The 144,179-nt window shown below is 39.7% G+C and overlaps 3 protein-coding genes and 1 long non-coding RNA gene across 5 annotated transcripts; 2 read left to right on the forward strand and 2 right to left on the reverse strand.

Moving 5' to 3' along the window:
• Positions 1 to 5,425: 5,425 nt before the first annotated feature.
• slc17a6b (solute carrier family 17 member 6b) lies at positions 5,426 to 20,444 on the reverse strand. The gene is made up of 12 exons (XM_051380300.1): positions 19,759 to 20,444; positions 17,944 to 18,199; positions 16,850 to 16,968; positions 14,962 to 15,076; positions 13,344 to 13,431; positions 13,149 to 13,235; positions 12,571 to 12,713; positions 12,238 to 12,387; positions 11,341 to 11,473; positions 10,881 to 10,991; positions 9,220 to 9,347; positions 5,426 to 8,692 (listed from the first exon to the last, which is right to left on the reverse strand). The coding sequence occupies exons 1-12, from the start codon at positions 19,830 to 19,832 to the stop codon at positions 8,351 to 8,353; spliced, it is 1,746 nt and encodes a 581-aa protein (XP_051236260.1). The 5' UTR covers positions 19,833 to 20,444; the 3' UTR covers positions 5,426 to 8,350.
• A 2,012-nt stretch (positions 20,445 to 22,456) lies between these two features.
• On the reverse strand, positions 22,457 to 48,875 carry ano5b (anoctamin 5b). Of its 2 annotated transcripts, XM_051380297.1 has the most exons (21): positions 48,535 to 48,875; positions 42,426 to 42,470; positions 37,476 to 37,537; positions 35,860 to 35,967; positions 32,726 to 32,794; positions 32,308 to 32,592; positions 31,923 to 32,042; positions 30,910 to 31,025; positions 30,688 to 30,822; positions 30,189 to 30,294; positions 29,367 to 29,427; positions 28,792 to 28,943; positions 28,582 to 28,656; positions 28,256 to 28,481; positions 27,913 to 28,091; positions 27,248 to 27,345; positions 26,259 to 26,389; positions 25,876 to 26,081; positions 25,481 to 25,668; positions 24,899 to 25,004; positions 22,457 to 24,801 (listed from the first exon to the last, which is right to left on the reverse strand). In XM_051380297.1, exons 1-21 carry the CDS (start codon positions 48,608 to 48,610, stop codon positions 24,577 to 24,579), a joined length of 2,769 nt encoding a protein of 922 aa, XP_051236257.1. In that variant the 5' UTR covers positions 48,611 to 48,875; the 3' UTR covers positions 22,457 to 24,576. The 2 variants fall into 2 exon arrangements, with proteins under 2 accessions (XP_051236257.1, XP_051236258.1); XM_051380298.1 differs by lacking the exon at positions 42,426 to 42,470 and having other exon boundaries at positions 48,535 to 48,874.
• LOC127352133 (uncharacterized) lies at positions 45,978 to 47,903 on the forward strand. Its single transcript, XR_007881041.1, has 2 exons — positions 45,978 to 47,513; positions 47,618 to 47,903. It is a non-coding gene; the product is annotated as an uncharacterized LOC127352133 (long non-coding RNA).
• Positions 48,876 to 53,938: 5,063 nt separating the features above from the next.
• On the forward strand, positions 53,939 to 115,684 carry igdcc3 (immunoglobulin superfamily, DCC subclass, member 3). Its single transcript, XM_051380299.1, has 14 exons — positions 53,939 to 54,291; positions 60,075 to 60,380; positions 86,218 to 86,362; positions 86,475 to 86,605; positions 86,906 to 87,043; positions 89,779 to 89,937; positions 94,535 to 94,700; positions 103,116 to 103,363; positions 104,565 to 104,729; positions 104,983 to 105,171; positions 105,548 to 105,652; positions 105,832 to 105,967; positions 106,116 to 106,326; positions 107,365 to 115,684. The coding sequence occupies exons 1-14, from the start codon at positions 54,225 to 54,227 to the stop codon at positions 107,488 to 107,490; spliced, it is 2,292 nt and encodes a 763-aa protein (XP_051236259.1). The 5' UTR covers positions 53,939 to 54,224; the 3' UTR covers positions 107,491 to 115,684.
• Positions 115,685 to 144,179: the final 28,495 nt, after the last annotated feature.

A 144,179-nucleotide genomic window follows, 5' to 3' on the forward strand; every position in this document is an offset into this window, starting at 1 on the left:
ATCACTGTAACAAATGAAATCAGATGGACAAGTATCGGTGACAGCATGAAATCAATAAAGCATCAAAGCTGTTTGTGAGTGTGTGTAATGTTCCTCATGAGTCTATGAAGACATTTTTCCTTATTTTATTAATATTAATACCATGTTGTAACTGTAACAATCTCACAAGTACAAAAGGTGAATGTAGTCATAATGATTATTGTGTGTTTTAAATGATCATATAACACAACGTTGCTTTTACCAAGTTAAACTATTATATTTTATGTTTCTTTCAGTCCCATTAGACATGAAAGCCCTCCCCCCATCTCTCACTTTTTAATGAGATTTGGAGTGTGTGTGTCACCCCACTGTGAAGCCATCGGTGACAGGCAAGAGGACAAAAGGAGGCTTGATGCTGGGGTTTTGGGAAATACCCCCCTCCTAAAACAGACACACACACATTCATACACACACACTTACACGTACACATCTACTGCTAGCTCCCATCTGGTGATAGGGCATTAAGAGGCGAGGCTGAATAAGGAACTATTGGCACACATGCATGCATGTCCATGCACAGACACACATACACGCGCTTCAATCCAGGTGCTTTAGCTGAATTAATTGAAAAAGAAAAAATCCTCCTCCCCCATGTTCAGATCTTCTATTCAGCATCGATTTGCACTGCAAAACTGCGCTCTTTTGTTTCTTGTCTGTGTCCAAATATCCAACAATTGGACACTACAGGGAGAATTTTTAGCTGTTGACAAGAAAATAAAGCAACAAGTCTTTTTTGTTTGTCTATAAACCAAACAAGAAACCTTGCGCTGCCCTTAAAGGTCCAGTGTGTAAAATTCAGGAGGATCTATCGGCAGAAATGTTATATAATATTCATAGGTATGTTTTCATTTGTGTGTAATCACCTGAATAGGAATCTTTGTGTTTTTGTTACATTAGAATGAGTCGTTTTCTATCTACAGGCTCTGCGGGTGACCTTCCATGGAGGCCACCATGTTGAACCACCATGTTTCTATTGTAGCCCAAGGTTTTTTTGCAAGTTTCGCAGCCACTGTAGTTTCACATTCCCAGGTTGTCAAATACTGATGCAAGCTGCGTTCACTTAGTTGCAATCTGCAACCTAACCTCTACACGCCACTAAATTCTACACACTGGTCCTTTAAATAACCATTTATAACAGGTAATTTTTTTCTTTGAGCTTCTGTGAATGTGAGTGTACTATTAATGTCAAGAATTCACATGTATGTTTTACTGGAGGAATTTGTGATCAAACCAGCAGCAAAGTATTTTAGGATGTATGCTTGTGAGTCATCCTCTTGAAAAATTATTTATTTCTTTATGTTTTTGTTTATCTTGTTCTGCCTATTTTGCCCTGGAATTACTTGCCTTTTGAAAGAAAGGCAAAGAACAAAGAAATATTATTATGTCTGTCTGCAATGAATATGTTTGCAGATGTCTGAGCTCCATGCAGATAATCTTGCATCCCACTGTCATGTTTTAAGTGTTTTTCTGTATGTGTGTGTGTGTATGTGTGTGATCTTGAAGGAGGCCTTATGAAGGAGAGTTTCTGACTTTGTAATATTAAAGTGCCTCGCCCCAGAGGCTCCCCCTTGACAAGCCTATGACGCACTTCCTGACAAGGTGGTAGGAGGCTCTGTCTGAGGAGAAGATAAGGAGGCGGGGAGGAGAAAGGGGTGAGGACCAGCTAAATATACACCAGCTGTGGTGATAGTGCTGAAGGCTGGCATGTGCAACCAATCATGCTTCCTGACTTGTGCAAGAGGAGGATCCTGCTGCTGTTTTCTGAGCCAATGGCAGCCGGTCCAAAGCCTGTTGTGGGGGGGTTTGTAACCCAGCATTCAGGTAGAAGAACAACATATAGAAGATAATTTAAGGTCTTGAATACCATGGTGCTGTGCTGTACTGTATCTGCATTCTGCACATCTATGTATAGCTCAGTGAACACGCCCATGGTCGTGTTACGCAGTGATCTTTCATTGAGCACCATGGACAGCTCACGTGTGGATATATGTGACTGCAGAAAGCAGAAGAGGCTCCATAAAGTTACAACTTTTTTTTCAACCCAAAACAAAGATATATCTCTGTTTCCAGTTATTTTTAATGACGCAACTTTTGAAAATGCTCATGAGTGATTTGGGAAATCTTTAAATATTCATGAGGTTTGAAAAAAGAAGAGTAATGCTTGTGCTAATGTGATACGTTGAGGATAATAATTCCTATCAGTCATACCTAAAGTGATCATATTGTGTCCTGCTTGATCTTAAGTTGATATTCTATCCAAAGACACATACTTTCTCATTATCCTGTGATTCTCTCAGAGCTGCTTGAGGCACATTGTGCAAATCAGGAGCTTATTTATGAGCGACATAGGATCTCAGGGGCCCGAGCACAACATGAGCACAGCCCCCGAGTCATTAAAGAGTGATTTTGGCATGCACTTCCACTCCTCTCACAACCCCCTCTCACCTCCCTTGAGGCTTGAGCAGCACCTGCCCCCCACCCACATTTGAACAGTCATTTAAGATGCCAAACATATGTGCACGCATTCTCTCAATTTAGCATCCATGCTGTCAGACACACACGCCCACATGCTATATTTGTATATGTGATGCAAATGAAAACATTTAAACTCAAGAGAACATTTCAAGAGCAGCTGGATGACGTGTTTCTGCACAAAGACTTTTGCATCAATACGCAGACACCAAGGCTGATGTTACCTTGATTTTTTATTTTTTTTTTACCAGTGGGGAAAGGCAGTGTCGAGTTTTGTGTTAATAGGCAGATTGATGTTCTCAAAGGGTTATGGGTCACCTCCCTCACTTGCACCGGGACAGGGTGACGGTTCTGGCTGGTTGACTGTGAGAAAATACCATTTAGGAATGGCTGGTGACACGTTTATTGAGCCTGTCAAATTAACAAAAGCAATGAGCTGAGCCGGGAGAAGGGTCACAGTAACACACACACATACATGGACAGAGGTAGAGGAAAAAAGAGCTTTTAATATCGCCTGATCCAGAAGTTGTGCATCAATCAAACACTGATCTCTGTGTCACCTTGGGCTTTTCAGAGCCCCTGCAGAGTTGTTTGACGTCAGTGGTGTTAGGAAAGCGAATGTGGTGTGAATTTTATTTCACTAGTTCTGCTCTACAAAGTGCAGGGATCCATACAAAATTACTTTAAGTACGTTAAAGTACGTAGGATAGAGATGATGAGATACACAGATATGTTCTCAGACAGAGCTCGTACACAGAATTAAAAAATATTTGCTGCGATTTGGTGACCCCAGTTTCAAAGTGCAATACTGTCTTTAATATGGACAGCTGTACACGTCCATCTGTTATGATTTCATTATTTACGATTATCAAACACTAGTGAACACACAGGCAACCGCAACAATACAAGACATAGCAAACCAGCTCACATTACTTACAAGTCCAACAGCAAGAAGGCCAGCGTCTATCTGCAGCCTTTTATTTCACAAAGCTCTGACCAACGACTAAAAGCCAGTCCGAGTTTTACTCTTGCTGGGTCACTCTACTATTTCTCTTCTTAGCATCCTCCATCGTCCTCTATCTATCTTTTCCTCTTCCATTAGCTATTCCTGCAGAAGCTGCTGAGCCTGGTTGCATAGGCCACTTGCCAGGCACCGGTTCTAGCACGATGCCAGCACTTCTTTTTAGGTTAAAGTCATTCTCAATCAGGCATTAAAGGACCAGTGTGTAGGATTCAGCGCCATCTATTGGTGAAGTTGGAGATTACAGCGATTTGAATACAGCTTAGCCTCCCATGTAGGAGAAACTGCAGTGGCCTTGAAATTCAGATTCCAGGCAAGGCCCTATCTAGAGCCAGCGTTTGCTTTGTCCATTCTGGGTTATTGTAGAAACGGCAGTTCAACATGGAAGAGAACATCCGTAGATAAAAACATCTCATTCTAAGGTAACATAACATAAACACAACAGTTTTCAGGTGATTACACACTAATGAACACATATATACCTATACCTTTTAAATGTAATATTATATTCCATTTCTGCCAATTGATCCTCCTAAATGTTACACACTGGACCTTTAAAAGAAGACTTGAATCAATGAGACATTTACCAGAAAGAAACAAAGGGCATGTATCTCTACTGAGGCGCAGATGTACTGTTTTGTTTTGTTGTATAGTATCTCCATCTGTGAGAACTGTGTGCCGAAGCTTTGTCAGTGGAGGAAGAGGTTGGCTCCTAAATCGAAATAACACCTCCAAATGGCTCAATAAGTGCTCCTCCTCCCTCTCATCTCCATTAAGAGGTTAGAACAGTCAATAGGTCCAGCCGAACACTGGGGACTGACCTTATTGATTTCACCAACAGGGGAAGGAGGGCAGCCATTAACTGTGCACTTCCTGTGGCCTTGGTGGAACAGCTAAAACTCACTGAAAACCCGACTGTATTACCGACTGATCCCATGCTTCTTTTTTCTTTAAGTAAACTGGATTTTGTTTAATTGATCATTCATTCAACATCAGTAAACCTACTATGTATGTTCATATTATTGTGTCTTGATTAGCAAGCAGTGAGACAGATGATGCAGAAAAATCTACATGGTATGTTGTGAGTTCGTCTGACATACACAGTCTATAACAGTAAATTAACCAATCACATACTGCAACAAAGATCTAACAAAATATGTCCTTAGGCCATGAGGTACCTTATTAAATCATGTTTACCCCAAAACACAGTTTATTTATCTGAACCTCAATCATGTAATATAGACACCTATAATGGGAAACAAGGCATTTATGTGAACATGAAGGTTATAGTGGTTAAATTAAACCTCCTAAAAGTAACACACAAATCAGTTGTTACTTTTATTCATTTTCATTGTGAACGTTTTGGCTATTCCTTCTTCAGCATGCAATAGTTTCATGGTGCTTCCAACATTTCCCTATAGTGTCAATTAACTCCATTCCAACAGGTACACCAAGTGACTAAAGCTAGTCAGACGCTTCTGCCGTCTATCAACATAAAATAAAACATTTACAAAAACTTAATACAGATTATCTCCACTAGTTCTCTGGGTTTGACTGGTGTGAATCCCACCCATTGTCATGGATGCTGTGCATTTGTGTTAACTTGTGTTAAAAAAGTGGCAGAAGGCACTGGTCATCTAACAGTGTTATTAATCTCCATTGTAAAAATACTCTAATTTTCTTTATATGAGTGTGAGCTGTTCTTTTGTGCTGGAGTGGTCTTTTCTTGCCCCCCTTAAAGATGCAAAACATAATAAAGTCAAATGCCCCTATAGGATTAAGTAGAAAGTGTAGTAACGGTCAAGTAGAAGTTGTTTTTTATGTTATTCCCTCCACGCCGTCTGATTTGTTTCACTATTTGTTCTCCTTTACAAATACTCGGACAAACACAGATTTGTTTGCTTTTTTTTTTTATCAAAAAAGGATATAGAGTATTTCATTTTGACATCAACAAACCTCTAAATTTACACAGCAACAGAAGCCATAGAATCACACTGTAACTTCAGAGGCACAAAACAGGAAACTTTTAACTACTTCAGGTTGCACATTTGTCATTTTTGAAAATGTAGAATCGCCTGTTTAGGTTTTATCCATAATGTCAATGAATATTGTAACAATGAAATCATGTTTGTAAGGGGAAAGAAGGAGGTACATGTGGTTACGGGGGTCCAGCCACTGAATGAAGAACATTTATCAAACAAAAAACTGAGGAAAGAGAGACAGAGAGAGGGAGAGGGAAGAAACAACAGCACACAGTCCATGTGGACCACATCAAAACAAAAACAGAAACATGAAGAAGATGAGCGTCTGCTTCTCAGACAGAGCTCGTTTTATCATTCTCATCTGGTGAGCAGCCCCGTCACAAACTCCTTGCACTTTCTTGTGTTCAAAGACGTTTGTGCTGGACTCTATTACTATATTTTCATACATATATTTCTATATTTTTTTCTTTACAAGTGTTTATTTTCTACATTTGTTATCACAAAAAACACGACTTTTAAACAAATGCATAAAAACAGTTACATAATGACTGTTCATGACTTTTGACCAGAACTGTTACTATGGATTTATTGCTTTGTACACTGAGTAATGTTTGGTGCCACCTGCACACTTGGGGGTCCATATGCTGGAACCTTGCTGCTAATGGTCTGTTCTCCTTTAAAAATGTTTGAGTTCCAGCTAAATCCCAGCTCTGCTCTTCACTTTTGGTTAATTGTGCAAAGAAATTGAAGCATCAGTAACAGTTTCTGAGACAAAGACAAATAAGTTCTGAAAAAAAAGGAAACAAAAAACAAAAAAGACATACTACAAATTTCACGTTGTTCCATGCATAAATACACATCCACACACATCTATATTGTGAAGTGCTGACTTAAGGTCTCCACAGACAAGTGACAAATTAAACAAAATTGCCTCCCTTCAGACCTTGTCAGTGTAAGTGCACATGAGGACATGAGGACAAAACAGATGCTGGAGGCTTGTTTGTGTTTGCTCATTCTTTCTATTCAGGAGCCTAAAACACTTTTCATTACCAGGCTTCTGTAGGAAAAGACAGGTCATTACATTATGCATTAATTCATAAAACGTCTAATCGCACCTCCATTCTGTAATGGAAATGGACTATTGGCAGTTTATCCAAATTGCCACCTTTGTGATTGCCCTGCTGCTATATTGTCTCTATAACTGTAAAGAGAAATCTCCTGTTTTGGTGAGCTTTATGCAAAGTATAGATATACGTAAACATCCAAATACTTGTTCAGGAATGTTCACTACAACCTCTATAATGTCTTTTGACATTTAAACTCTCTGAAAACATATTTTCTCAATAAGATTCTGATGGGATGACACATGAATACTCAAATTTCAGCGAAAGTTAGAACCGTTTTGATTATTTGACACAACAGATTCTTGTATTTTTATTTTTCTTGTCGCTGTTTTTAAGTGAGTGGGGCTCAGCTACAAAAAGGGGATATTACTTATTTCTATGCACCAATCAGAGCTTAGCAACACTGGAATCAGAATCTGATGACAGTTGTTTGGTAACTGTTGGTCAAACCACTGTTGGCTGATCAAATCACGCTCACACAGTCAGGATGAAGCAGATGAATGTTTTGAGTGTTAAAACTCTTAATAAATAATACATAAAAATTTTGATTGTTGTTTACTTTATGTCATAAATATCTTATGTTTTAGAGAATTTACTCTCTCATCTCTTTGATATCCCCCCCCTCATTAATTATTAGGTTTGCTGCTCTAATAGAGTAAGACTCTCATACTGATTTAGGCTATTCTGTAATTTCAGTCAAGTCTTTACATTGCACAAATCCTATAAGGTTGTGAACAACCATTAATCTCTTGATCTAACAATGTCTAAATTGAATCTATAAACTCTGCTACATATTTACTCTCTAGTTATCTCTGTCATAGATATATGTTTTATTTAAGACAGATCTTTCAGCAAAGCATTGGTACAACTAGACTTTCAGTAATGGTGATTATAATAATGAAAATGACTTGAGTCCTGCACTACACTGCTAAGATGTGACGGCTTGCAAAGGCTAAAATTAAACGAGGTACTGAGTTACAAAATGGATCACGTGTAGCAAACATTTGACTGACATTTTTACCTTTTATGCAAGTGTAACCAAACAGTCACCACAAGTCAATATATCACTCGTCAAATCTCAACACCAGGTCACTTAACATGTGAAGAACTTTTACACACACAGAAGCCGGTGACAAGAGAACAAAAGTCATCATATTGTGCATTAAAAGGACACACTACTCTGAGTGCATTCAGGAGAGATACAGTACAATCTATATCAACAGAGTGTCTAGTTTCTGTTTACAATGCTGTGCATTGACATCTATACACTGTAATGGCTGGCTTGTAGGACATTGTACTGTAACTTTGATAAATAGGGGGTCGATTCTGATGGGCAGCTTCTATGTAACCCTACAGGCTTCAGTGTAGTCAGGAAGCCTCAGCTGATGGGATGAAAATGTTCACATTTATACACAATTGCACTCCAAATAAATATATCTATTATCAATATGCATAATAAGACATTTACAGACTGCCAATTTGATATGAGTTACACCTCTATTAATCGAATATCTTTAAATTTTTTATACATTTTCGTAATAGTTACATTAAGTTGACACTTTTTTAGATTTATTTTTAGGATTTGTGCAAACAATACAACAATGGATTGTACTTTTTCTTGTTTCTCATTTGTTGTTTGATATTTTTTATGACTTAACTGATGCACACTCAGGAAAATAAGTCTACTCATGTTTCTGTGATGTGTGTTTGGTCTAGGAGTATCCCTCATCCTGCCTGTATCCATAGCCTGCTCCCTGTGCTTCTTCCTGGACATACTCCTCCGTCTTCTCCCAGCCTGAAGCCCAGCCTCCGTTCACCTGTGTGGTTGCACCATAAGACTTAGCCGGACCTCCTAAGGCACCATAATTTTGAGTGATGTCGCCCGTCTCCTCTGCCAACTCATCCTCGTCAATGAAGCCACACTTCTCCTCGCTGGTCAGTTCTGGGTCAGCCCATGGCTGTTTTTCTCCCGATGCAAAGAGCCCATAGAAGATCACACCTCCATAATGCACCATGGAGGCGATCAGGAACACAGACTGCCACTCCTCTCGAGTCTGAAGAGGAAGAAAGAGGGAAGGAAAACAAAAAGTTGTTTTTAACCCCTTAAAGGAAATGCCAGGACATTTTTCTTACTGTCAACAAATCCCACAGAAACACCTAAAACTAATGAAGAATATGAAGGAATGAACAATAATTAGATCCTAACTAACAAGACATTGTTACACAAAAACAGAAAATGAGTTACATGTTTCTTCAATACCATCAACATAGAAGTATTCACTAGTGGGTGAAATTCGGCGCTGGAAGTACCGGTATTGCATGATTTACAATACATACTATGTTATGTATGTAAGTAGCCAGTTGTTTTAAGAAATTGTTCAGTTTAAAAAAAAAATAACATTATCTTTGTAATTGTGACCCTGTGCAGCCTTAATTCTGAATTGTGCATTTATTAAATGTTTACTGCTTATAAATATCAATTAGGGGGACTTAAAATGTTGCCATGCTCTCCTTTAAGACTCATGAAATGAGAGGATCTTTGTTACTGTAATGTTTGGTGCCCAGAGAACAAAGCTCTTACCTTGTTCTTTGTCATAGTACCAACAATCAGTGGGCACACCATCCCAGACAGGGTACCCACACCATTAGAGATGCCCATTAGGATACTGGCATAGCGTGGAGCAATATCCAGGTGATTGACATTAAAGCCTGATGGAGAGAAAAACATACAATTAAAATATTTTTTAAACATTTTAAGGCAAAGTAGTCAGACTTAAATGCCACATGGAGGGAAACACTGTGACAGTATGAAGTAATAAAAGCCACAGAAGCAGGACACAGCTGTAGATAAAAGCTGCACAAATGGTGACCATCTTGTTGCAGACATAGGAAGCAACTCGCCACACATCCTCCTCCTCCCCCACTCTGACTGGCTGAATGAGTAAGTGTCCTTGTGAGCTGCCTGCCTGGCAAATCCCCCGGGATAGCTAGCACTGAATTATTAAACACTCCAGGAAAGCTCAAGAACAACTGGCAAGAAGCTGATTTTGTACACAGTAAGCGACCTCTGCATCCTCTGTAACTAAACATAAACAAAAAATTGAATTGAATGGCTTCATGTTACAAATAATATCTGAAATCTGAGTCTTTCGCTATGCGATATTGATATTGCATCATGCTCAGTGTTGGTATTTACATCATGCATCTGCAACAACAAATAACAACAAACATAACACTGCTGGGAGGTTTGTAACTGTGTGTACTGCATGTCATTTTAAACACAACAATGTTTTTCTTATAATATTTTATAATCTAAGCACTCACAACTGCATGTCAAAGTGTTAGAAAATTACAGTAAAGAATTAGGGAAGTACAGAAAATACAAACCTAGACTATTCAATCTTACCATCAGAGGAAATCTAGTTTATATATAATGTTTTCCACTTCCACAAAGCGTAGAAAACTTCATTACTATTACCCTTTTAGCTAAATTATATTAAAAGGGATAAAAAGAAATCTCTCAATTTCAGTTAAACTTGCTTAAATTTACTGCAGGAAGTACGAGCTGCTAACAACCACTAAATTAAACGAATAGTTTGACATTTTGGAAATGCACTTGTTCTCTTTCTTGCCAAGAGTTAGATGAGAAGATCAATACCACTCTCATATCTGTACGGTGAGTATGAACCTACTGCCAGGAGACGATTAGCTTAGCTTAGCATTAAGACTGGGAGCAGAGGGAAACGGCTAGCATGGCTCTGTCATCTTGGAAGTCCATAAATAACCCCCCATAAAACCACAGCTGGTTGTTTTTACACTTTGTTTTTGTGTCAATTAAACAATCAGGACATAACATGTTAGTTAGTGATATTCAGAGTAGGGACATTTAGTCTCTCACAAAACACTCTCCTGGCTGTAGCTTCATATTTAGCCACGTATGAAAGGGTAACTGATCCTCTAATCTAACACTCAGCAAGAAAGCAAATAAATGTATTTTACAAACATGACCAATTCTTCCTTTCACTAGACTTTTGAATGTCATTGTTCATTTTCTTTGAAGTACTGGTTAAGAAAACTGTTTTTGTGGTTCTTTCTGCATATTCACACATTTATCCCGTTCAAATATGGTTAATTATCCTTCTCTGCATTCCCCAAATCCCTTGGAATTCCACTGAAAACTACAAAGCCACACTACAATAAATCCGGTAATATTATATCTTAAATTGTTTAATTTGTACTAACCTGATATAGCAAATCCACTGAAGCCCACTGCCAGCACCAGGAAGGAGATGGCCATCCCTTTGCTGTGGGAATATCCTACCACCAGCAGCAATGTGGCCTCCATGCCAAATCCTAACAGAGACAGACAGCAGGTCACACACACACAGAAACACACAAAGCCCACGGGCTGTTGGTCATCGCAGTGCCAATTGAATTAAGCATGATACACGGCCTGCACCCAATTACATAAGTGACAGATATGAAATCAATGCACAGTCACAATCAGTGAGTCAACTTGTGTAAGTATTGAACAAATAGATTTTTATAAAAACATAAACACAACCAGCTCTTAAATCCATCTGGCAGCGAAGAGCAACCGAAAAGTGAGCACTATGGATCTACCACAGTGAAAGTAACACCTTGTAGCTGTGCAGAGAAAGGTGTGGAAAATGATATTTCATCCGCGGTTCAGACTTCTCACCTCCACAGTTCATGATTTTCCTGACAGTGGTAGTTGTCATAATGTTGTTGCTGCGTAGGTAGTCGGCCAGCTGGCCGCCAATGGGCACAATGATGGTCATCACCAAATGGGGCAGGGCAGACAGTATGCCAACCTACAACCACAGACAGAAAATCAAGCAATCAGCTGCAGTATGAGATGGCAAAATAGCACACTCGTTACTAATTTCTTATGAAATACAACATCATACTGTGAGTATAATCACTGACAACTACAGTGTCCCCTCAACTACTCATTTTTGCATCTATAAAATGTGGCACATGCCATGTGTATAGTGCATTATGATTGAGTTTTCTAAGTGTTAATCTCTTAATTAATAATAACTAAAGTTGTTTTTCTTGAACTTCAACTTGGATCGTTGCTTATTTAGTCATGAATATTTAATATCATACATACTGAAGGTATAAAAGCGAGTTTCTATGGGCTTTAAGATATTGCCTACAATATTAAAATTGCAATTTGATGAATTGTTGGAATAAAGTTACACCCAATGTTACAGTTAGAATTATAATTGCATTTCCCCATATGAATCACTTATTCTATGATTATTTGTTCTACATGCAACCAACACCACTTGACTGAAAAACAAAACAAAACATCAGTGTCATATAATTTGTGACAGCAGTCACTTTGAAAATATGTTGTATCTTTTGTGAACTGATGCTGCCTAGTTATGTAATATATCAGTTCATGAGAACGAACCCACCAGTTGCAGTGACATCGATTCTGATAATGATTCATTCCAAGAGCAAAGCCTCACATGCTCCGCTCTAAAACACTGGCGTTGCATCATTTATTGATCCCACAATTCATGCTCCATGTTTGTCACTTGTCCACTGACTAGTATTGTAAGCTCACCTTGCTTATCTCAAATCCAAACACTTCCTCAAAGTATGCAGGCTGGCTAATCAGCAGCAGGTAGAAGGTCCAGCTCCTGCAGAAGTTGGCCACGATGATTGCATAGACAGGCATAGAGGTGAAGAACTTTTTCCAGGGAGTCTTGTATTTCTGGAATAAATGACCTCAAAGATTAAATTTTATACACAAATATACACGATGTGTTTGATAGTGTCTCTGACAAAAGATAAATGGTTGATGCAACTGTAGCCTTTATAACACAAATGACTGAAAACAAAGATATCGAGTGGAGTAAATTATATTTATTGTCTTATCTGGAGGGTATCCCCTCACCTCGGAAGGACCCATTAGCTTGGCACTCTCTCCAATGCTTTCCTCAATGTAGCAGCGTTCCTCATGAGTGATGGTAGGATGTTCAGCAGGGCTCTCATAAGACACAAGGATCCAGAACATATACCAGAAGATGCCGACGCATCCTGCATATCACAGACAGATTACATGTCAGAACGTTAGATGAGTACAGATGAAATACTGCAGCTTATTTTGACCCCAGCAGTGAGTGCACAAAGAGTGTTTGGCAGTCTGATCTTTCCAAAATGCCTGAGAGAATAAAACCCAGACAGGAAAGCTAACTGTATTCAGTCCAGAGAGAGAGAGATGGGGGGTTATTTATTGACACACCCAAACATCGGAGGGAGGAAATCAATACACAGTCTGCCTGGATAAATCCATTTGACTTTCACTGGACTCTGAGTGTCAAACTCTTAAGGTTTCTACCAAGCTTAAAAACACTTTAGCCAACCATTTTTCAACATGTAATTTTTCACCACAGAATTTTACCTCGTCTCCCATTCCTACTGTACAAACACACACACATATACAACATGTAAGCCCTCATCAATCAATCTTACCATAGACGTAGAAGACTGAGGACCAGCCTGAGTACTGAACCAAGATCCCAGCCAGAGGCATCGCTATCACAGCACCAGCGTAAGAGCCTGACAGGCAGCGAGACAGGGGAGTTAAAGCTCAGACTTCTTAAACATTATATGCAACACATCAATTCTCAATTTATAAATGCTAATAGGAGAAAATAAGAAATTTACCACAGAATGAGATTGTAGCCAGACGACTCCTTTCCAGCGGAGGAGCCCACTTACTCCAGATACCATGACAGGCTGGGTAGGTCACTCCCTACACACACCACACAGCATGGTGAAGAAACAGTTAGCAGGAACTCCATGTTCTTTAGTCGCCTATTGCACTCAGTGGATATATAGTATATATGTGGAAATGTATAATGAGGTTGTTGATGCCCCAATGTCGGCCAATTTTTGGCATTCCAGGAGCCAGTGGGAGATTAGTCCCCTCCAACACAATGATTTAAATCCGATATCAATAAATATCGATGTGTTAAAATTAATATATAGGTTTCTACAGTGACCAGATTATAGGCTGTGTGCAGTGTGTGTTTGCGTCCATTTTAGCTGGATCCAGCACAGTGTCGTTCCAGTAAATAATCAGCATGTAAATAAAAACAAAACCCATTTTACACATCCATTTCAAACATTATAAAGCCATTATAATGCTTCACATTCACATGGTTATTTCTGGGGGTTTAGGATGTACCAACAATCTATGAGGGAATACCCTTTTGGATATGAACATGAACCAACAGATATCTGATATAATATTAACAAGAATTAACATTTTCACCCCTGTAATTAACATGAACAAATTGCACAGAGCCATGAGCAAAGAGGACTTGATGAGCTGTTCATGGAGCAAAGCAGCCCTGCAGCTATTAAATGTTCATCAGCAGCTAATTTGAACAAACTGTGTTGATGTAAAATACCATCTGCAATGGACTTTCTTAGGAGAGCAGTGCAGTGCCTCCAGTTTTTAAGGGATGAAATATTAGATTGATTCCATTCATTCTCCACAAAATGATTATTTAGTCTTCAATAAAGATGCGTGGCAACATGTAATATGATGCTGGGCTACTGACAAAAGAAATATCTACCATCATGACGAGTGTTTGATACCATTTGTCCAAAAGAACTGAAATAACACGGAGAACCCTCATCCAGACATTCCCAATGATCTCCTACATGTTCAAACAATGCCTACAAACAACTGTATCCTTTTAAAAATGTACATAGTAAGAACTGTAGTATCAGCTTTCTGTATTTCTCACTCAACAATCAACAGACCAATTTCCTCAACATGCCAAGATTTACTAGAATGGGAACCAGACAAATATGCAAGCTCATACAATGCCAGGCCTAAAAAAAAACTACTATGCAGCAAGCAGATATCTGTGTGTCGTGTTTCACTATGAAGCTTTCGCCTATCAGCATTTTCCTTTTCATCCATCTGTTTGCCAACACTTTGCTGTTGTGTTTCCAGGATACAAAGTGTGACAGCAACAAAACAAAAAAAGGAGCTGGACTATCCCACAAACACTCAGCTGTAGTGGACTGGATCAATACAACTCATCTCACATTTCTTCTCCAGTCTTTCCTTTGCTTTCTTGTGGAGGAGAATTTGCAGGAAGCCCCACTGTATAGTGTATTTTTGCAAATCCCCAGTTATTGATAGCCATAATCACATAAACAGACATTTGTAACCTTTATGTTATATTAATAGTGAGACTACATTCAGTGCATCAGACACACTACAAGAAAGATTTATTTATTTTTAAATTTCATATCGTTTTCTTACCTCCACCAGCCCTTGTAATATCCTCACAAAAATGACACACCCATAATGGACTCGGGCTGCCGAGGGAATGAACATGTTGAGAGTCGAGGTCAGGACAATGGCTGCACCAAATACCCTGAAAATGATGAGATGTATTTTTAAATAATAGCATTTTATATATAGCAGCTCCCTCATAATTATTTCATCTGAACTGAATATGTGGTGTCATTAACATAATATAGCTTTGTGACATCGCGCATTGAAATATAAGTAAAATATTGCTGGTCTTTTTTTTTTCTTAATTACACTCTGCACTAAAAATATCCATAAAACATAATGGATTTATATTTTTTACAATGAAAGGCCATTTGTAAGTCTCCTCGTCCTCATCTCCCTTTGAGAAATCAGTCTCATTTACAACCTCTGTGTATATTCAGAGCACCGGGTAAGGGCACGCGTCGACGCTGTTCGAACGCCGTGTCCTCGGTTCTGATTGGCCCGGCCCCACACGCGCTGCCCTTACGTCAGTGGACTAAATATTTCAAGCAGCAACGCCCAATCAACCGGATGCGTACGTGTCGCTTAGCAACCATTTTTCACGTCGGTACCGTTCAAGAAATATGTTTTTTTATTATTATTATTATTTGACGTTGAAATAGACGCAAATAGAGGGTTTATTGATCTTTAGTTGCTCACATCTTAGGTTATCTATTTATTGTCCTTAAAGGTAAAAAAAAAAAAAAAAAAACAGAAAGGGGGGAAGGAAGAACATTATGAGTTGTTTTTATTTTTTTCCATCCTATTTTTACCGTGAGGGAGCAGCTGAAATGAGGCGCAGGGGGAGGACCAGCAGGCCATCCATAAACACCGAGCTATTTCTCATTTCTGTCACGTTCTCCCGCCCCTCTCATGTGCACGCGGGGGGGCAAGCCCTAATCCGGTTGAGACCACTGTTGGGCACGAGACCAATTGATTCAAATACATCCGCGTGTCAATCAACAGGACGAGGAACAGACAGCCAGGGACATAAACACAGGCCTCCTATAGGCTATATTAAAAAAACATGGGCCTACATTAAAATCAGACTATAACAGGTAGACTAGAGAGGCTCACTGGCTGTTATATGTCATAATCAATATTATTGGGGAATTGTTGTGCTTTTAAATTCGTAAAAGTTTATTATCATAGCGAGCTCAGGATTTAGGCCTCTAGAGTTGAGCTATAAACGGAAGCATTTTCCCTTTATGGTGGTGTTAGCACTAAATTAAATGAGCATTTAACAGCCTACCAACAGCCAATCAATAAAACGTGCATATTAATATCATAACCCAGTGTCTGTATATTATAACCTATAAGCTTATTATAATGGGTGACGCATTGGCAGTGCTCATGTGAATTAAAGCCTTTGGCGACAAGACAGGGTCTGGTCTCCATGCCCTGAGAGAGCGACAGATTAGACCCGACTCCCCAGGGAGCTCATTAACAGGTGGCAGAAAGCCCTGACACCGGGAGCTGCAGGCCCGCCAGCCCGGTGGCCTCCCTGCAGCTCTGCATCACTTCAGAGCAGAAGACTGTCTGCTGCCTTTATACTGATACTCAGCCTAGAACTGTGAATTCATCCGGTTCATAATTCAGACAAGAATTTTATGTCTGGTTGGCCTTGGCTGTGTTTAAAGTAAGCTATTTATTTATTTATTTTTTTTGCTTTTGGCTTTATTTATTTCCAGTCCCCATTTGTTCGTTTTCGTTTCCTGCGTATTTAAAAAAAACAATAAAGAAAGGAAGTGAGAGGAAAGGATGCCAACTGTGCAGTCATTTTGTTTTCATAGGCCAAATAGAATAAAAAATCATAATGCTTCGTCTGCCAGAATAACGTGGCTGGGTTGTATTTATGGTGAGTGCCGCCTACCTGTTTGCTGCCAGCCTAGAGGATATGTATCCTCCCGGGATTTGTGTCACGATGTAGCCCCAGAAAAAAGATCCGTGAATTAGTCCCACCGTCTCTGGATCCCAGTTGAATTTGGCTTTCTGGTGTATAACATGGAAAACAAAACCAGTCAAAAAAAAAAAAAAAAAAGAGGAAACACTGACTTTGATTATTCGCCTCTGCTGGAGAATACAGCATTTTTAGGCAATAATTCAAGAAATGACATGTATTCATTAATTCCCTGAATGGAGTGATCCAAAGCCAGGCCTCTTTATTAAAGGCCTGGGGGGGTAATAGCCTTTATTTCGATTAGATGACATTGATATGATCACCAGAATCATTCATCTGTCCTGAACTGTCAGAGAAAAGCTACTAAGAACCTGATGTTTAAACTCAAATAGCTGAGCTGTTGGATGCAGTTTATCCCATTATTTGGTTAATATTTGGCCTAAACGCAGAAACAGAGATATATACATACATTTTACCTAAATATATATAGGCTATAGTATATGCTATGTTATTGTGAACTCACATATTGAGACATATTTTTAAAGATGTTTGACTTTGCACATATTTGTCCTTTATGCAAGTACACCCTGTCTAGGAAATGGGAGTTTTAAAATAGGCGAACATTAGCGGTAATTGTTGTAATAAAGGTTATACACAGGCTTTATATAAATGCATTTAGTCTTTTTCTTTAATTGCACCATATCATCCAAACAGTAGTCTATAGTATAAAAGATATCTGACATAAAACAGCATCATGTCTATGGCGCATTAATGATTTATGCATGTTTTATGCAAATATTAAAGGATTTCTCACCCTAAAAATATCCACTTAAATATGAATAAGCTCATCAGACCGGATTTTGGCGACCATTTAGGGTTTGGGAATTTATTTCATGGCCTAATACAACAGTAGGCCTTACACAGTGTGTATCTCGTGTGGAATAATTAATGTCCCTCCTTCTTCCTGTCTCTTTCTTGCTATAATAATAACCAGGTGTCTCGAGGCATGCGTGCAAGCCTTTACGTGTTTTTTTTTACGTCAGGGGAGCTTGGCGCCGTTGCCACACCTCTTTGATGATGATCTTGCCGTTCTGGTGAATGGTGCTGTTGTTGACCATGCCCACGATGGCCACGCCCAGGTTACACCGGATACCGAAGGAGATGCAGAAGCCCAGGCCGCTCAGGATGGCGATGACGTACCGGCGGGGCAGACCGCAGCACTTGCAGTCGCACAGCGGGGGTTTCTTCTCCGCGGCCTCCCGGGGCCGCCCATCCTCCGTTAACTCGATCACCTCCCCGGTTTTCTGTCTCCTCTCCATCACCCTGCAACAGCCAGGTGAGGACAGTGTCTAGCAAATATCCCCCATATAACATATCACATGAGATGATGCTCCTAAAAAACAAAAATCCCTCCTATAATGGAAAAAAAATTCTAAGAAGGCCCCTTTTTATTTGTATTTTTCTTAGAATTGTTCATTACGGACTGGACACTTGAGAGCTTGGGGAGGTTTTGTGTGCCTATATCTGAGATTTCTTGTCATTTCAGTCAAGAAAATGCAGGAGGCAAGTCTTGCAGAATCACCACAATGAACCAGCTGTAGGGAAGCTGAGGCCTCCATACTGTAGGCTAGTCTCTGTCTGCCACATCTATGAGGCACAAGTCAGACGACTTAAAATTAAATACGTGTATATGTTATATACAATATGATAAGAAAAAAAATAAAAAACAAAAACAAACTTCGCCTGTGGAGCTGGAAACAGGCGATCATGTCCCTGACTGTACCGCATTGCAGCAGCCCGCTCACTTTCACACTCATTAGCATTCACGGGACTGAGCAGCAGCTCCAGCCTCCAGACACACGTCTGTGGGTATTCCTCGAACTCTTTATTTATTTTATTTTTTCCATCCAGGGAAGTCACATTTACTCGCGACACGCTGTTTGTCCAAATTCAGGATGCAAAAAAATCATAAAGATCGAAACAATTAAATCCCAGTGTCTGCGGATGGATTAACAGCAACTGGGCTAATTAAGTGTGATAGGAAATAAACGAATTAAATGGCAATGAATGTGTGGCTTGCAGTGAAATCGAAGGCCTGCTATTTATAGGGTACGCCTCAGAAAATACAGAACAACCGCGTTTTTTTCCTGAAAACCTCACTGAAACCAAACTTCAGCTCATCGTCAGTAAATTTGCATTCGTTTTTACCGGATTTATCCTTTAGATTTGAAGGATTTTTAAGCCAAAAACATGAGAAAGATGGATTCACAAGGGAATAATCTGAATATAGCTGGAAGTCTGTATTGCATCTATTCAATCACAGATGCAGAAACTAATCAGATGTCTTAAAGAAATCCTTAATATTGATCGGTTGAAAAAGTGATGGTTTTAAATGTACGTTCATCATTACGCGCGTTTTTTTTTTTTTTTTTTTTTTTTAAAGATAACATGAAAAATGCATTTAGAAATTATGAATGAATCCACTGACTGTCGCGCGTGGCCTGCACGTCGTGCATAACCTGTCTACTAATGAGATTCACGTGCAGGCCCTACATCAGGATGGACTGACTGTGTGTGTGTGTGTGTGTGTTGTCTTTCATCCACACACACACACACACACACACACACACACACACACACACACACACACACACACATACGTACGTACACATTTGATTGCATAATTTTCTTCTCACTTCTAGAGGCGTGACTAGAGATCCTTGTAAGTTGTAAAACAAAATTCCGGGTGACCTGCAGACATACACACCACCGTGACTCGTGTCCGGTTAAAAGCATGCCAAAAATCACACTTTACCACGAGGAAATTGGCACGCGCCACTCAAGATGTGTGTGGGTGTGGGGGGGGGGATGCTTGTCCTTACCTGTGCATATGACCCAGGGCCTTCCCCGTAAATTCCTTCACCCCCGCCGTGGCTCTCGTCTTCACTGACTCCATATCCAGTTTCTATATGTAAGGCCTATTTCTCGGTATTATTTTACTGCTTAATCGTCATGTTACGGCGCAGGATGGCCGACTGCAGCGGCTACAAGGAAAACAACAAACGAAGTTATAATAAATCGGGAGTCCAGGGAGGCGACGATCCAAAAAGAACGAGCCTAATTTTCACAATGAAAGCGCTGAGGCGAAAACACCTTCGCGTAAAGAAGGGGAATCAAACGAGCTGCGCGCCTTCATCCACCACCAACTCATCTCCTGCCTGCCGTACAGTAGCCGCGCCAAGTGCCATCACGACGAAAACAAAAAGGAGTGAAATTGAAACGCCAGCGTCGTAGAGCGGTGGTGGACCCGTGTCCCGCAACAATAACAGAAAAAAAGGAGAGCGAGAGAGAGAGAGAGAGAGCGAGAGAGAGAGAGAGAAAGAGAGAGAGGGATAAATCGAAAAAATAAAACATAAAAGCTCAAAGTTAAGCAGAAGTGGGTGTTTGGAGTGGCTTCAATAAATCAAAGAGGGAGTGAGGCTGTATCGTGTCTCCTGTGGTGAGCGCAGGTTCATCTGACGTCGTGTTCAGCACCGAGGTCAGCGACAGCAGCAGCTCCGCGTCCAACATCTGGCCAGCTGCAGAGCTCAAATGAAGGCCAGAGTCAAAATATTACATGCTAATGAATATATATGTTTATTATTATTCATTTAGTAAAAACACATTGGGCTTTGGAGAGGAGGAAATGTTTTATAGTTTAATCCCTCGCCTTACGTCGCAGTCTAAATGATGTGAGATATAATACAGCAGTATTTCGATTACATATATGTTTCTATTTGGTGTTTTTATTCATAAAAAGTATTTATTTTAAAACAAGGACAGTCAACCCTATATATGAAAGCTGCAGCTCTCTGGAGGGCGGTGCTATGGAAACCAAATGAGCAGGAGTGGATTCCCCCCCCCCCCCAACAAGCTCCTCTTCTCAACGTAGGAATCCATCAATTATTTAAGTGTCTCCCATATTTTCAGCCCCCCCGACAACCACATCTTCCCACAGAGGCATGAGTAAAATTTAGGAAGCATTTTTCTTTTATATTTTATTTAGTTTCAGATATCTGGTATTAGATTTGAAGGAGATATCATCTGATAACAACTGTCCTTCTGCAGCATTTGCAGACCAGATTTAGCGAAATGGCTAAAAGGCTTCAACTAGTAATGGTTATAAAACAAACATGAATAAATAACAATAATAATCGAAGTTTAAGATATAGATCTTAGATGTGTGGTTAGAGGACAAAAGGGACAGGAGAAGTGTCTTTTTTGTCATTTGTTGGTATTGGCCACCATCTGGTGCTCGTACATGGTACTGCACCTTGCTCTTATCGTTTTCTCCTTTGAATGATAACTCTGAGCCGATTAGTGATGAATTCTGCTCTTCACTCTTTCTCTCTTTATATGTATATATGTAAATATAGCCTATATATATATATATTTAGTTTTTTGTCTTAAAGTTACCCTCCATTCAAAAATGTGTTGCTTATCGTTACTTCACTGGTAACCTTGACTGTGCAGAATTATGTATATGCATTGTTCACACTAGAAGGCTGTTTTCATATTCATCTGTAGATTTCTCTGTGTTCACATAAAGTTTAAGACGCTTATGTGCAAGCAAGATTGGTGTCTACTAGTTTGGAAGCCAATCCCTGTCCAGTATGCTACTTACACATATGGTTTTGGAAACACTGAAAACTGACTTTTCAGTGAAGTAGGAGACATATATGTCTATCTAGTGTCCAGTAGTTAAACATTTGATGATGAGCAATATTTACATATTCACAGATTATTCAACAAAGAGAAGGAATAGACAGCAGCAACATTTTTGTGGAAAACAACACTAGACACTAATCATTATCCAAAGTAGAGTCTTTTTATATGTACTAAAACATGTCCAGATGGGATCTTTAAGTCTGTTAATAGATAGGGACTGCTGGAGATAGACAGGACAGGGGGAGGGAGGTCATGCAGTAAAGGGCCACAAGGTGAAATCAAATCCAGGCTGCTGCAGTAGGGACTTAGTAAATGGGGCGTGAGCTGTACCAGGTGAGCTACTGGGGGGACTGAAGTCCATGCCCTTTTTTACCTTCTCTGTCACAGCACACCTGCTTTACTTTGTCAGTCAGGTGAATACAAGACAGCAGCCAAAGGACCCAAATGCAGACAATCCCAACAAAGAAGAACAGTTCAGTGATTTATTAAAAATGCAGATACATAAGCTTATTACTAACTGATGCAACTGAGGATCCATGGGTGAACTGGAATCGAAGGTGCAGGCAGGCAGGTAGATTAAAGGGTTCAGGTACAGGTTTCAGAGGCAGGGGGATGATTGGGAAACGTGACACAGGTGAGTAGGAGGATGTGGGAGTAAGGTGACCAGGACTGATGGGCAAAGTCTGAGGGCATCTAGTGGACAGGTGGAGAATAGCAATACATCTTAATAGAGAAACAGAGGCATGGGGAAGTGGCTGAGACGGACAGAGAGGGAGAATGGGCAAGTATAAACACAACTGAGGTAGACATTTTGACATTGTTACCTGTTTTTATGGTGTTGTATAAGATATGTGCAAAGACTCACACTGAAAGTAGTTATTTCTTCATTTATTGCAAATAACAACAGCTTTACTTTATTTCTGTACAATAGGCTACACTGAACTTAGAATGTAACTGACTAAATAGTAACATAACAGAAATTCATGCCATCAAACCAGACAAAACTACTACTACTTTGCAACGACGAGCAGCAGCAACAGATGATATGAAACAGGTTATGAATTCAGATAGGAAATATTCTCTTTACAAAATCATCCAAAAACAAGTAAACACAGACGTTTAAGGCATTTGTTTGTTGAGAAGTAACATCATGCACCTTGCAGGGTCATGCTCTAACCCTCTGCATGTCTGACATCTGCATAGTGTATCAACAAGTGATGCTCAACAAACATTAGAAGATGTTTTCATCCTGAGATTTGAGTGAGCCAGGCCTAGTTTTTCACTGTCAAATATAATTTACTGATAGCTGAAATCACAAATGCATAATTTACAGTGTAAATTACAAATCGGTTTCATTATAAACACAAATATCTAAATGCGTGTTAGGCTTAAGAACATTTAAAAAACGGTACTGTATCTGATAAATGCCTGATGGCGTTTGTCTCCCACAGAATGTGTAGAAGGAGCATTTTCCTTCTCTGGTCCTTTGACAAATTAGTAATTAATAGTAACTATTAAGTGTATTTGAAGAGAACTCTGAACTAACACTGCTTGATAGTCATTTATGATGATGTGATACAAAATAAGAAATTAGGTGCTGCAGTAAATTTATTAAAAGATCTTAAAAAAGAGGATTATGAAGTAACTGAAATAACAGACAGAGCAGAAGCAGATCAATAAATTAATTGCACTACAACCCATTTAAATAGATAACATATTCTCTATATCTACAGCAAATCCTCACTCTCGTGTATCCCCACCAAGGTACAAGCAGTTCTTCTTTCTGTATATCTCTGCAATGAAGCATACGATTGTTTATGTCAATACTATATGGAGACACCAATAATGTGAAACAGATATATAGGCCATTAATTATCTACGTGTAACACAAGGAGGGGTGAAGCCGACACATGAGCGACTCCGGTGCACAAATCTGTCCTAAAACAGAATATCTGTCAAGAGATCTTCCAACATTTTTAACATGTAGTTGTTTTATTTTATGATAGAAATCTTATAATTGGTCCCGCAGCAAGTTGGAAAAACATGAGTCTGCAGCTGCTATTACTGGTGCAGTCCCTAACTCAGGGTGGAACAGTGTAATTGCAGTACGAGGGAGGTACTTGGTTCTCAAATGCACAGCTTATAAGAGCTTTACTCCAAACGAAAAACACTCACAATAACTAAGCTGCCAATCTTATAGCCCAGCTACAGATCAGAACATTAGGTAGCTACCAATAAAAAAAAAACATTAAAAGAAATATAGTGAAGCTGTCTGAAGAATAAGCACCGCCTATTAATTTTTAAATATATAGATGTGTTTTGTATTAGATATATTTAAGATTCATGAGAATTTGAGTGTTTTCTACATACTTAAATGGCAGAAAAACATAAATGACGTATAACATATATTCCTAAAATGATATTTTTTTTTTAACCAACAACAATTACCATTCAAACATTTTTACAGTTGACGCATTCAGTATCTTCCTGTCTAAACAGTCGAGTCCTTCATCTTGTATTCTCATTAGAAGAATCACATGCAGAAAATTAAATAGGTGATATCAAAACCAATTCTTTAAAGGGAAATTACACATAATGTCACATGTTCAACACCACAGACGTTGACTCTGTTAGCACACACAGAGATTATTCTCATGATAAATGGAGAGTTAGAAGGCATTACATGGGGAATGGTACAAGCAGTAGATACAATCGTTTTACTCTTTGCTATTATTTTCCATTACCAACACCTTCAAGCTGTTTGTTTTTTGGCACAGAAATTTTTCTTCCACTCAAGGAGCTGATTGTAAGCAAAGATGTTGCACTGCATTCTTTCCTGATGCCTCGCTATAGATGCTAACACAGGAGTCCATTCAGAAAAGGAAAAGATAATAGCGTTTTTATCCAAAAGACAAGAGCCCTTGTATGTGGATGTTCTCAGTTCCCAGGCATGTCCATTCTTGGCTTGGTTAGTTGGAAGTGTGGAGCAGAAGCTACAGGCACTCAGACAACACTTCATGCTTGTCTGCCACTAAGGACGTTTCTGACGGTGGCTCTGTCATGAAACTGGCACTCAGCTGGAGTTTGAGCCTCTCCACCTCGTAGTTGTGCAGGTACTCTTGAATCAGGTAGCGTTCTCGTTTAATCCGCGCCTTAACATCTGACGGGACGTCTGGGATCATCCACGCCACGAAGAACTTCACCACAAAGACCACATGCTGCAGATTTGGTAAAAGATATAATCAGTTTCCTACATTAATTCTGAAAATTAATTTTTTTATGTAAGGAGAGGGAGGAAAAGCTGAGTTGTCTTACTTCCATGATTATAATGAAGGCCATTTTGGCTGCCAGGATGTGCCAGAACTGCATGGTGTGATTGTACTCCCTCTCATGGCCTGGAGGGTAACGGTAGTCACGGTATCTACAACAAGAAGAGGGGCATCATAAAATCAGTAATGTTTGATTCAATTAATGTTGTTGTGTTTTGGGTGCAATTTTAATTTTTAGCCCAATATTCATTCTTCTTTAGCTCTGTTTTTGGTTCACCAGCTAGTTGCTAACTTTGTTTGTTTGTTTTACAGTAGGTTTATCAGAGCTTTTTTTGCTGAAAACAAAATGCCTGCTGCAGCCTGGAAACAACGCTATGAGACCTGTCAGACTGAATCAAAACAGTGTTGTTGCAGGCTATGAAACCAAAACAATAACTTGAAAGATGATAAAACGCTCTATACACCTGAGGAGAACAACAGAGTCTGGTGAGAATTTTCTGTGAGTTTGTCACTATAAGTGACCCCCCTTTCACATGACACATAGTGATTTGACCAGTTGTTCATCTAAAAATATTGATTAATGCTTTAAATCAACCAGATGCATAACAAGCTCTTTAAGCTCTAATACCTGCAGGTGGTAGTAGAGTTATCAAACCAGTAGTCTTGTGTGTCCGGCATGTTTTCCTCAGATATCCGTGAGATGTTGTATATTGACAGGCTGTTGTTAACATAGCCCCTCATGCTGGCTCCTTTACCATAGGCATACAGGTAGACCATGCGGGGGATCATGTCTGAGGTGAACGCCATTATGAAAGCCTAGGACAAAAGTAAGAACAAAAGGCTTTCAGTGAAACTGCTGTAAAAAATGGTTATTTTCATTTGATCAGGTCATTTTTAGGTTATTCACAGCACTACAATTTATAATCCAGGAAAATATACAATTTAGCACAAATTAGGCAAAAAAAATCTCACTGACTGTTACTGATAAACATACTCATACACTACTACACATATGATACCCACATTGGTAACAACAGATAAAATGGCCACTGCGTTGAGGATTTCTTGCCACGCTCCGATGTTTCGGGCCTTGGATGCCACTGGTCGTCTAAACTGGGTGGTGAACTTCCAGGCGTCCACCCTGATCTCTAGGATGTTGTTGAACAGAGCCAGGAGGGGAGCCAAGGGGAAAGATGCCACAAACAAAGTGATGAAACCAAACTGGACCACTGAAATGACAAAGCAGAGCAGACAGGGAGAGTTAATGATAAAAAAAATAGTGGAACATGTAATTTATGGATAGTAAAGAAGACAGCTGTTGTCTCAGAAAAGTGATTAGTGATATATATATATATATATATTGTACAGTTATTAATCTTATAAACAAGGTCAGCCAAGTATCTCACCCATCTCCAGGTACTCATAGAACAATCCCAGCTGAGTGAAGTTCTGTAGGACGTGATCCTGCTCCCAGCGGCTGTAATGGTTCTCAGGATTGTGCCGTCCCTTTCTGCTACTCCACCAGTTACGCATCAACCTATCAAGAAGCCCATGAAAAGGGAAACAGACATCAAACTGCTGAGACCTGAAGTCTGGATTTGCATAAAGGCAACAAGACATTTCCAGAGAGAGGTGACACCAGCAGCACAGTAACAACAATGTTAATAGTTTCAGTCTGTTGGCTCATTGGCTGAGTAGCTGCTGCATTTCTAATTCTATATCTTCTATAAACATCTCCAACTTTTGGGTCACTGCTTGTTTTATTGACATTCGTTCAAATTATTTTACACCATAAGTTACATTACAAACACCAGAATGTTCTAACTTGTCATATACAGTATGAGCCTGATATGCTGTCATTTGATGCTGTCTTCTCTAAAGTTGTTGCCATCTGTGTGTTGAACGCTCAGGATTCAGCTTGGCTAGTAAGGTCTTTTTCTTGGAAATACACAAGCATTAATCTAACTTGTAAATCTTCTCCATGAACATGTAACATGGGTAAAGTCAGACATGGTCTAATTCTGTGTATCCCTTCTTTTTTCAAAACGTATTGTTTAATAAACTGTGTTATTGAGGTAGAGCAGCAAACATTTTATTGAATGTAAATCCCGAGGTGAATCTGAGGTGTATGAATCTGAAGTGGGAAAGCTGTGTAGTAGGAAATTATATAAATTGATACTAATTCTACATGCACCCACTTGATGATAACTTGTGCACACAACATGTTGATCTTGTAAAAATAATGAAAACAATTAATGCAATAGAGATCGGCAACATGCAAACTGTTCAATAAAAGCCTTAACTGAAAATTATTCTCTTGTTGTGGCTTATTGTTAATTACTCACTGAGGTGAATAACTAAGACTGGGTGGAGGACAAAGAATTGATGGACTCACGGCAGCAGAGCTTCCTGAATGTTCCCCCATAGTTGTTTTCCTGCCATAACAATCACCAGCTGTGTGGTCAGCTCAATCAGACAGCCTCCAGGGTCACACTAGGACAGCAAGAGGTTTTTAGTTTATATAACACACTGTTATTTAAAGCATTTCCTATTGGTACACCAGATTATACAGCTGTCCTAAAAAAATGTAAGGGGAAAGGTATGAACCTGTATGAATGAATCTAAATGTAATACATGAAGTAACCAACATTGTATTTTAAAGGTCCAGTGTGTTGGATTTAGTGGCATCTGGCGTTGTACTGTAGATGCAGATTACAACTCCAACACTTCACCGTCCCCTTCCAAGCACGAAGAAAAACTACAGTGGCTGCGAAAAACATAAAAAACCTCCCCAATCTGGAGCCAGTGTTTGGTTTGTCCCTTCTGGGCAACTGTAGAAACATGGCGGATCAACATGGCAGACCTCCGACGTCTGTAGATGAAAATGGCTCATTCTAAGGTCATGAAAACATAGTCATTCCTATATTCAGGTGATTATAAACTTATGAAAACATACCTGTGAATATTATATTTCATTTCTGCCAAAAGAGCCTCCTAAATGTTACACACTGGACCTTTAAGTGTTTCAGTTAAGTGCAATAAAGGGGAAGAAAAACTCACCTCCTCGTTCCTCAGTTTGCTCCGTTTTCCAAACATATATGAGTATTTACCAGGATGACCCACAAATTTGCCTTTGAAGAAGGCCACATAGAAGCACGAGGAGTAGTAGTTGACAAACTGGAACAGGAACATCTTCATGGTCAACCTGTTCTCATACTCGAGGTGGGTCTTTGGTATTTCTGAAGAAAGCGAACAGAGAAGATTATGGTCAAACAGCAGATAGTAGATCAGTGCAATCTGTTAACGGTGTATGTTCCGTGTTTTTTGAATATGAAAAGACAAAATGATGAAACAAATTCTTGTGTATTTGATACAGTTAATGTCAGATTAAATCTCTTTATACCCATATCAGTGATCCAAATGGCCACCCTCTCATAAAAGAAGTTGAGGATCATGATGATGACAAAGTTGATGCAGGAGGCAGTGACTGAAGTCGCTAGCTGTGGAGTGATGAATCTGCCCACCACTTGGATCTTCCTCATAGGGTCTTTAATGATACTTGCAAAGGCAGCATACACAGCCAGCCTGTATGCTATGACCCCAATAATACAGGCCAATATCAGAGAAATCTGTAGAGGAGCGCACACACATGAAAAGCTGTTGACTCTGGGAAACTATGCATTATTGTATATACCTCACACACACACGTATACACAAACATTGAGTTACCCAGAATATAACAGTGGCTGCTGAGAGGCAGAAGCGGGCACATTTGCTGGTGACGGGGAGATACGGCTCCATTTCCTGAAAAATTAGTAGTTAATATTATTGGAACTGATTGTTTTTAAAGTAGCCATGTTGTTGTTGTTATTTGTGACCCACAGCGTACATAATATGTGTCATGTTTATTTCCATGTTTGAATTAAGGCTTCGAAGCACCTGAGTGATCTTGTTGAGTCTCCTGTTAGTGCAGCGGATCTCGAACTCTGGCCTGATTTGAAGCTGTTGCTGTTCCTCTTCAAAGTCCACCAAATCCCACTCGTACTCCAGTCGAGCTTGACGCCGTTTCCAGAACTCCAAAAACAGAGTTACTGCCAAATACATGGAGAAAGAAAACATTGTAAAATCTTAGTTTGGGAGTCACATCTAACAAATAGAATCTGAGAACATTTGAGTCTTTGTACAGGTGTGTTTACTGGACTGATCTTTTACGACATTATTGGCCTTTGCACTGACTAAAAACAGAGTGCCTGTGTTGGGTTTTAGGAGTTTAATGAGTTTCAGCTGTGCCATGATTCTCCTTGGCCTACAGTGTGCTGGGCAAGCTATGACTGCTTAGAACATAACAAGATAATTGTGCTGGCAAGTTGCTCTGGGCTGAAACAGTATGGACAAATGTTGGTGCTTCAGTGTGAAAAGGCTTTAACTGTGAAAATCTGTCTCACAAGAGAGGGACCAAATTGGATCTCGTACACAGGTTAAACACACAAAGACAGGCATCGACTGACACTTACCCCAAATCCCCATAAATATGGCAAAGAATATCGTTCCCTCATTATCAAACAGATGGGATTGCTGGAAGACAGAATATGGAAAAGAATAAGTTCCTCAGAGAAGCAGAAGACACGCTGAGCATAAACAGGATGACATACTGCTGACTCAGCAGGATACAATTTACTGCCTATATTTGAGTAAATTACTTATTTCACACACTTATGTTATGAAATTCAAGCTTTTATATAGTTTTAAGTAATTGTTGTATTTGAATGGTGCTGAATTAACTTATTAAAGGCTTACTATGCAGACAAACAAACATTATCTCTTTCAATCGTCACTTATGACCCACTAGAAGTGAGTGGTGGTGTCTGTATCTGCCCTCTGCCTGTACTTTACTATTTAGTTGTGTGTGAGACGTTTCTTGTCATCAGCCTTCTGTCAGCGTGCAGGGTTTGTGGTCAGGACTGTATAACAATGACCAGGCAGTGACCATGTTACATCGCTGTCTCAATTCATCTCTTTCCTCTGCTCCCTGTCTGTGTCATTGATGCATTACGAGTTGCAGTTGCTTTAGCGATGCTTCAGCTGCATTCACACAAACTCCCAAAATGATTTGTGCTTTCGTACGTAACCACTTGCAAAACAATTAGAAACTAACATTTTACTTCTCTGATTTGCTGTTATCACTAACATCACTCCCTCTCCTCGTTCATTCTCTTTGGATCTCGAGCAAAGGTGAGCTCTGTGGCTCAGTTAAGCTGGTGAGAACTTTAATTGGTGCTTTTACAAACAGCAACAGACAAATACTGCATATTATGGCTTTAAGTGTAATGTTTTACCCAGGATGAGAGACAGGTTGAGTTGAGCCTCCAGAAAGGACACTTTTTATCACAAAGTGGACACATCACAATACTGCCTCCAATATCAGCGTCACATATTTCTTTGCTGGAAGGAGAAAAAATTATAATAATTATTATTATTTTTTTATTAAATACAGTATTTCTTGAAACTTGTCAGTTAAAAAAAACATTATATCTATCTAGCATCCAGTTCTCAACACAAAAATTGAAATCAGTCTGTCAAGCATATGGCCAAAAGTATGTGGATACCTCTGTCTTTTGCAACAGCATACAATATTATTTATAACAATATAAGACACAGATTGTGTGCAGACTGTGAGCCATGGGAGGAAATCCCTGCACCCAGGTTCCAACATCCTGGATCTTTATGCCCATGGTTTTGGGGGTCATATATAGATCACATATGGGTGGAATAGTCAGATGCCCATATACTTATCATATGATTATCAGCTCCCTGATGCCCTCTGGTGGTACTAACCTTGATATGTTGTCATCATAACTGAGCACACCATAGGTGAAACATATAACTCCCATGACGGCTGCAAAGAACAGCATCTCTGTGTAGAAGCCCAGCCAGGCAAAGTAGATCCCAATTTTTTCCCCATAGTACTTTCTATCACACAATCAAACACAACATTTTAAAATAAATATTGAGTGACTTCAAACAAAAGATTACAGTCTTCAGGTGTTGCTTGTTTACCTGATGAGGTTAAGAGGTTGCTCTTTGTAAAAGCAGAGAAACCTGGCCCAGTGGTTGTACAAGTTGTAGCGCTCACTCTCACATTCCGCATTTCTTGCCCTTTTCCAATATCGGCACTGAAAGTAAAGGAAACAATGCATCATGGGCTGCTGAGTGAAAGATCTTTAGAAATTAGGGCGGGGTCAGTCATTCTAGAGAAGGATAGATGAGAGTCAAATACTGCAGCTTTGGATTATGGGAAATGAGAAACAAACAAAGTGGCCCAGAGGGAGCTACACAACACAACAGGTGGCGTTCATGCTCCCAGGTCATCAAATATGACGACCTGGGAGCATGAACGACAGAATGAAACAAGAAAGTGAATAAACCTGTCTCTTTTTATTATATATTTAGTTTTTCACATTTTCCTTGAAGAGAAAAGAAGAAAAGATGTAACTTTGTGCTACATATTTTTCATTATTTAGGAACAAATAAACTACCAATATGATGGAAAATGAGTCCTGAGGTTGACGCTATGCTGATTAAAATATCAGTGCTCTGTAACAGGGAAATACACAAACAAGTTATACAAATGTACTTGAAATAAAAGTAATCAGGTCCTGCATTCAATGTCCAATTGACTACTACACTACACTAATTACTACGGAACCACTTTTTTATATAAGTGACAGTGGTAGTAGTACAAAATGCATTAACAGTCAAATATGCTAATTTTACTGACAGTGTGTTTTGTGTTAAAATACAAGCAGCATTTTAATGTTGTGTGTTGCCAAGTATTTAATATGGATTTGGGTTACGTATATTCCCAGCATCATATCATAAATCTTGTACGTTGCAGTCTCAACCCGCAAGAAGTACAGATAGATATAGTAGTGAGATACAGTTTTCTCCCCCTGTAATGATGTATCTGTAAAAAGTCCTAAAGTAAATTGCCAGTATCTAAAAGTTGTATTTTACTTGAGTAAATGTACTTAACATTTGCATATTTATGTTCTTTCTTGTGTGTGTCTTACATCATGTAGTGGGAAAGCTGCCGTGTACGTCCCGTTGCTGAGTAGTCGCTTGATTCCCGTCTTGTCTTTATCTTTCCGACCCTCTTTGTAGTACGGACAACGAGCCAGGATGTAGAACACCTAATAGCAAGGAAGGGATTTAACAAGAGATTAAGGGATTTGGATTTGTAGGAACTTTTGAGCTAAATTCATTTCATATTTTGCTTCATTGTTGTGCAAGCAGTTACGAACAGTGCCGAGTAAAACACCTGAAAACAGGCAAACATCTCTACAAAGTCTTCTACAGTCAGCCTGAGACTGATCATTAATAAATACTAAAGTATTAGAAAGAACACATATTTACGATTTAAGAAGTGAATTCTGATTTTAAAAAATAAATATTCACAATTCTGTTTCTTGTGGAAGGCGGGAAGAAAGTATCCTTGTCAGTGATGAGGAAGAAGTCTGTCTTGGTCTTGTCGAAGGGGTAGGTAAAGTAATCAGGCTGTGGCCGCATGATGTGCTCTGGCAGACGGAAAGGATGTGAGAGCCACTCCAGGGGGACATCCTGACCATGGGGGATATCGCTCTCCTTGAAGGGAACTTTGATCTTTAAGACATCAGCATAGGTAGCCAGTACTTCCCATGGAGCATGAATCTTTAGGAAATATGTCTTTTGGTCCTTGGAGTCCTGATAGTACAGACAGAAGACAGGACAAAAAAAATTAGCTATATTATATATCTATATTTTTTCTGTAGAATATGGCGTGCCATAGCAAGCTGTCCACTAGGTGGTGCAGCTACTCTGTGGTTGAATTTCTCACCGATTTGTCGTCTGTCTCCAGCTCCAGTCCTGCTTTCTCAAGGTTGGCCTCAAACTCCCTCCTCCTTTCCTGTGGATAATTACACAAACCGCAAGCATAAGAGCCACACAAACTCATACAGTCTTAACATGTTTTCTCCTTTAACCATCCATGCTTAGAAACATTTAACAAAGCCCCTGTCTGAGGTTAAACAACAACAACTTGTCTCTTTAAGATGAGGCCTTTTTGAAGTTCATTCCCATTGACTGTTTGTTTTTCAGGTTATATCTTAAACTCAAACAAATGGAGACTGGTCAAACAGGAGGCATGAAGTGGGTGTGATAATGGCCATGAAGTTTCACAACTACTACTACTAATAACTTCCAAATGGATTTAGGGGACAGTTAATGTCCCTATCAATAGACACTGACCTAGTTAGATATTTGGGTGGCACAGGGGAGCACATTTATGTTTTAGATGTAACGCTGCCAAATTTGAAGTGGAAGAAGGATGACCCTGGAAAGAAAATGTAGTGCGAACTGGCCGTATGATAATATACCGATAACACCTATACCAACCTTTAGTACATTAAGTGCTTTTAAAATTACATGAAACCTTTTAAATACACATTCAATTAAGATTGAATAGATAAACAAAATAAACAGATATTAACGCTGATGTTAGAAAAGTTGAGTCTTAAACATACACACACAAACACACACTACTATTTCAAGCAATTTTCAAAGGTTGCATGTCACATGTTCATAGGCAAGCTATCTATAGTAACAAAGGGCTGCCTTTTCAGAAACACTAACATAACGTTTAAACTTATGAGCACAGTGTAATCTGTTGTGGTACTGTTGTGGTAATGTGCAGTTCCCAGCTGTGTATCTGTGAAAGTTAGCACAATCTCCCTGGATACATAAGAATAAAAATGTGGCACTTCAATTGAAGTCCAGGACAGATATTCTTATGATGATGTAGCTATAACATACTTAAAAATAGGAAGACTTTTAACAGCCCTTTACAATGCATGTTGGTGCACAGCTATGCAGAGAGCCAACACTTCAAACAAAGGTTAAAGATAAGGAGTTGGCCATTGAAGTCTTCAATGGAAGCAACTGTGAAACTGTGGACATCGTAATGGACGACAAATTCAATTATAGTGATCAATTCAGGAAACAATGAAGTTCCATGAACAAAAGTTAGACCAAAAGTTTATAAAAAAATTAGTAAAGTAACAGGGAATAACAAGGAAACTGCATTCACAGAAGTATAGACTGGCTGTCAAATTGGATACATTGTGATTCATGCTAGGAAGAAACAAAATATCACCCATGGAAGAAGTCCACAAGAGTAGTAAAATAGTAAAGAGCCAGACAGTAATTATACAAAGAAGTTAATAAGAATTAAGGATGAAAAATCTAGTTTTTTCTTTTGGCACTAGTCCTTCAATATTGGATATCTGTCATTAACGAGTGTGATCTGATGCTTGTTACCAAAAAGTGAATTTTTACATCAGTTTTTGGCCTCTATCAACTCCTCAGGAAAATATCTTTAGCGGCTGAATGTTCCTTCGCGTTCACCAGCTAGTCGTTAACTGTGTCTATCTGCCAGTTGCTGCTGAGCAGGTAGCGTTCAGTGGATTTTTAAAGTATTTTCAGTGACAACAGCTGAATGCTGAGCTGAAAAAAATATTAATTAATTAATTAATTATTAACAGCGGCGAGACTTGAAACGAAGCAGTAAAGTTGTCGACTGCACTGCTACACTACGAGCGACCCCCTTCATGTTGTCACACTGTGATAAATAGTTCTCAAATATTATTATTATAGTCGCTTTAAAATTGTAAAAATGTGACATAATTGGTATGTTTCTACTAAGTTCTTACTCTGTTACACACAGGGAAAATATTTAAAATCTGTTCATTTCAATAATTGCTTCAGGTCACAAATGTCATGTATCTATGGAAAATACATAATCTGAATCTCACTTCCTTTTTTTGGACCATGTATTCCTGTTGTGGATATAAATTGTGTAACAACAGTACCACAGTTAGTCACTGGGTACACTGTAAAATGCTGAGTAGTCAACTAACGGCAACTTCTCTGTTGCACTTAAGCCGAGTTCAAACTACATGCTTTTAGCCCTAATTTTGTCACTTGCCAACTGTTTTGGGAGCCAAATGTCCCCAGATCAGAGACAAATCGCTACCATGAGGAATTTCATGTGTAAACTGATCAAAGATTTGACGTGCGACGCCCCAAGAAAATGTAGCAGGCTATACATCTGGTCGTGTTGTATGCAACGAGCTACAGCCGGTCACACAAATACAGTTAATCTTTATGGATTTTATTGATGCCAAATTGACAAGAAGGCTGTCGACATATGACGCCCCTTAGTGTTGTTTATGTTGTTATGAACATGTGAGGAATTGTTATTATGTAATATTTCTTAAAAGGAGTTTGGTGCAGGAAACTTTTAGTTTAATTAAAATTGCTAATTCGATTTTAACAATTTGCCACAGTAACAGAAACACTGGGCAACTCAATTCAATTCAATTCAATTTTATTTGTATAGCGCCAATTCATAACAGAAGTTACCTCAGGACACTTTTCAAATAGAGCAGGTCTAGACCGAACTCTTTAAAACATTAATTACAGAGACCCAACAGTACCACCATGAGCAAGCACTTGGCAACAAGGGCAAGGAAAAACTGCCTGTTAAAAGGCAGAAACCTAGGACAGACCCTGCTATAACTGCTATAGTATGATAAGGTTCTCTGACGTTGATAGCTGTTAGCTATTAGTTTGATTAATGGTTTAATAATGTGTGTATTGATTACTGATGTTGGCTGATCAGGCTAATTATCAGCTTATTGCACTCAGTTTCTAATGGCAACATGCTGTAAATGGTTGCCCTTTGTGTGTGTTTTAAAATACTTTCCTAAATAATCATGATGAAACGTAGTTAGGAAACCAGACAGCCTGCTTGGGCAAGATGTTGTGACTGTTGGACCCCCTGTTGCTGATAAGTCACATAGTGTGAATACTATGACATCAGGACTCCTGATATAAGACCGATAGTTGTGTAGTGTGAACAGTACAGCGATCTGATGACTCTGAAAGTCATGTAGTCATTGTCCAAGGCTTTACCTGTTTCTTTTCTCCATCTTTGTCATCTACATAAGACAACACAAAGTCTATTCTTCGAACTCCATCCCTGAAGAACACGGTGTCTTTGTTTGGTTGTAGCTTGTCTGTCTGAAGGAGAAACAACAGGCACAAGATAACACTTAAAGCTTTCTGATGGGAAGTGAAAGTAAACGGACATGAAATACTGGGAACACGCAATACTTGAACAACAGATACTGCCAGTGCACTAGAAAAGTGCCACGATGACTGTAGAAAAACCACATTAAAACAGGACATTTTGGACACTGTACAATCACAGCCTATCATTATATAAAAATAGTTGATGGTGGAGGAGAAATGTGCTCTACATGTTCTATATCAACTTCTTTATTTCAGTCAGTCTTAAAGGAGCCACGTGTAAGATATGGCTAGAGTTATAGATTGTGAATGTTAAAAAAACATTCAAAAAATGAACAACTATGACGTAAACAAAGGTCCAGTTGGATTTTATGATGTTGGTGTTTGCAGGCCAGAAAAACACATATCCGAAGGCAGAGAACAACTAGTTGGTAATATTATATAAAGCTCTATATAAGTGTTAAAAAAGAAAGTGTGACAAAGAGCTATACTATAAATTGTTGTCAGGCGTGGAGCACCCAGTATGTTCAGTAGTTTATTGAACCCCACCCCGCTTGTTTATCAGACCCTCACATCCACTAACAGACCTCGCTGTAACAAGGGTGTGGACCCTGCTCGTTATTGTTCATGTTCTGACCTAATGAGGGCATTAAAAAGTGCTTAATAGACACTATATCACTGGTGGGAAAGTGTTCCATTCCCTAGTCATACATCACAGAAACATAATATAATCAGTGTTATCTATTAAGAAGGATAAAGCATCTGCTTGTTGGCCTCACTGTATCACTGAAAACCCAACAGACTGACAACTGTTCCTGTTTGAGCAGCGACAGTTTATTTCTGTCTTGCTGTTAGAGAGATGAAAAGAGCTTTGTGAGACACAGGTCTTGTGACTCAGTGATGAGAACGGTGATTCAGCAAAAGGTCAGTCATCTGCCTACAAATTACACATAACATAAACAGTGACATAAATATTTTTGTGGTAAAAAAAACAGGATCTGGAAATATTTAAAGCCACCTCCGTTATCGATTGCTGAAAATATTATATAAGACAGCTGACTTTGGATTGTAACAGATCAAATCAAAATAAATACAGTAATTGTAAAGCTACTATTAGCACAAAGACTGAAATCAAGTTGAGCTCTTACCATTGACATAAAGCCATCAGAGAAACTTTTTTAAAGAAAACTTTTTTTATGGATTAAACAAATGGATATCATGTGTTAATTATGAGCTTTAGAGGTATTTCTATGCAGATTTTCTTTTACCAGATAGAGCCAGGCTAACTTTTCCCTGTTTCCAGTCTTTACGCTGAGCTAAGCTATTCTAACCGGCTTGCTAGCTGTATGTATTGTACTGTAGAGACATACAAGAGTTAGATTAGATAGAAGAAAGTGTATTTTTGTCACAGTTCTTCCTTGACAATTTGTGAGTGTGTCGAAATACCCACAGATACATGGGAACCAAGTGTGAACCAGTTCCTAATGATGGGAACTTACTTCTGCATGTCCAGGCAGTGTCACCCTCTCAGATAATGGAATACCATTTCCACCGTTTTCATCTGCAAAACAAATACAAAAAATAAATGAAAAATAAAATTATGTCTTGTAGACCTACACTTAAATAGGGAAAACAATAATTCCAAAAACAATGTCATCATTAGAATTTTATATTATATCTTATTTAATATTGTAGAAAAATGTTACATAACAAGCAGGCAGTACATTATTAAACCTTTTGAGCAATGGAGCAGATACTCTTCTGTACTCATCGCACCGACATCCAGTAATTTAGCTAAGCTAAGTTAAGATATGTTTATATCCATGCAGGATGTGTGGTATGCAGGATAATAATAAGGTTCACTCAAAACCAAACTATCCCTTTAAGAGTAATGAGCCAGCCAATAACTGTAATGGCCACGGGTGCATCTCAGACAAATTCAGTCTAACAAGGGCCCAGTAAAAATCCTACAGTGTCTTGGCAACAGCAGCAGACACAAACTCTCGCCATATTGATGAGCATTTATAGGGGGCTGAGGGACATATGAGGAACACAAAGGCAGCGGCAAAAGCACACACTCTCCTCTTCATCTCAAATACAATGGCACACCACATTCCAGCAGTGCCTCCCTCTCCCTGCGTGGCAGACTCTGGCAGAGGGAATGTGCTCATGTAGCATTGCTCTGCTCGCTCCCCTCTTATTCTTGACTGGTGGGAAAGTGGCACTTCCTGTGGGGGAGGCTGCAGGAATACATCAGCCACGGGGGAGGGGCCCACGGGGCTGGGGTCGCTGCTGTATCAGAAGCCTTAACTCCCCCTAAATGAATCACGGTCAGTACACAAAGGACTCAAAGAGCTCCAGCCTCCTTCAGCTTCAACGCAGCCACCAAGACCTCTGATAAGACACAATGACCTGACAGGCAGCAGTGTGAGCCAATGAGAGAGGGGCTGTGTGTGTCTCCATCTGGGTGCTCAATGACAGGTCTGGAGACTCACTAGGAAGGAATGAAAATATGCCGTATCACTCAGACCAAATTAATTCCAGAGTACAAGGGTCATATGACACTGTGATTTTTCCACTGGGCTCGTGGGAAGCATCGTTGACCGTGCAGCTGAATTTCTCTTCATTCTCTACAGTTTTTTTTCTTCCACTTTTTTCTTTTTTGCTTCACTTTTTTTGGTCTTACTCCAACTGTGAGCAGCCAGTTATCAGAGTCTGGCTTGAGTAAACAGAAGCAAAGGGCCAGCAGTGGGTTATAACTGTTTCCACAGAGAGACAAATAAATGGAGGAAGGAGTCGTGCATGCAGAGCAGCCCTTTATACAGCTCAACAGCAACGGTAGACTACAGCAGAGATACAGTAGCTGGCACAAATGCTGTTATTCATTCATGAAAAAATCTACAGTCAACCATGGCTTCTGAGTGTAGAAATGAACTAAATAACTACTTTTCTAACCTGTTTTCTAACACACTTTCCACCCAAGGAACCCAATTTCACTTCGGCTGCTGTCTATTTACAGTAGCTGAGATACATGCCGGCCACCAGAAGGCCAACTACATAAAAAAATATGCCAGTAACCTCTAGTGGGCTCGCAGAGCTTGGCTCTGAATCAGAGTGAAACTTTTAACCACCGCCTAAAAGGGAACTAGTGTCCCAAACGGTCAGCTGCTGCTAAGCATGGCTCCCTGATATGGCAGCAACAGAAATCCATGAGCTAATGTCAAACACCGATTCTACCAGCAGCATGAGTGAGATGTGCCTCTTTCTTTTTGCTTTTGATCTTGATGTCTTACTATGGGATATAGAGATGTTTTACATCGTTTCATAGTGATTCCAACATTTTCCACATGCAAAACACATGTATATCCAACCATTGTTGGTCTGTAGAACAGAGTTTAGCACTGGCTACAAGATTCACATAGAAACTTGAGATAATCACCTTAAAAGAGCTTTTTTTTTTTACACTTCTGTAAAATTTGGGGACTGACAAGAGACAGATTTAAAAAACAGTGGTTAAAATAGAAGCAGCAGAGGCAGAGATATGCTGACCTTCAATCCCTGGTACAGTCTCTGGACCCTACACTCTCCATAATGCATCTTGTTTGTTTCTTGTCTTTATTAAAACCTCCCTGCTTTTAATAACACCCGGGTCTTTTAACCTCCAAGGCCAAAGACTGTAACTCAAGGTCTTGTTAAAAAATTCTGTCCTTCAAGATAAAGCCAAAATTACTCTGGTGATTTTACTAAGGTTCAGTGCTTCAGATTTTGCAAAGCTCCCTCCAAAACCACAGAAAATATTATGTAATGGTTTTCACATACTGACCACCACGCTCCTTGACAAGTCATATGATCTTGGTGTGTAAGATCAATATGTTCCCTTTTGAGGACAAAATCAATTATAGGCTGCAAGGCCACCTTAGGTATATTTGAGGCAGCCTGAACATGCACCGACAGTAAATATTACATTCTGCACTGTGGTCAGTGCCGGTAACAAGGCTCTACTAAAATATACCAGCTTTATGTGTATTTGTTCACTTTTGGGAAGCTTCCAAACAACTACCATATCTAATGACTTAGAAATAGGCTTGGAAACAGCTAATAATATCCATGCCCCTTTCATAAAATACGCATAATCTTCTCAAAATGAGAAAAGACACAATCTTCCTTTTAAAATCAACCTGGCAGGCAGAGGTAGAAGTCAAATACATCTTCTGTAAAAGATCCGTAAAAGGTTCTCTAGAAGGAAAATGCAAAAATCCCACTCCCCAAGCACGGACAAAGCTTTTCTTGTCTTACCCCACTTCTCCTCAAATCTTCTCTTAAAGTTGGGAACCTGCAGGATACCCAGTGATATTCCCATGGTCAACAGGTCCAGAATTTCTGCTTCTCTTCCGAGAGCCAGAGCATTAACGGCCAGGGAGGAGTGATCAGATTTAGGGTCAGACAATTCTCCCTCACAGTGACTAATTAAATTAATCAGTGGTGGTAATATACAGTCGGTCTACAGTATATCAGAGTAGGAGGCCACTTGCGCCATTACATCAGTTCACCGAGGAATGTGCTGATCATGCACAAACAAAACAAAAAAAAGAGCCTGTGCATTATCTTTCTGTCCATGCAAACAAATCCACTATTCCCCAGCCGAATCATTTGAAAACCTAATGCACTACAACCTGATGAAATTTCCATTCCCAACAGAAAATCCTCCTCTAATTCCTGCGCCCCTAGAACATGCAAGATGTACATTTAGTACTACACACTTTTGATTGTACATGCCAGCGTGTGTAGCTGGCAGGAGAGCGACCCCTGTGTATCCCATAGTGAGTCATCAAAACAAATGTTATGAAAGGGAACCTGCATCTCTCAATCTGAAGTGACATCCAGGTTCTAGTATTTGTCCAACAAGAGGATGTAAGAGGATATCTCAGCCACCCACACGCCCATTTACCCTCACACACAAGCATAAGACATAATACATATTTTTCAAAATCAAGAAGCTATCATAAGCTGGAATGTCACTAAGTAATTTATCCTACTTCTACTCTACTACATTTCATAGGGAAACATTGTGCTTTTTATTTACTTTGAAGACCAAACTTCTGTGTATAAAAATATGACCAGCTTACAAAATATAACGTACTTCTAATACTGTAAGCACATTTTTCTGCTAACACTTTTCGCATTTCTACTCAAAAGGTCCAGTGTATAATATTCATAGACACGTTTTTAGTGTATAATCACCTGAAAATAAGAATCATTGTGTTTTCGTTAACTTTACAATGAGCTGTTTTTATCTAAAGAGGGAGCTGGTCCTCTTCTACAGAGGCCGCCATGTTGAACCAGCATGCTTTTACAGTAGTCCAGAAAGGACAATCCAAACACTGGCTTTAGATAGGGGTTTTTTCAAGTTTCAGGACAACCTTAGTTTCTCCTACATCAAAGTCAACTTCAAAGTGGGCCACTCCTCCCTGGTTAAACATCACCAGGGGTGCACGCGCTGTGTCCGCCATTTTTGTGGCTTCTTCTTGGATGCGTTTCTATAGAATCCCTCCCCCTCACACCTTGCATGCTGTTATTGGCTTGGGGCTAAACACCCAATCCCCAAAAGATGACGGCCAGACTTTCTGAACACAGAAAAATAACAAGATACAGACAGAGGACAGGGTAGATACAGAAACCACTTCTATAAAGGATGAGTGAGAGGGATTATTTTCTTTAAGGGATTATTATTTCAGTCTATACATTGTTTTTATCCCACTCATTCTGCCTTAGTAAAAGACATCAATACGTTTCCACCACTGTACCCCAGTTGAGAACATGACACTAGTGAACGATAATGATCAGAATTCTCTGTAATGGTATATGTGACCGTATCTTGTGATATAGACATATAACAGTAATATAATACTTTATCTGGGAAGCCAATTGAGTAACTCTTCATGGAAATAATAACAAGACAGGAATATAAAAGCAAAATAATAATAAAATAAAACTTGCTTGTTGATTTGCAACATTGCTCACAATGGCATAATACTAGAACTATCGAAGAGAGAGTTATCACAGTATAAACAGTATAGCAAATGTATATATCACCCAGTCCTTACACATTACCACATTTACACAGTCTCTATACAGTATATGAGCGCATGCATCAGTGCAGATTTGACACTCCATGAAAACAGGACACATCACTACCAAGAGCCAGGCTCTGCAGATGAGATAGAAGGAGCAAAAGCAGACAGACACGCAGAGATCTGGGTCTGATTAGCAGACTAACCGGAAAGCAGAGTAGAATTAACAGAACAGACACAGGGACAGACATACGGTCCATTATTGAGGAGAGTGCGGCATGAAGAGAGAGCAAGCAGATAAAAAGAGCAACAGCAGAGAGGATGATGATGAGAGGACGGACAGACAGGCGTCACATAAAGCCTCTGATCTGCCCGTACCTGAGTGCAGGTTTATCCTGAATGCGGTCAACACTGCGGAACCATCTTTGAAAGGACAGACAGATACACACAGGTTAGTGTTAGGTTAGGTCAGGAAAGGTGAAATACAAAGTACTGTGGCATTCTGACTGACTGCAAAACACATCTAAGAGTCTCACTTGTAAAACAATGCCCAGGGCACTACTTACACGAATCAATGCAGAGAAAATAAACATCTTAAGAGTACAGCAGAGCGTTTTATCACTTGTGCCAATCAGACAGGGGCTTTCATCTGCAGCACAGCATCTACAAGCAGTGGGTATAACCAGAAACTTATGCAATGGATTGATTCAATAACAAAGCAAATTGTTTTTCACTATGACTCAAAGCAGGCTGTGTGGGTGTGTACTGTGAAAAAAGCCCCAATAACTGCTCTCGTGTTGCTCTTCCATCAGGTTGGCACTTAGCTAGACCGCCCTGCTTACCCCTCTCAAACAGATACACCAGTTTTTTTTGCCTCGCACTTTAACAAACCCAGACAAACTAACCACAGCTCGATGGATGATGACAACCTAAATATTTTCTCAAGGGAAGCGATACAAACATGTCACAGATTGCCCTACAACTCTCCTGTAGGCAGGAGTTGAGTGTAGATGTATATGAATTATTGATGTACTGTTTTAATGTAATGAGGCACACTGAAAGTCAACCACTACAGCATCAGGCAAGCTGAGTGCCTGTCTTGATTATTAGGGTGCATTAGGCAAATGTGGCAGGCACTCACATATGAAATGGTAAAGCATTAGATTGAAATATTAAATGTAATACTAAAACATGAGTATAATGAGTTTCTGATAGTGAAGCAGGCGTGGTGCATACCATGATACAGTGAAACCACGACGTCCTGAGCTCGTACCAGGCTTAGGTCTTCTATGACAAGACATCCTCTCTATCTCTCTAACAACATTTCCTGTCGAGCCAGCTAACTATCTGCAAAAAGGAAAAATTCATAAACTACTCCAGTCAAAAAAGCCAGAGTGAATACATGAGGCATAACACATATTGATTGTTGAATCACATTTGCTAAGATTTAAAAACTCAGTTTCAAAGTTTAAGATCAATTTTCAAAATGGTACTGTAAAATTATACCAAATAACTGATATTAATATAATATAATATAATCTCATATGAATCATGATAAGTAAACAGTCTTTTTAGTAAGTGGTGTAATTGAAGGGTGCGTAGTGTTTTTGTGTTTGCATCCGGCTTGTGTTGTCATGAAGAATACACATTTCCTTTCTTATCACCACTTCCTGACAATCCCCGGGAAGCTTGAACAGTGCGAAAAATACCACAAACTTAGAGGGGAATAATGTATTATCGTCATAAAACACAACATTACACACTAAAAATACCATGTTTATATATAACACTACCATGATATCATCCATAGTCTGTTGAGGAAGGCATCATTAAAGAAAAAAGTACTGGTCACCACAGATTAAAGACACAGAAAGTCGGTTTCTTGCGTGTGTTGGTGCAATTCTGCTGTTCCACTTGGACATTGAGGAACGAGAGGGAGCATGGTACAAAATCGAGGTTAGTTCATAATGTGCACACCGAGAGATATTGTTTACCTTTTTTATACCTTAAAGGGTCTTATCTCGTCTCTCTGTCCTGTTGATACTTTCTGTAGCCAGGGCTGTCTCCCTGCGTCACTATCTGTCCTGACCTTTCTGACTTATGCAAATTAGCAACTTTCTCTCTTCTCCTCCAACCTCACGTTTTTTGGGAACGTTCCCACAGGAAGAACGGTCTCTCTCAGAGGCTCCATTGTTTCTAATATCGCTACATGACCAAATGTGTTTTATTTCCCTGCACTGACAAACCTTAAACTGACTTTTAATCACGTACACTCCATGAACGCTTGTGTTATATTTATGACACTTTGGGAACAATCGGGCTAGGGTTTACTATGGTAAAGATTACATGAGACAAAAATATTCAAACTTAAGAGGAAATAAAACAAGTTTATATTATACATCAAGAATAAGAATTAACCATGATTACAAATACATGTGCAATACAAATGTTCAAACATGTATAATCTCCATTACACTTGCATGATATGAAATCTTTGGCCTGGTTGTTTGTTTTTGATATGATTCATGTGAGAATGAGAGGGTAAAAGTATCCTTGTTTATCTATTATCTGTTGCCTTAAAATCAGAGTAGGCAACTTTAATTTAGTTGAAATCAAACCAAGAGGAATTATTGTCAAGTTTGTGCAATACTATGTCAAGGACATGGTTTTCAAAGTGAAGAAAAGGCTCAAGAGATCTACACCAAAGAGGCACATTCTGGAGACTCTAACGACCAAGCAGAGGAAAATAGTTGGACTGCAGCCATTTGGACCCGTCTACCTGCTTACAAACTCATACCAACGATGTGTTATCGGTAAACTTTCTGACGCCAGTAAGTTGTGCTTCTCCTAGTTTGGATCACTCGATTACATTTCTTTCTATCTACTGCTTGTTGACTTAGATCTTGATGTAGTTGTTTTTGGGCCTTCTTTGTTTGCAGTGGACACTGAATAGATTATTTTGTCTTTCTATTTCTAAACTTATGGATGTTGGGATCTTAGAATGAACTTAAATCATGTTAACATTATACATCAGTCACTTGACACATACACTAGACATCTCCATCACACTTATAGACATATAAACTGTGATGGAAATGATGAAAACTCTGAAGTGTACTATAAGACAAATATAGTTCCTAAAGATCCTCATTTTCTATAAACAGCTCACATGCATAAAACATAATTTAATGCCCTACGAGAGTGTTTGTTTTCCCTCATCTAAGTGTTTCCTGGCCCTGTAAAAGCCAGGCAAATAGGTCAAGGCAGAGGGGAGTCGTGTGTTTTAAATTTAGACCAGAACATTTTATCTTAATCTAAAAAGAAAAACAACACACACAAAAAAAATCTGGGTTGCTTTCCATGTCTTATTTAGTATCATACCTCCATCAAAGGGGGTAATACAATTACAAGGCCTGTTGCCATAGCAACTCCTTGGCTCTGTTTCACCTCTGACTGGAAGATGACTTCATCGGCTGAACTGCAGATAGCAGAGTGAAATCACCTTAAATGGAAGCAAATTCCTTAAAATATGACTAATTACTATTGGGACTACTTTACAGGGGAGTCTTTGATAAGAATTATTGCATGCCCAATTAAAAGCAGTGTTTAGGGGTTTTAGGTTCAGACAACCATCATCCAAACTGTATATAATGTCACAGTGCATCTGGTGTACGTCCGGTAGTAGGATGCCAGTCATGACTGTAAATCAGTGTTTGGGCAGCTGTGAACGAGGCAATACACTGAAAACACACATATACCAAGGTGAGGACAGACCACTTCCTCTTCTTCCTTTGTTTCCTCTTTTACATGCGGCTGAAGGTCTGTCCTGATAAGAGCCTTTTCAGAACGAGAACAGTCCATTAACCTACAGCTCACTCGAGATAAACAGGCACGTGTCTTTTTTAACAACTCGTTGATTAACAGATTGACAAGTGTGGAATTTACAAATGGAAAAGTCTGATTGAGATTTCATTATGTTCGCTCACACTGAGATTCAACATTAGTTCTGATGGACAAAATTAGCTCTATTTTTCATATCCCTTAATCGTCTGTCAGGGATCCTGTGTTATCAGTGCTACTGGGTGATGTCATCCTGCTGTTAGGTAGACAGATGTACGGTTATGATACAGGTGTGCTATTATACATGTTAAGATATCAAATGACCTCTAGGAAATCATATATTCAATTGCATTTCTAGCTTGGCAAAGAACACTAAGTATAAAACGAAAAAACATTCTCCTCTCTGAGGGTTTTTAGTTTTCTTTAAGTGATTTCAGAACTTGGTTACGTAATTTAAGTGGCTTTTCATATAGTAATCAGGACCACTTAAAGTGGATAATAAAAACATGAAATGGGATTACGTCCTTATAGCAAAGATGATAGAATCAATATCTTCTATAACTAAACCTTAAATTATAAAGTTCTAAGATGCACCTAAAATATTACAGCATAATGATGCTTAAAATGGACCTTTGGACTTATTCTATATTTGATCGTCGGTTAAGATCAGTGATTCTATAAAATAAAAGAAAAAAGAAAAGAAAAGCTGTTAAATTTCAGGAGTACGCAGCACTGCTCTTATCAGGAGAGCACCAGACTTTTCCAATGCAGGGGACAAGCAGGGGTCAAAAGATAGTGAGCTCCATGCACTTCCAGTATCTTAAAGGATCCTCCGTGTGTGGTTTGCTTTTCATTTCATAGCTTCCCAGCTTGCACGTTTCTGACATGGCACAATTACTTAAGACTACAGATAGCAGACGAGTTTACCAACTGCACATTTGAGTTCAGAGTTTAAAATGTCAACGAGAGGGTAAAACAAGTTCGAATGAGGAATTCTGCTAGTGTGACATGGAGTATTAATAAAATCAGCGTGTTCGCACCAAGACCGTGTTAGCCAGACATTTCAGTGCCACCAGTTTATTACTGAACATCACACTAATCTTTTTTCTTAGAAATGGTGATAACAATTAGTTTCTGGATTCATGCATTGTTAATTAGAACTTGTTAGTGTGCCTCACATTGTGGTGGAGCAATCAGTCTGTCACTACAAAAAGAGGCCTTTCCATTTGTCCACACTTTCTATTTAGCTGTAGATGTATAACTAACGTTTCAACTAATTGCAAGAATGCAACCACTAATATCCACTACAGAAATGTCGTCTATACAATGGGAGCTATGGGAGACACAATGCCGAACTTACAAGACCACATACCTCCTCTATTAAGACAAATGGAGCTCCATGGAAGTGGAAACTGTTCATCTTTACTTATGTTCTTGTGTCCTCTGAGATTTATGTACATGAAAACAACAAATAATGACCAAACCATTTAAATTCCATCATACTAATGTCTGAAAGCTATGACAAACTGTTGACCTCTAGATGGATTCTGGTGTACATGCTGTCTGAAACACTCACATCGAATGTGGTTTGCTGTTGAGCAAAGAAGCCTGACCATCTCAGAGGAGGTAATCCCGTTAGACGTGGACACACATACAAGATTAGGATGGATGTATTTTTTTCATCACATGCTACATTTCTGATCATTTTGTCCTTTTGTCAATTGAAAAAGAGATGAAAATGCTTCTGGAGTTGGGACATTCTGCCTACTAAGATTTTACCGTGATGACGTCTGATTCAAATCTGCCCCAGTTTGGGAAATACCTGCAGTGTGACCTTCCTGTGCCCCACAGTCACAAGTTTTAAGGGATATCCCTGCATGCAGAGCAAAAGACTAAATAATCCCACAAACATCCAGGATGTCTTTTTTATCTGTTTGCCTTCAGGCTTGTCCTGGGATCACTTGCTGTAAAATGACAAACACACATCAGCTAGAATAAACTCCTCTGTTGTTGTTGTTTTTTTTGTTTTATGGTGGGTTTATCCCTCCTGCTGCAGCATCCACTGGGATTTGACAGGTCTGAACTCTGACTGAGATGACTCTAATTAATCCAAATCCTCCCCAACTCTCCAGCTTTATGCTCATGTATGACGTAACTACGCGCAGTCTCAGTGATGAGCTGCGAAATTGAAACCAAGCACAAAATGTAAATAAGTTACTTTTATAAAAGTTATTTAATTAGCCTAACACGCACACAGCAAGTAACCAAACTACATGTAACAGAGTGACACTCACATTTTCTTGAACTGGCATTGTCTTGCTGTTTGAATTAAATTATTATTATTATTATTATTATTGAGAAAAACCTTTTGATGAAAGGGCTTAAGCTTGACATTCATGTAGCCCTATGTATTTCATTTCTAGACTATGATTTGCTATAAGACTTTAAAATGCTCTAATATATTCTTTAAAGGTTTATTTTAATTGGATTATCAGTTAATAGCATGCAACCTATTGCAGTGACATCTTCCTCAGCTACAAGCAGTAGAAGTAAAACAGCTTTCATGACAACAATATTATAATTTATCTCAAGACATAAACCCCCTCATGACCCCTAAAGGCCGTTAAAAGTTAATGAGTTTAATTACCTCCAGTCTGTGAATCTGTGGCGCTCTGCAGCTCGATCAAAGTTTCATCCTTCGCCTTTCCCGTTATTCGTCTCATAGCGGCGGGCGGTGTTATTCTAAAGGCTTCACCTTCTCATGAATGTGGGGGTGAAGGCAGTTGAGGATGCCGCTGTGATCCAGTCCCTTCGATGGAGACTCCACCATGCAGGCATCGGCTGATCACACGCTGGAAATCAATGAGTCCGATTGAGATTGCTGGATGGTAAATGGATCATATTTGCAGTCAAACGCACCCTCGCTGAAGCTGAACCCTGCTGGGCTCCCTGGAGCTACCCGAGAAGACCAGGCACACATAAAGGGGAGTGGCACGGTTTTTTTCCGTCGGCCAAATGGTGTGTCTGTGTGTGTGTGTGTGTGTGTGTGTGTGTGTGTGTGTGTGTGTGTGTGTGTGTGTGTGCGTGTTTTAATGATGTGTGTATGAGAGAGATTAGAAAAATGGGAGTTTTTTTAAAAACCTATTAAGCAGGTATTAAAAGAAAGGATTTTGAGTGATGTTGATGTGGTGAGTCCACTGTGTAAAAGAGCAGCAGGGCGTTTATAGTGAAGAGCAGCAGGTCACCTGCGTGGAAACACGAGGAGCTCACAGTAAGACTAAAGTCTTCAACACGGTGAGGACATCTTGTGGACATTTCCAACACTGCACACATGCACTGGATATATTACTTTAAAATGTTTGGGTTTTTTATGTTTTATGGTGTGACAGGAAAGTATATTTATGATTTTATTTTCATTGAGAGAAATTGGTACCACTTTCCAATAAGCAGCCCTTTATGAATGGTTAACACGTTGTAATTAATGGTTTAATTAATAGTTGAAATTATGAACTGATGTTTTTATTAAGCCATTCTTAATAATAATATTTGGGATGCCAGGTTGTGGCTACTGTTTTTCCTCCTCCAGCGGGACTTTTTAGTTCAGTTCAGTCTTTATTGCCCTGTACTGTGAAAGACTGGGTTGTCATGCTGCAAGCCAGATTCAGAGAACAGATAAATAAATAATTAATAGAAAGAACACACAATAACAATAAAAACAATAAAAACAGTAAGTAAAATCTAATTATCACAGGTAAAAACAGCAAATAATAATGGATAGGGAAAAAATACAGGGGATGTATTTTTGGTACAAAAGGTGCAAATTAGTTGCTGTGTTTTATTTTCTTATTAATATTTATATCTGCAGACACGATGGCTTATTAGAAAGTGAGAAACTGATAAGCATTTATTAAAGTCTCGTCAGCAAGAGCTTTTTCACAACCCAAAGTCGATCTCATTTGTGGCTTATAACTGATCAATAAAGCATTAAAGTAAATCATTTATTAATTATTAATAAAGCCAATGTATAAACAGCCTTTATAGATGGTGGCTTATGATATGATATATGATGAAGTGGTATTGAGAATTTAACCTCTATTGTCCAGATGTTTATAACATCTGTAAAATCTAATGACACCCAATACAACAGGTAAGGTGTTATAGTTTTATCTTTCCCATTCAAGTAATGGGTGGTCGGTAAACAAGAGTATATGGCAATCCAATACAACTACACCACAAACTGCAGCCTCAAAAATGGATCAATACACGTTATAAGCTTAAAAATGATGGCACTGTTATTGATTGGATTCAATACTGTGTATCATTCATCTTATTGTATATTATTATATTCCCTCTTCATAACCTTGCACCTACACACTTATATATCACTACTTATATTTTGCTTACAACATCTCAAAAGATGTATTTATTTTTTTTAAATCACCATTCTCAGCATAAAGTCTCTCAGAACAGCTTTGGGATTTCACTGACCAACTCAACAACTCACAAACCACACTGTACCAATTACCAGAGGTTAATGGGATGGCTGGCCTTTCTGGTTTGAAATGGCCCTCTCAGCAGATTAAACAAATACCAATGATGGCCTTAATTGGTGTACACTGTCTTCAACTAAAGTCACAGCTGCTGTTTTCAGCTGATCCTGAAGCTCTCTTTATGACTTAATGGAAGCCCTGGTCACAAATCCCACACTCCCCGAATAATAAGCCAGGAGTGAAAACTATTGCAAAAAAAAACATGTTAAATCTCCCTATTATCTTCGAGCCTCACTCAGGGGAGTGGAAGAAGTACTCAGATCCTTTAATAAGGTAAAGGTACCAGTACAGCAATATAAAAATATGATAAAAACCCTTATTTCAAAATGCTCAGGTACTCATAATGAAGAAAAATGGCCCCTGTTAGTTATATAGGTATTATTATAAAGCCTAAGACATTATGAGAAAACTATTGCTCCATTGTGTGAGCAGTATTTGAGTTGTTTTAACTACTTTATATAGTTAGTTTAGTCAGATCTTAACTGAGGCTCAGGCAAAATAAATCTGAGGGGTCATGGGGTGATTAATGGAAAGAAGGAAAAAAAAACATCTGCTACTCAATTTATTAGAGGGACCAGTGGCCAATGCTTGGTTTCTGTTCCCGGATAACCTTTTGAACCCAGGTGAGTTGGTCTGTCCCCAGGAAGCCACATTGACACCAGATTTTCCAGACTCCGGAGCAGCCGTTTCTTTTCCACATGGACACTGTTTTTTTAAAGGTCCAGTGTGTAGGATTTAGTTGGATCAGACAGGAACTAACTGAACACAACTTGCATCTGTATTTGAGAAATCGGGGAGAATGATAAACTACGGTGGCTGCAAAACTGCAAAACATGAAAGCCCCTATCTAGATCCAGTGTTTGGTTTGTCCATTCTGGGCTACTGTAGAAACATAGCGAATTAACATGGCGCACTCCATAGAAGAGGACCCTGCTCCCTTTGTAGATAAAAACTCATTCTAAGGAAAACACAATTATTCTTATTTTCAGGTGATTATACACTAATGAAAACAAATCTATGAATATTATATTCCATTTCTGACAATTGATCTTCCTAAATGTTACACACTCGACCTTTAAGTAGTTTCCCCATTGCAGTGTTGGATAATGTAATAAATTATATATACGTAAAGGAATATTATGTAACTTTTCTACCTTACAATAACAGATTCATTATCATTTTGAACACTGTTGTAATAGGTTGAATGGTTCCTCTGCCAGGCTACAGCTGTACCGCTTTACGGCAGTAAGTCACACACCACCAACTATTCACTAATATTGGTGAAACTGGATCATATTTTATGGAGAAAATGTTTTCTAGTTTTCTTTCTGATGTCCTCAGACTCAACTCTCTGTTTGAAGAGTGTCCTAATGGACCGTGAAGTAACTGCTGCTAAATGTAGCTGCTGTTAGCTAATGCTTGTTAACATAGCCGTACCGCCCGTGGACTGGGTGCTATGGGGGCACCGGGGGACGGTTAGTGTTTGGGGTTTGAGTCCCACAAACCACAGTATGTAGTGTGGCCTAGTAGCTGAAGAGGTGCCAGTTTCACCTCCTGTGCTCTGCCGAGGTGGCCTTGAGCAAGGCCCCTAACCCCTAAACCGCTCCCCGGGTGCCAAGGCTGCCCACTGCTCCTAATGTACATAGTAATGTATATAGGATGGGTCGGATGCAGAGGTCAAGTTTAATTTCATGTATGTAAAATGCTGTAAATGCCTTATAAACTGTGAAAATGACAATAAAAAGACTATACTATCTTTATCTTTATCTTACACGGACAGCACAGGAGCTTTGGGTCGCGGGAGGACAGTGGGACTGATGATTCTTATGTGCACTGCAGTGAGCACTTGTGATGTAAAATCATAAAGTACCTCTGTAGCAGTGTCTACAGTGTGTACTACATCCCACTGTGGCAATGTGACGCACTGGCCCTAGAAACAAAAATGTAAGTAAAGTAAGATTTTTACCTGGATGAAAAAAATCTGAACGCTGTGAGAGAAGACATACTTTTTTTAGATTATGTCACTGTTTAAAAATCTTGTTAGTTAGGACCAAAGAAGAGCCATGTAGTAGACAACAGCTGTCAGGTGCAGATTCCCTGCTGGAGAGCTGCCCAGAAACTCTTCCATTTCCTGGTGTAGAAGCATCTCTAGTCGAAGCACTTCTGAACTGTACCTGGCAGACACTTGAGTCTTCTCCATGTCCCACGGTGTCTTGGTTAGTACAAAGAAGACTTGTTACAAATAGTATTATATGTAATGGGTCAGGTTTATAGCAAAATAACAACATAGAATTCATACTTCAGGACAGAAAAGCATAGATAGTTCCTATTCTATCTGATTATATTAAAATAAAGTAGAAAAATACAGGATATAATGAAAAAATAGAATTAGAGTTGTATGTACACTATATACAGCTTTTATACAGATGTGATTGAGGTAGAATATTGCACAGGTTACAGCAGTTTCTGTTTTTGTTGACAATGTCAATTTCTACTTTATGTTTATTATTGAGGTTGTACTGGAGTACATTATACTGAAAGTTGTTTCTAATATTCTCTCATGTGTGTAAATGGAGTCACCGAAACACTACAAACACCTCTCAGTATAATTCAGTCCAGTTCAAACATGAATAATAACTATGTAGTTAAATTAATACCTCTCTGACTGAACATTATTAGCTTTGGCAGAAGGCAGACTTTAAGGCAGTTCTGTTGTATTGGATCACATTATTTGTATAGGTATATAAGTATAGCATTAAGAGACTAATGAGCATATAATGGCAGAATATTTTTTTTGTTTGTTTTTGTTGTTTTTTGTTGAAATCCGACATACCTGTTTTGTCCACTAGGGGGAGTTCGAGTACAGTTAAACAACCGCTGCTTTGTTGTAATTGAGTGTTCGAGGTCCTCCTTGTTTATTTATCACATCGGGTTCACATGTGCCGAACCGTCAGCTTTAAATAAAACACATCCACTTTACAGAATTCAATTATCTGTTTTTATTTCCTTCATGAAACTGAATTAAATTACACTGACAGCTGCCATGTGTTCAGTGTGGACAAAATGCTTTATGATTGCTGTTTTTTGTGTTTGTTTCATTATATATGTTAAATATAATAGAAGAAAGATTTGTTTGACTTCACTAGAAACCTCACACGTTATAGTCTCGGTTAATTCATCCGGACTATTTATCAGCAGTCTATTATTAGTCGACATCATAGTTCTGTTATTGTGGCCATTGATGTCACTTATATTATTAATTAGGGTATTTTGATTAAGATTGTTCACTATTATTAGCAGTATTGCAGTTATATTGTGGGAGACCTACTGCTAGTATATAATAAGTCAGAATTCATTCAGTTTTTGGTCTGGTTTCTCATGCGTTGGGAGCGAAGCAGTCAGCAGTCGGCTCTTTTGTTCCGAGAGCAGATTCAGCGTGTGTGTGTGTGTGTGTGTGAGAGAGAGAGAGAGAGAGAGAGAGAGAGAGAGAGAGAGAGAGACTGTCTTTGGGATACAGCAGAGTCAGTGAGGAGGAGAGAGAGAGCGGGATGCTGACAGATTCCTGATAGATGGTTAAAATGGCGAGAGCTTGTTCGACCACAGCGAGCCACCAAACTGTAGCACTGTAGGTCGGAACATGTAGTAGCTGAAGCTGGATATCTCTCTCTCTCTCTCTCTTTCTCTCTCTCTCTCTCTCTCTGTGGATTGTTTTGGTTTTTTTTACCTTTCGTCTATTCGCCTCACGTTGTCTTCTGCAAGTGCTGGAATATTTTCTATAAGTGTTTAAATGGCATCCACAAGGCGCCGCCGCCTTGTTCCATGCTTTTTGGGAATACTCCTAAATGCTTTAATCGGTAAGTGGCGTTATCTTATTAACCGGGTAGAGAGTAGTGCTGCAGGATGTGAGAGCTTTTGTAGAGGACTGCTGTTCCCTGGAGCATGCTGCATGCTGCATGTAGCGATAAGTGCGCTGCTGACCAGTAACCCTGAACTTGGCCCCTCTCCGGTGTCCGTTAGTGTTTCGGCAGTAAATGCCAATGTAAAGCCCGGTGCTGGAGCCGTGTGCACTGCGGAAGTTGTACCTGGAGGATACATAGGAATACCAAACTATAAGAGTGCACATATATAAGTGTTTTAAAGTTATATCTGTGCATTCTGCATGACTAAAACTAGATCTAACTGGCTACTGGCAGTGTTTAGGACACAATTCATACATGCACAATATGTTCAAAATCTATATTAAGCACTTGGATGTGCATGCAGCGCCGTGATAATACACCGCATCCACGTGCAATGTACTATCTGGGTTGTTTTCATTTATTTTCATAAGAACAGATGAGAAGAATGTAAAGAATGTCCTACTGAAAGGTATCCAATGGATGCATTGAAAAAGTCATTTTGCTGTTAGAATAGCTGGGAATTGTGCAGGAAACTCTTAGTGGTCCGGTATTTCATCAGTAGTACTTTGTTTTTTTTAATCAGGTGTTCCAGTAATACAGGACTGCAGAGTTAGAGCCACTTTCCTCATGTTATTGTTAATCACATGGTCTTAATATTACAAAACTCAGCACTGAAAGATGAATTAGGAGCAAATGCATTAATACTTAAATAAAAGTGTATTAAACGAGATAGATATTGTGGTTTTTACAGGCTTAAGGGCTTTTGAATTGCAATGCACTGTTGCCGGTGTCTCTTAAAAGTGACCGAAATGTCCTACTACATAACTCTTCAAGCTAACTTTAAAAAGTGACACATTTTCACAAGTAGATGGAGTTTAATGTCATATCAGGGGACTTCTAAAGTCAATAGAGTTCTTGACTGGTCAGTACAGCTCACTACCCCACGGCTGCGTGAGATGACAGTGGTTATTGCTCTGGGGATAGATTAAAAGACTGTGGTTATTGCCTGCTGGGGAGAATATTTGTACAGATTAAATGTCAAGACTGTCCCTCTCGTCCTTTTCAAATTTTCTTTTTTTTGGCCCTTTGTTCACTATGATAGACAGTTTCTCTCTCTATGTGAGGCCCTTTAATTCAAAGGCAGGATAGAGTATTGAGTATTTGCAAAGCATACCACACAGAGACCCACAAAGCCCCCCACTGGAATCATAAAGGCTAGTACACAGTGGTTCATAACATGTTCAGTCAGAGGACTGGGAACAAAAACTTCAGAAACAAAGCTGTGTGATGGATGTAGTTCCAATTTACCCATCACATTACAGAAATGAAGCTCTTTCAAGCACTTGTCAGCCTCAAAGATTAGATTCAGTTTAGATAAAAGCATTTCTTATGACATTTAAAGCAGAGTTGATAGGAGTGAAAGAAGCAATAAGAAGAGCATCAGCATTAGATCTCTTATGGTCTGAAGAGCTCAGACTCTGAGGTCAAATGCAATAGATCATTCAGAAGATCTCATGATGCAATAACTTTGGTTCATCAAAGCGTAATTGTTTGCTTTGAATGGATTAGCTTGTGTCTTTACAGCTCAGTAAAAAAGGACAGTATGAATATTATGTTAAAGCAAAGAAAAATGTAGAGAACTTTCACCTAACCTCATCATTTTTTGTGCTCCTGTTTACATTCATACAAGTATAAGCTCATTTATTTTAGAAACTACTAGAATGTATTTGGCTTATCACCATTAGGGTTAGGGTTTTGTTAAATATGTCAAAAATACTGCAGGTGAATTCTTCTGTGAGGGAAGCATAGTAGAGAAAATGCTTAAGAGAGGTGAATTGTGCAACATCTGCCCTACATCTGCTATCAAGACAACACATGGACCATTTTTCAGTATTCTTGTGTTGCATTTTACTGCAGTAGCCTATATCACTGATGCTTTTTGTGTAATCATCACTGAGCTGCTGGAAACTTCATGCTCATAAGTATTAAGGTAGTTAGAAAAGAAGAGTATTGATTAATAATTTATCAAACAGAAGCCTATAGGAGGGAATTATCAATGTATACATAGTCTTCCCCCGCTGGAAATAGAATAAATATTGCCTTTTAACAAAAAAATTAAATAACTAATTCAATAAACAATATCATATAATAAAACTCATATAATGTATGAAAAAGAAATTGAGCTGTTCTGTGGGGGCTCTTTTTAATAGTTAATGTATACTGGTGACTCTCATCCATGTTTCATCTATCCACATATACTTGATCTGAATGTAAATACATGACTATTGCCGTGCATGCTGGCAGACGCCTTTCGAAGGAATAGTTAATACGTTTTTTATGTCTATTCCAATTTAGTACTCTTCGAAGTGGAAATGCTGCTTCTGCTTTTCATCTACTGTTCAGTGAAATTAATGGAGGATAAACTCACAATTCTTGTCCGGTGCACAAAACATTATTCCACATTTCAAACAAACTGAACATGACGCTGCAGCAGTCTGTCACGGCAAGTTAAACTAGTCATTGAAGAATATGTTGTAGGCCTATTTATTGTTATGGTGAATAACAATGTATGCCCATGAGCTGCAACAGATGGATGCTGAAGGAGTAAGGAGAGACAGCAAAGTAATGTAGCAATAATAAATTACTCTAACTCTATTACTCTGGATTATATACATAAATAAATGAATTATGTATCATTTATAAGGTACTAATTCTAAATATAATACATTCCTAAGCAGTTTTTACATCCGGCTATCATAAGATGTGATGCCAAGCAGCTGTGTTGCTCACGCTGCTGCCTGTAAGAAGCCTGTGGTGTGTCCTAAGCTCACTTAGCTCCATCAGCAGTGCTTGTGTCTGCTAACTACATCTGTCCGTCAGTAGCTGGCGTGTGATCCTCACTTTACTGTTGCGGCAGTAAACCTTTGTGCCAGCCAGCCACACTTATCTGTCAATAGTAAGCCAGAGCATGAGCCACACTTAGCCAACACTTGTCTCTGGTCTCACCCAGTAATCCTACATGCCAGTGTCTCTTTCCTCCGTGTGGAACAAGCATTAGGGTGTGTGTGTGTGTGTGTGTCTGTCTCCTTATCTTACCATGAAAATCCACGCCTGTATAGACTCATGTCAGTGAACATGTGTTTTTGTGGATAGGCATGTTCTTGCCACCAGTTTATACAGCTGTGCTCTCTTCTCTCTGCACACCGTCTGGGTGATAAACTAAACTTTACCCACATAAAGTGAAAAATGTGTCTCTTATCTCCTTTGTCTAATTGGAGTGTTGTCTTCAAAATGATTTTCTCTTACCCTTTTCACGCTGTTGTTTGTAACCTTCTTACCCACCCAGAGCTCAGGATTGCATTAACCAGTCACTCCGCCAACATCCTTTATTCGTTAGGAAAGCCAAATACCAAGAATCTTCAAATTGATCTAACTAATGGAAGAAACTCTGATTAATTGAAGTCATGAGGAAGTATATACAACATCAATAAAGCTGTTTAATCAACTCCAAATCAATGACATTATAATATATTAAACACTGAACTGTTATTATCCTGTTTGCTGCTAGGCTTGATAACGTTGACTTATGTCATTTGACAGTCAGTCCATAAAGAGGAAATTTTATTTTAATGCTTTCACATGATTTGTCCAGAAGCATTTTGCTCAGTATATAATACTTGCTTTACTCTGAGAATTATCCATGTTTTGATCACATCATGAAGTGCGACTGACTGGATGTGCAGCTGCAGGCTCTTTTTATGCTATTTTTTCTCTGCTTTTTGCTTCCTGTGTGAATACATGTGATCTTTGTTGGACCAAGGGAGATGGAGCTCAATGGGCAGCATCATTTCCGAGAGTAGCTGCCCAGGCAGCGGGATCACTGCCTGCCAGCTAAGGGTTAAATATTTCTCCACCACCACCCCCTTGTTTTTCACAAGTGGTAGCACTGATGTCTCTCTGGTCCCATGGCCATTTACTTACCGTGCTTGTTGAGTGAAAAAAAAGGGGATGGGGGGGGGGGCACATACAGAAAGAATACAGAGCAAAAGGAGAGGAAGAGGAAATGTTTCTTTGCATTATACTCCATATGTGATCTTCATGGAGGAGTGTGTCAATGAATTCCTTGTCTGCACCTAAGGGGAAGTATTTCTCGGCTGGAATTTGAGGGATGAAGCCGGAGGTTCTCTGTTTTGACCCTTGTGCTTTGCTCCCCCTCTACTGCCCACCCCTAGCCCCCCTCGCACCAGATTCCAGGGCCTGGGGCAGAGACTGGTAGTGCTTAGTCCATCAGCAGCTGAAACATGATACCAAGAGAGCTTGCTAAGCTCCTCTTTTATAGTACCAAGTCAGGTCAGGTTGTTTACATCCTTTATTTATTGTTCTCCGACTCCCCCCCTTTACCCTCAGAAACCACAAATATAAAAAAAAAATCAAATCCCCACACCATTATAAAGCTGTGGTAGCTAGTGGTAAAGAAGAAGAAATGAGCACAGCTATCACAGTGACAAAGTTGCTGCCACCAGTTAACTGATACAGCACATACAAGGCTGTGCATGTACGTTTATATAGTACAGGAGTACACATGCTCAATCTATAGCCTATTAAATCCCTTGTGACTGTAGCCTGGAGGTTGCTCACTCAAGGCTTTCTATCTGTGAGCTGTAAGGCCTGGTGAGCAACAGTCGAAAATATGAGATAGGGAGCATTCTTCCTGTTTGTTTAGATGCGAAGGTTAGAAGCAGGAAAAATGGGCAGCGTGAGGATTTGAGCAGCATTGACAAGGGCCCACCTGGGACCCTGGTGGTCATAATGTTATGGCTGATAGGTGTATATTTTATTTAGGCCACAACTGTTGCAGAACCTTATGACCATGGATAGTAATAAGAAGGTATGGTAAAGGAATTAATGGGATAGATTTGTGTTTTTTTTGTGTTGTAAGTAAAATAATCAAAATAAAAGACAGACAGGATGCCTCCGCCAAACACTACAGCCTAATGAGAACAAATATAGATCACATAAACCCTATTTTAGCATATTTACAGTGGCCTACAGATGATGCATTGTTTTTTAAAGACTTAACACTTAGGGAGGGAGAAGGTCCTATTTCACGACGGCTGCCATGTAGAACCACCTTGTTCCTACAGTAGCCTAGAACAAACAACCTAAACACTGGCTTTATATTGGGCCTTCCACGTTTTGTGGCTACTGTGCTTTCTCCTACATGCTTGGAACGGGCGGGTGAGCCAAGGGGGTTGGAAGCTCCAACTACACTGCTAGATGCCATTAAATCCTACACACTGGTTCTTCAATATTTTACTCATTAATTTTAAAGCACTCCTTGGTCTGGCTCCTGCATACGTTTCTTCACTCATCCTCAGATCTTGCAACAAAACTAGGCTAGAAATATTACTTATATTTATATGGGGGGTAATTCATGCTTTTATCGGAGAGTGACAGTGGAGAGAGATGGCAGGAAATGAGGGAGAGATAGCGAGAGGAGCAACACAAGTCCTCAGCCAAACCAGGTATGTTGTGGGTCATGGTCGGCATCTTAACCCCTAATGCAGGAGGGCGCTTCTATACAGAAAAGGAAAAAAATCCATATTTTTCTGCAGCTATAAAGGAGTTTGACCATTACTTAGCAAACTCCATTTGTTGAGGAAAACTATTAGATGAAAAATGGATGATTATGTAAATAATGGGCTTTCAGATTCATTTATGTGTGTGTGTCTCTTCAGGTGTGATCTGCGAAGCGGAGCTCTCCTTCACACTGGAGCCCAGTGACATTATCGCTGTACAGGAGCAGCCCCTCATGCTCCACTGCCAGGTGAACGGCATCCCCCCAATTACGACACAGTGGAGGCACAACGGCATGCTTTTAACTCAGGATCAGCATCACACCACCTTCATCAATGGCTCACTCCTGATTGGCCACTTCCAGAAGACGAAATCTGATGGCTCATCTGACGAGGGCGACTACGAGTGTGTGGCCCAGAATTCTTTTGGGCTGGTGGTGAGCCGCAAGGCCCGTATTCAGGCAGCCAGTAAGTCTCTTCTTTTGTCTAATAGTGATGTACCTGTGCTTTTATAGGGAGAACAAGAGGTTATTGTTCTATACCGTTATTCCATGAATTCACGCTAAACCCAGTTAAAAGGAGGGTTGGACATTTTGGGAAATACACTTTGTTGTTAAGTAGTTGAGATCAATTTCACTGTTAGTTCAAGATGCACCTGATTACCTTAGCTCAGTATAAAGAAAGGAAACAGGGGTTAAAGCCTAGCCTGGCTCTGTCCAAAGGTAACAAAATCTGCCTGGAGTCTCCACTGGTTGCCTGGCAACCACATACTGACAACAAGTTTAGGAAGTCACTGTGCCGAGAGTTGAGCACATAAAACCACATAAACTTCTCATCTAACTCTAATTTAGGAAATATCTGTTTTTAACTTAATGCAGCTTTTTCAACCTGTGTGTTAGTCACCAGATAAACAGTATAACCAACAGCCTGGAGGCCAAGAGAACCTGTAATTGGCAGTGGTTTTGATCCAGAAACTGCAACCACAGCCACATACTTATGTTTGATTAAGTTTTGATCTGTGTTCCCTGCGAATGTAAACATAATAATTGAAATATCGTCTTAATTAATCACATTTCAGCCCAGTCTCACTCCGTCATTGGGGTATTGCAGTGCTGTGAATGGACTTAATATCCCCGGCTGTGGAGTCATTTGAAGACTTTAATATCATTCTTTCAGTCTAATGAACCTTTTGAGTTTAGCTTTAACAAGTGCTCATGCTGAGAGTCTGCTTTGTAAGAGTGCAATAAGCTTGACGTAACCCAGCAGCCCACTCACTGGTGGAGGCATCAAGTTAGATTTTCTCTGGCCTGACCACCAAATCTGTTATCTGAAGTCCTTCTAGTTCAACAGTAAGTTTGCAGTGTTGTTGCCATGGTTTATTTACAACATTCTCATCATATCATAGTGAGACAATCTGACTCTCTGTACTTCAATCTTCTCTTTTCTCTCACACACAAAGAGTGCATGTCTCAGCTTACTTTAAATCAAAGGCATCAAGGATCTGTGCATTCCTCTGTGGACACGCTGAGATGTTGCAGCAGCAGCTTTAGTGATACTGTACCGTTTCCCATTGTGCTGAGTTAAGACTTTTTGAATGCCCGGTTATATGTATTCTGTAACACAAAGATAGACAAAGGCTTGCAGAAGCCTGTTGATTCCTGGGCTGTGTGTAGACAGCGTACTGCTGTGCTGTTGTGACCAATACAGCTTTTCCACTCAGTGGGATAGGGAGGTAAGCATGGACGTCTGACTGGCCGAAGGGAAAAGTCACTTCAGCTCAGTGGCTGGCTCTGTCAAACACATGCAACCTTTAAGACCTCCCCAAAGGGTCAGATTGTAGCCTCTATTTTAACACATTTATTCTTCTGCATCAGGGCAAGGTCATCAAATTTGGTATCCCGATTTTTTTATTTTATTTCACAGCATTAGTTTGACATAATGGTAAGAAACCATGAGGAAAATGAATATCCATAGATTTATGAAGACAGAGTTCATCTCTTGATCATGGTGCAGAGAAAACCATAGAATTATCCCTACGATTTGTATTGCAGCAATGTGTATTATTATTTATAGCTTCAATATCTGGTAGCATCCACATGTGATTCAAGCTTGAAGTTTTAGCTTCGTATTTTCCTGGAATCTTCAATGAAACATTGGCAAACAGTTTGATTGCCAGATAGATTGTCATATGCTTTGAGGTGCAACTGTAATTGTACACTATATTTTTGTAAGTATAGCTGGTTTACACTTGCCTCAAAAATAGATTATTGGTGTGTTTCTAAGGAAATTTCTGCATATTTTTGTGTGAATAGTGTAGTACAGTGAGAGTTTGTCATGCTCTGAATTTTGAAAAATAATTAGTTGAATACATTGATAAAAGTGCATTTGTACAGAATTGTAATCCTCTAGTTCTCTTTTCACATACCCAACCACAAACCATGCAACATTGTCCCTCACTCATCTGTTCCACCTGTCATTGAAATTTGTTGTAATGGTTGGAAATAATTACATATTTTATGGCGTTGCAGCATAATGTCAAATTGTGCCTCACAAATTAATTGATTTGATCTTTGAGCAGATTCATCTTTTTTAATTCAAGGGGTTCAATACTGTATGAGCATGATATATTAAGAATTATGCAAGTGTAGAGCAATCCACTGTCACTCATCTGTTTCTGAAAAATTTAATGTGGAATGTGATGTGAATACAGATTTGATCTCGGTGAATGAACCTGACCCGGAGCACACGTCAAGTTCAAAATCATTTATGTTGGAAATATTCTGTTTTGTCCAGGCTTTGCTCTCCTGCAGACCTCTTCCTGGTTTTCCTCTTGGGTTTTATTGATTGGGAAGGAACTGAAAAATTACTGAAAGTCACATTCGTGCCCCTAACCTCTGACCTTTTGAAATGTGTTGAGGAGGCTTTTGGAGAGGCTTTGAAAGAGTAAAGACTCTGCTATAATGATGCTCTGTCCCTCCTTAATGGAGTCTCACTTCTATCAAGACAGCAAGAAGCCATCAGTGTGAAAATAATCCTCCAGAGACCCTTTAAAGAGACTCAGAAGATAGGAACCTCTTTCTATAAAATGTCCCCATTTTACCCATAATTCTCCACTAATATTCTGTATTTTGTACGATTTGCCATAAAACAGTAATGATGGCATTTCTCTCTGGATTTGACCATGTTTTGAGTTTTTGGATTGTTTTGCCTTATATGAAAAATGCCTGAGTTATTTTAAAAGTCAGATAAGTGAGCCGTTTATTGCACCATTAGTTGTGGTAGTTTATTTCCACCATTCATAAGTAGGCATAATGGCTTTCTTTTGTATCTGTTCTGGCTTTATGGATGGATTTTATATTGTACATTCAGAAAAATCATATTCATCCTTCAGAGCTCAGCCTCTTGCACTCTGCAGCCTCCAGGTTCATGCAGGCGCCTGTTCAGTGCTCCCCTGTTGATCAAGCTTCAATTTGTCAAACTATTATGTTTTAGGTCTTTAATATGAGGTCTTAAAGGAGCTCAATCTTTGAGGTGAAGTATATTCTACAGGGGTTTGGACAATCACCGGTCCATTTCATCCTGTTCTGCGCTGGGCATAAATAATTTAGGATTAAGTGTTTTCATATTGTTTATGAAGAGAAATGGCCCAAAACAAGTAAATGCTCCCCTTACAAAGATCAGTGACTAGTGTTTGTTTTTTTTTCTGTTCAAGTGTTTGTTAATGTTGATGCTCTCTTTGTGTTTTTGAGGTAATTTGCTGTGTTATAGCCCCTCTTACAACAGAGCTCTGACTTGTACCACTGTGATGCAATGGGTGGTGTGATTATTGAAGCCTCTTTATAGCCCTCCCAGTGGATAAAGCCTCCATCTTACCCTCCACACTACCTCCCTCAATAAATTTCACTTTTTATTTGCTTGACAACCGTTTGTGTGAGCTCACTGTCGGGGGCTGGTGTAGGACGGACTCCCTGTTGCCCCTCTAAATTGTCAGTTGGTCCAAGAAACTCTTTTTTCCTCCTAAATGTTATCTCTTTGATGGTCAGTTTCTCTCTCTGTCTCTCTCGCTCTCTCTTTCCTCAGTTTCTCTTGGAGCTCCTCATTAGCTTACGTTCAGGAAGCTTTTCATCATTTGGGTGAATGACAAGCCTGGTACAGTGGACCCGGCCAGAGTCCTGCCCCTCCCCCACAGCACACCCGCGTCACCAGGCAACACCACAAAAGCCCCCCTGTTACAAAATAGCTTTTAGGATCAATTGAAATGACTTGCTTTTGTCTGTTTGTCTGGAATTAATTGGAAAGAGTTGACGCTTTGTTAGGAAATAATTTATTTTTTTCCCCAGTTCCATTCATATGGGGGGACTGCAATTGACCTCAGGGAGCCTTCGAAAAGATTTGCAAACACAACATGAAGTGTGCTGAGAAAAGGCAAAGTCAGTGCAAACATGAGTAGAGTGAAAACACAAATTGTAAAAGATGCAATAAGCGCAAGCATAATAAGTGTGCTTTATATGTGGTATTTATTTTATAGACTGCTTTAGTATAGATATAGAGGCCTTGGCTGCTGGGTAATAATTTTCACATAGTTCAATTTTGAGATCGTCACAGTGAATTGTGCTGCCGTTATAATGGGTTAGACTTCTGAATCCCTATTCGCACGGGATTAGTATTACCTGGGGACCTCTAGTAATTTGTAATAATTGCGGAGGTCGTCTATGATCTTAATCCCGTGCGAATCTGCCATGTCCGTAATTTGTAAAGTAAAAACTCCACCCCAAATTACTTTCCATATTTCGCCAAACACAGAGGTCATGTGATAATATCAGTCCCATACGAATCGTTTTTTTGGTTTTTTTGAAGGGTTTTTGTGTTTTCCGCACCTTTTTTCTGCCTTTTTCCCGGTCGAGAATTATGGAGGCTGCGTTAGAGGTACAGGTAGCCCCTGTACAGACAGGCACCAGAGCAAGAGGTCTTTGTAAATACTTTCCCAAACTGTGTGGTTGTGCACCATTTGATCAAATTGCTTTTGGTAATGTGGTTCACCCCACACAGCAGTTAAACTAAGCGTCTCTTTGCGCGTCCAATGCCGGGTTTTTTTCCTTGTCACCCAAGAAGCGGATGTTACGCATAGGTTACGCAGAGCCTTGACATCATATCCGGGGGATAATGTCAGAACATTTGAGTTAAAACACAGACTTCGCTTATCCCGTGCAAATGTGCCGCACAAAACAAAGACGTGGTGGGGTAATTACTAAATCACATGAGGTACCCAGGTAATACTAGTCCCGTGCGAATAGGGTTACTTTACTAAAAAAGAGGAACCCAGTTTGCTGTAAAGGATACAACGAGAGAAGACAGAGGATGCCTGTAAAAATGTCTCACCCAGGCCTCTCATTTGTTTGAATTTAACTCTTTTCAGGGGTGTAAATGTAAATAAGTGTGATGTCGACCAGGCAGAGTCTGGTAGAAACTGCATGTGTAGCTGTGGCAGAAGATGAGAAGTTGCAACATGCTACATTTAAAAGCTGCGTGGATGGCTTGCCACTAGCAGCTCCTCAGACAGTTAGTGAGAGTGATTTATGGGGAGCTCATGTTAGTTTACGTGAGTGTGTGTGTACGTGTGCATGCGTGTGTGTTTGGAGGGTCGACGGTGGCTCTCCATCACCCTCCGACCTTCCTCTCCCCTCCCCTTTCATAGCCTCCTGCCTGGGTGAATGTTGAAGCGCCTTCCCTACATCTCCTTGTAGCTCCCTTTGTCTGCCAGCCAAACCCCGCCCTCGATCTGTCCCCCTCCTACCCTTTCTGCTCACTTTCCACGAAGCAAATCATCTCTCTGTCATATAGATTAGCCAACTAAATGCCATATAAGCTTGTTTTGACATTTAAAAATGACGCCTCTTAGTGTTCTCTTTTTATCCTTTCAAAATTAAGATTATTTCATGAAAAACAGTCTGCTGTATGTTTGACACTGGAGCATTAGTAATTTCAGCAGTCACGATTAAATCTTATATGGTTTTGCCATTTTATGTCACAAAACAAATGTATAATAGTCATCGCTGTATTCCTCTCACTGATATCATGATATACTTGTCTTGACAACATCCCATAGTAGTAGCGCATATGGACATGGCCTATGACTGCCCTGTTCCTTGCTTTGGGCAGGTATGTGACTGAGGTTAAATCAGAGTGGTCCCCCCTGCTGTGTGGTCAGCACCCCCTCCATCTGTACACCAGTGTGTCAGAAGGATTAAGGAAGAAAGGGATGTTTTTTCTTTTTTTCTTTTTCCTGTACTGATGTGGCAGGAAGAAGGGATGAGAGCTCTGACCTGTGATGTGTAATTACACTAGAAACCAGTTTATTAGTGTACACCTGCAGACTAAATACTCAATTACCATTGCCTTATTGTGCATGCTCTATTTGAGTTGATTTAGAATTGGTAGCAACAGCTTTTCAGAATTAGTTTAAAGTGGGTCCTTGTTCTTTACTCTGCATAGTTGTATACAAGCAAAGGAGATGCTAAATAACTGCAGATCTCATTGTCTCTCTCTCTCTCCCTCTCTCGGCTCCATTCCTATAAAGATGCTGTTTGTCCTCTATGGGTTGTTGTTTTTTTGTCAGGGAGCTGAATAAAATGAATGCCCCTAGTGTCAGCACTGGATATTTACATTGTCAGATGCTTAAGCTTGTCTAACGCTCCTGTGGGAAAGGGGCAAGAATCTCCATTATTTCCAAAGATGGTATGTCATTGACCTTGAAGCCATGGACAATCACCAAAGGGATCCCATTTTGCCCATAGGATGCCTTATTGTCTTAGTTCACTGTATGTTTTCACACAATGGGGAAGGTGATATGCAATGTAAAATTTGGTTTTGTTTAGATTTCCAAACCAATTAAGACATTATAGTCACTTGTTAACTAATTACTAATCAAATATGAATTAAATACATTAACTAGTATTTATATTTTTTGACAGTATTGATAATGCTGTGTGATAGGATACACAAAAGTGCATGCGCCCCAGCTTGCTTTGCATAATTACATTCATTTAATATCCTCTCTAACATCAAATTGTTGTAACTCTCCATACATATCTGTGCTCCGTGCCTTGCTTAAGTCCTGTCAGCATAGCTCAAGATTTAAGCACACTAGCAACCATTGTGCTCTTGATTTTGTTGTATTAGCTGTTCCTTCTTGACATTTGGAGATAGAGGATATGCTTCATAGTATGAGGTATGAGCTGCTGTGTGGAGCAGAACGGGCACCCTTATGCTCTAAAAATATCTGCCTGTGTAAACAACATCAGTTGGCAAATCGAGCCACTAAACAGAGGAAGGGATACTGAAGAGTGGTGAAACAATGATGGAAATATTGAACTGCTCAAACAAGCATTTTGCTTGTTCCTCCAGGCGCATCTTAATGTTTGACATGACTTTAATCCTATTTATGTCTTTCTTAGAGTGATATAACAAATGGGGTCATGTTATGTTTGTTTATAGAGCTTTAAGAAACAGATTTGTGCAAAAGTGCTTTTTACAGGAGAGAAAAACCTAAGCTAATGATACACATGTACAAAATGCATATGCACATACACATACACAGAAAATACATACAATACAAGTTAGAGTATGAAACATGTTGATGGACTATATTTTGGTGTAAACCAACTACAAATATTAAACCCAGAGACTCGAAAGTGTTATTTTAGTTTAATATTAAAATAATTGCCTAAAAGGTAACTTTAAAAATGACACAGACTTTTTTCTTTGTTTTCTAGTAAACAAATGACCTATTTGTCTTCTTTCACTTTCTACTTATTGTTAAAAAGACAAGTTGGCAAGATGCCAGTAATATCTGTAACCATCTTTGGAAGATCAATGTCTTCCTGCTACTCATGACTTCCTGTTTCCTTCTTTAAAACTGTAATCTAGTCAGAGTTGGATGAGTTGTACAACATTTTTATCCATTTTAATTATTGTATGCATCTTTATTTTCTATAAATACAAACTATTTTTAGGATTGTGCAGATAGAAAATGAAATATTAACACATCTGGTTGGTCCTTCAATCACCAATATCCTGGCTTGTCATTGGTTTAAATAATTCTTTAATTTTAAAACATGTTATTTGTGCTTTTTAAATGTTTTACCAGACATATTTAACTCTAGCTAAAATGCATGAGAAAACTTTTACCCTGTCATTGTAGGATGCTCCCTCCTGCCATTGTGCCAACTTTTCTAGCAGCTGCTCTCATCAGCTGTGTACACTCCAGCTGATCATCCAGATAATGCCCATTCAGATCATGTATTTTTATTTCTTTGTCATACAAAGCAGTGTTAACTTTGGAAAACACTCTACTTAGATGGACTAGAATCATATTTTTTAAAAGCAAATGCCTTTTGTTATTTTATATGCCTTATGCTTGTCACTGGGTCGAGTCTAACAAAACTTTTAATGCCCTTTTTAAATAAAAGTTATTATATTGAAACTTATGTGTTTTTTGGTGTGGTAAATTTAAAGGTGAATAAACAAAACTGCACCAAGATCAGTTTAGGTCTTAGTTGAAATTCAAGTTCAATGTTGGGATTGCACCCGTGTTTGAAGTTTGTGTAGTGTGTGTGTGTGTGTGGGGGGGGGGGCAATGGCTATGTCCGTTGGGCAAAGTAATGCAGTGTGTGTCCGGATGTCTTTAGACCACCCTATTCTCAAACAAACAAATGAAAAGGGGGCCTAAAATTCCTTCTGCCTACTTTTAAGGCTCATGGGAGGAATTCCTCAGTAATAGAGGTGAAAGGTGAAAGGAGGGAGAGCAGAGGCCGGGCCAAAGGTTGGATGGGGCGGACCAGTCTCCAAATTCTTGAGTCTGGCTTTGCAATCTGTACACAGCAATCTTGATTTGTTTTGATTTGAACAAATCCAGTATGATCTCCTCTCCAAGAGTTTTGTCTGTACCAAGCATGTGTTAGTGACAAATCCCATGTTGTCATGTCAGCACTGTGTGTCTTTTCGTCATCTTGATGTCAGCTGGCCACTTGGGAGAGTTGGGAGACTGTGTTTGAATTTTATCACTCCAGGTAATTTGTTTGGTCCCCACTTCTTTAAGGTACTGTTTGAATGCAAAGATCAAAATGAGGAGGTGGTTTTAGTTAAGGTTAGGCAACAGGGAATTAATTTCATCAATAGAGGGTCCCCCTAAGGATGGAAGCGCAAGGATATGTAGATCTGTGTATGTTGGTGTTCCTATAATTCCAGGCTTCACTAGGGGCTTCGCCAGCTTTCGCGACTGCCCTGTCACCGCGCTTCACTACACTTAACAGAGCCTTTATGGCCAGATTGTGCAGTTAAAGGCCTTTACAGGGTCTGCACCATCCACCAATAAAAACACCAAAACTCTCTCTTCCTGTCTTCTCCTTTGGCACACATTTTGTTTTGCATGTGTGAAAATGTGTAATAAGAACAAAGGCAGACAAGAGGTGGAGCTAGTGGCGGGCATTAGTTAGTTTTATTAGTAGCAGAGATAATAGTGTTATCTTATAACGTTATCGCCCCCACAGACACACACACACACTGGGCCCCTCAGTCCAGTTTTCCATTTTGTTTAAGCAGGGATCAGGAAATCTTTCTGCAATGGCCAATAAGCAGAGGCAGAGACAAAGGCCAGTCAGTGATGGGCAGGCAGCAGCTCTTCTTTGGGCCTCAGCAACCTCTCCCTTCTGTGTGTGTTTGTGTGTGTTGGGGTACCTCTCGGAGCTAAGCAGCACCTATTGTTAGTTGTGAAATGCAGGGCAGTAGAGTGGCTGGGAACAGGCAGAGGCTGGGGAGATGTGCAGCCTCTGGTGGCTCTGCTTTGTGACGGTGGCCAGAGCGTTTGTTCTCCTGACCGACTCAGCTAGCTGTGGCTGAGGCCTCCTTTTGTCACTGCTGACTCTGGGTGGGTGTGTTTCCCCTTGCGCCATCCCTCTCCCTTCTTCTCCCTCTGTTTCAGCATTGACTCAGAAATAGACGGGTCAGAGGTCATGAGGGGCTGGGCGATGAAGAGGGGGGTTTATCTGGGAAACGGTGACCTTTTTGTGTGCACTAGGGCAGAATACCCCTCCTCATTTTTTTATTCTCCTCCCATTACGTTTCCCCTCCTCCAACGCTCAGCCTCCTGCTCATTCCCCAGTGGGGACCCATCCCCCTGTCTGATGGCCCCGGGCAGTGGCAGTGACCTTGGCTTTGGCAGTGAAATAAGGTGGCCCAAACCTGCCACGGTATCACAGCTCTAACCCTGCCCTTTCCCAAACAAGCAACGCAGCAGCCCGGAACAACAAGAGCAAAATAAGCACATTTTTACTCACTCACAAAGGACATTTATTTGTCTTTGTCATGTGTTTTCTATTTTTCCTTTAAGGCTGAACAGTTAGTCTCTGTAAATAAGTTCTCTATAACAATGTAGTTCTTTACCTCTGTTACTGTTGTTACTTTCAGACTATTTCATACAGTACTTGATGGATGATTGACTCATGTTGTACTTCAGTTGGTCTTAATAAAATTGGCAATTCATTGAAATATCAACAAGTAGCTTGCTAGATATCAATATACAAGGTGTAAAGTAAGACAGATTTTCTGTTGGAAGGCTTATTTTTCATTTCTGATGGAGGCTAACTGGCTTTTGTGTACAGGGAACAAAAAAAGGAGGGGCGAGTATGATGCTGTGAGAGATTGAGGGAGGAAATGATTGAATGGGTTTAGCTCCTGTGTGTGCACATGCATTGCAATCATCTTGCAATCAAATTCTGAAATAAGGGATTTACTGTTAACATGAACTTTTTGGAAGTAAAAAACAATCTTTACTCTGTTTTTTCCATAGTTGTCACATAGGGACGGAGCTACCTCAAGTGTTTGGGGTTAAAAGCCTGTCAGGCTTCACTGTGTGTGGAGTTGGTCACCAGGGATGAAATGAATTCCACAGGAACCAATTAGAAGAGGTAGCTGCTGGCATAGGATGAAAGATTTCTGGGATGACCAATTTCCCCCTGACAACCTGTTTGCAATCGCTCTAGTTTTCTTAGCATGTATAGCTCACAGGAATCTAATGATTCACAGTCCAGTTCAAGAGGCTTATATGTTCATTTATTATTAGAAATTATTATAACAATTAGTGCTGTACGTTTATAGTAACTTAGTCATTTAGAGTGGTTTCTCATCAGCATATAAAAAAACAAAAAGCTGTGCTGTACAATGTGGAACAATCACATTATGTAAAAAAAACCTGAAGTGAAATGAATCAATTACTTTGATATTAAACAATCCCTTATTCCAGCTTTTCAACTGTAACTGTTTTCCTTCAAACTGTATACATTTAGGTTTTGTTGGTTGGCCAAACCACGACATTTGAAGACGTTTTAAGATATTGCAATCAGTGTTTGTTCACTATTTTCTGACATTTTATTGAGCAATCAGGTAGTTCATTAATCAAGAAAAATAATCCTTAGATTCATCAATAATACAAATGATAGCAGCCTGAAATATCAGGTGCTTTTATTCAAAACATCTTGGCCTGTATGATACAATGTAATACAACATACAGTTATACCTCTAATCACTGTATTTATTTCACAGTAGTCTTCATTTATCATGCTCATTTATGATGTGGAAGTGTAGGTGACTAAGCAGCATTAGCATCTAGTGATCAGAGTCAGCAGAATAAGCTGCCATCAGTAAAGCAGGCAGGGGTAGATGAAAGTGGGGAGAGGTAGGGAGTAAAATAGATGGAGCATGTGTCGGTGGTCTCAAATTATCTCTGGGCCCCACTGGCTCTGGAGACTGGACCTTGAACCAGGAAGGAACATTCCATTCTGATGCTGTGCCGTGACCTATCAACCCCGACAGCTTTGTTTCAAGGGCAGCTTTCGACAGGCAGCAGGATGCAAAGCAACAGCGGCGGGCTCGCTTAGCTCGAAGAAGCACGCCTCTGCCGTTACAGCATGCCGGAAAAGTGCTCCCCTGACCCCACACTTGTAATTCCTCACTGTAACATGCACATTACCTACGCTTAACATCAAATAAATGCACTGACATGGACATGTGCATACTTTGGCACAGGCTCATGGTCAATGACTGTACATACCTGCATCTACTGCTAAAACAGCACCTAATGTGCAGTGTGCATTCCCATCTCCAACACATAGACATGTTACTGAAGTCTTTTTTTTCTCTCTGAATGCACCTTTGGAACCTTTAATTTAATTCCCACCTCAAGTGATGTAGTAGCAATTTTAGGAACCATCGTAAGAGATGTTTCCAACCGGCCCTCTTTCAGTAGCTGCTCAGGGGATGAAATGTGTTTATTTTATAACCATATAAAGAATCTGTATCATCCATCCAACTGTAGTCTTTAATCATATTTATGAATGTATCTCAGTTTTTTTTTTTTCCTTTATAGAAGTGGTTTCATGTCATGCGTTAGTAAGTTGTAAGGCAGACCATTTCATTGCCTCAGCGTGAAAAGATGAAACATGATGCTTGTAGTGTAATAGCCCTCTCCATTTGCCAGCATAGGCATTATTTGTGAGTGGGAAGACAGTTTTAGAGGGTTAGCTGGCTGATGGCTGGTTGGAAGAGCCAGTGATATGTGCTTATGTCTGACAGCTAATGGTAGTGCTCCTCCCATCCACTGCAGGGAATAGATGAGAGGAGAGGATGACAGTTAGAAAACCACCACTACAGGCCGCTTGTGTGTGTTTTTTGTCAACCTCTGTGTTTTGGGGATATTATCTTACGTCACATCTAATAGCAGAGTACAGAAACAGTACAGTCAGTGAGGCACTGCTCAGAAACTTCCTGTGTGTTGACATTCAGTTTGGGAATTTAGTTTATTTTTAGTCATTTAGTGTCAGTGGAAAAAACATTAGTTGATGTTTTATACTCACCTCATTTCAATTTTTAAAAAGGTGGTCTAGAGCTGAAAAGATTAGTCAATAATGGGAAACTATTTTGATAATCAATTGAGTCATTTTTGAAGCAAAAATGCTGGTATTTGTAACATTTTAACTGTTTCCATTTGTCTGTTCATCTGTATATTTATTAACATACCCTAACCAAGATGTTTTTTATGCCTAAACCTAGCCAAACCAGATCACCAACTATATACCATGTTAAACATTTCCTTATGCCTTATTTCCATGTGCCTTATATGATAGAAAACCATACATCAAACAACTGAAGTAATTTGAATATGTCACATTTCATAAAGAAACAAATGAATTGAGAAATAATTGGCAGATGAATCAACAATGAAAATAACCTTTAGTTGCAGCCTAATGCAAACTATCACACCTAATAGAAAAATATATATAGAAGTAACCAAAAAATAGTGCCTGGAGCTGCTTGGAACCACAGTTTGTCAGTTTATAATCCTTATTAATTGACAGGAATTTGGTTTACAGTAAGGAATAACTACAAAGACAAAGCCTATGTTTTATTCCATTCTTCATAAGCCCTCGCCTTGGGATGGTTTTTCTATAGAAAAAAAATATTTCTCTCAATTTATGTAAATCCAGAGATGCTCTTTGTTAACTCAAATCCTGAAAATTGTATTTCATTATCTGATAGAAAAGATATGCCATTGTAACAAATACAGTATCTGCACTGTCTTTGTTTGCACACACACTATAGGTAGAGGCAGAGACAAAGGGCTTTCATTTCTCACCCGCTGTCTTGTACACTAAGTGGTTATGACAGGGCCTGCACTTGCCTTTCCTCTTTCTCCTGTTCTGCTCCTCTTCCTCTGTGGTTATTTTTTCCTCATGAATTGGTGTGAACTAGACTGCATGCAGTGGGCGTGGCGGAAGGGGTCGCACATGTGCATACACAAAAAGCTAGGGGTTACTGACTGCATATTAGCATAAATTCATCAGGATTAGCCCATTTGGAGGCAAGTGGGGGGCTGGGTTCGTCGGATAAGCAAGGGGCAGTAATATCCCTGGTGACCGCAGTCAGCTGGCAGCCTGAATGGAGGCAGAGAGGGAGGGAAAATATGGTGAATAAAAGGAAAGAATAGGAGACAGACGTTGAATTTCCAGCTGTCTCAACAAGAGGATGTGGTAACAATATCTTGACGTCACCAAACGAGCTGATGGCAGTTCTCCATACATTAACGGCTGTCGCTCTCTTTGTCATTATCTTAAATGCTCCATGCATGCTCTTAAAGAGCTGCTCACTGCAGCTGCCCTGGAGTTATTCAGTATTTGTTCCACACTGCCTTTATCTTTGCTCTGTGTTATGCATTTAAGTTTAAGTCTTCAGCACACACAACAGTTCTTTCTCCCTTTAACGTGTACATGAATTTGTGTTCTGTGTTGCTGCTACAAGTTTGCCGTGCAGTGGTATGTCCCACCTATCTTGTTGGTCATGATTGATGTCCAAGTATCTTTCCTCCCAGTAATTGAGCTCATATTTACAGAACAGAGCATCTGGGCTTTTGATACATCCTGTCTTTATCCTCCATTTAGCCCAGTGTGAGTCAATGCCCAGACTTCCCCTCAGCAAGCAAGAGATGATTTACCAAACAAACATTTTCTTTATTAAAAGCTATTATATTTTTTAATCGTCTTTCTCATTTCTTCCTCCTCAGTCCCGTCCTTCTGTCTTTGTCACAATTGCAAGCTCCTCCTTTGCTATGTTACTCCCACTGCCCCCCACGAACACATCTCTGTTTGCCACACACATGATGGCACCGTGTTGCCCGGGATTGTGATTAATGGCCGCAATTCAGCCTGGAAAATTCCCTTGAGTGGGTGCCAGTTGGCTTAGGCAGAGAAGAAACTCATTACTGCTGTCAGTTGAGCTGACGGAGCAGGGAGGGGTGTGAGTGATTGTACGTGTGTCTGTGTGTGTGCGTGCACGCCATGGAGAGAGAGAGAGAAACTAATTTTTGTGCATGTCAGTAAGTGCCTGCAAGTCTGTCCACCTTTGCCGTATAAAAGCCATCATGTGTGAATAAGTGTGTCCACGTGTTTTAAGCTGAGTGTAAAAGTGACAGCGTGTCCCAGCTTGTCTCCAAGTAACATGGATCATTTCTCAGAAATGAATGAACCTGATTCCATCAGCACCATGCATACACAAACACTCTAACTTAAGCTGAACAACCGGTGCGCACCAAGCTGCTTTATGTCAACAATCATTCTCCTCTATAGTATGGCACATATGTTTGGAACATGGGGCCTTTTTCTACACATCCTCCATTCACAGATGAACTCTCTCTTATCTGTGGTGAGGTAAATATGGCAGGTGGTGGGGATAATTGCTCCTACCGATTTTAAAGCCTACTCTTGTTAAATTAAAAGAAAAGGCTTTCATTTTAAACACAATAATTGCCTATCCATTAAAGATTATATGCAAATGAAAAAGTAAAGCAGGAGAGCAGAGAAGAGGAAGCAGTCTAAAAGGCCAGCATATGGATAAGCAGAGAAGTGTGCATTCACTGAGAGATTGCTGTCTTCATTCACTGACACGCTGCCAAAATGAAGATTTGAGGACATGCACATATACATTGCACATATAGAAAGTGGTTTCATATGTAGCTCAGGCTTTTGCTTTACTGCTTAGTTGGAAGAGACTGGACCAAAGAGATAAATCTAATTATCGCTGGTAATTCAAATTTTTTTGCATAATGCGTTAAGTCAGTTTTAGCCTCTAAACACACCCTGAGGTCACATGCAGTATCAGCTGTAATGGGTGGAAAGAAATTTGTGGGTCAACTCTCATCAGAGAAAACCATACAAACACTGGGGATAGCTGACGGCGGCTTGTGTTCGCTGACAACTGTTATAGTTTTAAGTGACTGCTAGAAATCTTACTATATTTTACTGATTTAATTTTAATTGTTTAAAGTTAAATATTGGGACATACTATAGATTTATAATAAATGGACAACTGGAGATTTTGCACTTGCAGTTATGATTTGGATGATGGATTTGTTTGTGTGAATTTTTGATTGGATTACACTTTGGGAAACTTTGATGCAAGGATTTGGAAACCTAAATTAACCATAAGAGACAGATAAATGCCCAATGGGAACCACACAGCTGAGGCACAGTGGACCTCCCTCTTACAACTACCATAAGCTTGTGTGTGTGTGTGTGTGTGTGTGTGTGTGTGTGTGTGTGTGTGTGTGTGTGTGGCTTGAGTGTGTCTGTTTGTGTGAGATGGAGTGATGAAGGGGTGAGATTTACAAAGCCATTTCAGCCATTTGGGGAGCCCAGTTTTCTGAGATGCAGTGGAGCGCATGGGCCGGTCCCGCCCTGCGTCTTTCAGATGTCCCGTGGGAGTGCCAGATGTGGGGTCATCCATCTACTCCAGGTTCAGACCAGCCCCCCTCAAAATCACTGTCAGATGCATAGTTAACACTGCATGCTCTCAGAAACGAACACACACATACACACATCAAGGTACTATCATCTCAGACATTTCTCTAGTTTTATGTTCTTTCTACCGGCGACTTATGATCAAAAAACATTAATACAAAGCAAAGACTTTTCGGGAGAGATTCATCCTGGCCTCCGCAGAGTGGCCTCCCTACCCAACAGTTGTCCTCTAATGAGGGGGAAGTAATGAGTGTTGGACTGAAGAGATTTGTGATGCCAAACGTCCATCCAGGTTGTTATTCAGAGCCACTGCTGTCTGCTGGCCTCGCTTATTTCTGGCTTCACAAAACAAGAGGCGGAGACGAGCCAAAGAAGAATTTAATGGCATTTCCATTTGAATATAAATGTTATTTTACCCCAGATGTCTCTTAAACGTTTTAAAATATTTCAAACTCTCCAACACTAAGAAACGACAAGACAAGGAGGGGGTAAAGCAGTTGAGGGGTTTCGCTTTTGTGCAGAGAGCGTACAGTGAATGAGCTGAATAAAAGACAGCACATAATTCATGTGGATATGAGCTCATATATACTGGTAGGATGATGGTAGAAGCATCTCATTTGAATTCTAAAGCAGGCAGTTTCATGCTGTAGTATTGGCGATATTAATTAGATATGTGGCCTCTGGGCAAGTAGAGAATGGCACTGTCAAGCCATAGCAACAATCAGGTGTGAAAAAAGAAGAGTGACAGAATCTTTTTTTAAAGGCGCTTTACTCTCGGCAATAACGGATTGGAGAATGATGGAAAAGTAAGAGGAGCTGTAAAGGACGTCTCTTACCCTGTCTTCTCTTGTGAACGCTGTTGTGCTAAGAATCGGGTGTATAAATGTGCATGTGGGAATAAAGTCGGTGAATTTCTTCTTCTGCTACCAAATGATTTTGAGCACAGACCCTTAAGGAAAAACGATTCTCCATGAAATCCTCAAGAGAAAAGGATTTCATTTTATTCAAAAGAGTTATTCTCCACTACCTTGCAAGTTAAATAGAAGAGAAGGGGAAGGGACTCAACAAACTAGAGAGAGCCCACTTCCCAACCCACTTACAGATTATCCTCAGGTATTAGCTTTCAGGTATTGTTGGTAATTTTTTTGTATCACTCTGTCCCAAGTTAAATTAATATCTACTACTGTACTGGACAGTAAAAAGGACAGTACTTCTAGGACAGGGAATGCGCCTTGCTATTTTATCCAAGATAAAAGTGATTATGTTCATTAGCATTCAACAACTACAACTCCAACGAGTCTATGAGCCACACATGTACTAACAAAACTCATCATGGACAGAACTCCAATATCATTATTCAGCTTTTTAGAATGAAACATTGTCGTTGATGGGGAGATGGCCTACATGAAATGTCTTGAATAAGGTGGTAATTTGACAGAGAGATAAACTAAGGAGGCGACAAGTTAAGAGGAGATCAAATTCTTCCAAGTAGAGGATTTCAGGCTGCAGTAGCAGTAGAGAATTCTCATTCTCTGAGCTGTCTGTGCCCTCAAATCCTCTTTATCTCTCAGTGTAAGAGTAAGAATCAGAGCAGAAGCAGAATTACGTCCCAGGTGTACAACCAAGAAACCGAAAGGAAAGACTTTTAGGTTCTATTGTTTTACATTCAGGTGATTGCCAGACAGCATATGAAGATAAAAACACAACTTTCCACATCATGAGAGAATGTTTGAATATGTTTAATAAGTATGCAGTCTTACGCCCGGTTTGTTAGTCCTTAAATGATACAAAAAGCCTGCTCTTCTTGTTCTCACACATCAAATCCCTTCTTTGTTGCTTGGGAGTCTCTGCATGCACAAAAGTATTAAAGACTTTTTTAATTAAAAAAAAGGAAACAATAGCAACAGGTTTGACACCAACAAGGAAAAACACTTGGCGGTTGATTTCAAATCACATGCTACTTTTCATGGCAGTGGTTTGTCAGTTATTTTAACCCTCTTTTCTCCTCCCCCAGCTCTCTCACTCTCTCTTGTCTCTCTCGCTTGTCTCTAATCTTACCCAAGCTGCAACTGGGAATCATTTAAATAATCCCTTAATTTTCAGCATCTGCTGTGCTTTAATGGGTCTCTCTTTAATTAGGGTCTGCACGCTGAAGTAAGTGTCGGAGGCTTAGTGCGGAGATTTGGGGCTACTGGGGCAGGGCAGGAGTGCAGGCCGGGGGTGCTGGAGAAGAAGGAGGAGCAGAGAGAAGATGGGGTGTGGTGTATGGAGGGGGCTTGAGGTGGCGCACGAATAAGGAGTGTGACGGAAGCACATGCACAGAGCAGGGCACCAGGGGAGGCCCATGCTCCCATGCTCCCATGCTTTGTCCCTGGGTGGAGGGGTTAGGGGGGACGGGGGGGACAACTAGACAGTGAGCAATGTGTGTGTTTCCCATCATACTCTCCTTGTGCAATAAAAAAAACTTTGATTTTCTTTAATATGCTGATGCAGAGCAAGTGATAGCTAACTTTGTATTTACACTGGATAATTGTGTTGTTTCTGTGTTTGCTTAGCTTTGGCCACCTTGGCAGACAGTATAATAATGTTTGCTATGACTGTATAGACAACCCTGTACTGTTATTGAGCCACCAAGGCTGTTACTATATAACACTGCTTTTTTACATGGGTTTCTATTTTTCTGGTTACATTGCATATTGTGTCTTTCATTAACTTCCTTGGTTAAACAAAGAATAAATGTTTTTGTGAATGATAGCCACTGTTCAGCACTGCATTGCTGCTCCCTCCGCTTTCTACAGGGAGCCTTAATAGTAGCCATCAATCTTACCATATTTAACTTAGTGCACACAAGCTCCACAGTACTGATCAATACAACAGACTAAGGACAATCACACCACTGGAAAGCCTAATGCAAACGAACTAACGACAGGAGCAGAAAATTCAATTAAATTCAGGTGAGAACTATTACTGTTAGCGGGGAAATTCACTATATTGTAGGAAAATCTGTGATGTTGAGCTGTGCATGGAAATGGAATAAGAAAAATCAACAAAGGCAGGAAAATATTGAAAGAAAAGCAAGGTCTGTAATTGAAGTGGACAGAATATATGTGGTCTTTGGTTGACATTTAGCTGTGTTCTTAAATGCCATTTTTTGCGAAAGAAGCTTATATCTGGGTGTTGGATTGCATTGTATGACTGTGACTCATGCTTTGCTGTCAGATTCTTAACACCCCCTCTCTACATTTAGAATAAGGTCACACTGTGCAATATTGATCATGCAGGTAGTAGATGTGGTTCTGGGGGTGGCAGTGTTGGTCAGTGGGTCTACCACTTTGGTCCAGACAGAAATATCTCAACAACTATTGGATGGATTAAGATGAAAGTTAGTACAGACATTCATGGTTCCCAGAGGGTGTATCCTAATGACTTTGGTGATCCTGTGACTTCTCCTCCAGCACCACCATGAGAATTGACATTTGTGTTTTTAGTAAAATATCAGCTATTGGATGGTTTGCCATGAAATGTTATACTGAGATTTATGCTTGCAAAAGCCAAAGGCTAATGAATAATGATTTCCTTAGTTGAATTCAAGTTTGACTTTTGCAGTACTTGTTTTTTCCTTTCTCTTACTGTGTTTATTGTGACTGTTATGCACCAAAATACAAAGGCAAATTCCCTGTAAGTGAAAAACTACTTGGCAATAACCGATTGCTGATTCTGATTCTAATTCTGATTGATCCAATCCCTGCCTACAACATGAAACGGCAAAGTTTGCACTGAACCATCACATGTTGCTGATCATATAGATATCACATATATGCCAGATACAATAAAACCTACAAGGTATGACAGGAGATGTATTTCGAAAGTAAAAAAAAAAAACGATGAAAGGGAAAGCTAAACTGCTACAAAAAAAAACAACCAAGCATGCTTGTAAGGCTGTTTTATTTAAGCCACATTACAGCTATATTGGTTGGAGCTTTTAGTATAAATGATAAGTGGAATAGATCGGGCTTTACTGTACTCATGAACATCTGTACATCTGCCACCGGAGCCCAAGTGACAGATGTGCAGCTCAACTGATGCTTTTGCATATGAAGGTACTGACACAGGAAGGTGTTGATGTGCTAAAGCATTAAAGGAGGAGAATGAGTGTTTGTCAGAGGCAGGCAGGGTACAGCCCACGCATATGCAGCCCTTCCTTTCGTGTGATAAGCATCATGCACCGCAAACCAGCAGATCAGTGTGGAGGAGTGCCCAGGCTTGGGCACAGGGTGGGGTAGGGGCTGGAAAGGAGGGGGGGGGGCTACTAGGGCAGGGATCCAATAAAATATCACATCTGCATTAAAATGCCATCTCTAGGGTCCCAGCACAGGGTCTGCTATTTCAGGGATGCCTATTTAAAGGCTGTTGAAGTGTGGGCTCTCCACGCTGGAATAGCACCGTACACCATCTCCATTATTTATGGGCCTCATCTCTATTTTACTGGTTTACCGAGGTGGGGGTGGGGTGCGTACGGCAGTCATCACCGGTGCTTGAACAACATGTGCTTAATGATGTCACAGCCCTGAGAGGACTCATGGGGGTGGGGCGAGAGTGCGATGAAAAAGCAAGCAAAACGGGTGGAGGGGAGGTGTGTGTGTGTGTGTGGTGGGGGGGGGTGCTAGAGGTGAGGGGAGATGTGAGGGAGGGCGAGGACATTACAACAGGGGGGTTCACTGAAGCTTTACGCCATAGCTGCAGGTCTGAATGGTGCTGTAGGATGTCTGTCCCTCTATTGGCATCATTACCTCTGTCATATCAATGAATCATCCCCAGCACAGGAAAAAAATATCCACATGTGACCACAGGTCTGTAAAAAAAAAAAACAAGGAAATGTCTTGGTCATCGCAGTTGGAGTCGTTACAGAAAACAGCACAATTTGGGCTTTAATCACCTTAATTATTCTCTGTTGTGTATTTGTGTGTGTGTCTTTGTGCGTGTGTGTATGTTTAAGTGAGCAATAAAGGAATGGATCATTACTTTGAAGCCATTAGGCAAAAAAATGATTCAGCTAGGGGTCATTTAAATAATCACCATTTAATCTACATTTCTTCATTAGAAAGATCTGAGTGGCTCATAAGGAAAAGGCAGAGCTTACATTTCTGTTGTACATGACCAGTAGTGTGGAATTGAAGACTGGGGGAATTTGTCAGTATTGACTGCCCTTTTAGCTTGTCATTGGCCATCGAACCCAATAATCAGCAGTAACGCATCTGCACTTGGATTCATATCGTGTGTGTCTTTGTGAGATTCCAGGATAAGCAAATTTTTACTCACAAAACATATTTTCTTGTTAATTCCCACCTGTTACTGATTCATTTTATAACTATTTAGTTGTGAATTGCGAGACAAGCTGTGGGGCAGTGCCACTCACTCACTCACTAGTTGGCTATTATTAGATGAACATCGTTTTGACAAGAGCTGATTTACAGGTCAGCTACCCATCTAAATCACCACGCTTCACATTTCCTGTCTGTGACCTTCCCTCATATTACTCCCTCACTCATTCTCCTTTTGTGGTTGCCACCAAGGAACCGTCGAACATATGTTCAAGGAGCAATCTCCTCTCTGTGCACTTGTGTGTGGATTTCTTTTTAGTATGCACCCCAACCATTCTCTCCCTTTTTGCGGTAATGAGACCTGCTCCATTTTATGATGAGTATTAGGGCCAGACTAAGAAAATTAGTAAACGACTTTATTAATAACAAATTTATTCTCGCAATATTACGACTTTACTCTCGTAATGTCACAACTTTATTCTCGCAATATTACGACTTTATTCTCGTAATATTATGACTTTATTCTCTTAATGTTACGACTTTATTCTCGCAATATTACGACTTTATTCTCGTAATATTATGACTTTATTCTCTTAATGTTACGACTTTATTCTTGTAGACCTAATATTACGGGGGGAAATTACGAGAATAAAGTGGTAATATTACGAGAATAAAGTCATAATATTAGGTTTACGAGAATAAAGTCGTAACATTACGAGAATAAAGTGGTAATATTACGAGAATAAAGTCGTAATATTAGGTCTACGAGAATAAAGTCGTAACATTACAAGAATAAAGTTGTAATATTACGAGAATAAAGTCGTAATATTGCGAGAATAAAGTCGCAACATTACGAGAATAATGTCGTAATATTGCGAGAATAAAGTCATAATATTGCGAGAATAAAGTGGTAATATTACGAGAATAAAGTCGTAATATTACGAGAATAAAGTCGTAATATTAGGTCTACGAGAATAAAGTCGTAACATTACAAGAATAAAGTTGTAATATTACGAGAATAATGTCGTAATATTGCGAGAATAAAGTCGTAACATTACGAGAATAAAGTGGTAATATTACGAGAATAAAGTCGTAACATTACGAGAATAAAGTCGTAATTTTATGAGAACTGTCAACGACGAACTTATCAATACGTTAGCTTACCTGTTGACTGTACGGTACGACTGAGACAAATAGTGGCTGCTGGGCTCAGGCTGAGGCTGCTGTTTGGTTGAGCTGGTCACGCCAGATCTTGATAACTCTATCGAAGCTTTTTTCTCATTAAAACGACTTTATTTCTTGTATTATTATTACATTATTCTCGTAACATTACAACTTTATTCTCGTAATTTCCCCCCCCCAAAAAAAGTTTCTTAGTCTGGCACTAATACTCCGTCGTAATTCTCGTAATTCCCCCCCCACAATTTTTTTTTCTCTTAGTATGGCCCTAATACTCCGTCGTACCATTTAAGACAGAAACATCATGCTGGTAGTCGACAGTCTTTAATCACGTGTGAGTGTCTGTCAACTCTTAGAAAAAGAGCCTCATGTGTGTCAGTCTTTTCCTTCAGCAGTATCCATCGATACACTTGTGGGTTTCTGTTGAAGCAGCTCTCTGCATTTGTTTGTATGTGTGTGCTGTAGCTGGGCTACATCACTTTAGATTGACTCTGCAACCTTTTTCGACAACAAAAGGCACATGCACAATGCAGATTACGAACAGGCTGTTTTCCTTTACATCCTGCAGAGATCGTTAACAAGTTTGCACTGTTTTCTCTGCTGCTGTATGCCTTTATCTGCGTATGTAACCCTATTGTGATTTTTCTGATTGTGTCTGATTCTACGAGTGTGTCGATAGTCGCAGGGGTGTGGGCCTTTTAGAGATTCCATGTTTTATGCATGAGGGCCAAGGGTGGGGCCTGTTAGGGGGGAGCCAGATCAGCGGACACCATGACTACTTGGCAGAGATGCACAAGAAAGCTACAGGCACTGGTCCTCCTTTTTAACTCCTTTGTTCTTCAGCATTCAAGTGCAATTTTGTTTCTTTCTCCATGTCCCCAGTGCTCCCCAGTTCACATGGACAGTACAAACAGCAGAGTGCGTGCATGCGTGTATCTTAATTTGAGACTGTATTCTAAGACAGCGAGCTTCTTAGATCACATAAGTCACTCTGAGCTCTTTGTTTTCTGTGTATTGTGTTTTGAAGGATTCCTAGCTGTGTCACTACATCTAACCTTTCTGCACCAGCAGTGACAGTGCCTTCAGGCCTTTAATTAACTGCTACACTCTGTCGGTCTCTACTTCAGGCTCCGTATTCCAACAAGCCAAGACAGAAAGTATTGCTGATTGTTTTTGTCGTAACTCATCTCAAAAAAGAAGTGAGAACCCATAAAAATGTTCTTACGGGCCAATATCCTGTTGTTTGAAATGCAGTAATTTGATTAATACTTTTCTTTGCAATGATTTTCAATGTTTTACAACTTCAGTGAATTGAAATGAAAGAGAAGAAGGTTCTAGGTCTTGCAGTGGTAAAAGAAAACAATCATTATCTGAAGAAGATGTTAAGAGTTATATGTCCTATAACAGTGTTTAGGTGATGAAATATTACTGATGTACTCTGTGACTTGTAAGCCATCTATGCTTCGCGGTGAGGTTCGCCTCAAACATTTTATTGCTAGAAGGTTGTGAGTCCTGGCTGGTAAAATTGCAGTCGGGCCCTTGAGATAGGCACTTAAGCTGAATTACCTCAGTAAGATGTACAGCTGTTTAACCATTAGCTTACAATAGAGAGGCAAAATAAAAAGTATGAGCCCAAGAAATCTGTCAAGCTGCGTAACAGTCAGATTTTCTATGTTGTTTTTTTTTTATCTTGTAATGGATAGTGGAAAGTGAATGTACTATCTCTTCTCACAGAAAAGTAATAGCTTGGGAAGAATCAACTGTCACTACTGGAAGAATAGTAAATTAGCATGTTTAAATTTTCATCAGAGCTCCATACATCCATTCAGAGATCTAAGGTCAAGTCATGTTGGAGAATGCCACACTTCTCATTAAGCTCTGAAATGGAATAATCACCACACACAGACCACTGATGGAGCCATATTGGTCTAAAGTACTACCACTCTACAGTATCTCTCTCTCTCTCTCTCCATCTCTATGTCTCTTCCAGCACTGTACAATACCTCTACATCAACCCTTTATAACAAAATAAAATAATCACGAAAGACCCATCAGTAGAAAAGACTCAGGGCAGAATAGATCAATCAGTGAAGAAATGTGCAACGCAATATCCGCAGTGCAAACAGGACCAACAAAAACAATTAGTGGAGGGACAAATACACAACAACCAAGCCATGTCTCTGTCATAAATAAAGCCCTCTGAGTTGTGCTGCTTACTTCCTGCTCATCCTGTAAGTAATGAATATAGGTTGGGAAGAGCAAGAGGTTATGAAATAATAAGGGGTCTGTCGCTCTTGTTATGCTAACAGTGTTCAGACAAGTCCTCCTTCGTCCAAGTTAATCATAGTTGACATTTAAATGAGTACACTTGTGTTGAAGAAGGTGGGGTAACTGTGGAAGAAGAGGGCCTCTCTCTAATTGAGTTTGTCGCTGGCTCCACCTTCGATGCCACATTTGTTCTGCTGGGAGTAGATATGTGAAGTGCAGTTGAATGAGGCTCTCTGTAAGGATATTGATACTGGGTTTGTTACATGCAGATATATTTTTTGAGTTTTGTCCGTGTTGTCTGTGTTAGCATGAGTTTTTAAAAACACGTATGACCTACATACTAAATGTAAACATATGGCAGGTAATCCATATAGCTGCTGTGTGCTGATCACCCCAGCAACTGATTGACTGTGGCCCAGATACAGTTGTACGTGTGTCATATCTTGCTTGAGCAGAAATGTCAGATAAATGTAGGATTTGAAGGTACACAAATTCCTACTGAAAGAAGACTCTTCCATCATTCAAGTGTCTCCAACAACATTTGTGTAGAAAGAAGATAAAAAGAAAATCATTATTTGGATTACAAAGGCATCACTTAAGCGGTCATGGGTGTCACATATATCATACATGTAGACACTTACAAACCAGTAGACACACAATATCTTTCCGAACCAAAAGATATTTCTCCAGAGAAGAAGGGAAGAACAATTTCTTCTTCCCTACATCAACTTTACACCTGGCAGTATTGTTGTATTTCATCTTCATCATCCTGCCTAAACTCATTATCTTTTTAGTACTGTGATGAGTAAAGAGAGCAGCATGCACGTTATTTCGAGCACTGTTACAACACAATTCTTGTGTCCTAAATACAGCAACTCTACATTGATGTTTCTTTAGTCAGTCAGTCAGCATTCACGCCCTGTGGATCACTTCTCCTTATCTTGAGCGTTCCCTATGATAGGTGTTAATGAATGCATGCATGTGACACACAGTGCTGTTGTGAAGCTCTTTTACTTTACCCTTGCAGACAAATTGACTAGATGGTAAGGGACACAAGATAAACTTGCCAGGAGAATTTCTGATGATTTGTACCGTCTATAAATATGTATGTAGTGTAAGCAGCCAGGCTTGCTGCTCTGTAGCTGTGTCGTGATGTTATGACCTAATATCCCCTCCCTCTCCCTCCCTCTACAGCTATGGCAGACTTCCATGTCCAACCAGAGTCGGTGCATGCTGAGGAGTCTGGTGTGGCTAGATTCCAGTGCCAGATCCACGGTCTGCCAGAGCCTGTCATCAGCTGGGAAAAAGATAGCCGTCCGGTCGACACCAAGGACGAGAGGTTGGACCACACCACATCACTGAGTGACACTTATTAGAGACGGTGCTTTATAGGTCATTTATCAGGTCTCGTTGTACTTATTTCCTTCTGGTTTGTATCTTTTTTCTCGTAGGTACACTCTTCTGCCTACAGGTGTTCTGCAGATTACAGGAGTGCGTGATGAGGACAGTGGAAAATTCTGCTGTGTTGCCCATAACAGTGCAGGAGTGAAACATAGCACTGAGGCACTGCTCACTGTTTCAGGTTGTTATATTTATTGAATCTCACATCTACATACACTGAGCAGACTTTGTTTTGGAAGCAAGGATACACACACTCATTGTAGATTGACTTAGCTTTTGTTCTCTCCATCACTTGAACCACTGCATTCTACTCTGTTTATCTACTGAGCATATTCCCAAGATTTTACAAACCTATGGTTGCTCTGATCTTGGAGATACAGCATATCGAGCTAATGCACTCTAGAGAAATTCAATTAAAGGATGCCATCCATCATGCTCATTCCCATCTTATGCTCCCCCTCCTTTCCTCTTTTTTTTCCAGGCTCCCAGTCATCTGTTTACAAAGAGCCTATGATCCTGGTCGGTCCAGAAAACCTCACTCTCACTGTTCACCAAACTGCCATCTTGGAGTGTGTTGCTACTGGATACCCTCGGCCCATTGTGTCTTGGAGCAGACTAGGTGAGAAAAACTCCTGATCAGATCAAAGAAAAGGGCCATGCATAAGTGCATATGTGTAGTTTCAATTTTACATTTTGCGCATGTGTGTGTGCTTGAGGATTTTGTACAAACACACTGTGCGTTCATGCATGTGGAATCTGAGTGTTTTGTGTGGGTAGAATGTGCTTTGTGTTCTCGTGTTTGTATGTACTTTGCAGCACAGCTTTGATCTGCCCTGCATTGTGTAATGTACATGTGTGCACAGAATACATTTGATACAGTAGAACATCTATTGTGTACTTGAGGCAGTGGGACTCAACATTGGGCCTTGGGGCTAAACATTATGTTCGACTCTGTGTTGATAAATGCATGCTTCATCTCTGCATGAAGTTTAACCTCCTCCGAAGAACTGGAGAGCCTCTGAGTAATTGCTGTGAGGTGCTGAGACAGATACGATTAGTTTCCCCTCCCACAATTTTTTTTCTTGACCATCACTCAAAGTCTGTCGTGACCAATTTTTCAATCTGGTTTCTGTTTTCTTTACCTATTATCCAATCTGATTTGCTGTTCCAAATGTAAATTGCTGCCCCTCCCAAGCAGTTGGGCATAATCAGATTGAGGGTATTGCCTTACACAATGTCGCTAGAATGAAATGCTAACACGATGGGATTTGTATGTATTAGATTATGGCAAGGAGGCTGGGATAAGCTGCATAATGAATTTGATAGTTTCACATCAGTCACTCCTTAATGCCAGAGTTTGTTTGTATGCTATTCATTGAACAGCACCACAGGCTGCTAGCTTGTGCTCTTTCTTTTCTGACACTAAGTTAATTAGTGCCTGACAGAGAGAAACTGATGGAGGGGGCAGAGAGAGAAAAGAAATATAGAAGAAAAAGGCAAGAAAAGAACCAGACTGCATTTGTTGAGACAAAGGCTTGCTGAACTGTGACTTTTTAGTGCAGTGTGTTAGTAATAATGCAAAAATAGCAATAAAACATCATAATGACAAGCACAGAGCAAAAACACTTTTTGAGCAGGTTAGAGTGATTTATTCCATATCAATAATTTGTCATGATTAATTACAAATATTGTCCTCTTCATAATCCATCACCACAAGATTACATCTTATCTAAATGAAGCTGCAAGATTTCTGACAAAGAGTGCAGACCTCAGTTCACACTGGCTGCCAGTTTGGTTTTTAAATTACTTGATTTTTCTGATTACTTCTAATGGATTTAAGAGCTTTGAATTGTTGACTTCCATCATGAAAGCTGTGAGAGAGGTTTGGTCTTTGGAGAAGAGCCTTTTTAATCATCTTTTAATCATATCTATAAAGGGAATGTGTGTTTGCTGTTATAATTACTTTTTGCAGTGTAGGACCAGTGACCATATCTGATTAAAGTGTATCTCAGAACTGCTTCATGCTGATTTGATTGCATGATTATATTCTCATTGTTGTTTATTTGTCAGATTTTATTTTCTGTCTGTTTGGTAATGGCTTTATTTCTATTTTGTTTTGTTTCATATTATCATAAATCATTTTGACACATGCAGTTATTAAGAGTATTTGATTACAAACTGTAATTTAAACTTGCCTTGCCTTAATTATTTGCATTAAAGATCTGAAATTACATCTAAAAATACACTGCTGACTAGTGACCATATGGTTTGAATCTCTGGCTGGTGCCCATCTCCCTGCCTCCCTGACTGGCCTTTTAGCACATCAAATCTGGGCCATACAGGCTTACAGGCTGCAGATGGAAGTCATAGATGGGATTAAAATGCCCCCATGGTCCCATAGCTAATATCAGAGACAGACTGAAGTCATTGTTGGGGTTGAGACTGCAGACAGGGAGCACAGGAAAGTGCAAGCTTATCATGTAAGTACAGAAGCAGCTATGGATTGTGTAAGGAGATATGAGATTAGAAGTTGCAGTTAGATTTTCTGGTCCCATCTGTGGCTACTGGAACATCTCCTGTGTATCTGTTGAAAAGCAAATGTACTCTGAGGCTTAGTCAGACAAAGACACGAAGAAAAAGGTTCCTGCTAGAGTGTGAAAGCTTTAATTAATTGAACAGTCTTTAGAGAAGCTGCACTTGCGATAAAAACATTCATCAATAGTAAAACAGCAGAAAACCTGATGATTCTTTCTCAAGAGAAATATATTCTTTAGCATGTCACTCTAACAACCACCACATGTTCCCAGTGAATACAACTAATTACAGCATGTACGCCATTCACACAGCAAACTTAAACGGAGCGACCTTCATCACTTTCTTATTCTTGTGTCTAAGATAAGATACAATAAGATGTTCCTTTATTGATCCCCCTTAAGAGGAATTCAAATTTGTCACAGCAGTATAGGGCAATGTAGTGCAAAAGAAAGAGTACAGAAGTTGAGGTACAACAAGATATCACAAAATAAAATATTACAACACAAAATGAAATATTACTTGGACTGGCAGCTTTGCCAAAAGACATTACAAAAGAATCGCACACCTCAACTACATCCTTGACCTCCGGGAGGGCCAGAAATAGCCTCTGTCAACTTGTGGCTGTAGGCATAAAATACGTTTAATTAGTCTTTCTTGCTGGAGATTTAAGCCCACTCTGATCTTTACTGTAGTACACACACACCTCCATTCACCCCCAACTAATGTGAACGCATTCTGTACATGTGCTTTTTTTGCTGCCCTATTTAAATTCTTCCCCATCCTTCCCAATTGCTCTCTGTCTCTTTTCCCCCTGAGTAGACGGCCGTCCCATCGGTGTGGAGGGAATCCAGGTACTCGGCACAGGGAACCTGATGATCTCAGATGTCGGTGTGCAGCACTCAGGGGTCTACGTGTGTGCTGCTAACAAACCTGGCACCCGTGTTCGTAGGACTGCTCAGGGACGTCTTGTGGTCCAAGGTGAGGTCTGGATAAAAGGATTTTGACATTTTGTTGGAGGAGGGAAACTCAAAGCGCACACATACAGCGGTTAGGTGATAAGGTAAAGCTTGTGAATTCTGTGGGTGGACCTCTGTGCAGTTAGCCTGACCATCATATGATAACTTCACCAACTTCCCATCAGCCAACACTTTTAGTTGTGTTTGATGGCATGCACACCCCAACTCGAGGCACCTCTAGTTTATATTCCACGATGAGCAAATGTGTTGCCCCTGCATCACTTATGTGCTTCGTGTGGTTGGACTTTAATTTAAATCCCTAATTCTGAGCTTATGGGTGGTGCAAATCTGTCAGACTTAAGGGTTTCTGCATTATTGCCAACCAAAGCATACCACAACATTTTAGACTGATTTTCTACCTTCCATGCAGCAGCTAAGATGTTTGTTTAGTGTACCAGGCGTACCGGGTTGATACAAAAAAAATCTTCTTTATACCTAATATATGATAATATAAAGTCCAACTAACCCGTCACAGTGTCATGATTAAAGTCCTCAACAATGGCAACCAATCAAATTAATTTAAAATAATTTGTTGTTCCATTAATGTTGGTTGACAACAGTATAAATCAAACTAAGAAGTATTCAACTTTTCTGGTCAGTAAAATGCTGTTAAAGCAAGTTTTACCAATGCAGGCGATTCCACACAGACAAGAATCATACAAGTATAGTGTTGAGGCACATGTGATTACATCTGTTTTTTGCAAATTGCTTTTTAGAGATAGGGTGAACAAAGATTGTTTTTAGTTTGGAGGCACTGAGCACAGTGTCCACAGGGATACGTATTATTAGAGATGGAGCTCAAAGGGGTCGGTTGGGAAAAGGTTTTGAGAGGATGTTGGTGTGAACTCCATAATCATGGATATTAGTTCCTGTTTGAAACACAAATCAGGGCAAATGTATAAAAGATGAGTCAAACGATAAAATATGTCAACGGTTTGCAAATGTTCCTCAAATCTGTGGAAGAAAAAAAGGGAGAGAATTTTTTGTTTTTTTGTTCAAAATGGCATTGTTTACCGTGTCTTCGTGCAGGGTATCCTCACCTTAAAAAATGCCTCTTTCATGCTCCCAGCTTTTTAAAAATCTAATTCGTCCACAGCTTAAAAAATTATACAACAGGGAGAGTATTATTATCATCTGCTTCTTCAGAGTGGTAGTTGTGAGTCTGAGACCAATATAAAAAAATGTTTACTGCCATCAAAAGTATTATTAAATTGCAGGGTTTGATCTTTATAAGACATTTAAGTTCCATCTCATGCCAAGGACAAACAAACTCAAAAGAACAAAAACAGAATTATTCAGATACATGTATATGATTTAATGCAATTGTAAAGCTCGTAGCCGTACTCTTTATTTATAAAAATGTTTGTTTTCAAAAAGCCCAATACACTGACACTGTATATAAGATGTTGATGTTTACAGCACAGTTATGATCAGAGAGAACAACCATTTTCTCTTTGATTGTAAACCTGCACCAAGGCCAAGTTTGTGAGGTATAATTGTATAGGGTCTCTCAGTGTCACAACACGCCAAGTGACATTTGAAAGCAACTCAGTACACACTATTTTGCTTAAAGTAAGTCCAATGAGTCTTTAATATAAGATTGTATGATGTTTTTTATATTGGATCATATCTGAATACTGCATTCATAAATACAGTAATGTTTCGTTTTTTACATAAATGAAATTATATAAGAAGCAAACCTATATGGTCGAATATGTCACCTGAAAGTGTTTGATGGTAGGTTAGAGAGACGGATGGTTTTGACCAGTGAGGTGAGGCCAGGTGTGGGTGGCCTTGTGCATTAATTGTCACAAAGCAGGAAACATCCAACATTTGCCTCACTCGCATAATGATCAGATGGACCACACTTTGCTTCAGCCTATAACGTATTGATCCTGATCAATATTTCATTTTATCTGCCTGTCAAGTCAGAGACAAGCACCAACCCAGCAGGAACAAAGAAGAAAAGCCATGGATGTTAATTACGTGTCAATGTGTTTGGTTCTTGTGATCGATTTGTGGAAACAAAGATGTACTGTTAACTCCAAGCAAATGTAGTTGGGGCCTATTTCATTATAAGAAAAGAATATGTGCATATGCTTCAAGAATTGGTCAGTGTAATGTAAATACGACAATGTGTCATTGGCCATCATTTCAGAAATTAAGTTGAGTGGTCAGTAACATATATAGATATAATCAATTTCGCTAATTTTGGCTCCTTTGGGGCACAAAGAGAGATACAAGAGAAACAAAGACCGAAGGAGTGAGAGCCAAAAGGGAAAAACAAGAGCAAGATGGATGGATGGCGCTGATGATCTAACCCACACCCATACAGGTGGAAAATCAATATCTTTCCGAGCTCTGCCTGACCTCCACCTTTAAGACAGCCCTCAAAGAACACTGCGAGTGAGAGGGAAAGAGAGAATGAAGCCAGGAAAGAGGTAGAAATAAATGAAAGACCATCACACGCTGTCAGCAGCCTCCATCCAAGCGCCTAAGGGTCCCTTAGCTTTTCCAATGGAAGAATGAAAGTGCTTACATTGAAAAAGTGTCAGACAGCATTTTGTCTGTTAGGGTGGGAACAAGAAGAAGGACATTGGGGGAAAACAAACTGAAAGAGAGGGAAAATATTAAACCGGACAACAAACGACAAAGATGTTTGAATGGCTAAACATGTGGCTTATGCATTAAAGGATAAGGGTGGTGTTAGTCAGTAGTTTTCTTCATGTCTACAAAAGCCTTGAAAAGATCAACAATAAATCAGTCCTGCTAATAAGTATCGTCTGTTTGGTCAAATACTGATGTGACTTATTCTTCTCTGCTGTAGAGCTTCATTGTTCCTGATATGTTCCTTCATTAGGTTGGACACTGCAGCCGTAAACACTCACTAGAGCACCAAATGCCTATTAAGCCACAGCTGAAAATAGTCCCCAACAAATGCACTGTTTTGTCCTGTTTGAGGAACTTTTACCAAAAACTGCAGTATCCAGCCATTTATAGAAGTTATTTGGCTTTTTTTCAATTAAACTAAATATAAATTTTCTTTTTTTAAGATTTAGGTCTTCAGTAGAAATTAATGGACTTGGAGCTACATGATTAAAGTCTCTTTACAGGATAGAGAAGTCAGAAAGCATTGAGAGACGGTCCTTTACACTCTGACAAAGTTTCGATAGTGTCAGAAATGTAAGATCAAATCAGAATTCAACATGAATTGATACTGAATGCACTGGCGAGCTAGCCCAACGCTACTGCCACGTCTGGTTAATAAACTGCCATATACTTCATACGCCATTTAGTTTTTGCTCCAGCTGTGCCGGGTTCGAGTCCGACCTGTGGCCCTTTGCTGCGTGTCATCCACCCACTCTCTCTCATTCTCACTCTCTCTCTCTCTCTCTCCCTCCCTCTCTCATATCTAATAAAGGCAAACTAGCCCCAAATAAACATAATAAAAAACACAAGCCAGAAACTCCCAAACCTTGTTTTAGGTTCTTTATGAATACACACACTGATCCAGACTTCTCTTTGTGTTAAAACGCACTCAACAGGCACAATAAACCGTTTTTTTTTTTTCCAACCAGCATCTGTGTTTAAGCTATAATTTTACAATTTGTCTCCAGTTACTTAGTCCCACTAGATAATGATGAGTTAAATGATTGGGACAGCGGAGCTTTTTTTTTTTTTTTTTTTTACAACAGGCAATATGATATTTCAGCTTTCTACCCTCTAGTGATAACTTTGAGATGTTATAATTACCATAACATTTTTTTCTGAGTTAATATGGGTATAAATAATTCAGGCTATCAAATCACTGAAAACCACTGGGACAATGAGTGCAAAGGAGATGATACAAGACTTCTCTCTGTGTCGGCTCAAATAAAAACACCGACCCAGGAATTAAAACTCCAGCGGATGTAATTGTAATTACTCTTGGATTTAAAGTACTTACTCTTCTAAGAGAACCGTTTCATATGAATAAGTCATTACCACTAATTGACCATAGCTGCAGGCTTGTGGCATGGGATAAGACAGGATATGATGAAACTGTACACTGCATCATTTTATTTTCATGTAAATGCGATTTTAAAGCACATTAGTTTCAAGCAGTGCTGTTGTTGAGAATTACCGTGCTTTCTTCTCTCGCTTGTCTGCTCTCCTCTCTGTCTCTTGGTTATTTCCCTGTACCTTCATTGATCTGGTATCTCTTATAATCCTGCTAATTGACCCTGAACTGTAGGTTTGCAGCAGTATTTATACTATACATGTAAAAAACAAGAGACCACTTCTTACTAATAAAATGAGAGCGACCTAGAAACCTTGCAGGCTCTCATATATTTCATCTCTCATTCTCCTTGTCTTTTTATTAATCTCCCTTAGCCCTTTATTTTTACACCTTTCTCTTCTTCTCTAGCTTTTTGACAACCTTTTTGTATTGTATTGATGATTTTGGACCTCTATATCCTCCTCAAATTTTCTAGTTTGTTTCTCTAGCAGTATCTTTTTTTTTTTGGTTGTGGGAATCTGACCAACGTATCTGACTCTCTGTTTCCCTCCTCTTTCAGCTCCAGCAGAGTTTGTTCAAGCTCCACAATCCATTGCTCGGCCTGTCGGCACCACCGCCATCTTTACCTGCCAAGCGCAGGGCGAGCCTGAGCCCCAGCTCACCTGGCTGAAGAACGGGCAGATTCTGGAGCCACGGGGACACGTCAAACTCAGGAACAACAACAGGTGAGGAAAAAAACATTGCCTTGTATATTTACATACATTTATTCATATATACATAAAGAATATCCACAGAATCATAAGGGTGAGGAAAAACAACAAAGCTAAACAACAGTAGCCCTGCAGTAAACATATATTTAGTGAAGTGTATGATTTTCAGGTTTTGAATAAAAATGGCTTTTTTTAACATCGTAATTTGTTGTGTTGTTAAGGAAATGAGATGTCTGCTTGTGACCACTGTGTCTCTTTGCATTTTTAGTCTCGGTATGCTGTTTTTTTGAGACTTTTGAAGTGCTTACATCTGATGAACCAATTTATTGCTCATACATATATATTCTACATGTAGACATGGTAATACAGTATGAGTGATTTTGGTACCACTTTAAGCCACCCTTTATAAAGGCTTTCTAACTCCCAATTAATGGCTTTATAAATAATTTATTATTACGTTATAGATCATTCATAAGCCATCGATGAGAGTAACTTTTTGGCTGCAAGGTTGTGAAAAATGTAGTTGGTGTTTACCCTCCAGCAAGACACTCGTCTTTATAGCTTTTAAATTCATCAGGAAGACTAATAGACCACTTTCCTTCAGAAAAAATCTGCAGAGAATCGGGATTAAAATCCATCTCTTAAAAACCCATTAACATTACCATCCCAGATTTCTCTCCCAACCACCACCGCACTCACTTACAAAGCTGGACCCAGCTTACAGAAGTAATAAGGATGTCACTATCAATCACCACTGCCTTGATCAGATTATTGGCTTCATCACATGTTCAATTTATTTGCGTTTCTGTTGCTTCTAACATGGCAGCTGCTGGAATTCATGCCTGCCAAGACATGAGCCTCAATTTATTTTGTGCCTTTGTATGTGAGCAGTGTATTGACTGGAGGTTGGATGCTTTCCCATGGCAGTCCCCAGGAATGTCATGAGGAGGAGGACCCCGCAACCAGCTCTGTTCATTACCAGCATTGCAGTGACTGTTTTATTGTGTTACAGTACTGTATGTGGCATGGGAGTACGAGATAATATTGAGGATTAATTGCATGTAGGATCTGCTTTTCTTGCTAAAGGTTTTATTGCCATTTGAGAGCATGAACTGTTTTTGGCTTAGGTTCAGTGAATATGAAGGTGCATATGAGTTTTTCAGGCTGATAACATGATCAAGTTTCTATTGTTTTCTTGCACATGGTGTGAAGGCATTACTAAGATATAAGTGTCTAGCCTTTTGCTAATATGGCTGTGTGTGTGATTGTGAACTGCTGTACTCTACCCATCCAGCAAATGTGCTTTTGAGTCAATTCTTTTATGTATTACTGGACATGGAAAGTTACATTTTTCCTGGTGACCCTGGCAGCCAACCATCCGTGTATGTTGTTGTTATTATTCAGAGAAAGAAATATGAAGTGAATACATTAAATATGCTCCAAAAAAATCGATACTTGCACTCTGTTGCAGTGAGTGACGGGAGCAGACACCTCCATCGCTCACGTACACTGCTCCGCTCCCACTTTGCCTCCACCAGTCTGTGTTAGTCAGGGAGATGGAGCATTGGGCTAACAAAAGAGGGAAGAAAAGAGGGAAGAAATAAATGGGGGCCAGGCAAAAAAAAAAAAGAAGAAAAATGAACTGGTGGTCAAAAGAGAAATGATGAGTCGGCAGGATAAACAAATGAGGAGAGAGAGAAAAAGATAGAGCGGGTAGTCAGAGCATCACAGGGTTTCCACTTGCCACCATTAGTGTATGCTGTAGACCCGCTGTAATATGGATCTCATGCATCACAAAGCCCACTCTGTGATTGGTTAAGGAGGCAGGCCTCAGCTTGAGATCTACCATTAGCTAATTAGCTCATAAACTCAGCTAGTTGACCAGGAAATGTAGTCAGCCATATAGAGAACAGAGCAGCTTGGTGTGCGTCCTAAGAGTTTGCACTGTGTAGCTGAACTGTGAGCTGAGTAGAGAGGACACATTACTGTCTGATAATTCCTTATCGCAGTATCTCGTATTACAGTAGGGCTGCAACTAACAACTATTTTCATTATAGATTTATCATAATTTTCTCTATTAATTGATTAGTTGGTCCATACAGGGCCGCTGTTGGCCATTTGGGTCCCCTAAGGGTAATTTCTTTGCCCATATATATCAGGGTCCCCTAGGTTTCTGGAGGGCTGTGGTTGCAATTGTCATTTTTGACTAAAAACTATGCATTTTCATTTTCAGATAAAATAAAATAAAATAAAAATCCTATCGAGAACATGGTAACACTTCTCGCTGTGCTCTGTATATAACATTATAATTATTGTCAGGAATTATTATTAGGCTGCTTTGGTGCTCTACGCACACACTGCATGTGTATGTAGCATCAGCACTGGGTCCTTAACATGTCAGAAAATGGTGAAAACTCAAATATCTTGTTTTGTCCACAACCCAAAGATGTTCAGTTTACTGTCATGGAGGACTAAAGGAACCAGAAAATAATCAAATTTGAGAAGCTGAAATCAGAGAATTTGGAAATGATTTCTTTAAAAATTACTCAAAATGATTAATTGGTTATCTATGTTACAGATTATCTGAAGGTGAAAACCTTCACTCCTTGCACTAAATCCTACACATTGGTCCTTGAAATACATTAATAGTCAACATTTTGTTGATTAGTCAGTTAACAGTCTTCAGATTTGTTCAATGTAAACATTTTCTCATTCTGTTAATAACAAACATCATTTGGTTTGTTAATTGCTAATTTGTTCGTAATTAGTTACATTAGGTTATGTGACACTTTTGTCCAGTTGTCCATCACATACTTCTCATATACAAACATTGGAGAAGCCTGGGGTAGAACCACCAACCCCAAAGATTAGAGGCCAGCATGCTTTCCAAACGAGCCACCTCATAAATTTTAGTTGTATATGAAATTTTATGGAAGACCGGGTTGGGAAATTCATAGTAGGGTGAATTTTACCCGAGGCACAAAAAAGCCATGTGTTGTGTTTTCTAGTGCAGTGGAGGTCCTGAAAGGAAGGAAAATTATGTGGCATGGGGCACAATTTACCTCCAGAACCAAGCCAAAACAACATTAATGATATGTAAATGATATTCAACAGCTCTGGGCAGCACAATGATTCTGTTCTTACATATACATACTTTATCTGAACGGGGAAGCTTGGACATAGTGAGTGCAGCGTACCTAGAGATTTTAATTAATGCGCATGTGTGTGTAAAAATATACACATGCAGAGGTTTCTCCCCTCAGCCATCTCTCATGACACTGACCTTCAAAAGCAAATCGGACAAGGAAAGGAAGGGGAATCGATTGTACATTTCATTCACACGCACGCATGCACACACATTAATCAAAAAGCAAGTGAGCCCGTATGTGCACAAATAGCCCTGTGGTGCATGCCATCACTCATTTTGTGCACACGCATAATCAAACATGAAAATCCACAAACGTGTTGCTCCTTAACTCCTCATCCGCACGCACACTTTACACACAAGGTGAAGAAAAAATAAGATACGTGACAGGCTGTACAAGATGATGTCAGAGGTGAGCTGATTGGCTGCTTCTGTAAACAGATGTTTGCTGCTCAGGGTGAAGCTGTGTGTTTGCTCTCTCTGTCACATCTCAATAGATATTGATACACACACACACATGCTCAGACACAAACACACATACATTATTATTACCCTATCCATTATTGGCCTTTGAGCATTTTTCTAATTTCCTATATTTCTCTAAATATTTTGGATTTTTGTGTGTTTTTAAGTTATATAGTGAAGAAAATTACTTATTTTAACTAGTTTGTGTGAGCGTCACGGTGTTATAATTAATGGCCAACATCTAAAGGAACAGGCTACCACACAAATCTGGACATTTCGCCGCAGAATCCTTTCAAAGGGTATTTTTTTTTTCTTTTCTTTTCTTTTCTTTTCTTTTCTTTTTTTTCCACTTTCTTTCACCAAGACCTGCCTTTCTTGTGTGCGGCCCCTCTCTGTGCCCCACATCCCCCTTCCTGCCCCCATTACAGAGAGCTGGGGCCTGGGCATTGGCCTTGAACTCTGACCCCGCCTGTAATCAGTCATATCCCTGGGCCCTTCCCTCCTCTCAGGCCACAGACAGCTCATCACTCCTCCCCTCCCCCTTCCCCACCTCTTCCTCCTGTTCTCTCTTTGTCCCCGTATTTTTTTCCCCTTTCCCGCTTGCTGGATCCAGAATGGCCACACTGGCTGTTGATGGGGTGCTGCTCAGAGACAACGAAGAGTAAACAGAGCCTCAGTGGCCGAACAACAGGCCCAAGGCCCCCCTGTCAGCCACTCCCCTGGCCCACGGCCTTATCCATCAATCTGTGAAATGACCTTGAACTGATGAGTAAATGATGGTGTCAGCATGTCAAGACAGGACTGCTTGGTTTTGGAGCTCATGTAAGACAAGCAAACTGGCTTTGCTCTGCTAGTGCATATTAATGTAGATCAATATTTTCTAAAGCTCCAATCCAAAATATTTAATCAAAAAAGTCTTAGATTAAAAGAAAGATCATTTGATCTGCTTGTCATTTTGTAATCTTCTTGAAGGAGAATGTTGCACTTAAATGAGAAGTTTTAATCTTTAAGACTTCTTTTTGACCTCTAGAAATAAAATCCAGTCAATTAACTTTATAAATACAGTATTCTACTCTTTCTTTCTCTTTTTCTGTCATTAATTAAAACTAGCATTACTTGACAATTCAAAGGATTCTCAGGAATAAATGTATGTTTGGTTCCAACCTAAAAACCAATTCTGGTCCGATGGTCCTCATTTGCCAAATATTATGCTAAGTATCTGCTTACCACAAGAGAAGATGCCAAAATGAAGCCAAAACACAGAATCTTTGTGGACTGCAACTTTAAATTAAGTCACAGCCAGGCAGAATTAAAAAAACTATTAATCTAAAAAATGAGCAGAAAACACTGAATTTGCTGCAATCATTAATATGCTTTGATAAAATAATTCATGAAATGTTTTTTGAACTTTTTTCCTTGAAGTTGGGAAGGAACTTTTGACAGCAGGTGTGGAATTTCATAAGCTACACGTCAGCAGGATCAGTCGGCATGTGGATGTGTGTGTGCGTGTGTTCATGCATGTGAGCGGACATGTGGTTGGACGCTACTGTACCTTCAGGAACAAGCAAGGTCTTGTGAAATTTCCCTGCATTCCCCTCACATGCTCAGGGGGCCAATCCAGCCCCCCGGTGGCATCGGATAGTGCGTCCCTGGGGGCCTCTTTGCTGCGTCTGTGGCGTCTGGTCAGGCTGCCTGTCTGCAAACACTCCATCCATCACTGATATGAAAGGCTGTCAGAAATGTGATGGTTGAGTAGCGAGCTGAGGGCTGGCGACTGCTGCCACCTTGGGGGTCAGAGGTGAGATTGGCTCAGAGAGGGTGGCCTCTTTGACCTAATAATTATCCAGATTGAATCCACCTCACAGACCGGAGAGAATAATAACTCTTCCACCTGGCAGCCTAGTCTGACCCAGATTAGAGACGTACAGTAATTGTATCCCAGTACATCAATTTTGAAAAGGAAATGGAATGATTCACTTCTCCAACCTGCCCGCTGACCCAGAAGAACACTCCCCCATCCTAACAAATCCATCCTTACAAACCACGCCAAAAGCTGGTATGAGGTCGGCGCTGTCTGTCGAGAGTTGGAATGCCACTTTCCTCATGTTCCATTTCAAAGGTCCAGAGGGTGGCCAGTGACAGACCCCGTGTATAACACAGGGCTGATGTGCTGTTCTTTCAGCAAATTGCATGTTTTTCCTCACGGGACCTTCTTGGCATTTCTTAATAAATTTTCGATTTAATACACAGAGGATCCTACCTGTCCGTCAAAGAAAGATGATAGTCTGTTCGACAGGTTCTTGCAAAGTGCGAGTGACAGGTTTAGAGGGCTGCTGCAGGACAGATATGTTGAACTCCTGTGGCATTCAATTCAACAGTTTCAACTTAAAGCACAGCATGAGAAGTAGTGGCCAGAAGGTTTTCTTTATTTGAAAAATGTTTTTGATCTCTTAAAATGTCATGACCAAAGGGCTTCACCATCTTGGAACTAGAAAAAATGGACAAAGCTACAACTCAAGCCCTTATTATATTCCGGTATTCATTATGTGTGTGTTTTTCCCTTCTCTCCTACACATATTATACCTTAAATACAGCAGAAATGGCCTTGGCATGAAAATGGCATGAAGAAATGTTTTGCACCACAGGGCCTCATTTCCATAGTATGTTAAATGTTTTATTTTTTCTTTTGCCTTAGGACAAACACAATGACAAGATTATGTATTTTCGTCTAATAACACCTACTAAACATGCACACAACTACACATGTGCACATTTCTTTGGAAGACATGCCAGGTTAGAGGGAAGAAGAAGAAGATGCTGAGAAAAGTAGAAAGATGAGGACAAAGAGGAGAGTAGTGGAAGTACGATAAAGAAGAACGGTTAAAAGAAAGAGAATACAGGGTAAAATATTTACTTTGTGTGGGAGGTTTTGTGTGTGTGTGTATAGGTGAGTATGAGTACCTATGTGCATGGAAAGATAATGTAGCCGAATTATATTTTTTGAAACACTGAACTACATTCATCTACTCCAGACAGAGTTTCAGTACAAGACAAATTAGTTTGAAAGTATTTGCTTTGCATTAAGTGTTAATCTTCTATACACACAATTAAACAGTAGCACAGTACCTCTTGACATACTGTGATCTTATCCTCTTTGCTGTGTGCAGTCCTCACCTGAGGTATGAAGCAATTACATTAAGTGTTTTTATTTTTTCCAAGTATTGTACTCCATGACTTCATTCCTTTAGTACTATAACATGTTTCTTTTTTACTTCATAAAATCTGAAGGCTGCACTCACACATTACTCCACAAATGATAAACCTAAACAATAAAATTTGATGCAGTAGATTGGATAGTTATCCCACCAAGGATGTGGCTTTTTTTTTGTCAGCAGAATATTTTAAAAAATAAAAGCAATTTGCAATTTGGTTTTTGATGTGAATAGTGTCACTATGTTATTATTATTATTATTATTTATTTTATTTGAACAGGGACAGTGCACAATAAAACATTAACCCTGTATATAACAAGGAGAGATGCATTGCACCGGGTTTTAGCAAATTGCTGTTTTCCACCTGTAGTCCCTGGGCAGGTAGATGGAACATAAAATAAATTAAAAACAGTTACTAAATGCACAGTTCTGCAAAATTTCAATTACAAAGTTATGAATACACACATCCCCACATCATTAAAACAATTTACCCCCCTCCCGCCAACTTTTATAAATAAATATGCCCCCCCCCCATCAAATACACACACACACACACACACACACACACACACACACACACACACACACACACACAAATGTTTACAAGTTTGCAGCATCCAACGTTTTGTGTGATATGAAACCTGGTGAAGCAGGTCCCGGAGTTATGTACAAAACCTATTGGCCTATTGCTGCCTGCAAGAATGGAATATGATACATTTCCATGTGTTACTTATATTTTCCTACTACTGTTTATCTTACTAGTATTGATGATTAGTCTCAGCTGGTCGTTAATCACCATCTGGTTCCTGGCTTCTGATTAATTTGGTTACACCCACAAATGTCTCAGTGACGCTGAAGAACGCCTAGGGCCGAAAAGCGTCAGTTTTTGTCTGCTGCCATGCAATTAAAAGCATTACACACTTATTTGACTGCTGACGACTTCATTTACCGTTTACATGATTTTTTGGGTTGGCACCCATCATACTCTGAAGATGCTGAACTTGAGCACACCAGGTTTTCTGTTTGAGCGTGGCCTATTACATATAAACTGCTATAACTCTTAAACACACATATCAACTGTGAGTGATTCCACAAGGTTAGATGGCTTTTCCGCCATCTGCTGCGCTACAGCAACGTGATATATTTAGATGGTCATGCCTCAGTGTTAATGGGTCTGACTCACTGGAAATTTTGTACACATTTTCCTTATATGAAGCCCTAATATTCACCAACAGGATTTAGACATCCTCCAAAAAATCATGGCCCCTATCAGCCAATGTGTAATGTGTTTTATGTAAAGTGCAGGTGTTAGTAACTGAGGTAGTTTGAAGTGTGAAACAATTATTAATGTGTCACATAATGAGTTATTACTACATTGGTCAATTTTACTATAAATTATATAATATACTATAAATTTAATGATATTAATTTTTAGTAAACAGCAATTCAACAGTAGAGTTGACTTTTTGGATTTGGACATTAGATTTCTCACATGAAGTTAATCAACTTATGCTGGTGTCAGAGAAATTAAACTTCCCATTTTCCTTTTTTCTTTTCCACTTTCTTTTCATCCCGCTCCACCTGTTCTCTCCTTTTCTCCTGTTGCAGCACTCTGACGATATATGGTATTAGCCAGGATGACGGGGCTATCTATCAGTGTATCGCAGAGAACAGTGCCGGCTCCACACAGGCCAGTGCCCGCCTCACAGTGCTCTGGGCTGATGGACTGCCCGGTGTGCCCACCCACGTGCAGGCAGAGGCCCTCTCACCTACCACCATACAAGTGTCCTGGAGGGAGCCTGATCAGAACACTCAGGACATCATCGGTTACGTGCTCCACATCCGTAGGACCTCAGGTGAGGCTGCACTTAAGATCCAAATAGCTATGTGCAGTAGATTTCATAGAAAAATGTTGGACAATAAGTAATAGATGAAGCATTGTCACATGGAATTAGTGTCAAAGGCTATGTCAGGTGAAATAAGGAGAGGCAGGAAACAAATGTTTCTTGTCATGTCAATAAGTCCTACAGTTACTATGCTTTTACACTGAAGTGATGAATGTAGACAGCGCTCGCATTGTCAGTGATGCTCCTGTTTCACAAAAGGGATTTCAGAGCACTGATCGCAAATGGTAACATCGTCCTGTCATTTGATTTCCTGTTGCAAGTCCCAGCTTGCATGTTTGGTAAAACAGGTCCCAGACAGATACAATCCAACAACCTTATGAACAGTCTCAATATGGAAACTATGATAAAGCCAGTGATTCCCATTACATTTACATTCATTACAAGCATTTGGCAGATGGTACATACAGTAATTGAATTACGACTTTATAGCCAGTGTGTGTTTAGTGCTACAGTACAACTCTCCACACCCCACTATAAAATTGGAATAGCGAACTCAATTTCAGATTTTTTTCCCTTGGGATCCATACGCGTGGACTATTGGTACGATGCTCCCTGTGTGTGTTCATACATGCATGCTTATTTACAGCTTTGGGCAAGTTTATGGGTGTGTGTGTGGCGAGAGTCTCGTAGCGCCAGCTGCCGTTCTCCACAGTATTTCTATCGGATGGATAATTTAGGGCCCCGGGGGCCAACCGATAGTATCTGCAGTGATTAGCGTTCCAGGATGGCATGGCCCAATGGGTTAAGGGCTGGAGGTAGATAGTGGTTATGGTTGGTTGTCTCTGGATTAAGAGCAATAAAATGCTATAACACATTCTTTTTAAGTCCCCGTTTTACCCACTCAATCTCCTCACTCCACCCCTGCAATTCACTCCAACCATTGTCATTCAGGCTCCCAGGGCCAAACTAGATTAGCTATTACCTAACAGAGCTGCTCTGATAAAACCAGTGAAATGGGCAATAACCATAAAGTAATGACTGAAACAGATTGTATTCATCTTGTCCTTTCTTGTTAATATTTTCCATCACTTTAATGCCTGCTTCTCTTCCCTTCCCTGTTTTCTTTTCCTATTTCTGTCATTCCTCTTTCTTTCGCTCACTCTATTCTACCCTCACTTTTTTTTTTCCTCCTCCATCATTCCTCCTTCAGACCCGGTGGAGATGGAGTACGAGGAGGCTGTCAGTAAGGTGACGCTACAACAGATCATCAGGGATCTGGAGCCCTCCACCAGTTACACCTTCTATGTCAAAGCCTACACATCCCACGGGGCCAGCAAACCATCGGACAGTGCCACCGAGAGCACTCATGGGGAGGGTGAGTTGGAAGCAGAACACACACACTCACCCACAAAGCATATCTTTTACCAATATCAAACATGCATGGAGATTTTGCTGAGAGTGAAAACACACAAGATTTAGAAAAATTTAAAATAAAGTAGATAGCAGGTAGATGTTTTATTTGTGATAATAGTTCATAATTCGCGCTCCAAAGATACTAAATAAAAGCTCTCTTGTTACTGTTACGTGCTGCTTCTATTATGTTGCTGAACCACTGTATTGTATTGCAGTGCCCGCGCCTCCTTCCCTCTACACCAAGGTGGTGAACAGCAGTGTTATAAAAGCAACGTGGGAACCTTCCTCCAAGATGGGCCAGCATCAAGGCTTCAGGCTGTATTACAGAAGAGCCCACACACCACTGTTTACTGGTCCCATCACCTTTGCTCGCAACGTCACTCAGTACAACATCACTCAGCTGGGTGAGACAGGCATATATGCTATAGACATAAACCAGATTGTATCTTGAGATGTTTCTATAATCTCAATTGTTTCATTCTCTTTATTAAAGAAAACATTTGATACTGTGATATGGTCCCATAAACAAGCATCTCAGACTTCCTTTGTTGAACTGTGCTGAATAATAAACTAGGACAAAAACATTCCTACTTTCAGAAAAGACTTATAGGAGTTATTCATGAAGCTGAAGGAACAACTCTTCTTCTAAATATCAGGAGAAATAGGATTAGTAGGTTAAGAAAGTTGACAAAATGTTTTTTTTTTTTTAAAAAAGAAGGAGCAAATATAAGCCTGTGTTTCATTCATTATCTGAATATCTCCTTCTATCTTTTTGTCCAGATCCTGCTCTGGTCTATGAGATAAAGCTGCTCGCATACAACCAACACGGAGATGGCAATTCCACCGTGCGATTTGTTTCGCTTCGGGAGGCAGTGGAGAAATCTGGTGATTATCTGACACAACCAAACACAGCCACACACACTGTAGTTACACACTGTTACAACACAAGTTTAATGCATCTCACTGAGTCACACGTGTCATCTCTTATCTTGAGAAAAATCACCCATACCCTTGTTTATACAAATTTATACAAACGTATTGGTTTGTGTGCTGTGTCTCCCCAGTGTTGGACACCCCGTGCGACTGTGTGAAAGATGAACAGAGCAAAACATCTACAACAGGCATCATAATTGGCATCCACATCGGAGTCACCTGCATCATCTTCTGCGTGCTCTTCCTCGTATTCAGCTACCGTGGCAGGTCAGTGCAAACATGTGTAAAACCTTAACAGCAACAAATAGAACCAGTGGAAATAACTTGCCAGCTATTGTTGTTGAGAGTTAATGTCAGTCATCAAGTGTATGCAGCTGACGAGTGCTTTATGTGTGTGTGTTCATGTAATCCCCAGGTTAATGATGTGTAAGACAGTTCAGGCCACCCCTCAGGCAGGGCATAGCATGGTGCTGGAATCCTCCTCATCTTCCCAGGGGGCCTCTGGGCTGAACGGGGCTGCCAGGAGAGAGATGGAGGTCAATGGCAGCGCAGCGGGAAAGAAAGTGGTCGACAGCAACGAGCTCGAGAGACTTTTCACTCAACCCAACACACAAGACACATGCATGGTGAGTCCTGATACTGAGAAATTAAAGCTTTTTTAATAGTTTCAGTGTTAAATGTGACACCGCACAGTAAGGTAATTTTAAAGGAAAAATACTTAATTGCAACTTATTTTGCGGGTTATATGTTTGTAGTTCCAGCCATCAGTTCAAATTACAACCCACACTGTCCACCACACTTCTGATATCTCAGAAACTACTTTGGTGAGTGTAGTGTTATCATACCTGATAGAACGGATGCCTGGAGCTGCAGAAATAAACCCAAGCTCTAATAAAGTGTAGTTTACCTTTAAATCAATTTCAGTTTAATTTCACTCATGCTCAGTCACTCCAATTTATTTCCAATGAGCACAGAAAACAACTCCACTGACCATTTATTCCATCAGCAAAAAGCAATTTAAAAGTGTGAATGAGAAGCTGAAAATTGTGTTTTGCAGCAGAGTGCAACTATCTGGCTTTAAGTGTCTACTTTTTTTTATATATTCTAGTCTTTTTTTTCCCTTCACTATCACAGCTTTGTGTCTCCTTGGTTGAGAATGACATCAGCTTCTAACAGTGCACCAACACCAGAGGACAAACCAAAGCAAGTCTGAAATGACTTTAGTTAATTTGATTCATTATTACAACAAACAATCCAATTTATCCCAACAAAACAGTATAGTAGATACAGTAAAAGAGGATAAAAGGTTTTCTACACACCCTAAAGGTGTAGGCTGAAGCTACAGCTTTCACGCCTACCTTGACATATGTTTGTTTGTTTTTTACAGTATATATATTATAGTGTTATAAAAGCACAAAAAAATACATTGTGGAATTCAGAGAATAAATAAAAGCACTAAAATTGCCCTTTGCATAAAAAGAAGCACACCATCCTGGTGGTCTGGGGGTTGGAAACCTGCCATGTATCCAAAGGGACCTTCATCTCCTCTCATCCTACATTTCCCATCTATCTGTCAAAAAGGCTAAAATGTCAATACGAAAATGCCCAGTGAATTAATTAAACGCACTCTCAATCTTATTACTGTTGCTTGCACATGTTTTCAGTCCGACTCCTACGCGCTGAACGACACCCAGCTGTCTACGATACCTCTGGACGAGTTCGCTGTGGAGCGAGAGACGCAGTTCCAGGAGCCTCCTGCAGCAGGAGCAGGTCGACAGGACCAAGGCTAATCATGTATGAAGGCCAATTCATGATACAGTGTCCACTTAGACTTTTCTCTCACTCAGGTTGACAAATGTTTCCTTTCAAAGTAGTTTGTTCAAAGATTTTTTTATTGGTAAGTTAAGAAGTTCTAGAGGATCTAGGACTGTATATCAGAGTGTTTTTGGCCTGGAGTCTGGGAGAGCTATCTTCTGATGGATGGCTGTTTCTAGCTCAGCAGACCAGTTAAATGTTCTTTATTTGTACAATTATTATTTTTTTTGTTTTGTTAATTTTCTGGTGTTGGGCACAGAATAGAGGCCCCAGAATGTCCTTGTTATATAATGATGATTTTATTTTTAAGTTTATAAATATATATATACATTTATATCTTTATCACCTATATGTCAAAGTGGTTATAAGTTATTGGTCTTATCTCTACTTTTCTGTGGATGTCAAAGACTCCTGCTGCCTGCTCTCACCTACCAATGATTCCACCTTCTCGCTCACAGAAGACCTCAGCCTTCGTCCAGGGATTTGATATATTCTGTCTCAGGACTTTGTTTCAGAGATATCAACATTTTTTTATGAGTTCTCGGCCTTCATACAGGCACTAGACTTGGCTGTGTGAACCTTACGATTCAACAAAAACCTACCTCAGCCGGAATGAATGTGTTGCGGGAAGCTTTTAGGGACTTTACCTTCCCCTGTTCTCACAATTACTTTACATGCGGAGGAACTGATTGGTTTGAAAATTACAAAATCAGGTGCCGCACTACCTCAGATGTCAAGAATCGTTTCTCTCTCTCACTTGCTTGTCGGAGCAAAACGAAAAAAACGAGTATCCAACATAAAGCACTTCCAAATGCTGAAGTTAATGTTCTACCTCAAGATAACAATGTTAATGTTGTCGCTGTTGTTGTTGTTGTTTGTCTGTTTATTGCATAATGAAAAACCCTCTTTCCCCCCCTGTGAAATCCGCTGTTGATGAATATGGTGTTTGTAGATACAATGTCAGTACCTCATGCAAGTTGACAGACTGATAACACTGTTGTATGAATTACAGTATGTTAGGAATGTGTATGAATTATGCTGTTCCACGATAAGCTTTTTTAGATTTTATTTCATTCAAAAGATCATAATACTTTTTTTTTTTTTTTTTTCAAATGTAGTTGCTTCAGTTGAATGGAAAGACCGTTAGAGATACACTGCATTGCTAATTATATTTTCAGGACTATTTACTGCTCAACGAGATGTGATACATGATGTTCAATTGTTTAATCATATATGTGTCTAAAATTAGTGCTATAATTTAATTCTGTGGGAGTGTGTATTTGTGTGAGTGCAGATGTGTTTTATTGATTGAATGAATGTTTTCATACGATGTATGCAGGGGTTAAATTGGGATTTGTTATGTGCGGGGGCTCTGTGGTTTTACATTGAATACAAAATCTGATCCACAACCAGAGCCCGCAGATATGCTGGTGCATAATCAGGCGACACATCTCACTCGCTCTTTTTTTTTTATAATGAGTGACCGGCCCACCGGGATTTCTCCCGATGGCCAATCTGACTACGCCTGATGACATAGAACTGCATCAAATTCAACCCCTGGATATATATAAAAGGAGAAGAAAATTAAGCACAAATCTTATCAAAACATTATTCCACTATTGATAAAGTTGTTTGACATTTTGGGAAATCTGTTTATGGGCTTTCTTTCAGACGGTTGGTTGATACCACTCTTGTGTCTTCTGTGTCAGCTATTAGCAGTAATAGCAGTAGTAGTAGGGCTAGTAGTAGTAGTTTAGCATGTACAGTACAGCACATAACTTCTCTTATTACTGTTTGAATTCACATTAAACAAATGAGATGTAACATTTAGAATTTGTGAGCTTTAGAGGCAGATTTTTGAACTTGTATTGAGCCGGGCTAACTTCCCCCTGCTCATATATCTATGCTAAGCTAAGCTAAGCTAAACTAATTGCCTCCTAGCACTAGCTCCATAGTTGAAGGAATAGTTTGACACATTTGAAATATTTTCTTTCTGGTGCAAAGTTAGATGAGAAGATCGTTGTCGGTACGATTAATATAAAGCTGCAGTCAGCAGACTTTTAGTTTCAGCTTAGCATGAAGACTGAAAACAGGAGGAACAGTAGCAGCTCTAGCTCCTCTAAAGCAGCTAATTAATACATTATATAATGTTTGTTTCATCCATACAAAATAGGAATCGTTTTCAGGGGGTTATGTGTTGGACTATTTCTTGATTTGGAGCAGTAACTTCCTTGAGTTTCCACTGGTTGCTTGGCAACTACTCAGAGATATTTTACAGACAGATATGAGAGTGGTATCAATATTGTCTGACTTTTCGCCAGAGAGCGAATGAGTGCTTTTCCTAAAATGTTCAGCTATTCCTTTGATTCAAATTGGCAGCAGTGTATTTCTAACCCCGTTCTGGATATTTGTTGCTGCAGTGCTCTTAGTGATTTGATTTTCACATCACATTATCTGCCTCCTTTTTAAACACAGTAATAGCCTTTTAGACATCCGGTGCACAGGAGACATGATAGTTGCTGATCATGCTTGACTATTGTTATTCTCTTCCCAAAACCACAATTGCTGCTCAGCCTTCTCCCTCCTGTCAACACTGACTTGTTAAAGTGCTTCAGGAAAACCGTGTTAATAATAACGACCACAGGCAGAGAGCTGGCTGAGGGCAGCAGTCAGTCGTTGGGTGGCTGTACGATCACAGGCCTTCTCTCTCTGGCCCTCTGCTCTGTGTTGTCACATACTGTACAGGACTTGCTCTGATGCATCATGGTTACCTACCTCAACCCTGTTTTCGGCCTTTCTCTCAGGTCTCAATGAAGGAAACATACAGAGTACGAAAAATGGAGTAGAGGAATATATATATATATGTATATATATATATATATATATATATATATATCATTATATTGCAGTTGACGACACAGGCAGACAGAAACTACAGTACATACAGTACACCAACACACAAATGGAGGGAGAACTTTTTAGGACCTTTATCTTGTGCACTAATTATTAAAACAGTTCAAGTTCATGCTTCGCTTCTAGTGGATGTGAATGTGTAATTTTGGTTATCAGATTGTTGTTGTTTTGTTTTTTGTTTTTCATATCACGTTTAACTTTATTTGTTCTCACAGATGTTTAACTTTATATCCTCTGTGGAAAGTTTATCTGTGAATTACTGAAGTAAACTGAGAAAAGTAAAGTGGGTGGTACTTACAACTCCAACACACACACATAATTCAACACAATTGATTTATTGATTTGCCTCCCTGGCTCCTATTCCTGTGACTCATTGCCTTAACTGTAGCTACTGCATTCACTTAAGATTGTTTTTCATGGGCAGTCGAGTTGGAAAACCTGTTGATGTGATGTCAGACTCCTGTAAGTCCAAGTCATGTGAAATTGTGAATGTCTAACAGCTACAATATCTTCAACTTAGCACTTAGTACTTAAAGAAGTACAGAAGTTTTGAACAAAAACACTTTGTCAAAATATTTCAAATTATAAAAGTTTAAATGAATTTGGACCAGTAAGTAATTTGTTTTTAGATGACCTTGTTCCTCTGCTGCCTCACTTGAGTTAAACTAACGTTACGTTGAGGCAGTTGCATCTTGTCAGCAAAACACATTTCCCTTTATCTGGATTTTATACATCTATGGTGTTGAAACCAAAATTCTTTCTTTGTTCTGGCATGTTTTCAGCATCCCTGCTATCTTTCATCATTTCACATTAGCAAAGATAACAGCAGTTGGCTAGTTTACTGATAGTCAACAGAGCATGGGTCAGATGGACATTGGTATTTTGGTTGCGATTGATTCATCTAATTTAAAAGAACTATAAACTGCTTGTATGTATCTGGTCTCACACAACAAAACTTACTAATTTAGGCTATTTAAAAAATCTGGCAATGGGGCTGGCATCTTGAGCTAACACTGCCTTGTCGGAATAACAGGAGTTTTTTGTTTTTAGTTTTTTTCATTTTGCTGACATTGCATGAATTCAGCATATGTTTTATTATTTAAGTCATGAAAATAGGAAATTGGAAAATTAAAATTCTCAAAGTGCATATATACATTTTTTCTGGCTCATATCTTATCTTCATCCATGACATTCTTCATGAGAGTTGTATCTGTCCCCACAGCAGAGAATCACCTTCTCTCTTTGTGTGTTCTGCAAACACACATTATTACACACAGTCTCCATTTTAGCGATCTTCTTAGGTAATGTAATTTTATGCATTTTAAATGTATTTTTTATGCTTATTTGTTTGCATCCATTTCTAGTATTTAATTGTACAGCCTGTTACAAGTGTTGGAAAAACAATAATGGTACTTGTCAAAATAGCAGAAAAAATGCCCAACCTAAATGTCTCCTGCTTGTATATTTATTAACTACCAATGTGATATTTTCTCTGCAGGGCTGCTGCAGCCTTAATCAGTGTTTCGACTTTTGTTGTTATGAGTAATTTCATTGGGGAAGCAAGTGGTGTGCTTTTCTTCCTTACTTCCTTCCTTCCTCTGTGTCTCAGTGTAATTTAGGGTTAATCTCCTGCAGGAAATTGCCCACATCTCACCCGTGGATGTGACAGGTTTTAGTGCCATACTGTTTAACCTGATTCGCTGGGAATGTGGTGCAGTGACGATCATGTTTACGTGATAAGACTTTGATAGGTCAGGTTGTCGTATTGCTGTATAATATTAGAACTTGTGTGATTTAATGGAGCCCTCAAAGCTGTTCTCACTGACTGACTGGTACTCCATCAGCAGAAGGGGCCAAGTGATTCCTTTGCTGACAGTTAATGAAAAAAATTAGCCTTTGTCTTGTATAGTATGCAGCCTTGGGAAGTGCTACATCACCAAACTCCTGCTTCTGTCAGTTAACCAGTCTCCTTTTTATTTCATTTAAGAATCCTGACCTTTGGACAGGGAGAGTACGTGCTCAGGGACTCTCTGATCCTGTTGTTATATGTATATCAACAGGCCATTTCTGGACATGATTTTCCTCTTTAAATTCTGCTTTGTGCCCAGTTCAGACAGATTCGCTGTAAGGGATGTCTTCTTTGTTGGTCATTTAAGTAAATAAGAGAAAGTGTTGGCAGGATAATGATCGCCACTCTGAAACACAACAGGAACTTTTCTCAGAAAGTAGTTCAGCTGCCTCCTTAGTGTAGGAATTACACATTACCATGAGCTTACACCTTAAAAATAAGGAGAGCTTTGATTTCTGTTCTTCTCAGTGAAAGATTACTGATTACTGCTTTATGTCAATATTCATTCTAAAGCTGAAACAATTAGTCAACAAATAAATAAATCGACTGGCAGAAACCTTATCAGAAACTATATGGATAATTGATTAATCATTTAAGTCATTTTTCAAGCCAAAATGCCAAAAATTTAATAGTTCAAGATTCTAAGAAAACTGCTTTTATTTATGTGATGATAAACTGAATAGGGGCTTTAGACTGTGAGTCGGACAAAACAAGCGTTTTAAAAGAAGTCAGCTTGAGCTTTAAGAAAATGCTATGTGTTCTGACATTGATAGACCAAACGATTAACTGAGAATAGGCTAATCGATAATGAAAATAATTAATAATTAGTTGCAGCTGTAATTCATCTTCTTGTACACCTCAGGTTCTCATAAAGAAGGCATCCTGGACTGGGCATGTGCAGGCTTTGTTTTACATTGATTATGGTGCCCGTATGGATCTTATTATGCATAAATTAACGGAACACAGGTAACCAGACTGAGTCAGGAGGACGAGATAGGCTTCGACTGGCTAGACTGACATTGTATCACTGTATAATGTCTGTTATAGATGTAAGTACAATGCTGTAACTCAGAGGTTGAGGGTATTTTGGGTAACTTGAAATATTCTGAGTCTGATTTCTCCAAAAGTCCAAAGCCTGATGCAACTAGCCTCTTCTTGAAATATACCTGACATTATGTAGTATTACTCGTTGTGGCACCAAATGACCATCCGATATGATGAATTGATTACATTTCCAATGCATTTATCTCTGTGGTATTCTGTTTTGAGACCCCGATGCCTGTACATGTCAAATAATGCTGAGTTTAGTCAAATGGTGATTTAATGTAATTGTACTTTAATGTTTGAGATCAGTATTATATTTTATATACATCTGCCAAGAACGCAGATTGAATCCAATGTGTTTAAAGGCTATAGGAAGAGGAAAACCTTCTGTAGATCTGCATGAGAAATGAAAAGTGTTAGTTAATCATTATTGGACTTGTGATGGTATCACTGTGATATTTAGCCGAATAATGGCAAAATAATGTTGTGATATCAATATGGTGCTATTGATGGTCCTGTCTCACATTGTCAGTCAATCTGTTTTGATGGTTTGTAGATTGAGTGACCTTTTCCACTGACAAATCGAACTCTGTCTTGCCCTCGTTGATGCCTGATGATCACCTCATCCTCATCCTGTTCCCATCCTCACATGAGTGACTCAGGGTGAGGTCCTGTCAGTCCAGTTACCTTCAAAGTGACAGTCTTTATTTTCCTTCGCAAATCATCTTGGCTTGAGGGGAAAGTCTGTCCTGTATTAATGTTGTCAACGCAATCTAAAGTTGCTCGCTCAGCAGTAATTTGGCCACTGAAATAAGAAAAGAGCTCCTGAGTAGAAACTACTCTGCATGTGATTGACACCACACACTTCACGTCCTGTGAAGTTACCATCAAACATGAAAGTCCATAACGGCTTCTCAGTAAAAACATCGCTGTTTAAGCATGCTTTGTGAAATCTTCCTGCATATATAGAGCACCACATGGCAGATTTGCTCTGCATTTATGTTTATGATTCACAGTCTAAGTATCAGTCCTGCAGCACTGCAGGCTAAAGAGTATTTAGTCCTAAAGGGAAATTTTTGCCAATATATATTGTTGCCATATCAAACCATGTAGGCGTAAGAATATTTGACCTTCTCTTGCTCAGTGTCGCTGGTTTGCAAGAGTTTTCCTCATATGCATAAAATATACTGGTGTGAGATTAGTTTTTTTTTTATCAAACTTTGCATTTAAACTTTCCTCATCTTCTTGCCATCAGCTGGTAAGAGGTGATTAGTTTCTTCCACAACTGCAGAACTCACTCATAAGTAAAGTTCACTGAGTTTAAAGCCCCCGAAAGTCCAGCAGTTTCCATAACATGATACATTTATAAGACTAAATAAGGAATAATGAAAATTAAAGTTCAGAAAAAAAAGTTTGACAGTCAAAAGCTCAAATCTGCTTTATCAGGACATCTTTGATTCATTTCTGTTTTTATGTTTACCATTCTATAACACACAGATTGATTTTATTGGTCTTGGTGAAGCTGCTACAATGAGCAGGACAGTCATTTTCTCATGCACACAACTTGACCTAAAGCACAGTTGGTTCCTGATGTGTTTGTAGAAATTTAAAACCATCAAAACTTTATAAATGGCTATATTAACTCAGCCTTTTGTTTTCCAGAAAATAAATTAATTGTTATCTTCTTTTCCAGTTCATGATGTAAAGCTCATTAAAATATCTGACCATGACAAAGTGCAAGAGAAGGCAAAGGTTGACATTTTACTTTTATTTATTCTATGCAGTTTTATTTATTTTTTCAATCCTGCAGGGTTCAAATATGGTGCCATCCTGAAACCAAAAATCCATATGCATTACCAGCTGTGTGAACAACTTGTTTTATTTCACAAATTAAGCCTCATTTAAAGTGTGACCTGAGTTTGATTAATTTAATCGACCATTATGCATGGAACAAAGGCGAGCACAAATCTTCAAAAGAGTCAGCCCATGATCACACATCTGTTTGTTTCTCTGTCTGTCTCGTTGTACGTCTGTCTGCTGAGGTCACTGCCTCTGTCTGCTTTTACAGTTTAATTCAGGTCAATGTAAAATTATTTAATAAGCGTTCTCAGAGCATTGTCAGGGATCACTACTGTATGTTTCCACAAAGTTATGTTTCTACACTCTCTCTAGACCAAGGTGTCAATAATAAATCTGTATACATATCCACATTTACAGTTTGTACTGTATGTGTGTATGTATGTGTGTAAAAAGGCAAAATAGACCATTTTTAGTGGTTTGTATTGTTTTAGGGTTCATTGTGCAAAACTGAAGAAAAAAAAAAACAATAACAGTGATAATAAACTAGCTCTAGTAATAATAAATCCAGAGTCTTTATTCTGTGTGTGTGTGTGTGTGTGTGTGTGTGTGTGTGTGTGTGTGTGTGTGTGTGTGTGTGTGTGTGTGTGTGTACCTAAGCTTGGTGGGTATAGATGCTTAATTTACAGCACAGATGTGTGTTTGCCTGCTTGCTTCCTGCAGTCCGTTGAGATGCAGCAGATCAATCTGATGCAGGCTTCTCCTCTCCCTCTCCACTTTACCGTCCTGTTCTACTGTTCAGCGCATTAACTTGTGGCCTGCTGGCCAGACAAAGATTATTGAGCACGAGGCCCAGAGCTGCTGGTCGATGGAGGTTGGTGCCGGACTTCTAATCCCTGGGAATCCCAATACATGATTGAACTTCAAGACAAAGGGAGGGTCCAATGTGGATCAACCTCCTCTTTGTCTGTCTCTCTCTCTGGATTTTTCTCCCTGTTTTGGGTAAGGCATCAAAGCATAATTTCAGTTTATTTTTGTAGTTTGGGTTATCATTACACTGGGCTTCTGTAGATTTGAACAGGTTAAATTTAAGACATTTTTAAGACCATTGTGAATGCAATTTAATTTCCATAGTGGCAAGAAAAAAGGATATGATGAAGGATATAAAGGACCATCAGTATTGGTCCCATGTCAGTTTTATTTTGTAGGCCTTACAGCATGATCGACATAGAATTACCAGCAATACCCAAGACACATTTGAAAAATTAAAGTTGACTTTATTAATCTTATCCATTTTCAAAAACTGTCAAAATCATATTTAACCCTTTTTTTTACGGACACCCTGTAACATTGTGCTCAGTTAATTGCTGAAATGTTGGAATGCGGCAACATCACTACAGAAGGAGCAAGAGACATGTGCAGTCAGATGATCTTACAGGTTTTAAACAAACCTCCAGGTAAGCTAGATTTATTAGGCAGAGGAAATGAAGGTTAATGGTAAAATTATTTGACAAAATGTTCTCACTACAAGTTCCATTTAGTATCAGTTCTGGAGCATCACACAGTATTCCTCAGCAGTTTGCATCAGTTGCTACTGAATTGAAGATCGATGGTTTGCTCTTGATGTTGGATAACTGATTGCCCAAACTATCTGTGGAAACATCATCCATCAGAGTTTACCCACTGATGTCCTAATTCCGTTTTAACCTATTGTACTTACAGTTGCCATGCAGTTTTCCTGTGCAGTGATGGCTTATTACCATTACTTTTCAGTTTCACCTCCTAATTAAGTGGTTTATTGTTGTCCTGTTTACAACCTGTCTAACCACCCGAATGCTTGTTTTAGATACGAAAATTCTCAATTCCTTAGAAGAAATCCATATTGGTTTATGATTCGGTGTGATGACGAAAGCTATCTTTAAAGGTGTGAACATCAGATAAAAAGTTTCATATTATGTAAAGTGGTCCCTGTAGAGCAGGGGTGTCAAACTCTGGCCCGAGGGCCAAATCTGGCCCGTGGTGTAATTATATTTGGCCCGCAAGATAATATAAAATTTCTATTTGAGCTGGCCCGCCGGGTAACGCATGCAATTACACTACAAATCCCAGAATGCTCTGCTAGTGCCTTGGCGCGTCAAGACCCACAAGCATCCCCTCCTCTGTTTTCATTCATTCGCAACCTCATGCTACCAGTCACCTCGGGCAGATGTCAGACATCCCTCCAAAAAAATGGCCAAACGGAAGGTGGAAAACAGGAGCTTTCTAGACAGGTGGGAGACAGAATCTGTTCACGACCAAACTTGCGGGCCAAACAGACCTGTTTGTTTTGTTTGCGGAGCCAACATGGCTGTAACGAAAGAATATAATATAAGAAGACACTATGAAACGAAACACCACGACAAGTACAAGGACCTGGACATAAAGCAGAAGGTAGAGGAGATAGAAAGAAGTTTGGTTTCACAACAGACTATGTTCACAAAGGCCACATCCCAAAGTGAAGCTGCTGTAAAGGCTAGCTTTATTGTGGCAGCAGAGATCACTAAATCAGCCCGACCCTTTACTGAGGGAGAGTTTGTCAAAAACTGTATGATCAAAGTCTGATAAAAGGCAAGCATTTTTAAATGTGAGCTTGAGCAGAAACACCATTGCTGATCGTACATGTGAGCTTGCCACCAATCTACATGAACAGCTGATGGAAAAGGGAAAAGATTTTGTAGCATTATCATCATTGTTATTATTATTTTTGTTGTTGTAGGCTAAAAATTAAAAATTGAAAATTATTTCATTGAAAATTAACTGAAAACGCTACAGATGGAGAAAGAGGCATAATATTATTTTTATTTAAGAAATGAATGCCACTGAGGTGTCCTTTATTTGAAATTGATTTCTCAGGTGTCTCTATTAAGCTTTGCTTTTCCAGATTCAGTGTTTAAGTAAAACCTAAAAAAAGGTGCATTATTATATCTAGAAAGAAGGGAAAACATGCTTTTTTTTTTCAATAAATATGAAATCTGGCCCGCGACTTTGTCCCAGTTTTTAATTTTGACCCACTGTGTCTTAGAGTGACACCCCTGCTGTAGAGGCTTCAATTCATCTTCTGTATAGGTTTCAGTGATAATGTTGACCAGAAGCTAGTCAGGGTTACGGTTATATAATATGAAAAGCTCACTCATACATTCCTCTCCTTTCCTTAAGGCAACTGTAGCTGCTGTAAGTAAAGGAGACCATGTGTGTATATATGGTGTATTTACTGTGATGTGTAAATAGGTGTATTTGCGTGGGATGAGAGGTGTCTGTTGCACGGAAGATTGTAGTGACAGCAGGAGGTTTATGATCATTACAGCAAGTTTCTTTGTGGCTTTAATGGAGTAGTTTTCCACAAACAGCACCCCTTTCTTTTCTCTCTCATGGAGACACACACACACACACACACACACACACACACACACACACACACACACACAAAACAGTCCAGACTGGCTGTGTAAAGTAGTGAAACTCTATCCCTGGCTGGACCACCTCAACTGGGCCCCGGCTCCTCCTGACCCCACAGCATTTAAAGTGAGTTGAGAAAGGGGACCTCAGTTTCCCAGAGAGAGCCCAGAGGAGGAGAAGGGGGGGTGCAGCTGTCTCCTGGCTTCTCACACCGCACGCCTTTTAGCGGCTCAAAGGGAGAAGCCAAGAGAGAGGGAGGCCAGAGGTCACACCAGCCAACTTTCATACCCGCCTACCTCTGATGTTCCCTTTTTTTTCTCGTTTTTCCCTCTTCTTTTTTTTTACTGTTTCCAGATTTCACAGCCGTAACATACTTCCCAGGTGACATCCCTCCTCTCACGTCGCAACTAATCAAAACTGTCATGTCAGCTCCTGTTTTTTTTTAAACACTATCCTCTGTGTGTGTGTGTGTGTGTGTGTGTGTGTGTGTGTGTGTGTGTGTGTGTGGCAGTCTTTACTTTAATGTAAAATTACTCACTTACAAGTAAAAGTTTAACAAACAAATCTAAGTAAAAATAGATAAGTATCATGCCCATTTTACAGTACAATTGCCATTCATGTATTTGCATTTATTGGCAGTCTATATATAGTAGTTTTCATTGTTACTGGCGGAGTCTGCCTTTCCCATGCAGGATTCAGTTGTATACCCACACACAAGATAATAAAAGGAAACAATTAATGTAGAAATGTAGATGACAACATTCAATCATGAGTTCAGTATTACCATCGGACTAAATTATTGACGGCTTTCTTTAGTCTTTTCTATTAAAACAACAGGACGCAATGATTCCTTCCAGCCCACAGTTTGTTTGGCTGTGCCGTAAATACAAGATGCTCTTCTTCTCTTTTCTGATAGAGTAACCACTCAAGGTGCATTTATTGCAACCAGGGGCCAATACAACTTAGAGACTTTGGGGCCTATATTATTAAAACGCACTAGTTCTCAGCACCACCAACCACAGCCATAGTGCCAAATCAACCAGGATTTTCCTCTTTCCTACATTGTGCATATATAACTTTAAATCTGCATTAAATCAATTTTTGGCCACTTGGTGGCAGTAGAAATAAGTTGTGAACACAATATTAACATATTATCATCTTTAAAGATAATATTTGTGAACTTGTTCATAAACACTTACTTATTTACACTTACAGCAGTTACAGAGCAAAAATATGATTCATGTGGAGTCATGTTTCTGCTCACCTGGTGAATATAAATCCAATATTTACTCTCTTTAAAGGTTAGTTTTGTTCTCCACTAACTCCTGAGAGAAATATCTGGCTCTTTAGCTGCTAAATGCTCCACTATGTTCACCAGCTTGTTGCTTACTGTCTGCTGTTTGGTGTTGAGCAGGTAGGTATATATTTGTGCACATAAGCTGCACTTTAATGTAGTAGCTGATCTAATTGGTGCTAAACTTAACTACTGTATACACTGTGCTGTACATCTGCTTATCGTAAGCTTTGAGGTCTGAAGCACAGCTCCTCGTGTTCACATGTTGGCCCTTTAACAAGAAACAGAACTGTAATTACTCCTCATGACCATAGACAGTGTAAATGGGAGACAAATTGGCCAGTGCTTTGGATAAAATTTGGATAAAAGCTCTTTTAATAATGCAGCCATTATTTCATATGTAAGATGTTTTGTTTGTAAAAGCTTGTAATTAAGCTGAATTCTTGCCTGTGTAATATGCACATACTGTAACATACAGTGTTTGTGAGGGTGTGTTTTTGAAACGGCCAACAGGGTTTAAAAACACAGTACAATTTTTGCCACTTCTTCCTTCCCTTTAGCTCTTGCCTGTGGTTCCAGTTTTAGATGGAGTGTCATGTGGTGGAAGGTGACTGATGGAGAATGTGGGCATTAACATGCTGAGGCCACAGGAGACGTGGCACTGAAAGCATTAATGGAGTGACTGTTTCTGAGAAAAGGAGGGCTGATGTGATTGCAATGTGTGCCGGGGGAATCGTTCTGCAGGAGCCGACCATGCAGGCTGTATAGCTGCCCTTATAACACATTTATATGTATTTGAGAGATAAATCGGGTGGCCTTTGCAATGGCAGTGACTGTGGGGCTCGCATTCAGAGATATGCAGTCATCATCGATGATACAACCCCCACCTCCACCCCCACCATCCCTCAAGTTTCTCTTCATTTATCACTCAGCTCAGACAAACACACAGGCATGCACACACAGTGCTTGAGCGACAAGTCACCAGTTAACACGTACAACGCACCCAAGCGCCCTCAAGAAAGAAAAGGGTGGGGGTGGGGGGCAGAGTGTGGGGGAGGGGGAGAAGCAGAGATATCACATCCCCTGTGCGCACGGCGGCAGTGATGTGTGGAGCAGGACAAAGAAAGGATCGAGGGTAGGACAAAGGGAGCAAGGGATGGAGATGTAGGGTTGGCTTTGAGAAAAGAGAACCTCGAAGGATGCTAAAGGATGTAAAACAAAAGGGAGAGAGACAGATGGTGTATTTTGGTGGTGGTATCTAGCCATGCAGTTACATGAATCATTTTTAGATATTTAGCTGAGATTTCAGTAAGGAGATTTTTGTTTGTGGCGCTCACAGGATTGAACTCATTATTTGGATTTCCATTGCCATCATTTTTAACATGCGTGCACCATGAATTGTGATATACGATGAATAGATGTAAGGAAAGTGTGCAGGATTGGCTCAAAAAGGTCAAGAGAGAGCCTGCAAACACTTGCTGATTTCACAGTGAGACAGCCCTGAACACTGTTCTGATAAAGCCTATTTCTTTGCAGAAAGCACCTCCTATGAAAACTGTTCGCTGTGAGTTCAGTGGTTCATCCACAGTGACAGCAACGGGAGCGTACCTATGTTCCCCGGGTTCTATGTTCCCCGCTTTGTATGGGACCGGGGAACCCTAACCCTAACCTTAGCAGGGAACATAGGACCCGGGGGAACATAGGGATGACCCCACAGCAACAGTGTTTCTGGAGAGAAAGTTTTAGCCTTGCTAGCAACCTGACTGAGAGTGAGATTGTGATGACATTTTGTGGAGACATTTATGGTCCCCAGAGGATAAATTGTAATAACTCTGGCAATCCACTCACTTTTCATCACATCCCATCATCCTCAGCTGTTCTTTTTTTAGTTTATATAAGCAAATGTTAGCAGGCTAACATACTAAACTGCTTGGTAAACATGGTAAACATTATACATTATGCTAATTTTAATATTAAATTCAAAGCACTGATGTGCCCAAAGCACATTTTAGCATGGCTGTAGACTCTGTTTTGTTAAAATCTTATTTCTCTGACCCTTTGAGCACCACAAACTAAATTAAATCTACCTCCATCGTTTTGGGTGGAGGCAGAGTTTTACACTCACGACAACAGTTTAAAATTTCTGGTCACCATTAAACACAGTCGGTTATTTCTACTCTTCTCTCATTCATTGTCTCTTTTTCTCTGCTTGTTCTTCTTATCCTTTTCTGTAGTGCTGCCAGTGTTGCTCCAGGCCTGTCCCTCTCCATTAACCCCAGCCCTCACCTATCTCTAATCCATTCTTGGAAAGAAACCCACTCGGGTATTGTGGTCTGCAAACAGGGCTTTGTTCCAACAAGAGGGTCAGGGCTTTTTTCCAACACTTGCAACTGGCCTTGAGGAAGCGTTGTTTCATCATGAATGACATGAAAAAAAGATTGTATTCATTGTCTCTTTGATTGACTCAAACATTTTTCGTATTGATTTTTCACGGTCTAATCACGCTGTTTCGTGCCAAGGTCAGCTTCCTGTTTCATTGCCCTGAACAGAGTACAGTTGTTGCAGGCAGTGGCAAACAGCTAATGCAGCAATATATTCTTATCCATCAATGAGGAAACATGGAAGAGTGGACCCCAACGGTACCCCCCACCCCATCCTATCCTGTCTTTCTCTCCCTTTACCCCCCTTCCTCTTTCTATCTGTTTAATCACACAGAGCCATATGGATGCACAGTGTGTTGTATTAATTAGACCCCAGGGCGTGGCCACACACTGGGGACGTGACTTTAGCAGTTGCTATGCTGGGAACAGAAATCTACCTCCCGGCATAAACTAGGAAAGGTGGAGATACAGTAGGTGAGCTGAGGAGATGAGTCACGTGCAGGAAAATATTTTTTCTGGTACTAGTGCTGTTAAGATGGAGACCTGTTGTCTTCAAAGAGCACCAGATATGGCCTCAGATCAGCTGTGTTGGCATGTGGATTGTGGCTGACTGCTGGCAGGGCATCAGAGCTGAAAGTCTCGCAAGGGAGGAATGAAACTAATATTAGCCTGACTGTAAAGTTATTCAAGCTGGTCATGTGGAATGTCAGTAGATTTAGACGAAAATAAAGACAACTTCATCTATGAAATGAATCACACTGCATCATTTTATTATTGTTGTTTTTGATGTTGTTGCTCTGGCTACAAGATGAGAGAATGTTCTTGATTGTTATAACATGTTTTGTTTTGATTTGCTCATTGTCAAATTGCACCACTTCTCTGTTTGAGAGATTTGTGGTTAAATTAATGATCTGTAATCATTTCCTAAGAACTTTTCACCTAAGAATCATGATATCTAAAGAATATGTGATTTTAATGATAATTATTAATTTGTAGTGTAACTTTATATAAATACAGATTACTTTACTTGACAAAATTAATATTTATGGTTTAGATGGACTCTTTCTTGTCATCAAGATTTTAGCAGTTCTATTTAAATTCTTCTGAAAGTCAATATCTGTTTTTAAAATCTACTAACTATATACAGTAACTATTGACTGAGTGAGTACTACTATGTGTATACTGACCTATAATAGGACCAAATTATATAGTTCTTTCCAGGACTATTACTACTATAACATTACAATACCTGGAAGCATCACCTTTGTGATGATCAGCCTTGATTTGGTTAACAGTGGAGTGTTGTTAAAATTTAATATAGTGAGAAATTCTATTTATCATTAAGACTCACAGTTAGCAAAGATTTTGTGTGAATAAAGCTTGAGCATTGTGACTTTTTACTCGCCATGAGGTCAACATAATATGATAACAGGTGTTCTCAGCCATATTTACCTCATCTCCCTTTATTACTTAGTTTCAAGTGCATTGAGTACTTTACTTTGCTGCTGAAGGAATAAATGGCTCAGACATTTCCTCTCTTGAATTGTAAAGATTTGTTTTTGTTTTGTAGGAATGAGAGATACATTTTTCTTGCAGATTATATAAGCCTGGCTGCCTGAGCCTTGGAAGGGTTAAAGAGTGCACTCTCACTGGGGAATAAATCAGGCGAGAGTTATTGTTGGTCCGTGTGTGTGTGTGTGTGTGTGTGTGTGTGTGTGTGTGTGTGTGTGTGTGTGTGTGTAGAGAGAGAGAGAGAGAGAGAGAAATATATGGACAAAGAGAAACAAAAATAACAGAAAAACAGGATGCCTAGATTCAGTAAAGCTTCATCCATCGTTGATCTGGTCACTGCAGAATGAAAGTTATATATCCAGCTATGTGCATGTGCATCAAGAGAGAAAGAAAGAAAAAAGAAAGAATGAAAGAAAGCTGGTGGCAGTGTCTGGTTAGCTGACCCTGCTTCTTGTGTGGAGCGGCCTCCTGTATTTGCCCAAACGCTTAAGTGTTGTGAATTCCTGAGTCTCACACGTCGCTCCCGCTGAGGGACCACAGACCTGGGTGGGCATCAGGTCCAGTTGCTTGGCTGGCGAGGTGGGCCGCTTGAACTAAGGGGCCAACAGAGGGAGCAGGGGGCCCTAAATGGGGAGCTGGCTGGTCGGCTTAAGAGGTCATGGGGAAAGGGGCAGCTATGGGTCAGTGTTTGCCCAGCTGTCTCCTGGGCAGTTGGAAAGGAAGATACTAGAGATGGTTGGGTCGGTGGAGAGCGTGTCATTCAGGAACTGTTAATATTATGGCCAATGGCTAAATACAGTCAGGAAGTGATTTAAATCCTGTGTGTTATAGATGTGTTCCCTCCAATCCCTTTGCTACAACAACTGATTTTTTGTCCACCTGGGGGCAGCAAAAAAAAGCTGTAAACATAACACTTTAAAGCTTATACGGCAAACTTCCTTTGTTGTATCTGCACGATGTGTTTTGTGCAATTGCTTGCTAAAAACATGCTAACACACACACACACACATATATATATATATATACGCCATATATATAACAGCTTAAAAAGGTCTTAATATGTCTTGTTTCCACTGCCACCAAGCGGTTAAAAACATTAGTTAATGCAGGGGTAAATGCTATTTCGAGGTACTTGACCCTGGAACATTGAGCTTAGATTATTTAGTGGCAATTAGCCCTCAGCCAGTAACAACATTAAAATACTGCATGATCAAGTTGATAATATGTCAACCTTGTGTCTACAGCTGGAAACTCTGTCTCAAAGTGAACAAAAAAATAAAATGAATGCAGCTTTATGAAATGAATGTCTGAAGTGGGCCTTATTTGAATTCAGTCTGTTTTACCTTGAAGTTGCAGTTTCATGCACTTTAGTAAGATTAATTGTCTCTATTTGCATCAACAATTTCTGGAGGTTTTAGCTTGCGGTAATGCAATCTGAAGAAGCCAGTGGTTACTCATTTATTGTCTCTTGCAGTAATACATGTGGTCACTGATGTTCACTGCTCTGACATTTTTCTTCCAACAAAACATCTGCAGTTACTATAATCCTCTCAAAGTTACCCTCTATTACTCTCCTGCCCTCTCTAGTCTCAGGAGAATTGATTTCCACTGCTTCATCTGCTTTAGCAAATCCTGTGAAACAAGCAAGTAACACACAGATCCTTAATCCGACACTGCCACATTTATTAGATTTTTTTATGTTTAGAATTTGTGACCTGTAACACGAAAGGCCCTAACTAGAGCTAGTGTTTGGTTCGTCTGTTCTGGGCTACTGTAGAAACAGGGTGGTTCAACTCGGCAGCCGAAGAGGGACAAGATTCACTCCCTCATTCAAAGGTAACGAAAACAACAGCTCATTTTCTTATATACTAATGAAAACATACCTATGAATACCATATTTACCTATATTTACCTTTAAATTCCTATTTTTTGCATCAATTTGTTAAGTATTAAAGCGAGGTACAGTATCAGAACTCGTTTTTTTTCCCTTAATCCTTTTCAGTCTCTACTCAACCATGAAAGCACAACAAGGCAAACAAGGATACAAGGTCTTTGACTGAAGCATTAAGTCCTCAAACATACCAATATGAAGCTGCTGAGCTCTTTTTATTGACAATGGGAATAAATAAAAATGAGGACTTGCCTGAGGGTCCACTTTAATCCTGTTGTTGTACTCCAAGATTGGATCATGTGAAATGATTGCCTTTCCCCTCAAATTGCATCATCACCCTTAGGATGAAGGCTAGGATGGATCTACTTCTGTGTTGAAACACTGGACCTATTTCCAAGCTCCATGTGATAAAGAGTTAAGTTAGGGTGGAGAGATTGGTGGATGGTGGAGGCCACAGGTGGCGGCCACTGTGGTTGCTGGTTTGTCTTATCAAATTAGTGAGCTAGTGTGGAGGCGAGGTGAAGGTCAGGGTGGCCGCTGCTGTTCGCCAACCCCCACGTCCACCACCACCACCATGTTCCTCTGGTCAATGTCCTTCTTTACCATTGACAGCCCACTCAATAACCATTACTCTCAACTGGACATGAAGTGGGTGGACCCCACTGTGCCGCTAATCACACGATCAATAGGTGACCATAAAATACCAGTGAGCTCACCAGAGGGATCTATTAGTATAAGGAGTGTAACACTAACTGAATCATTGTACATAATCATATTAACAGGGCAAGGCGTACAGCAATAACACATAATATTACTGGCTTATAAACTGCATACTCTATGATCAATTTTATACAAACCTGAACAAATTTTTTATTGCATTTTTGCCTAAAAAACCTGCACCTGAATGGCCTATGTCTTATCATTGCAGCCATTACAGAAGCTCTTTACAGTGGCTTTTCCTTTGTTGTCTCAGCCTATAGGCACAGCGCTAGTGGTCTGCATGCTTGTTAATGTATGGATGATCACACACACACACACACACACACACACACACACACACAATGTGGAATGGTGGAAACACTACAATTCCCTTAGTGCACTGGAAAGAAAAGCATTGCCACCTGATGGTCAGATGTAGTCACTGCAGCAGAGTTCACCTCAAATCCCATCATATTCATTTTATTTTTAACTTTCACTCAAACTGTCTATAGCCAGTCCAGAAAAGTTTTTATAGGCCCTCCATTCTCACAGTCTGGGGGTGTGCAGTAGTTCAAATAAACTGTACGTTAAGCCACATTAATCAGCCAAGTCCATCTGCTCTCTGATATAATCAATAAAGGGACCTGAAATCTTAACATATGTACAGTCTTAGACACGTGATGAGTGTCTCCTCAAAATAAAGACAGGAAAGCATATAATTGGCCACTTCTTAAAACAAAATAACCTTTTAGGTCTAACTATACACAATGTCTGGATTAATTTCTGCCCAATAATTATATTAAGTAAATGAAATATTTTCTTCACAAAATGTTTCACAAAACTTTAGGACAAGCCCAGAAAAAGTGTGTCAGGATCCCATTATCTGATTTGTCACAAATCTGCCCATGATGAACATTTTAAACCTGTTCTGTTCTGCTCTCTTTAACCACTCAAAAAACATACATAACACTGTTTTAATACAAGCATACTTGCGTGATTTTCCTAATTTTAAGAGATTTGTGTATAAACATGATTTTGAATTGATGACTTGTTTCAGAAGCTGCAGAAGGATGCATTACTTGTGTTTAGGGTCTCAGAGCCCCCGGCTGTAAAACATGGTTAAATACAGTGGCTCTTTGGGTCTGTAATTGGTGTTGACTGGACTTTTTATGCAACACTACCCCTGCTAGATCCCAAATAAATCAATATGGATTTCTGTTATTGAGTTTTATATGTAACAGGGAGTCGGAGGTCTCTGGGGTCTAATTGATCCCAAACACTATGTCACTATGTATGGATAACATATTGTACATTTCTTTGTCTGTGAATTGCTTTTTTGCAAACAAAAGATATATTTGTTAATGCATAGCCCATACAACATCATTTCCTTAGTTGGTGTAACAACAATGCTTATTTCTGTATTTAGTTACCATTTGTCAAATGTGCAAGTCCATTTTGTGGCAAAGGGTAGGTTTCCATTTCAATAGTTTATTTTGCAGCAAATCATAAAAATGAATTATCAATAATTAGTTTTACACAGAAAGCAGTGTGAGAGCCCAAACAATGGGGAAGTAAAGCCATTCACAAGGGTTAGGCATATTACTTGTTTTATATTTACCCAGGCCACAACAAGGCTTCATAAACTTTATGATTTCTTCCATCTTGATCTGGCAGTTTGGTGTTGTGGCATGAAACGAGCTCATCCCTCCTCACAGTGTAGAAATGTGATCCTTCAGTGGGGTGTGTGAATGTGTGCATGTATATTGTGTGTGTGTGTGTGTGTGTGTGTGTGTGTGTGTGTGTGTGTGTGTGTGTGTGTGTGTGTGTACTGAACCCCAGAGGAAGGGAGCATCCAGGTCGTCAGGGCGGTGATTGACTAGCTTGCTGAGTATTGCTGACGAAGGTGCAGTTTCTTTACTGTGTCAATACAAACAGACCTGTATCTCACTGACTAGACAGACACACACACACACACACACACACACACACACACACACACACACACACAGGGTCCAACTGCAACAACCATAAACCCTCGGGCAATCAGTCATCCACTACTGCATATTGCTGTGTACAGTAAACCAAGTAGCAATAAGGCTGTCAGAGAGACACACGCTTTCTCTTCGCAGTACATACGTCTTTGTCACAACATTTAATACCCCTCCAGTTTCCTCCTCTGCTCTCAGTGTACAGTGTCTCACTCGGGCTTTGAGGGGATCAGTTCGGATGTATGTGTCCAGAAACTCCTGCATCCAATCAATATCAGGGGATTTGTCAACAGTCCCTGGAGAAGCTGCTCAGAGTCCCAGTCCCCCCATTCTGCATCCGCTGACTTAACCCCTATACCTGTAACCTGTAGACGCTTCTTCAGAGCTACACCATAAACCGACCCTGTGTTGTTATTGATTTGGTGCCGTTGTGGTTTGGAAAAATACTGTAACACTGGTTTGGTCTGCCACAGCAGTGGTTTTCTCATAGTGGAGTGGCTAAAGTTTCAGCATCATTTATCAGCATGTTCTCTGTTTATTGCAATTGATGAGAATTCAGCTGCTGGTGGTGTTTTAGATTGCATTCAAATAAGAATTTGAGGAGAATATTACTTTTTACCTTTAGATTTTTTACATTACCACAACCACACACAGCATCTCACATATTATTTTGCACTTACAGCATCCCACACTCTCACTCTAACTTATCTTGCTTCATCTAACAGTGAATACTTTAATAACCTCATTGTTGATCTGTCATTTAAAGCAGGCTCAAAGAAAAAAAAAATACTGGAAAGAAAAACATGTATTTAATTTATTTTCCTTGTGGATGGAAAAATGCATTTAGGGATAAGGTTCTGTGAACATGAAGCAAATTATATTATGATGTGCTAAGTAATGTCCATCCCCATATGCAAACAGTATAGTATGTAAGCACATTGGTTGTCTGATGAATGATAGACATACCGGTATGGCCTTTCTGTTTTCCCTTATTAACCATTACACACTGCACACAGATCTCATTCATACTCTTTTATATGTGGCTGGGACTCAGCCCTGACTCAGTAACTTAGACATATTTGACAGATTTCTTTGTCTATTCACTTGTTTTCAGCAATATGTGAGACAGTACCTGCCATTACATTTACAGTTCAGAAGGATTTTAACATGGCGATCTGTATAGTTGTTGTACTGGTGGTTGTCATTGATTCCAGTTCGTCCACCATGGATGATCTGCTTATTTTTTCCGCTGTCTGTCCCTGGGAGACAGTCCCCTCATGCGCGCCCCTGCACCTCTCACTGTGGGAGATGTTGAGGTCAATATGAGTGTCACAGTATAACATGAAATCTTTTTCCCCATGCACATATTCGCCTCCTCTCTCTCCCTCTCTCTCTCTCTCTCTCTCTCTCTTACTCTCTGTCACAACTGTTTGTACCGCCTCAGTCCCTCTGTTGCACTGATGTTGCTGTGAGTAATTAAATGATGGCATATATAAACATGTATGTACAAATGCAATTAAGCATACAGTACATGTCTGTGTGTTTGGGAGGGTTGCATTCAAAAAAGGGGAGTGTTTTTCAATAACGAGCATATGAATATGTTGAGTTATGCTACATAGCGCAGTTGTTCCTCCCCTCAAATCAGTTACAATCACAATGAATGTCCTCCACTCAAACATCATAACTATCTCCTATAATTTACATTCACACGCACACACACACATCTTGAATAATTCATTATGCATAACACTTGCAGCACTGTTCATATGGAGATGGAAAGGCAGGAAAATTCAAAGCTACCTCAGTCAATTCTACTTGTTAATTTTCAGCGTGCATAATTTCATACGCTTCTATGGCGAGGAACAAAGAGCAGCAGGTCCTGCATCCACATTCAAATGCCCAAAGCAATTTTATTTTTCACCCAAAATATTGAATGATTAAAGTCATTTGAGTATAAATAATGTAACAGCAAACTATACATGTAATTATTGTGATCTCATTTAGCACTATGTTACATGAGTATGAAGCCACCAATGTTTTAAAAGATGATTTTATCTCTCTAGGACTGTGTCCACTCTTCACACTACTTCCTCATCAGCTTTGTTGCTCTCCCCTCCTCTCCTGCTTCTGCTGCTTCTTGTTCCTCCATCCCTCCCTCCCTCTCCTTGTCATCAAATGCAATTATGGAAATACATAGACAGTTTTGGTGAAAAAGGGTACTGTATCATGCAGTTGAATGTACAAGAGAGGACAGTTTGTTACCCCACTGCTTTAGATCACATCACTGTTCCTCCGGGCTGCACACAGTTGGATACGATATCACACAATCCTCCAGCCTCCAAGCTTTAATATGAGAAATATGCTGATGTTTTCCACCCCTGTAGTGTTTTTTTTCAAATTTGCATTTCAATAGCTGAGGTGCCACATGTAGTTTCTGGAGAGATAATGCCTGTCAAGCACATGGCAATAACACTGAAAGAGGGAGTCTTCCTCTTCTGGTTTTTCACTCTTCATTCTGAATGGAGGCACTAAATTGCCAGAGTAGATTCCACAGCTGGAGACACATCCAGGGATTGTCTGCTACCGCTGCTCAGTATGTATGAGCATACATAATTACCAAGTCTTCAATTAGTCACTAATGCTTCACGGTCAGGCTGGGCATTGATTTGAGTATGCCTGAGGAATGAAACACGTGTGTGTGTGTGTGTGTGTGTGTGTGTGTGTGTGTGTGTGTGTGTGTGTGTGTGATCTCAGTGACCATAGTTCCATTCCTCCATCCTCAACACCTCTATCACTGACAGCGAGGAAATTATGTTCATACACAACTAATTTGTTTTGCCTGATGAGTTTTGAGAGACGTAAACGTTAAAGCTGCGAGGTTGATGTTAGGGAAAGATGGTGGTTTTAATTGAAGGAAACATGTATGTGTCCCCATGCTTCAAGTCACTGTTGACTTTTTAAATATTTAATCAAGACAACAATCCTTTCAACCCTGAACATAACCAAGTGCTTTAAGTGTCAAAGCGATAACTTGATGAGGGGTTATTGTAGGGAAAACATTTTGTGAATTGTCCCCTTCATATTCACTTTCTGACCAGTTAGATGATAAAACCAGTACTACTGTCATGTCTGTAAATATAAAGAGCAAGGCAAGCAGCTGGTTAGCCTAGCTTTGCGTAAAGATTGGAAAACAGCTAGTGTGTGTCTTTGACAAAAGGTAATACAATCCACCTAAAAATTATGCATTGCAGTAAACAAAGATAAAACATGTTAATTAGTGAGCCTTTGAGGTGCTGGTAGGTGGATTTTGTTATTGCTGGACAGAGCCAGAATAGATGTTTCCGCCTGTTTGCAGCCTATATGCTAAGCTAAGCTAAGTGGCTGCTGAATTAGCTTCATATTGACTCTACAGACATGAAAATCGTATTGATCTTCTTATCTAGCTCTTGGTTAAATAAAAAAAAGAAATGTTTACTTGTCCTATTTCCTATTTATGTTAATTGAAAATGTTACTAGCATAATGTTTTTCAAAATGCATTTATTGCTGCAAATTAGTTGGATATATGTAATATATGTATGTATATAGATGTAATTTCTAGGAGTGTTGTCATACAAGGCCTCCAAATGGAGAAATAGGTATGTGGTCGTACACTTTACTCTCACATGGTCACAACTGTAATTGAAAATGATAAGCGCTTGTATGAACAGGAGATGTGAGGAAAGCGCACAGCATTCGAGGAGCAGAAGGAGGCGTAGCAGTCAAGTTATTATTGTCTATGAAGGTCTGCTGAAGGTCACTGCATGGCTGAGCCACAGATCTGTTCTCCCCCCTCCCCCCAACTCAGACTAATGTCATTCAGTCCCAGCATGTCCTGGCCGACGGACTAGCTGTCCCCTCCTGACTTCCATCAAATGGCTGAGCTGCTGCCTATGAACAGGACACCGCTCGGATCAATTCACCTTCTGCCCTTCATCTGAACCACTCAGACACTAATCAAAGAAGAGGAGGAGCCTCTTCATCAAGCACTGTACAGAATCTGGTATATTTTACGAGGTGCTCAGACCCCCCGGTGCCATTTATCAAATAAAAGCATTGGGCAAATTAATTTGACTTCTCAGAATATGAAACACAAATATTGCAGTCTCTAAATTAGGTGTCGAGATATTCTTCGATGTATGCTGCTTTAATGGTGCGTCTGGGACCAATTACACTGTCACTGTCACAGCCCATCATTCACTCATCATTCTCCAGTCAAATTCACTCTTACTCTCAAAGGATCTTATGGCTATCAGTGTCAATTTACAGTCTTGTTCTGTTTAAAACAAGATTTTCTGAGCTATAAAATTGATAAAACTTTTACACTCCCATATTAAATAGTCCTTGCTGTGTGTGTATAGTGTGAAAAATCTTTATTCCTGATAGTTTCCTCAAGGCCAGCAAAGGTCATTCTATCAGTCTCTAAGGTAATAAAGGAGGATCTCACAAACTGTGGCCTCTGACAATTGGAAATCCATCATGATTAATTGATCAGTATGGTCCAGGGAATATACCTTGTCGTAGAATCTATTGGCCCTGACCACAGAAGGACAGAAATTGACCAAACTAATTTTGGCCCCTCGATTGCTGAGTTACAAAACCCGCTGAAAATCAATTAGAAAAATTAAAAGCCAACAAAACAAAGGCTGAAGGAGCCATACAGATTAATTATGTTCTCAATTCCCATAACTGTCAGTAATGGCAGGTCAGTCAGGATCCTCGTTAAGTAATCATGGTACTTGATTGCCTGACACATGCACCTGTGATGATGGACTGATTTATCCATCTACACTGCCGGGAGGAATACTCTTTTAATGTTCTTCCTGAGAGGAGGATCCATCTGAGGTGCCCTGCTGATGGATGGACAGATGGCCTGAAAAACTGGGGCAAACGTATTGGAGGATAGAAAATGTGGAAATGACAAGGAACTAAAGGAAAGGAAATAAAAGACAGGGAAAGGTAGGAAAAGCAAAGTGAAAGCAAAAGAGAAAACTAATGACATTGACTTTTGAAAGACATAAAAAGGCAAGGATAAGGGAAAATAATTAAGTAAAGGAAAAGAAAGGGAGCGAGAGAAAGAAAGGAAAAGGAAATAAAGAAACAGGAAAGGGAAAGAACAACAAAAGAACAGAAAGAACAAGAGAGAGGAAAGGAAAAGAAAAGGAAAGGAAATACTGCAGTAGTTATCCTTAAAATGGAAGATGCAAAATCATTTGAGGTGTGTCAGAAGAAAGAAATCTGTGAGTAGGTGCAGCTGTTGTGACACACAAAGTCAAAAGATTCACTGCTTCTTCTGCTTACAGTCTACGACCAAATTAATGAAGAAAGATTGTGTCTGTTGACGCTGATGGTTGACAGTCAAAAGACCTTCCTCAGAACAAGGTGAGGTTGAGGTTGAAAATAATAAGAGTGAACAGTTAATTTATGTAAGGAGAGGCAATTTTATATACAGAGCACATTTCATTATAGGTAACTTAATGTGCTTCACATTAAAATTCATACAGTAATTTGTACAAATATGCACAGGATCACACATACAGTCCTCAAAGAGCCAAAAGTAACCAAAATCAGCCACAACAGATCTCAATCTCCGTAGATGTGGGCAGATGAATACTACCAATGCAAATTTTTTATTTTTTTATTTGTGATACTGACAATAAAAATTTGGTTGTTAGATCACATTTTGGGCACATGAATCAATGTTGTCATCCTACCATACTGTGGTAGGTATAGGTATTATCACATTATTCAGATTCAGGTGTGACAGGCTGTTTTCCTGAAAGAAGACACTTGTAGCCTACCACTAACTCTAACCGTAGAAGTTGTGGGCATAATTCATGGAGACAGGAAAAATGTGTACAGTCCCTGAGGTTGATTCTGCATTGTAGTGAAGTGCAATGAAGTGATGCAATTAGGTGTACTCAACCCGGTCTCTTCAGTCTGCGTACAAATAACACGACTTTACACTTTCACATCGTGTGCAGTGCATACAAAGTCCTATTTTGTGAGACGTCAGTCCTTTACATTAACCTCTGTGGAGCTTTTTGTGTGTCATTGAACGCTGTCACAGATGATACATTTTATGAGTTGTGAATGTGCAAGCAAGGACGAAGCGAGGTGACCTTTGTCGTCATGGAAACGATAATAAACACAAGGTCACAGTTTGGTTAGGTTTAGGCACTAAAATACTGAATATGTTACATCAGGTAATTTATGTAACACAAGGTTAATTAAGTCTATGTTGACTTTTGCTTTCAACCAGCACAAGATCTGCGACCATACATCTACTTCAACTTCAAAATTAAAATAATTTGTATTTAAATGTCTACAACTGTGATGACAAATATGAGCACAGTACAAGTTCAGTGTCTGCCATCAAAGAATATAAATAAACTCTAAATAATGCATAATTAATAGGCCTTCTAAAACTTTAATGTAGCATTTGCTTTTGTTTTTTTTCATACAAACTGCTTTCTTGTTCTTGTCAGGCTGTGATTTGAGAGCCTTTGATCTCAACTGAAAGCTCTTCGATCAAAGAGACTAACTTATCTCATCGAGTGGGGATCTGCTTCAGTGAAGGGAGGGTTCAGACGAAAAAAAAACAACAACAACAAAACAAGACGCTAAGAAGCTGAAGGGCAGTGGCAGTGTGAGGAGGTGAACATGGGGAAGAAGGAGCTTCTATGAACGAGACGAAAAAGAGGAGAGGGTGGAGGTCAAAGAGGTGAGAGTGAGTGAGAATAAGAGGCTGTGGTTGGTTGAGGCCGATGTCCACGCTGCATTCAGGTCCGACTATGGGTTCAGGGCACTCAATCAGTCCTTATAGTACCTGGCAGATCCACAGGCCCAAGGTCAAAATGAAAAGCTTTGAAAGTAATCTCCAAGATAATAGACTCTTGCTCTATCCAGAGGTAGATCAATGCTGGGCAGGACTAGGCAGGCCAGAAGAGAGACATTTTCCTTCTCCATCTGCTAGAGATGGGGCCACTCACGTCTAACCTCGTCCATTATAGAGACGAGCGCAGGGCAGCGCAGTCTAAGGGCTTCAATCTCTGTCTCTATGATATTACTGCCAGTCTGTACTTCATCCTTTCTCTCTACTCCACACTGCCTCTCTCAGTCGTACAGCAAAGATAGATGGAAAGTGTATAAAAGAGGGTCACCCACTCCCTTATGAGAGTCCATTATCTTACACACTGAGGGAGGAAGAGAAACAGAGAGGTGTTCACTGGCATCCCATCCCCAGTGGGGAATGTCTCTGAGCTGTAAAGAGGGGCAGAAGGGATGCTGGTCCGAAAAATGCAGGTCAAGAGTGTCAGACACAAAACACAACACAGCATTCATAGCAGGCAGACACCTGCACAATGCCACGGAGGAAAGAGAAGTGTACTTTATTGTACCAGCAACTGTTCCAGTGTTATGGAAATGCACATTTAAAAAGGTGAATTGTAGGTTTTGTGTCGCCAGTGGTGGAGCTTTGTTGTCCTCCCTGACACACACTTAAACTAAGCAGGAGCAAAGTTGATTTCTCCTTGTGCTTGTGTGTGTGTGTGTGTGTGTGTGTGTGTGTGGGGGGGTACAGCATGGATATCTGCTAGGAAATTGTGTGTCTGTGAATGTGTACTGACCGCTATTTGTCCCCTATCGGTATGCTGCCAATTGTCAGACTGGAAGCTGCTCTTTCAAATCAGCAACAAAAGGCTCTTTCCCAAATGTTCGCTCTCTGCAGATACACTGCTTTTCCTCTTGAATGAAGCAAAGCCAGTAGTGCAAAGACAAAGCGTGAATAAACGGGGGAAAACAAAAAAGGATTTATCAACTCATGTAAGCAGAACTATCTCAAGAGGTGTGAAGAAAGAGTGAGATCCAGGGCGAGGTGGGAGGGGGGTGTATGGAAAGAAAGAGCGCCACTGTAAGTAGAGAGGGAAACGTTCCCATAGCCGTTGTCGTTATTTCTTCCCACCCGGACGGTTATTATGGTTTGGAGAGGAGTTCTGGCTGCGTCCCGTGTGGTCGCTGCTACAGTGTGACCCAGTCCAGATGGCCTCTTCTCTTTCTCCTCTGTTTCTGCAACACACTGCTGGGACTGTGACAGACGCACAGCATAGCTAACGGCCCACAGGGAGGATAGAAAGACCGACAGACAGGCAGACAGACAGACAGACAGACAGACAGACAGACAAGAGGTGTTCCAAGCCAGCAAGTAGAAACACATTTAAAAATGACTGACAACTTAGAAAAACCTAAATAAACGAGAGGAGAAACATGACAGATGGTGATATTTTGGGGTCACTGAATGGTTTGAATGTGGAAAAATATGTTATATTTTATGGTCTTTAAAGTCACTCAACTCGGTTGTTTACCTATGGGCAGTGGGTGGACTGACAGGCAGGAGCAGAAAAATAAAAATAAAAATTGGCACCAGCTGCATGCGGTGGGGCACAAGTACACTCCAGGAATGAGGGACGAATAGAAGTATAATTTGTGACCTAAAACATCTTCTTTAAAACCCCAAATGATGCATCACAGACAAATTTGTGACAAATTTAAGACAAAACCTGAATAACTGAGTGGAGACAAATAATGAATACAGATGCCTCCATTACAGGACAGGAGGGTTTGAAGAATGAATGGTTTCATGGGTCAGAAAATGGTGTTAAACCCTCCCCCATAGATTCATAGACTTGTCGAATCTGATGCCAATTAGGAGCACTGAAACTGTCTTTACCTTTACCATTTGCACCCACAGCACCTTCGTCTACTGTGGATCTGGGATTTGTCCCCGCTGTTGTTTAAAAGAATGTCACTCAAATCTTGTCAGGCCTGAAATGATCAAACTGACATAGAGAGCTTCATCATTACAGCTTCTGACCGTGAACCGATGTCTGCCAGCTGCTCCTCTCCTCACACTCCTCACAGCTAAACCGGTGCACCCATCCATTCTACCTAACCCCTGAACACCTCAGCCCTCCTGCTCCAGCCCCTTCCCTGCAAGTCCCGGCTCATCTATTATCGCTGACAGACAGGCACCACACTTGGCTACGCAACCGGTAACAAGCTGCCAACAACATGTGGGATCTCCTCAGTCCTTCAGACTCTGTGCTCTGTTGTCACCTTTACCATGCTTTACCACAGATATACTTCCTATTACACCAAACAGATATATTTTTCCATTTACTCTCTCAGCCATACTTCTCTGTTCCCTCTTCATTCAGTTACTGAAGCGGCGAGAAGACATGGATAAAATACCCTAATATTGTGATCTGAAGTTTTGTATAATGTTTAATTATTAATGTTGAGAAATGATCTTTCTTAGAGCGTAAAACAGGAATTCCACATGGTTCTTTCCATGGCCCACGTCTCTTTGTAAATATGACTTACCAGAATTACTTAGATCAGCCATAATATTATGACCACCTGGGCACCCTAGTGGTTTAATGTTATGTAGCTCCATATGCAACAAACTGTGATGCACTGTGTGTTCTGACACCTTTCTATCAGAACCAGCATTAACCTTTTCAGCAGTTTGAGCTACAGTAGCTCGTCTGTTGGATCGGACCACATGGGCCAGCCTTCACTCCCAACGGGCATCAATGAGCCTTGGCTGCCCATGATCCTGTCTCTGGTTCATTGCTTTTCCTTTCTTGGAGCACTATTAATAGGTACTGACCTCTGCAGACCGGGAACACCCCACAAGAGCTGCAGTTTTGGAGATGCTCTGACCCAGTCGTCTAGCCATCACAATTTGGCCCTTGTCAAAGTTGCTTAAATCCTCACGCTGCCCATTTTTCCTGCTTCTAACACATCAACTTTAAGGACAAAATGTTCACTTGCTAATATAGCCTAATATATCCCACCCACTGATAGGTGCCATAATAACCAGATAATCAGTGTTATTCACTTCACCAGTCAGTGGTCAAAACGTTGGCTGATTGGTGTAGACTGTAGTGAGACTGTTCAGGGTGGATGGATTCAAGCATGACTGCATGCATGATTTTGTCATTTCCATCTAGCTGTCGCAGCACTTGCAGCAGCTTATAGCAGCATGGTTCTAAAAGTCCTGTCAACATGAAAGAGTCTATAATCTATATTTTAGCTATTTCATTTAGCTGTTGAACTAAAGAGCTCTAAAAATCCAATGTACGCTGCCTGCTCAGCACCGGTGTTCATTCGTTCATTGTATTCCTGTTTCATATGTATTTTACAATTTTGTATTTGAGAGGGCCATCTAGGGATGGGCAGCACAAACTAGCCAAGGTTATAAATGCTGCATTATAGGCATTTACCCATGAAAATATAGATGTCCCATCAATATTGCCAAACTATTGCTTTACTATTCCTTCATCTGACATACGTCTTTAGGCCCAGTAAGTGTGCATACTGTAGCAGTTCTTGTCACCACCCTTGTAGAAAATGCTTTACTGTACATACAGTACATGTTGGCATGTGGTTTGCACAGTGTGCTGGTCCTTCTCGTCTCGGTGCTGTAAACATTGCGGGATATGATGGCTGGAAGGACCTCACACCATCAAGCTAAAGCGGAAGACAATAAGGAAAAACAAATCTGCCACATAAGCTTTAATTGGGTAATTAGGAAAAGTGAGATGAGACATTTAGTGTCCCTGCTGGGAGGAGAATGGCCCATTACCTGGTGATTTTCTCTAGCATGACTATTACTTATGGTGTATAAAGACTCTATGCTACAGTGCCCAGTTAATTACATCCATTATCCAGGACTAGATGGCAAGCTCACACCTGGAGAAAAAACACACACGTTAACTCTCACACGAACGCACACATACAGGAGTAAACAGTCTACATGTGTTTACACTTGGAAGTGTTTGTTTCCAGTCGTTTCTTGCAGACACGCATAGACTGATTATTGCAGCCATTTTAGAAAAGAATGATTGATTCCATAAGCTGCTGGAGTAACCATGTTATGTTGAATGTTAAAGGAAACAAAGACATTTCTTCATATGAAAACATTTCCAATCATAGGTTATGCCAGTTTTGACCTTTGAAGTTGTCTGTGCTAACCTTCAAAAGCCATCAAGGTTTAATGTGAATCTTACTAGAACAGCTGGCTGGTTGTGTACATTTACTCATTGCAACCTTTTGTTTTCACCACAGCTCAATGTTTGAGCTCTGCTGGGAATCTATTTTTTTTTTTGTTTTAATGATGGTTCTCATATGAACTCTCATTTGTCATTTAGTAGGCGTTGGTGTGATGTGTGGGTGGAAATCTACTGTCAAATAGTGACACCTACTGGTGAAATAAAATACTTTTTATGATGACAGGAATGACCTGAAAACACCCTGTTGAAAACAAATTATTTATTTCTGGGGAAATTTAGGCCAAGCTGCTCAACCTAATCTGGATCCACTTTCTGCTTACATTGTAATGGGCTCCCTTGGTGTATTTCATACTAAATCAAAATAAAGCCATCTCATAAGTGTCACACCAAAATCAAATTCAGACTTATCCCATTAAAGGTTCTCTATGTTGCCCAAGAAAACTGTTGTTAATAATGAAACCAGTGGTTGTTAAGTAAACTGCAGTCAGCATCCTGTTGCTCGCACTTACACTGGAAGTTACCTTCATTGCAGTCAGCTTTTCCCTGTTAGGATTCCTTCATTTTTAATTGCTTTGGAGGTTTTTACTGGGAGCCGAATTATCCACAGAAAGACAGTGGTTCCGTTGCTGCTAACGTTAGCTTAGCTTGTTTCTTTGATAATTTAAGATCCAGACGTCCAATGACTTACATCCTTCATCTGGTTAAAATATATAGTTAAACACAACCAAGATCTAACAGGTGAATTGTAAAAATGTTGCTTAAAAACTGGATAAAAAATCAATTTCTAGCAGACAACAAAACTGACACGTGCAAAGGGGATATGATGTCACTGGCAGGCGACCAATGAAGCGTACCATCACCAGAATAAAATCATGAATCAATTCTCAGAAGCAGTAAATCCAGATTGGCACATTGTTCACTTTCTCTGTGAAGAAGAAGTCAACAGCAGAACTTTTTTTCTGTCCATTCACTTGTAGCCAAACACACACAGAAGACAAGTAATTGATAAGCAACCTGACATTGGAAACACGTTCTTCAGATCTTTTGTGTGTGGAGCTCAAATCCAGTCCACCACTAGAGAGCAGCAGTGCTATTTGTGACCTTGATGAGAACTGGACAAAACATGGATTAATACAAGTTACAAACAATCTGTAAATTCACTTACAGAACTTGTGTTGTAGACATAAAGGTAGAAATACAGCAAGAGAGACAATTCAACTAAGTTATTTGGCTTTCTGAGGTAAATTAGCTACATAATAAGAGCAACATAAGTACACAAAGTAAAGGTGTGAACATACCTGATTCACATGAATGTTGGTTGTCCATACATACTACCTGATGTTGCTGATGTGGACAGAAGTGTGTGTGTGTGTGTGTGTGTGTGTGTGTGTGTGTGTGTGTGTGTGTGTGTGTGTGTGTGTGTGTGTGTGTGTGTGTGTGTGTGTGTGTGTGTGTGTGTGTGTGTGTGTGTGTGTGTGTTGGAGCATTTGGGCCTGATGGCTTTCCCAGGCTCAGCGTTTCCTGGTTGCAAAGAAAAAACTTTTAGTGTTTGGCTCTACACATAAAGGTCTTGAACTTTCGAATGAATTATGGACTGTTCAAATTATAAGCAAAGAGACACGGATGAATTCATTTCTACAATAACTGCACATCGGACACAGATCAATCCTCATTACACGCTGACATTATCTAAACGTTCGTAGTTCTGCTGTAATGTTATTGTAAAAATTAAAAACAGACTAAATTGGATACATTTCAAAATAAGAGTATTTACATTTAAGATAAGCATAATAGCAGACTGAAAGTTTATTTTTATAGATTATATAATAAATCAACTGTTGTTATTCTGAAGATAAGTAACGGCAAAATTTAAAAAAAATGACTTAAGGATGACTACATGTTTTTGGCACTGGGTTTTTCTTTTGGCTCTGTGACTTAGACGTGGAGGATAGAGAAATAAGGCCACATCTTCTTATGTCAGAGTTTTATCACTTTCTCCTATATGCCAAAATACAGTACTGATAGTATCAAATGTTTGTCAAATGCATGCAGGGGACAGTGAAAATGTTCACTATCCAATTTCAAACGTTTTGTCTGAATGAAGAACATCTGGCCAACTCACAGGTTTTCTAATGTTGCCTTTACTTCCATAAGATGGCATATATGAAATGATAAAACTGCATTCACTTCCCAACAGATTTGCTTTTGTTAGAAATTTATTTATTTAAAAACCACACACTGTCTCCCGTCCAGTAGCCAAGACTGTTGCGCAGATTGCAAACAGATGTTGATTCAAAGAGGTCGTAACAATTGGCTTTATCACTGTGGATCAGTGCTGTGCTACAGTATGTAATACTTAGATAATCTTTCATATATACTCACGCACATCAGCATGCCAATATTATAGCCTATATTTTCCAAAAGACCCCAATTCAAAGCAGGTTTCACACAGTAATTACAAGCAGAAAATTGTGTGACATAACTGTTTTATCAGAGAAAAATATCCCCTCACTTCCACAGATGAAAGCCCAGCACCAGATTTAACCATTACCAGGTCTGAAACAGTTCAAGCTACTTTTGGGAAACACAAGTGCCTCAGATTGAGTTCTTGTTTATGCTGTCCAACAAGGGAATATCAGTTTTCCACTGTGACCGTGGCTGGTTTGATAAGTAGTGAGTGTGATGAGGAGCTCCTAGACAGTGATGTAATACATTTCAGAAAAACATGCACTGGAGGTGATTACACAATCTCTTTCTCACTGGGGTCGCTGGGAGTTTTGTGTGGCATTGACAGCTTATTCTTCTGCATTTCAACAATAAGGTTTGGTTGTGAAGGATACTTTTATAATGTGATCCAGTAATGAATGAATGGCTTCCTGTGATCAATAATTCATTATTATATCATATGTCCATCTACTTAACTCATTTTTATGTAATATCATTACTTTGAATTGCCTTTAGATGATTGAGCTCTGACATTTATAGAAATTGAAGTTAGAAATCTACTTTATTGACTTTGATATTAAGATTTGTATCATCAGCTGTCTGCAGTATTGAACTATGGCCATTTTAAATTTCACTGTATATTGATTTTTATGTCATTTTGGTCATATATCTGTTGCTGATCATGCTACTTTGGCAAGGTTATGGTTAAATAAGATTTTTATCTTCACATAACTCATGTTTGAGTTTGATTAAACACAAATATTGCAACATTACTTGTTCATAGTGTTCTATATGTTGGATTAGTACCAGATGTTTAAATATATGACGTGTGATCCGATTGCTGAGAGAGATTTTATGCTTTGACATTTCTGTTTCCACGTTCAACAACATTTGACATAGTTTTGATGGTCCAGGGAAGAAGCAATATTTAATTCCAGTAAATATTCACAGGATAACTTTGTACTTACACAGCTCTCTGGCTCAGACCGGCCTCATCCTCTGTTAGTTTTGGATGGAACACTAACAAATAGTTTTTTCTCTGTTTTACAGCCTGCAACAGTTTTCCTCATTATGCAATGCTGACATCCTGTACAGTGCAATTATTAGGTCCTGTGTTCATTTTTCTTTTCTCTCACTGACAGTCAGTGACACTGTGGCTGGACACAGATCCCATATGTGTAGAACAGTTACTGTATGTCATGTCAAGAAATTTTGGGCATTGGCCTCCTTGCCAGGGAAACTTGACACAAAAGAAGATTTAACTTCTAAAATATACTGGGTGATTCCTTTTGCAAAATACACGTATCAACAGTAATAAACAAGTAGCCTATGTGAACAATATGAATGAAAAAATAAGCCTTTAAAATTTCTACTCATACATGATATGCTCACATAAGAAGACTAAGAGTCTACGGCCATTCTAGCAGTGATGCTGTACTTTGTATTTTGAGCTAAATGCTAACACCAACATTTGTGCTTCTTTGTGTCACCGTCATCTTTAGCATGCAAACATTTACTAATTAGCAAAAAACACAAATTGAAAATGTGACCTGATGGTGAGGCCAGAGGAAAAAGTCAGGGCCACCAAAGTCATCACCATCTGGGCGCCATGGATCTTAATGGTTGTTGAGATATTTCAGTCTGAACTAAAGTTGCAGAGTGATCAATCAAACAACACTGCCATCCCTATAGCCACATCACTAGCATCCTAAAAAAGCACACATGCTTAATGACTAAGATGCTGTCAACAAACAAGATAACATTTTTCTCTCATCCACACTGCAACAGATTTGGTTTCCCCATCATTTGGCCGATGAGATGCAAACAAAGGGGCATCTTTCTTGCAGAGCAGCACAAATAAGCAGAAAACAGTTTGATATTTTTTAACAATAAATCAGTTTATATACATCAAAAGATGTCAGTTAAGGCAGGCGGCAGACAAAAAGACACTGGGACGGACATACAGCTGAACAGATTGGTCGTGCACATTGTTCTATGAGTCAGGTTTTTAATATTTTTCTCAAAGCTTTCATTGTGGGAATTATTCTTTCTTTCTTGCCTGGATCTCAAAAGAACTTTCTGCCCACGAGTGAGTCATCTGATTGGGGAATAGATCCTTCTTCACCTTCCCCTCTTCTCCTGTTAAGCTACTGCTGAATCAAGCCAGATTTTAGACAACTCGAATCTCATGAAAACTCATGATCTTGTGTGTTTCTTCCAGCTGTTGAGTTTCCTGTCTTCTATCTTGGGACAGAAAGTATGAATAAATGATTATCTCCACATAGATGTTCTCCTTCATGATCT

The sequence above is a fragment of the Dicentrarchus labrax genome, unplaced genomic scaffold (genome assembly GCF_905237075.1).
Source record: "Dicentrarchus labrax unplaced genomic scaffold, dlabrax2021, whole genome shotgun sequence".
In the NCBI taxonomy this organism is placed as follows: Eukaryota; Metazoa; Chordata; class Actinopteri; family Moronidae; genus Dicentrarchus; species Dicentrarchus labrax.

Coding starts and splice junctions, on each gene's coding strand:
- slc17a6b (XM_051380300.1), bottom strand. CDS start 19,832: ATGGAGTCAGTGAAGACGAGAGCCACGGCGGGGGTGAAGGAATTTACG. Junction 16,969..17,943: donor GCAAGATCATCATCAAAGAG/GTGTGGCAACGG, acceptor GTTATACACCAG/AAAGCCAAATTCAACTGGGA. Junction 15,077..16,849: donor TCTAGGCTGGCAGCAAACAG/GTAGGCGGCACT, acceptor CATCATTTTCAG/GGTATTTGGTGCAGCCATTG.
- ano5b (XM_051380297.1), bottom strand. CDS start 48,610: ATGAGACGAATAACGGGAAAGGCGAAGGATGAAACTTTGATCGAGCTG. Junction 32,593..32,725: donor TGGAGACAGACGACAAATCG/GTGAGAAATTCA, acceptor CTGTACTATCAG/GACTCCAAGGACCAAAAGAC. Junction 26,390..27,247: donor ATTCAGGAAGCTCTGCTGCC/GTGAGTCCATCA, acceptor GCTTCTTGATAG/GTTGATGCGTAACTGGTGGA.
- igdcc3 (XM_051380299.1), top strand. CDS start 54,225: ATGGCATCCACAAGGCGCCGCCGCCTTGTTCCATGCTTTTTGGGAATA. Junction 89,938..94,534: donor GGGACGTCTTGTGGTCCAAG/GTGAGGTCTGGA, acceptor CTCCTCTTTCAG/CTCCAGCAGAGTTTGTTCAA. Junction 106,327..107,364: donor ACACACAAGACACATGCATG/GTGAGTCCTGAT, acceptor ACATGTTTTCAG/TCCGACTCCTACGCGCTGAA.